At 38.7% G+C, this 144179-nt stretch overlaps 3 protein-coding genes across 15 annotated transcripts; 2 read left to right on the forward strand and 1 right to left on the reverse strand.

The window, feature by feature from the left end:
- Window positions 1–7305: 7305 nt before the first annotated feature.
- Window positions 7306–36280, forward strand: ECI2 (enoyl-CoA delta isomerase 2). 5 transcript variants are annotated; one of them, XM_021534844.2, is made up of 12 exons: window positions 7359–7418; window positions 17609–17664; window positions 18156–18345; window positions 22069–22231; window positions 23609–23707; window positions 25418–25609; window positions 26380–26449; window positions 27811–27913; window positions 29475–29595; window positions 31607–31696; window positions 32535–32678; window positions 33496–34046. In XM_021534844.2, the coding sequence occupies exons 4-12, from the start codon at window positions 22109–22111 to the stop codon at window positions 33649–33651; spliced, it is 1098 nt and encodes a 365-aa protein (XP_021390519.2). In that variant the 5' UTR covers window positions 7359–7418; window positions 17609–17664; window positions 18156–18345; window positions 22069–22108; the 3' UTR covers window positions 33652–34046. The 5 variants fall into 5 exon arrangements, with proteins under 5 accessions (XP_077642034.1, XP_021390491.2, XP_021390510.3 ...); XM_077785908.1 differs by lacking the exons at window positions 17609–17664; window positions 18156–18345 and adding an exon at window positions 35781–36280 and having other exon boundaries at window positions 7306–7418; window positions 33496–33665; XM_021534835.3 differs by lacking the exon at window positions 18156–18345 and having other exon boundaries at window positions 7329–7418.
- Window positions 36281–41616: 5336 nt separating this feature from the next.
- On the reverse strand, window positions 41617–66644 carry PRP4K (pre-mRNA processing factor kinase PRP4K). 6 transcript variants are annotated; one of them, XR_013340669.1, is made up of 18 exons: window positions 66544–66644; window positions 61653–62843; window positions 58585–58758; window positions 58156–58311; window positions 57336–57417; window positions 55619–55829; window positions 53126–53199; window positions 51683–51773; window positions 51153–51300; window positions 49786–49923; window positions 48448–48601; window positions 47462–47576; window positions 46829–46980; window positions 46289–46375; window positions 44287–45619; window positions 43680–43766; window positions 42811–42856; window positions 41617–41802 (listed from the first exon to the last, which is right to left on the reverse strand). XR_013340669.1 is itself a non-coding variant. In XM_021534866.3 (15 exons), the coding sequence occupies exons 1-15, from the start codon at window positions 66579–66581 to the stop codon at window positions 45416–45418; spliced, it is 3015 nt and encodes a 1004-aa protein (XP_021390541.3). In that variant the 5' UTR covers window positions 66582–66644; the 3' UTR covers window positions 44079–45415. The 6 variants fall into 6 exon arrangements, 1 of the variants encoding a protein (XP_021390541.3); XR_013340671.1 differs by having other exon boundaries at window positions 41617–43766; window positions 44287–44332; window positions 44847–45619; XR_013340667.1 differs by having other exon boundaries at window positions 41617–42856.
- LOC110472824 (endogenous retrovirus group K member 8 Gag polyprotein-like) lies at window positions 65912–103107 on the forward strand. 4 transcript variants are annotated; one of them, XM_077785918.1, is made up of 8 exons: window positions 65912–65993; window positions 67391–68593; window positions 69395–69507; window positions 71346–71445; window positions 73681–73781; window positions 75093–75617; window positions 97862–97952; window positions 98978–103107. In XM_077785918.1, the coding sequence occupies exon 8, from the start codon at window positions 99509–99511 to the stop codon at window positions 100493–100495; it is 987 nt and encodes a 328-aa protein (XP_077642044.1). In that variant the 5' UTR covers window positions 65912–65993; window positions 67391–68593; window positions 69395–69507; window positions 71346–71445; window positions 73681–73781; window positions 75093–75617; window positions 97862–97952; window positions 98978–99508; the 3' UTR covers window positions 100496–103107. The 4 variants fall into 4 exon arrangements, with proteins under 4 accessions (XP_077642044.1, XP_077642045.1, XP_077642041.1 ...); XM_077785915.1 differs by lacking the exon at window positions 65912–65993 and adding an exon at window positions 66824–66875; XM_077785914.1 differs by lacking the exon at window positions 65912–65993 and adding an exon at window positions 66830–66945.
- Window positions 103108–144179: the final 41072 nt, after the last annotated feature.

The raw sequence follows: 144179 nt of genomic DNA on the forward strand, positions 1-144179 counted from the left end.
AATTGATGCAGATTGCTGTCACTTTATAATATGCTTCCTAGAGCCAGGTAATGGCCACAGTTGTACCTACTTATAGGTATAGTGCTTCCTGCAAAATAAAACATTTTAGGAATATAAACAGCCCAAGACAGAAAGCATACCAAATCCCTCAGGGCTATGACAGAAACCAAAACACATCCCCCAGAGGCAGTGCATTAATGCTTTAATGTCATAAGCTGATGTAACTGTTGCTGAAAGAAGCAATCCCACTGCCTGCCAGGCCCCCTCACATCTCCCTCCTTCTCACCTGCATGAGCGTTAATTCATGTGTTTGAGAAAAAGGATAAGTTGTTTGAACTGGGTCACAATTAACCATTATTCATTTACTTACTGGGTTTTACCTGGTTAATTGTAACTCAGATTGATTCCCTGAGCTGGGTCAATGCACAGCCATGAAAACAGCCCAGTCAGCAGAAAACAAGGCATGGGAGTGAACTGGGAGGGACTGAGGGAAATAGAAAAACTGCTCCTTTCAGTAGTGTGTTTGCTTATTCTGGCTGAAAGTTTCAACTATAAAATGATGGCCCAAAACACATTTTTTTTTTTTATTTCAAGTGAAAGCAGCAACTGGCATTCCTCAAAAAAAGGAATGCCAGTTATTTGGCAAAAGAGTCTGATGAGCCCACAACACCTGCATCATGTAAGGGTTCATGTAACTAAAAGGGACTCCAGCTTAAGAAGATTTCAATTCCTTTAATTAACAACACTTCTGCCATTTGTTGATTCATATGTAAAACAAGACTCCAGTAATTATGTCTCCTGATTGAATTCCAGGCAATAATGTTTCTTCACCAGGTGCTTCTCGTGTGAAAAACCAGTGGAACCCAACATATAATTTTAGATACATTCAAACAGGATTTTCTCATTTCCTGCATTTGCAGATTTATTTCAATGGATATCTTGCCAAACTATTGACAAATGAGATATGATATGTAACCTTTCATAAATACTTGTAGCATTTCAGAACAGGAGGATGAGAATGTATACATTCCACATATTGTGAATAGGGGTTGCAAATCTTCAATGTATTTGAAAACATACAGGTCTTGCAAAAGCTTAATACATAGATTTGCTGGTTACTATGTAAAACTCCACAAAATATCCTTGAGATTGCTTTCCATGTTATTTCCTAAAAAAAAAGATTTGCAATTGCACTTTTGTTTCTGTTCTGGTTAAACATCTTTAGAATAATATTCCTATGCAGTTTAAATGTTCATTCAATAAACCAAGCAAGATGAGGAAAGCGTAACAATTTCTGTATACCAATACACTGGTTAGAGAGAGAGGCCTCAAAACAAGATTGCCGAATAGTTCGTTTAAACCTGAAACTGTGACTTGTAAGAGTAGCCAAGTACCAGTGATAAGAAGCACAAAAGTTATGATGATGATTACAGAGTAAAGAGCTTTCTCCAGTGTCTGAATGCTGTAAGTAAATAGTGGATGACCAAAGTAAATAGGAATCTGCCCACATTCCACCTACAGAAAATTGTACTAGGCCCTGCAAAACATAGGCACCTCCTGTAACTGCATTGTAAAGGATCAGAAAGACTACAGTGAAATTCTAGAAGAAAATATTGAGAGACATTACAGCACACAGAAGGAAGAACTAAGCAATAAATTACAGTGTGACAGCTAGCTTTATGGTACACTTGAGGTAATTCCTTCAATAGCAGTATAGTGCCTAACCAATTACAGTAGTTTCCAGACAGGAGGCTTAGCCCCTCAGATACTCCTTTGTGAAAATATTTCAGTGAGATAGGCCTAAACCTATTGTTCAGTACATAGGATCTTGATAAAAATTGTATATATTGTCCAACCTTACTGAATGCTGAGAGTTCTAGAAAGATTCATAATTCAAGATAAAAGAGATTATATTTTTATTTGATGAGGATTATCTGCAGCTAGATGGGATACATTAATTTACATTCATGGTAAAAGAACTGCAATGGTTTGAAGTAATAGGGATGTTTTTGAATGGAACATTAGAGCAAAGTGTAAGAAGACAGAGGAAGCTCAAGGCATGCACCAGGTGGGCAGTGACTACTGAGAATTGTGGACCAAGAACTTGGTATTTTAGATCCAAAGTAAACACAATGCTGCAAAAAGGCTATTCCTCCAGAATTAATGATTGCATGAAAATGAACCACAAATCCAGCCAAGAAAAGAGGAATATAATTTGCTAGCTCCTGATTAAGTCTCATGTTTATATTTCTCTGTTGGTAAAAAAACTCTTCTTAAGTAAATAGGTCCAAGTCTAATTCCTTCCTGATGTCAGGAACTGAGCATATCCTTCATGCTGAGGAAAAACAGAGCCCACATAAACAGGAGATTCCAAAGACATCAGTGATTAAGACCCTTTGCTAATATTGTAGTTTTCTACCCTGTAGCAGCAAAGCTATGAAAATCTCTCTCCCACATGTCTGAAAGAGGTTGTCATCATCAATGCAAAAAAACATGCTAAAATCATCACAAAGTAAGTCTTGCAGGATTTATTTGACTTGTTTTCAAGAAGGAAACTATTTGTCATGGAAATCAAGTTCTGAATAATAAAGTACACATCCGCTTTCCAAATAAACATTTCCATCAAAGAGAGAACAGCTGCCTTGTCATGGTAAAGAACTGCAAATATTCAACTCCTTAATACTGAATTCAGTCCAGTAACATTACAAAAAGTTAATTTTAGGAAATTTATAGGAAAAACAATCAAACACCCAACACAAAAACTACAGAAATTATTGCAAAGATGCAAGAATGATTATCACAGAAAAAGAAAAAAAAAGATGATTGTGCTGGTCAGACTGTAGAATGTTGCACAACTGAAGAAGAGACTGGTGATACTAATGATAGAGTGATCACCTCAGTATATCAAAATCAGCTTTGATTGTGTCAACACCATTCCTCCCTTCCACCACAAAGTTACGCAAAACACTTCTAGTTCAGGCTTGTATCAACACAACAGAGAACCTGCAATTATGCTGAAACACATGGCACATAAGTACAGATTACAACAGGCAATCATTCTGCAAACAAAACATCAGGATCTGGTGGTCTGAAGACTTAGTGCATGATTTGGAGTTCCATAAGAAGGGCCCAATATTTTCTCTAGTACATAAATATGTGCCCATAAAGGGACAGAACAAAAGTGCATAACATTGAGCCACACTGAAAGCTGTGAGTTTTGTGACCTTTCTCCTGCAAGATTGCTACTCCAGGAGTAAGAATACATCACAAAGAAGAAACACTTAAAAACATGCTAGAAAGAGAAACCATATCACATATATGTGTCTGGCTCTCAGCAGCCACAGGATGGAGGTTCCCCAGCTGGCTGTCCTGCTTGTGGCCGCAGGGCAGACACGCGAGTGGGCACCCCGAGTCTCTGCCCAGACCAGTGCAGGTGGCGGTGATCGCTGCGGCCTGGGGAGCGCAGCAGGGCACAGAGCACGGGGAAACTGAGGCAGAGGAATAAGGGAAGGACACTTGTCTGAGTCTCCAAAGATTTAATCCCAAAGTGAGGCAGAGCAAGTGACAAATCTGAACCTGAAGGGGTTACTTTTAAAGGGAAGAGAGAACACAGCGAGGACATAACCTTTGACCAATAGCAGGGCATTACAGGAGGGGTGCAGGGTAAGGGCTCCCCAGTAGAAGCCAACAAAGGGAGGGAACAAACCTTAGAATCCATCCCTTCGAGGAAGGAATGAAAGACAGGGAACACTCCAGAACCAAAGGAGTGTGCTGTCTTTGACAGACAGGTGCAAGACAAGGGAACAAGGGAGGTATACAGGTGGATTAACAAGTAGATTGACATATATTTTGGCAGGGAAAGCTGTGGTAAACAACTCAGGACTGAACCATTAGGGAAGCCAAATGGGGTACATAGAATGAACCATTACAAACTTATAACAAGGAATATTAAAGCATACTACAGAAGAACAAACTGTAAAATAACAGACTACCTCACATATAAAAGGAAAAGATAGCATCAATGTAGCAGCAGCTCTGGCCACAGAGAGCAACAGACAAGTTTCCCAGGCATTGTCCTGGGAAAGGCTGTGAGAAGATCAGAGAAAATAATGAGAAACAATTCTTATCTTCACTCGCTGCACCTGTTGTTGGGCACAGGAGATTCCAAAGACATCAGTGATTAACTGTAGCAGCAAAGCTATGAAAATCCCTCTCCTGCATGTCTGAAACCATCAATGCAAAAACCATGCAAAAATCATCACAAAATTATGTGGAATGTGGACACAGGTGGAATGTGTTATGGAGACTTGCTTACCAAAGTGTGATTTCTTAATTAGTCAATGGTGATGGTGTTTGGATTCAATTGACCAGTCTGGTCTGTCTGTATCTTACTGTCTGTAAGAGTGATGAGTTTCTTTAGTATAGTATAGTATAGTATAGTATAGTATAGTATAGTATAGTATAGTATAGTATAGTATAGTATAGCAATGATCAGCCTTCTGGAATCATGGAGTCAATGCTAATTATTACCCAGCTGGGGACCTGTGATGACACACTACCTATAGGACAGAAAGAGGTTTATGTGATTAACTGTTCATAAAAAGGGGGAGTGGTTATGTCTTAGCTCACCTGAGCAGTGAGATGAATGCTAGGAAGTTGTCAGAAAAACTAGAGAAGAAAAAAGGAAGAAGGACACCTGGAGGCATAGGTTTCTAGAGACAGACACATAGAGCAAATTACACTCTTCTAGACACAATACATGGATTGTGATCTGTATCTTAGAGAGGTGAACAGAGAAAGAAATCTCTGAGTTTACAATTTCTCTATGCCACTCTTTGTAAGCACAGAATACTGCTGGTGTCTGTATTTAATCCTATAGTATGCAATCCATCTTTGAATGCAAAGATGCATTTTGCAGTCTTCAGGCAAAACTGAAAAATGCATTTACAGAAGTTCCAGTGTGACTTTATTAAAAAGCCTGGCCTATTTGAACTGACATACATTCAGCAATAGAAATTAAGCAAAATTAAACTTCTAGGCAGTAGCAGAAAATGTGAAGATGAACTAAAAGAAAGAACATGGGAGTTTTACCCAAGGATAAAAGTGCAGCCAGGAAAAAAATTTCATCTTACCATTAATAATAAAATGCTAGAGAGGGCATTGCCATAAGGGACTTGTTTGTCAAATAAGAAATCTGAAGCAACCTACTAAATGAGTCCTCTAGGGAGCCCTCTCTAGATTCATTACTTTAGTGCTAGCAATACTACTCCAGTAAACTTTCAATTGATATTAATTACATTACATTTCTGTAGTGATTAGTCTGGCCATGACTAAAATTGTTGTGTTCATAAGGTTTCTGTTTAAAAAAGTGTTCCTTTAATTTGACAAAATAAATGCTAGCATTTTAGAGGCAAATTCTTCTCTTATTCACAGAATAAGTCTTGATCCTATATCTCAGAGCAAAACTTAGCCTACAGTTTGTCTTTCTATGTTCAAAATACTCTCTAACAAGTTACATATTTATAAGCCATGAGTTTTGCTTGAATAGGGGAAAATAAAGATATAGAACAACAGAAGTATTTACTACAGCACATTTGGAAGAGTGCTTTTAAAGCCTTCTGCAAATATGAAATAATTTCACATCACAGTCTAGTGTAGCAGAGATGGAAATTGCTACTGAGAGGTTAAACACAAATACTTGCTTTAAGTAGGTCTGCTAGGACTGTAAAGCAGTAAAAGGTTGTTTCTGAAAATGAGAAATGTTAGGCTTTTGGATCTGTAATCAGAAGGAAAAGTCATATATCAAGTTCAAAGAACATCCATACTTGAAACACATGGCTACGTTAGAAAATGTCAGTTACATACGATTTGACTCTGGTCACACCTCACGAGCTCCACAGTATGAAGGGGAAAATGTGCCAGCCTGATTGCTAGTCTCTAACAGTTACATACCATTTGGAAAACTGTAATCAAATGCTTAAGAAAGGAGAACTCTACAGGTCATTAGCAGCTTCAAAACATTTATCCTTGAGGAGAGTCTTAAACACATTTACTTTTGGAGAGGAGTGGGGAAACACCCCCAGACTAAAAGGTAATTTTATTAGATGTCTTTTGAGAGGAAACTAACAGAGCTGAGTACCTGAATTGTGAGGATCTTCAGAGCACCTAAGCAAACACAGAAACATCTTTCACAGAGCAAGTCACACTAGCAAAGGAAAATTAAATATAGCTTCAGGAGCTGAACATGAAAAAGCAAAAGCTGAGCAATTAATAGTGATATCTTTTAAAGGAGATGGGGCAGACACTTGTGTTTATTCTGCCCCTACACAATACCAGTGCCACTGAGGTACAGACACCAAGCCAACCAGCAGCCTGCCAGGTGATTTGTGTGTACAAACAAGAATGCAAACATTTTAGGAGCTTCCAAATTAGAAAGTTAGTACAATAAGTGGCTGTAATTAATGATGCAATGCTCACTACAAGTTGCTTTTGGGGGACTGAGACAAGCTCATGAAAGTGTTCTAGCTTGCTGTCATTTCGTTTTCCATTGACTGCTCTGATGACCGTGGCCAACCACCACGTTTTGTGCCACAGCTGATTCCATTTCTGACCCTGCAGAATTTGCAGCATGTGGAACTGCCTGGTCTTCTTGTTACCCTTGCTGTGAGTGCATTTAGGGTCTTGAGCAGCTCCTAAAGCACTTTTAGACTCACAAGTTGAAGGGACCAGGTGGGATTTTACCAAACGGTACTGAGGGAGCTGGTGCACTAAACTGCTCTCCATCACTTATTATCAGTACTTTGGGAGCTAGAGGTGTTTAACCTGGAGAGGAGGAAACTCAACAGTGGCCTTATCACTCTCTACAGCTGCCTGAAAGGAGGTTGAAGCCAGGTGGGATTGGCCTTTTCTCCCAGGCAACCAGGGACAGAATGAGAGGCTGTAGCTTCAAGCTGCACCAGGAAAGCTTCAGGCTGGACATTACAAAGAATTTCTTCATGGAAAAAGTGAAGACATTGGAATGGGCTCTCTAGGGAGGTGGTGGCATCACCATCCCTGCAGGCATTCAGGAAACAACCGCACCAAGTTCAGCTAGTTCACTCGGCGCCATGGTTTAGCTGGTGTTGGGTCAAAAGTTGGACTCGGTGATCTCAGAGGTCTTTTCCCACCTAAATGATTCAGTGCCTCCCGGGCACAGTTTCAGAGCACCGCCACGCACAGCACAGCCTGCCTGCTTTTACCGAGTGGGCAAACCCCGGCCCCGCCCTCAGGCCGCCCTCTCCGCGGCCATGGAGGCGGTGATCCATCCCCGGGGCGGGGTTTGTCTCCTCCCTCCTCCCACCTTCTTTTCCCGTGGTTATGGCGGCTCCGGCGCTGACCTTCGTCCGGAGGCCGTGCTGGCGGCTGCGCTGCGGGACAAGGTGGGTGCCCATCGCCCCGGGGCTGCCGGCGGGGCCCCTCACGGGGCGGGCCGGCAGCGGCGGCCTGCGGGTGCCCGTGCCGGGGGTGGCCGTGCCGGGGGTGGCCGTGCCGGGGGTGGCCGTGCCGGGGGTGGCCGTGCCGGGGGTGCCCGTCTCCCGCCGGGATTGTCCGTCTCCCGCCGGGGCTGGCCCTGCCCGCGCCGCTGGATGGGCCGGGCTGGCGTTCCCTGCGTGGCCCCGGCGTTAGCGCCCCGGGCCGGGCGCCGCTCTCACCCCAAAAACGGGGCAGGTCGCTTTCTGCTAAAGCTGGGGGCCGCCTCCGGCCCTACCAACACCTTTAAAGTGTTTGAACACAGCGTGGGAGTGGGAAACCTGTGTTTCGCCTTCCTTAGGTGAATGTTCCACCACTAGAAAAGCTGTTGGTTAGGCTGGGGGTGAGGTATCCGAAACAGTACTGAAATGTGCAAAGAGTGTGTGTGTTTGGGCCTTTTCATGTTTTCTGTATTTTATTTTATAAGTTCCATAGACCATGCAATTATAAATGGTTTGGGTTAGAAGGGACTTTAAAGTTAATCTAATTCCAGCTCTCCTGCCAGGGGCAGGGACACCTTCCACTGGACCAAGGTTACTCAGAGCCCCATCCAGACTGGCCTTGACAAAACCAAACTTAATTGTGTGTCCAGCTAATTAGGCCTTCCTGCTAAGACTATTCTGGCTTTCCAGAGAATCTATGCCTTTATTTATTACATATTGCCTTTAAGCTGTTTCCAAATAAAGTGTCATGTGCAGAAGCGTGCACTGCAGCAGCTGTGCACCTTCAGAGTCAGCTTGGCAGTGGAAAGCAGAAGGGGTGGCTTGAATTGCAATTATACTTGGAATTGTGTGTTACGCATTTTTATTGAAAATGGCTATATTGGAAATTCCACTATGAAGTTGCTTGTATATATTGCTTATAAAGTTGCTTGTATATAAATAAGAATCACAAAGTATGCCAATTCATAAAATTTCCTCTTCCAATAAAAAATAACTTAATACTCAAGAAAAAGCAAGGTGTGTTAAGTATACTTGGTAAGCAAGCTCCTTAATAGAGTAGTGAAGCAGACATTGTCATACCAATAAAGGTGTGTGATACTCTGGTAACAGTATTCAGATTTGACTGTTATGGTGTACACCTTCATAATTGAAATGCTTTTACTCAAGTATCCGAGTATGTCTGTTAGGCATGAGCGCATCTTAACCAGAAGACTGTGAGACATTTATGCATTAAATTGTCATATTTTTCACCCAAAGCTTTGTAAGAACTTATTTGAAATAAGAACATGAACATTCTAAGACGGAGGGAGAAACAAAGAATTGAGTGACTTCTGCCCTCATTAAAAAAAAAATAACTGTCTAGGCAAGCTTTCTCAGCTAAATAATATTAATTTAATGTAGCTAGGTTGTTACAATGGAAGTGAGGGAAAGCAGTCCTAAATTGGGAAAACCTGTAAAAGACTGGCCTCCTGATCATCATTAGGCTGGTGGAGCCAGATGTATTTGAAATTGCAAGATTCTATATGAGACAGCAGTTCATAAAACAGTATTAATAATGGGTTCATGCTTTTAATATCTGATCAGATGTAATAAAGACAAATAGTGCAATTTTTCTAATGCTGGAGCACCAGAAAGGTTAGCTTTATTTTCGGTCTTAGCAGTATGCAAGCAGAATTTTATCAAAGACACTGGCAACATTGCTGTGCCAGTGAATTTAGGAAGCATTTTTTACAGTCTAAACTTGGAAAAAGGAGTCACATCCTTGGAATGCTGAAAGAGGAAGGCTTGTGCAAATATAAAGGCAAAATGCAAGAATTGCTCTTACTTTATTTTGGCTGGTTTGTGTTTCTAAGCAGGACATTTGTTAATTCTTTCAGACATGGAACTGTGGTTTCCACAGGTTCTACTTGTCCTGTCCTGTTGCAATATATAATATTTCAAGTTTAAATTCATCTGAGATGGGGGGATGCTGACACAAATGAACATTCAGAAGAGTCTTACTGGAGCCATATTGACAGTCTTTGCACTCAGATCTTTGATGTTGGGGGCCCATAACACCACTTCTCTGAAGCCGTATTTGCACTTAGGGCAGGTCAGACCAGTGGGCAGTGAATGCTTGCTGCTGGGAAACCTCCATCTGTGCTGTCCTTGTTTTGGGGTCTTTGGGGTAGTTGTAGTGCAGTCCCAATGCTGAATGCCTGTCACTAGCTGGAGGACATCTCCCAGTTTTATGTAGTTTAGAAGGGATCTAAATTGTATGTGTCAAGCTCAACCTGGGGGAGTGGAGTTGGCAGCAGTGTAGAGACTTTCTCCAAGAGCATTCTCCTGGTCAAACTGAGACAGTAACATAGTCACACCCTAACTTTCTAGTGTGTTCCTTTGTATTTCAGCAACTTTAAAGGACATCAGATCTTGTCAAAGACCAATTTCCCATGAGCTATTCTTTTATTTCTCAGAAAAGCCTTTTTCATAGGAGCACTATTAAATGCTGGTCTTTAAGTAAAGTGAATTGAAAGCCAGTTAATTTTCTCTTACACTGTTGGCTTCTCCTTGCTTCTGCAGCCTTATTGGTCTCTCCCTGTGCCTGCAATACTTTCTGCTCACAGTAAATCTCCACTACACTATCTGGTTTTCAGCTTGGGAGGCAGCAGTGTTAAAAGTTGAAGTTCATTTCCATCTGTCTCTTGAGTAGCATTCCAAATCTCTTTTTGGCATCCGCTTATCATCTCATGACAAAACATCTGGATGTTTGCAGCCCACCCACGTGGCAGGAGCTCAGGTGTTCCAGCACAATGCTAAACAATCCTTATTCAGTCTCTGCAGACTTTTTGTACTTCTGCCTGGGAGCTTATTGATCCTGCACCCTAAATTGCATTCTCTTTACTTGGTAGTGCAGTTGCATTTGTTGGTAATTTTCTCAAGCACCCTTTAATAGATTTATGGCAAAGCAAGACATTATAACCCTTCCATCTTTTCCTTTACCTCTCTCTGACTGCAGACCTATAGACCCACAGAAAAGAGCTATGGCTTTTTTCTGCCTTGCCTCCCACTAAGCCAGTGAGATGTAAAGTCCCGGGTCTTTAGGGCCCAGAGGCTTTGCTTTGCCATTAAACTGTGCTTTTATAAGGAAGTTGCTCCACTGAGGGCACAGGAGGAACTGATCTCTTGCAGCTGAGATTATTTCTTGTTTCGTCAAATGACTGCATTCAGGAGCTTCCTTCTTGGAAACAGTTCAGTATTCCAGGTCATTCCCTAAAAAAGCTTCTTGATCACTATTAATGATGTATCACCTGCATCACAGGTGTTTGTTTGCTTCTTTTTAATATGTGAGGAGCACATAAATACATTTTTCCACTGCTACAGACATGCAATAAAGTTTCCTGCATTTGAGGAGAGCTGTGCATGCCAGCACACCCAGGTAAGTCTTGCCTTGTGGAAAACCTCTTTGAGGCTGCTGTCATCCTGGAGGTGACCAGTAAGTCTGGTGGTATCCCCTTTTCTGTTCTGTTTCCTTTTTCCAGGTTTGGCCATAAGGACCGAATTGGCCTCGGAGAGAGTCTGCTTTGTATCCCTGGTGGGAAATGTCTAGTCCTTTCTGTCAATGCTATTCGGATAGTTGTGGTTGACTATGGACATAAAAATTTTAGGAGCTTTTTTCTAATGTTCTTATGCTGGCATCTTTTCAAGCATGCCCCTTCACCCACTTTCCCCCCCCACCAGACCCTATTTTTGTATTGCAGCAGCTTTCCTTTTCTTTCCTATTGTCTGCTGACATCCATAAACCATAAACCCTTTACAAGGAGGAAGACTGGATTTTTGCAGTGTCTGCATCCTTAAAAACCTTCTTTGAAAACACTCCTGAGTCTCCTAGGGGTCTGTACTAAAACCTCTGATGCTGACAGTAGAAGTTGCTTTTATGCCTGAAACTTTTGTCCCGATGTAGGTGAGTGGGGTCTTGTTTCCCTCCTGACCTCAGTGAGGTGTGGGCAGTAGATGTCCTGCAGCTTCCCAAACATCTGCCTGCCGACTTCCCTACTCACTAGCAGTTGAATTGGAATGCGTCCTAGCTCACTGACATGGGAAATGTGTCTACATACAAGGGTTGTGTCTTATCCACAAAACACCCTGATCATACACCAGGAAAGCCCTGTGGAGTATGTTTTTTACTTCCTGATGCTGACTTACACAGGCTCTTGCATTTTGGTTTCTGACTGTCTGAAATTGTGCCTCTTGGTGCTGTATTTCAGGCTACACTAGCGTGCCTTGCTCAGCTCTTTGCTATTCCCTATCAACCAACGTCTTTTTCTGTGACAGATTTCCATTTATCAGCTCTCCTTGGCTTGTACTGGTTTCTGCAGTGCTCAGGTACTCTGCTGTGCTCCTCCTGCTCATGATAACCATGCTTATCTTTGCAGACTTCATTTTGGTAGGTCAGATCTGTAGTTATAGTTGGTGTTTGTGATCTAAGCTTTCTGGGTCACAGACCCTTGCCTGGCCACCAGAAAAGCAAGCAGAGCACATATCTGCCTTGATTTTAAACCTATTTTTCCCCTAAGCTTAGTCTTTTGTGTCTTGATGCAAGTCAATAGGAAGCTGAGAGAGCTCATCATACTTTTCTTACCTTTCAAGTAGTAATTTTTTTTGTTTTATATATTAAAGAAACTACCTTCTTTCCTTTCTTGAACCTTGTGCCATTTGACTTTTGCAAGAAGTTTTTGCAAAATACTGGTAAAATCAGCTTCCCCTAGAATTTGTAAGGTAACTTTCAGAGTCTTTCAGAAAGGTTCTTCACACCACCAGTGGATCTTAAATTTCTCTTTTTCTTTGAGGGCCAGGATTCTGAAACATAGCCATTGGAATAAACTAATCCACTGTGTTTTTAACATTGGGCTTAACTAGTAAAAAGAATTAACAACTAAATCTCTTAATGGGAGGCTTTCTCTGCAAATACTCATGTTCGTTGCAGGGTTTACTACATCTTGTTTGCTCATGCTGGTTTACCAATACAACTTAAAAGGTAGCAGTGAGATGATTGGATAGTTTTCCAGAAAAGCATCTTGGTAAACTTCCGTCCTTATGTAAGCACACTCTTAAACTGTTTTGAATGGAAACACACGCAGCAGTTAAAATCAACAAAATGTAATCCAGAGCAGGAAGCTGTATGTAATTGAGCTGGATTTCACAGTTCTTATCTAATACCAAGCCAAGGTGTCTGGAAATCCCATGTCATGGAATACAACTTTCTGAACAATCCCAGTTCTCTAGGACTGTCTTAATATGTGAGATGCTCCATCTCTGTGGTTCTTTTCTGGTGTCTTTCCAGTATGAAATCTCCATGTCTCTTGTACTATGGAACTCAAGACTGCATGCAGTAATCCAGGTGTTGCCTCACCATGTTGAGTAGAAGAGATTCCATTCTTAATTATTAATAAAAAATATTTATTGAAGATTAGAAATATTGTGTTGTGTGGATTCTTTGCTGATTCTTTGGCCCTCCAAAAGAGCAGCTACTGTTTTTTTCAGGTAAGGTGCTCTGGTAATATTTTTTCTGTCATAAGGTGTGGTGTAAGAAGTATTTAGCTTATGGAATGGCCAACAATTCTTGAATAATTTAGTTCTTATAAGCTAATCATTAAACAGGGTAAATTTTAATTTTCAAATATGCTGTCATTTCATACCATGATACACATATTTGTAAAATTCTTACAGCTTCAAACATGTCAGTATAGTCAGCCTGTTTCTGAAACAAAAGAATCTGTTTGATTTTGTGTTGATTTTCTTAATTACCAGTACAAAGCCAGATGAAACACCCTTTTATTCAGAGGGAGAACTTCCAAATTATATTGGTTATCCACCTCTTTCCCAGATCAATAATTCTTCATGATCTCTACAATGATATCAGAAGCCAGCCTGAGTTGCATCCCCACTTAAAACTGGCACAATTCAACACAGTCCTCTCACCTCTTTCTTGGGAGCTGCTGCTTTAGGTGCAGCCTTCTAAATGCTCTAATTTAAGCTTTTTGCACTGTCTTAGTAGGACATGACCTGAAGTCCCTTGGTGTGTTTGTAATTTCCATAATAAATTGCCCCAGGTCTTTAAAGACAACCTGTTGGTCTGTTTGATTGTGGGTGCTGGAAAGACTGACAAAACCAAGAGCAGTGTGCTACTTTGTGTTTAGACCTAAAGTGTTTAATTTTAAGCTGTCTGAAAAAGGTCTAGATTTGGGCAGGATAAGCCATTGGCAAATACTGCTTTGTTACTGTTTTGTTCAGTATTTTTTGTCCACCCTTATTGTATCTAGATGTGATGGATTCAGGAGGGAAAGTAAGCCTCTGACAAAATTTTTGTTTCCTTTCAGTGATTCAGCTGCACTGTGAGGAGTGTTAGTGGGTGTTCTGATGTAGGTGGAAGCTGTAGGAGCTGGTTGTATCTTTGTCAAGAAACCTACCTGTGTTGGCCATAAGCCATTAATATTAAAGTATACATTTTCTTGCTATCCATCCAGCCAACAAAATTTGTCCCTGTAAGCTAAATCAAAATGACACTTTCCTTTCTCCATTGATTTTGAGTATCTGTTCATAACTTTTTGTTGTCACCTTGGATAATGATGTGTAAGGAATGTATTTGAGTTTGCTGCTCTCCAAATGCTGCAATAAACTGAGTGATTCTCAGGAAATGTCACATGTATAAGTATTGCAGCTCTATATTTTTTCTGCTACCATTTTTATTTTAACTTTGAAGTGTGTTTCTGTTTGTACATCTTCCTGCTTTTAGAGATGTCTTGCATGGACTGAGCATGTACAGGAAGTTCTCTCATTATTTATTATTCATCATGTCTAGTCAACTTAAGTCTGCTGGAAAGAGAGAGTTCTTGTGGTGATTTCAGGAGATGATCCTGGTGTCCTACCCAGCAGCTGTGATGAGACCATAAATAAAATAAAACAAAACTATGTGTGTATAGAGCACAAAGATCAGATCATTTCATATCTCAGTGAATGGTAATCTAGAGCCTTCATTCTTAGCTATTCTTTAATATTGAAAAAGAAACTATCAAGCGCAGCTGAGCCACTTGCACTAAACAACAGTGATTCAGCACTTCAATTTGCCAACAGACACATAATTATCCTCTAGTTTTTATATGTCAAAACAGTGTGGGAGTGTAAAATAGTAAAAGCTGATAAGGATTTATACACCAAATTGTGTTTAGAACAACTCTTGAAACATTCTAATGTAAAGGGGAAAATAATTTGGCTTTAATTTCGTTGTTTGTTAAAGTAGCAATAAGTAAATTGTTTATAGAATATTTGAACTGATGTTTTCTACTAGTAAGACACATTGGAAATATAAGAACACTAGAAACATTCTTATTGCCTAATAGCAATAAATTTAGTTACTCCATGCTGCAGTATAGTAAGGTACTGCCAGGGTCTATGCTGGTGGACCAGGAAGGGATAGTTGTTTCCTTAAATCTTGGGGGTTTTTTTAGGAAGGATGGAGTTCTGTTTACTGAGTCATCAACTCCTTCATGGTGTTGGCATGATTAATAAAACTTGGTGTTTCCCCGAATGAGCCAAATGCATTGATTTCTAGAGAATAACTTCAATGCTGATAAGACCCCATGGGTGGAACAGATACTGAGCACACATGCAAGAACTCTGAACAAATGGAACAGTATTGTAACCAACAACTCTTAAGCTAATTTATTAAATGCTTTTAACAGATTTGTTCTAACATGCTGTGGTCAGATCTGTTGTTATCTCAACCCTTTGTGCTCCACATTGGGCATCCAAAAAGACTGTTGTGGTTTAACTCCAGCTGGAGTACCATGCAGCCACTCACTCACCACTTCCCTTCTCCTAGTACTCCACATTTCCCAGTACAAGAGAAGAAACTTGAAAGGGCAGACTAGAAATAAAAACCTGAAGCAGTTTTCCTTTATTAGTATAAAAATTGTCAAGCTGAGGTTTCTTTTAATATTATACACAACTCCTGTTTGTAAGAAAATCTGTCTGTACAACTTGTACAGAGTGCTTTGAATATATAGGATAGGAAGAATGCTTTGCAGCATAAGACCAACAGCAGCAGCAGGCATCATTGATTTGTTAGGCACACATGATAAAGTAATTCAGTAGCAAGAAAAGAAAAAAAAAACAATTTGAAAAGAGTATATAGTGAGAAGTGTGTATAGTTAAGTGATATGAATTGCTTTGGGAACAACGTGTAATAAGATGGCATAAAGACAGGTTTGCTTTTCTTCTACAGCCAGAAGAAACTACCCAGAATTGATCTGTAAATTTACCAGCTACACTCTCCATAGCTCTCCTTTATTTTTCCAACAGCAAAGGAGCAATGAGTGTTCCAAACATGCCACAGAGTGCTCAGTTTGCTTTAGCATTTTCAGGTGCCTCTTCTTTTTCCCAGCTCAGGTCTTGGTAGCTTGTATGGGGAGAATAACTGGAGAGATTTGGCAGAAATGAGCCCTCTCAACTTTAAGCAGTATGGGGAAAGCTCTTTTATTGCTGTATAAGTGCTCGGGCTATGTAAAAAATTTATGAGTCCTTAATGTTACATTATTATCTGTTTGGTTTCAGTAGAATATAATCAATGGCATGATGAATGATAACTTGGGGAACCTGCTGATTAAAATTTTCCAATCATTTTTATGTTAACAGCATAGACAATAGCTTCCTATTGCCAGCAAAATAAAGTACAACCCTAAATTGACTGTGTGCAGAAAATACTGCAAGTGAATATGGAAAATGATAAATATTTTCCTGGTTACCAAGGAAGTGTGGTACTGCTAATGTTTTGCTCATTGTAATAATTATTTGGTAATTAAACTTTATTTTTTAAAAATCTTGTTAGAGATTCTGATATGAAGGCTTGGGGGGGAATGTGAAAAGTTTGTGTGTCAGGTTGGACTTAAGTAATTTCTTTCAGGTGGTTCAGTCATTTTCTCATGGTTACAGTTTAAATATAGGTTTCTATTCCCCCCACACTTCTCATTTCATAACAGTTGCTACAATTGCCAGTGGTGACAAGCTTTCCCACCACCTCTGCTCCTGTGCCCCTTGATGTAGCTGAACTAATGATCTTAAGTTGCTATTCCATCTCCAGATCCCTTTTCCTTCCAGAGAGAAAAACCAGGATAATTTTAAGGGAGTGAGAGAAGTGCTGCTGAAAGAAGGGGAATGAAGCCTGAAACTGGTTGGAGTGGTACTGTCCAGGCATCAACAGGCAAGGACTGCTCCAGTGACGTTAGCAGGGAGGGAACCTTAGCAGGTTCATTGCTGTGGATGGATGTGTCCCCACAGCAGGAGGACAGGGAGCAAGGAGGTCTGATTTGGTTGCTCTCCTCTTGTGTGACTTCATAGCAGTCTGTAAAAGCAGTACTTGCTGGTGCTGGGGCAGGTGAAGCTCTTGAGATAGGTTTTGGTCTCCTGAACCTTCTAGAAAAATTGGAGGTCTGGCTGGCACCTACAAATCAGTTGTGGGTTGGGCTGAGGAAACATATGCTGTCTCTTCTTCGCAGAGATTCAGGAGAGGCATGCTTGTCTTAGGTGTTTAAAACAATCAGAAGCTTGTTTTAGGTTATAACCAAACACTGAACACTGTGAGGTTTGTGGGAATTGATTGCTTTGTGTCATAACTAAACAAAAATCAACCCATACAACTCTTTAAATAGCACCAGCACACCATTATTTCATGCAATTTTCTCTTAAGATGGGAAGAACATGAGCAGAAATAGTGCCACTTGATGATGCTGCAAAACTCTGTGTGTGGGAAATGGCAAGGGGTGGTTGCCATGCCCTTCACTGTTCTGCATGCGGACTGTGTGGAAAGAGCAATGGAAAAAATGACAGCACCTTGAGATCATGGCAAAGAAGGAATGTTGTACACATGATCTGAAGTATTGCATGTAATGGACAAAAGATGTTCCAGGATTCATCCAAGTGACAGTTTAATGTGCTTCTTGCTTCTAACAACACTTCCTGTTCTTTTTCTTGCTTGTCTCCCTGAAGCTACTTCAAATAATGTAAAATGAATGTTTTCCATTTCTGTCAGGAGTTTTAAACCCATGTGTATCTAGCACCACCCACTGCTTTTAATCCTAATAGGATTTTTAACTGCTTTTCTATGTGCTTTATTTCCCCAGGATCTACTAATGTTTAAAAGAAAACTTGTACTAAGTAAATGGAAGATGGATTTCAGGTATATCCATCCCTTTCTTCTGCTGTGTCTGATGTTTCCTGTGCAAAGAGATCATTTGACTTCTGTTTAATCTTTATGAAGAAATTGCTGAGTTGCTTTAAAAGTTAGAAAGTGAGCAGTCAGTATTTTACAAAATGTTGGCATTTTTAACTCTTCTAAAGTCCTTATGCAAGGGACAGAACTACACAGAAGTGAGAGGCCTGCCTTTAACAGGCTTTGGAGTCTTTATTTTTTGAATAATATGAAGAGTGAGAAATTACTTTCAGTGGAATTGCAGTCCTAAATTTAAGAGACATTTGAATGTTTATTGGGATAAGGGACATTTAAGTGAACAAGTAGAGTGAACAGGATGAATGATGAGCCTCCAAGGTATCCTGAATGACTGAATGGCAGCAGAGAGATGTCTGAACCAGGGCAATAAATACAAATGGTTGTCAACCTGCATGTTTCAGGTTCAGACAGTGATGCCCAGGATTTATTTCTTTTTTCAGAGTGTACAACTTGCGAAGTCCCCAGTGACTGATCTTGCAGGAGAGCACAGGCGTTTGTCATGGACTCTGACTGCACTGCCAAGTTGTGACTCATCTTGCTTCTGTCTCTCTGGTGGGAGCTGGCTTTTTACCCAGCTGGGGGAGGTTGTCCAGCCCACACCACTCTTCTGTGGGTGCCTCTACAGCGAAGGTAATTTGTAGCCGTGGGGTATTGGCAGCTAATTGGGTGCAGGGCAATAAATAGGAAGCTTTGTGAAGGAAAGTATTTCACTTTGTTGCAGTGAATAGATGAGAAAGAGAAATACTGAAGGGTTTTTGGTTGCCTTTCCTAGGCTTCTTTTTCTGCTTGGATTAAAAGCCTGTAAGTGAGGTTCTAAGCTCTCTGCCTGCCTTGCTTGGTTTTCACACAGTCTAGTGTAGCTGCTGAACTGGGGCATGGATTTGCTCAGTGAGTGACTAGGAAGGACTCAGTGTCACAGCAAGGGAGCAAGCTATTGCACACTGTACTGCAGCAGCCTCTGCTGTTCCTCTGACCTTGGGACTGTGGCATGGCACCACTGTGCAGTGCCAGAAGTGTCAGTGCTGCTGTGCATGCTGAGAGGCGTCAACTTCTCACTCTGTGTGATCTACTTGGGATCAAGGGGCTTTCTTACTGCTGTTTGTGTGTGCCTCTGAAGAATGAAGTCCTGCCCAAGATGAATTAATTGTGAAATAAATTAATTTTTCCTTTGTTTTTTCATTCTTTGTTGTAATTTTAATAGAGAAATCATAGTAATCAGCTTAGCTGTAGCGCGTTAAGAATTGACGAGCATCTCTGATGTGTAGGAAATGTCTGTAAGAGATTAGAAGGCAGAAGAAATGGAGTGAATCATCAATGTCCTGCAGAGAACTGAGCTACAAGCAGCAAGGAAGAATGAAAGATAAAAGGCCTTTTTTTATAAACAGACTTTAATAAACACCTAGGTTGCACAATTTCCTATTACAAGTCAGTAGGTAAGGAGGAAAAGAAGAATGAAAGATGAAATACTTGAAGTGGATGGATAAGAATTTTACCCAAACATTTAACTAAGAAGCAAAAAGTGAATATAACCAAAGAGCAAATTCCTCTAAGCCTGGACTTACTGAAAGCTCATTCCACTTTTCTTTTTCCCAGCCAAACTTTTTTGATTATTTTCTCATCTCTTCTAACTTGTCTACTTTGCATCCTTAATAAGGAAGAGAACTGTGACTTGCTAAATGGAAAGAAACTTCAACCAAACCATAAACTTCAACTTAACCATAAATATGTGTGTACATACCTTCAGACCAGCTGCTATGGCATCCTCCTCTCCCCAGGTGCTCATCCTCAAATTTTGTTAATATATGATCATTATCAAGTTGTATATAAAAGAGATTCTTACAGCCTTTTTATGATACTGACCACAGCCGGGCTGGACTGAGATCCATATTGTCAAACATGGTGTAAACCCAAATCTCCATTTTTAAACATGAGATCTACCTCAGTCACTGCCTAGACTGACAGGAAAATTTGTAGCAGATACACGGATCATCTTGGGGACAGTAGCATTCCAGTAATTCCAAAGATGGATAGCAAAATTGGAGGAAAGAAAAAGCCAAACCAAAACAAACAACTACTCTTCCTGCATTCTTATTTCTTCTTCCTGTAAATGTGCCTTTAAAAACACATTTGGGAATAAGAACTGAAAGTATCATGTTCTGGGACTCCAGGACAGACTCTAATGAAAGAGATGCAGTCTTAAAGATCTTGTATCTGTATTCATTTAGGTGAACTTTTGCCTGTTGAAGGTATTTTTTTGATGCTGGAAACGGAGTCCACAAGTTGGCTGAATAAACTCCTGGCTATTTAAGGGATAAACTTGTTGAACTCTGAGAGAGTCTTCTGAACACACCAGCTTGAATGTTAGCTACAGTGAGAGTTGTTTACTCCCTGTTTGTCTGGATGCACTGCTATCTTAATAAAGGCTTACAGCTGATCAGCTGAAATAAAAGGACTTTCTGTTCTTGCAGCCTTTTCTGATAGCCTGTTCCATTTTGTACTGCTCACATATGTTTCTTGCTACTGGCATAAGGTTTTGAAGCAAATTTTGAAATCCTTTGACTTTGAAAGAAATTCTGTGTATAACAAAAAAAATATTCTTTCCATGTCTGTTGTTCAAACTTGGTATCACCAAAATATCAGAACTTTGATTTTATTAACAAAAAAGGACTATAATAGGACATAAAAATAATGGGTCTTACAAATATTTTTACAAGACATCATCTAGCTACATAAAATTAAAGAGAAATAAAACTAATTCTTCACACTTTCTGCTTGCAACTTTTAGGCTTTCAGCAGAAAATAAATTTTCTTTAAGAAATAAGAGCAGTGAGGACATTTTTGAGGTAGGCAGTAGAACATGTTTTAAATTCTCATTAGGTGTGTATAAAAAGGTATAATTTCCATAATTTTTAAATTATCGTCCTGTAACTGAAATATTAACATTAAATTGATTAAGCATTCTGTAAGTCTCTGTTTGAGATACTCATTAATTTTTCAAATGAGACTGATTATAAAATCTATCATATATGATGTTCTAACATGACAGGTGTGTTTGTAAGATAATAGGGAAAGTTGGGTCTTTTTCCTTGTTACTAGAATAGAGAAGGAAGGTTCACACATAAACTGCAATAGTAAGAATCTTAATGTATATTGCAATTTAACAAAAAAAAAAAAAAAAAAAAAAAACTGTGATAACGTGCTTTTGTCCTCTTGAAGTAAATCAAAATTGTAAGACTTCTTGGCTTTTGAGTCCAAACTTTACTGAAGTAAACCTGCTTTTGCAAAGTATTATAGAATTGGGTTAGGTTTGCTACTTTTGGGGGAGTTTTTGATGGAGTTACCTTATTCTGGTGGGAAGTTGCACTCCCAGAATATTTTGACTGTGTTTCTTTTTCTCAAGTATCTGCAAGCTAGTTTGCTTACAGTCCTTTTCCAAAGTACATATTGAAATTATTCTTCACTTGTGCTGCCCTGAAAGGTGGACTAGACTTTCAAATTCCAATGTTTCTAGCTAGAAGCACACACATTTGAAAAGATCACAAAGAGCAGACAGGCTGCATACTCGTCTTAATTAACGGATGTATAAAGCTGCTAATCATAGAACTATTTAGGTTGGAAAAGGCCTTTGAGATTATCAAATCCAACTATTAACCCAGTACTGCTAAGTCCACCAATAAACAATGTCACCAGATGTCACATAGACATATCTTTTAAATACCTCCTGGCATGGTGACTCCCTGGGCAGCCTCTTCCAATGTCTGACCACCCATCTAGATATTAGGAGCATTTTCTTTGCCAATCTAAACTTCTGCTGGTGCAAATTGAAGCTGTTCCCTCTCATCCTGTCAGCTGTTACTTGTGAGAAGAGAATAACTCCCACCCACCTACAGCCTCCTTTCAGGCAGTTGAAGAAAGCTACAAGGTCCGTTTGAGCATTCTTTCCTCGAGGCTAAAAAACTCCAGCTCCCTCAGTTGCTTCTCATAGGATTTGTGCCCCAGACCCTTTGCCAGCTTTTTTCCCTTCTTTGGACACATTCCAGCACCAAAGTGTCCATCTTGTAGCAAAGGGCCCAGAACTGAATGCATTATTCAAGGTGCTGAGTGCAAGGGAATGAGATTTCAATAATTAATAAAAAATAATAATTTCCGAAGGTTAATTATATCACAGCAATAGCAAACTTCTAAAGCAACTTGCTTGTGACTTTTAATATCTTGCTGTTGTTGTTTTGATTAGTGTTGTATGTAACATTTCACATTTACTTTAAATGTCTTAAAAAGCAGTGTATTTGTTTCTCCTCTATAGTCTTTCACAAAAATCAAGTAATGGGATTTTTTTCTCCCACTTACTCCCAGGCCAACACAAGCTGCTCGTGTTCCAGCGAATGACCTTCATATGACTGCAGCCACCATGCAGGTCAGCCAGGAGGACTTCCAGAAGGCTCAAGAACAGCTGAAGCTTTTGAAAAAGGATCCTGGGAATGAAACTAAGTTGAAACTCTATGCCCTGTTTAAACAGGTAGGCATGACTTGACTTATTTTTTTTGGTAAGGAGCATTTATAACCTGAGGGGATGGGCTTGTAAAATTTATTTAAAATACAGACTGTTCAAATGTATTGTGTGTTAACAGGCTCTTCATTTTACATGCTCAAATTGTGTTCCTGAAATGTCAGCCCCTTAAAATGCCTAAATTCTGAAGGAAGCCAAACCTGTTTTTTTTCATGCTTTGACTAGAAACCTTTATTCAAATAACTAAAGCAAAATTGCATCCATTGTGTGATGTCTTCCATATAATAATTTTGATTCAACTTTGGAAATGCCTTATGTCTAGGAAAAAAAGTGTAGGCTGAATGCTTCCCTCTTAAATTTCTCGTATCTATAGACATCTGGGCCTATTATATAATGGTTTTGACATTTGGAAGTTGATTTCTGGGGATTATTCCTCTCTTTTATTTTAGTATGGTCATTGTTTGTTTTGGGGTTTTTTGTTTGTTTATTTTGAATTCAAGGAACTTTTCCTCCAAAGTTGGAGTGAAGGTTATTCTTTACTACAGCATAAAAGGAGACCTTTGCAGAAATAGCTTTATGTCCACAGCAGGGCTTGTATTGATATTTCAGGAAGTATTTGTGGATCAGGTTTGACTGCAGGTTCAGTACAGGCTTGTTATGTTGAGGAAGGCAATCAGTAACTCATTTTAAAAAGCCTTAAAGATAGCTGATGGTTCCAGGTAGCTTTATCGATTAATAATAGTGAGCTCATAAATGTATTCTCTCTTTCTCTCTTTCTCTTTCTCTCTTTCTCTCTCTCTTTCTCTCTCTCTTTCTCTCTCTCTTTCTCTCTCTCTTTCTCTCTCTCTTTCTCTCTCTCTTTCTCTCTTTCTCTCTTTCTTTACTCCCACTTGAAATATTTATTTCCAATAGTTTATTTTTCTTCAGGAAAACTGATCATAGAATACTTCAGGATAGGTCAGACTCTTCCAGTTAATGCCCTTTCTCTTAGCCAGGCCAACTTCAAAGTAAGACCCAAATTAATAGTTCCTATTCAAAGGTCTCTTCACACATCTAACAAATCCTAACAAATCTTTAACATTCTTTGTAAGTATAAAATTTTCACAGTTTTTACAGCAGGAGAACTTAACATGCATGGTGTTTTGGAAAGCAGTCTCTCATGTTGATCAGGTGCTTCTGGAAGCCCAATACAGTATTAGAAATAGCAGACACTGAAAACCTCACAGTATGTGAACTGTCAGAATATTGTCCAAACAGTATTCGTCTCTCTGAGTTGAATTCTGTATCCTGATCAGATAAGTATTCAGAACAGTCATCATCTTTTCTACCAAATCATCTGAACTTTAATCAAAGGTTTTAAATAAGCCTGTTTCTCTCTCTTTTCAGGCTACTGAAGGTCCCTGCAAGGCTCCAAAACCAGGTATGCTGGACTTTGTCAAGAAAGCCAAATGGGATGCATGGAACTCTCTTGGCAATTTGTCTCAGGTGACAAAACTCATAATTTCACTTAGATACTTTGTGGATTACTCTACCTTGAAGTGCCTGGTCTTTAAGTGAGTGGCTGATGACTAAAAATATTGCATGCTAGTTGAGCATCTCTGCTTCAGCCTTTAAAATGTTTGCTACTATATTCCTCAATCACTTCACTGCTTCACTTTTTTTGAGATTTTTTTTTTTTAGTGTGTAAGCCTAGTTCTACATTATTACTGCCAGCTTGTATCTGTGTAAGAGATCTTACGTGGTGACTTCCAATTAAAATAGTGGTTTTTTGCATTGTGGTCCATTTTGCTCTTCTCCTTAAGAAAAATTGATTGAGCTTCTCTGTTCTTACAACAAAACACAAATCTCTGAATTCAGCATATTCATAACTTTGCCATTTTAAAAAGTCAGTCTCTTATGCTGTTGACTAAAAGACTAGAAAAAAATGGTGTATTGAGAGCCTCTCTTCATTCTTTCTTTCTCAATATATCTTGATATTTTTATTATCTTTCATAACCTTTAGAGAAGTCAAGTGAAGCAAGCAGGGAGAATAAAGATGCAGAGATACATAAGCAATCCTTTTTCATGCAGGCTTTAGTAAGTCTGACTGCATACAGCTGCTATTAAATGAAGGTTATCTCAGCTGCTATTAAATGAAGGAAACAAACTTTTCAAATCATCTGTGTCAGTGCTGCATTAGACCTGCTGCTCAGTAGTAGTTGCTGAGCTCAATCAAAAAGATTCTTTAATATAGAGGAGGGGGTTTGTATTTTCCTTTTTCTAAAAGAAAACATGGTTGCATAATCTCATGAATATAAGATATTGTTCTCCTTTGAGATTTTTAGGGTGCATTTTGATCTTTTGTTTAGTTTGGGGTTTTAGGGTTGTTTTTGAGATGGCCCTGCAGCTTTTAGGAGTAGTCAAGAAATACTTAAGGAAGAGATTTGGCTCCTCAAGTTAGAGTGGGGAGTGGATAGACATTTTCATGTGCTATCATTATAGATTATAGAACTGTGCAAAGTATGCAAAGTATCCTTTCAAGCCAATAAGTTGTAACAACCAAGTACTTAAAATTCTTCTAAGTCATTGCTTATTTTAGAAATAGGGAGACAGGATTCCTTAGGCTTCTGTGTGTCATGTTAGTGCTAAATGAAAACTATTGTCTTCAAGCAATTTTAAAATGCCATAAGATCCATTTCAGTGATTTTATTTTCAGCAACACATATTCTAAAATAAAAACTTTTGTTGAAGAAATGTCTGACTGGAAAGCAGAAACAAAGGATCCATAGAAATGTGTAAATGCTAGGAATATGACAAAGGTCTCTCTGTTAACCTTAATCATGGATGGGAGCACTCTTCCAGCAAAATAAATGTCATTATCCCAGCATCTCTTTCATTTTGTGAATGTATTGCTACTGCCTTTAAGGTGACTTAAAGCATTTTCTGCAGTGCTCAAATACAACATGTTCCTCTCCTCTCCCCCCTGAATGGAATATGTTATAATGTAGATTTTAATTTTCTTTTGTCCTAAAGCAGTCACCTTCCCCTCCTCCTCCACCCAGGTACCCATTTTATTAGTACTGTAACTGATTTCAGTTGTAGCTTTTCATAATCTTGTGTGTGTTATTTTCTTCTTACTTTTTAAAAGTATTTTTTCCTTTTTTTTCCTTCTTTTTTTTTCTACCTTATCTTAAAATTTCTTTAATTTTATTGCAGGATGAGGCCAGACAGAAGTATGCTGAACTTATCTCAAGTCTGGTCTCTGCAGAATCTGCTAGCCAGAAGAAAGAGGCTTCACCAGAAGAGGGCAGACACGATGGCTATGAAACATTAATAGTTACTACCAAAAACAATATCACAAAGATAATGTTTAATCGACCAGATAGGAAAAATGCCATCAACCATCAGGTAAAGAAATGAACTTGGGAGGATTAATGATTTTTAATCTTTAAAGGGTCCTAACTACAGGTTCAAAAGAACTGACTGAAGCATGGTGTTCTGACCCTTGTGAGGGGTCCAACAACAGCCTAAGGAAAGCCAGTACAAAATTCAGCTAAAATTTTACAGATTAGGTTTTCCTGTGTCTCTTGATTTCTTTCAAACTTAATATAGGATTATGGTCTAGACTAAATTAAAATAGCAAACTGCAGGAAGACTGGCCTGTATTTTGGATGCAAGATTTGACTGCTGTGTTGAGTATAACAAAGCATTTTGTGTAGCCTTTGGCTCAGTACTGCTGCACAGATGTGTAGGTGATCTTCTGTTTCCCACAGTTATCTTCATGAGTAAGGCTATCCTTGGAAGCATCACAATCATCCTGGTTCAGAGATACCAGAGCAGGGTCTTCACCCCACTGCTGCTGATTCTTTAGTATGTTATTTTGTCCACTTAAACTGCTGTATTGAAACTGTCTGTTTCATGTCAGTGCTTGTTTTTCCAAAGAACCTTATTTTGTCCTTTAGATTTGCACTGCAAATTTTCAGTATTGCAAGCGTGTGTCTTTATGGTCCAAAGTACTTCACATTTAATAGCAAACTTTCTGTGCATGACAAATTTTTCAGTAGTTAAAAGGATCATAGTTAATCTATTTCTTGAGTTCCTTGTGATCAGTGTCAATCTCATTTTTATGTTCTTTTGCAGCATCACATTTGTACTTTGTTGATTTTCCTTTTATGCAGATGTACAGAGAAATTATCAAAGCGCTTGAAGAAGCTGGAAAAAATGATTCTACCATAGCAGTTATTACTGGTATGTTTTATGTTATACCAAGGTATAGAACTGACAATGAAATACCTACCTGTGTTTAGACTAAGGTAAAATTAAGTGAGGAAATCCTTTCTTCTGTTATAGGCCAAAGATTTTCTGAAGTGTTTTGGCAAATTTTCTTCAAGCTGGAGTTTTAAATTCTTAAGCAAGCTTGCTGTTACATCAAAACATCTTTCTCAGCTGAGAAGATGGACATGGAATACTCCTAAAGGCTTTATTACTTTTGAATAGCTGCCCATCTGGCCCGTCCTCATTGCAGAGAAGTGTCTTTTTAGGAAATTAGCCAAAACTTGAGTTTTGGCTGGCAGCTAAGTAGTGTGAATTCAAGGTGAATGTGGGCTTGAACATGTTTACGCTGAGGTAACTGCTTGCAAATTCTTCTCCACTGGTGTTTACCAACACCTGGTTCCCATTCCCAGAATGCTGGATTTCCTTTCTGTAGCAATGACTGTGCACCACAGTCCTTACAAGATAAGAAAGGCGAGTCACACAGTTGAAGCTGGAAAGTCTAACACATTATATAGTAGTGAGTCAACAGCAAACATTTCTGCAAAACCTTTCTGTTCCTTTTCACACAGTGAATAAAAGTACTGCAATGTAAAATAGGTCCCATCCTGTGAATGTCCTCATGGAGCATAGGGTGATTTAGGCAATTGAGTCATGCAGTAGTCAGCTTTTAAATGCTTCTTGCTTTTTTGGTGGTCCCTCAAATTGACTTATACATTGAATACCAGCTTATCTGTTTCTTACTGAAGAATCCATCTTCCGGTACAGTGATGTCAATGCAGTGCTGTCAGTCTTATCCTTAGACTACTGTTCCTTTTTCTCAATAGATCATTAAAAATATTATATTAAATAGGTTAAATAGGTTATTCTGTCTACTTTTGATTTCTTCATCAGTTTGAATGAGGGTGAAGGGAGATGCATCAACTTGCGCGTCCGTTCTCCTGTTTAAAAAAAAATGTTTCTCACATCTAATTGTTTGAATAGTTGCAAATTGACAGGAAACAATAAACCCTAAGGAAGTGTGCAGGGAAAGAAATAAAATATTTTTTCTATCTGACAGTTACAGAAAAAAAAATTATTTTTCCATATAAAATATTTCACAGCTAGCATTCTTCGGCTTTTTACTGATTTTTTTTTCAACAAATTGACAGTCAAAACACTTTTAAACTATAGATGTCCTTTAAGATATTGTATATATTTTGATAAAATCCCTCTAATTTATTAATGTCATTAGACACTTGGGATGAAATTCTTTCATAAATGTAATAAATGAAAGCTTCTCTTCTCTTTCCTACTCAGAAACCATTGGTGCATTTTTTCTTATGTGTTTTCTGCAGGAAATGGAGACTACTACAGTAGTGGAAATGATCTGAGTAATTTCACTAATGTCCAGCCTGGTGAAATGGAGAAGATGGCAAAAGATGGAGCAGTATTACTCAAGTAGAACATCTTGGTTTCATATATACATAAGTTACTGTAATGGGAAAAATATAATTTGCAGGCATTGTTAGAAAACAAAGCGGAGACCCAGATTCATCTATTTAGGTGACTGTATCTGTGGGCTCATCATGTGCATAAACACAAAGATCCTGTGGGAGGAAGTGGTATTAATTGTATGAAATAGATTAATATTGGAAGTCTTTTTAAGTACAGTGATGCCAAAGACTTGATTTCCTTGTTTAGTCCCCCAAAGTACATACAGGTATAATGACAAAAACACTGTTTTAACTGTATATGAAAAAAACTGTGGGGGTTTTGATATCCAGCAGGAACAGGATACTAACAGGAAATGCCAGAATACCTTCACTGGCAGACTTCTTTGAACAGAGACAAGTGTAATAATCTTGTCCAAAATTGCCGAGTAATTCTCGGATCTTGGTTTTACGTTTAAGTTCTAATTCACCTGTTAAATGAATTTATTTGCTAAGACCAAGTAGATCAGGGATATCATCTCACATGAGGGTCTGCTTCGTTTTTTTTCCCTTACTTAAGCAGATTCTGTTTTCTTTTTTACTTCTGTATGTGATAATTGCATCTGAGAGATGTTTGCAAATTGGATTGTTTCCTTAGGCACTTGCAATTGGTGAAAAAGCTAAAATACATGGAAAATCAGTGGTTTTGGTTTATGTTTTAAAGATGAACTGCAAGTGAAGTACTCAGTTTTGCAGCTTTTACTTAGGTGAGCTGTCTGTGGATCACAGTTGCCCCTCAAAGTGATAATGATGCAGTGTGATCCTGTTGTGAAGATGTTACTCAATGGTACTTGGCAAGTGTTCCTGCCTGTGGTGTGGTGTTTTGCAGGGTGTTCAGCACAATGCAGCATCTCATGTGCTTTATGGTCTTTAACCTTGCACTTCTGAGATGCCTGTGTTTGTTGGGCTCTTACTGTTATACAGGCACAGTGCTTCACTACAACCACAGAAATGCCAGAAAAATAGAGTTATTGCAACACTGTTCTCTTTGGGAAAATGTTTTATTTTGAGAATGCATTTTGCACCTCTTGGATGGAGAAGCAGCTGTCAGATGAAACAAAATGCTGTTTCTCAAACATGTGCAGAAGAGCACTAGGGAATTCTGTGTTGAGGTAGCATTACAGTGTTGGTGCCTGTTGGGGCTTCACTGCAGAACAGTCTGTGAAGGGAATTGCTGTCCCATGGGTGGAGTTGGAATGGATGGCTCTTGTCAGTGTGCTGTATTCAGCAACTGTAGCTGAAGAGGAAAGAACTTCCATAACTTGATCATAGGAACTAGGAAAGCTCTGCTGATATGTACAGGTTTGATTCTTAGTTGCTAAGGAAATGCAGCTATTTCAGATAGTTATTACTTTGTCACAATTCATTTCTGAAAGGCTCAAAAAACATACATTACATAGTTTCCACTTAGCCTATTGGTTTTGTTATGCAGTGTCTAATTATGTGTTTTGCAATTTGTTTATATTGGATGAAAAACACTTGAGGTGTATCTCTTACATCTTGCATCTTCTGTTTTCCTTTCTCTCTAGAGATTTTGTGGGTCATTTTATTGATTTTCCTAAACCACTGATTGCAGTGGTAAATGGCCCAGCTATTGGAATCTGTGTAACAGTCCTTGCTTTGTGTGACCTTGTCTATGCTTCTGACAGGGTAAGTACATTACATGACCTATCCCAAGACAGTCTTAAAGCCTCTTTCTGTATTAAATACTATTTGATTTGGGGTAATCTGAAAGAAAAGTTCTAAAGGCTTTGTATATCACATCAAGGAACATCTACCTATGTTAGTAACCAGCACAGGGGTGCATCAGCCAGTGGTTAACATGGATGGAATTTCTCGTGCTGTAGTTACGAAGTTACTGCCTCCAGCTTAGAGGCTCTTTTCTAAGACCCCCTCTTCTAAGCTGTTGTGAAATTATGTTTGTAAGGCACCTTTTAGGTGTGAAAGGGGAAAGCAAAAGTATATTATGGAATGGAAGTTCAGTAACTGGCTAAACTAATTAATTACAGATCACTGATGGCTGTCACTCCTGACATATATCCTGTTTGTATAATGTGTATGATTTATTTAATTATGGCCCATGTATCTCTTTTTCTACGAGAAAAATATTGGCTTCTCCCTCTTTCACCCCTCTCATCTGATCTTTTGTTGCTACAGGGTGAACATATTTTTCCTTGTTTCTTAGTTTAAAGAACAGTCTATATGCATCCTCCCTTGGAATAACTTTAGCCATCAGTGTACTTAGCCTATTTGATATATCTCAGGTTTATCTTCCCAATTTTTTTCCTTTTTTTTTTGAGCTGAACAGCTGCCATTTGTTCAGCCTTTCCTCATGTGGGCTGCAGTCATATTCCTCAGGACTCTTTCATTTGCTCTGTCTCTTTAAGCATAGTGGTACAAGTACGGCACATCACTCCAGCTCTTGTCTGTCTAAACGTGAAATGGAGCAGACAAACTTCTCCACATTCTGCAGGCTGTATTTCTGATTTGACATGCCACTGTGTTACTTGATTTACATACTTGTGATCTAACACCTAGATCCCTTACTGCAAAGTTGTCAGGAAAACATTTTTCCCTATTTGCATTCTACATACCAAGTTGTTTCCAACAAACTTTAACTTATCCATCAGTAGTATCTTCTTACTCATACCTCTCAATTTTATCAAGACTATTTGGAAGTCTAGTCACTTGCCGTCAACATATCATCTCCTTATACCCATGAGTTAGTTTAGATTTAGTTGAAATTTAATCCAAATATGCATGAAATGTTTTGTCCTATTAACAGTATCCTTCTTTCTTGAATGAAGTTCGTACTTGAACTTCTTTTTTACTTTTACTTTGTATGTATAATCATTGATAAATGCATCTTATTTTTTGCCTTGTATTTTTTAAAAATCTCTGCATGATTATATGAGTTGCATACTTACTATCTGACAGAGTTTTCACTTTCTGCATCTTTGTGTTTAAAGTCCATGGCAAGCTCATTATTTAGAGTCTGCTGGTACCTTCCTACCTGCACTGGGGCAGCTTTTGCTTGAACCCTTGGTAACAGTTCTTGGAGGATTTCTATAGGATCTAACCATGAACCCCTCTCAAAGTTGATTGTTCTCTGTTCTAACAGATTGTTCACTGTTCTGTTCTGATTTGCAATTATGGTATTATTTTGTATGACTCCTTGCTGCATTTCTGGCATAGGCTCTTTTTAGATTTGCTTAAAATTTGGTGAAAAAAGATTCAGCGACTTGAATTTTTCAGAAGAATAAACTTGGTTTGCCTTCAGAAAGGCAAAAATGCTTTTTGCCTCCTAAGTTATTTGGAATACGTATTTAATAATGTTTAAGGCAAATGTGCATGAACATCCTTTCTGTAAAGATTTTGCATGAACATTAGTTTCTCTAAGTGCTTTGTTCAATTAATGTAACTTCATCAATAAGGGTTGTTGGATGTGGGAATGGAGTTACACGAAGTTGGCTCTGGGGTGCATTGAGGGAATGAAGCAATGTTGCCAGATGGTATTTGAAGGCTATTATGGTGATAGGTCAGATGTGTTTGCTGAACTCTGTTGCAGTAGAAGATTTAAAATGAGAATGAAATCCTAGTACTTCAGTTCCATGCTCTGATCTAAGGTTTCCTTTATTTTGTTCTTTTTTTTTTTTTCCAGGCTACATTTCACAGCCCATTTAGTCAACTTGGGCAGAGCCCAGAAGGATGTTCCTCTTACCTGTTTCCAAAAATTATGGGCTTAGCCAAGGTAAGAATGTCTGCACTGCCTGTGGGATCATCTGACCTTTGTGTGTTGGTATCCTCTGACCGTGACAGCAAAAATGGTCTTCTGTCCATACTCTTAATTTCTCCGTCCATTCTAGAAATAAGGAAACCAATTTATAATTAAAAGAAAAAAAAAAAAAGTAAAAAAACTGAAAAATTAAGAGACAGCAGAATCTTTTTTTATTCTCAGAACAGCATAGATCATAAATCCTTTTTGCTTCTTTTGATATCCTACAGAAAAAAATCTGGGTAGTTTTAAATACTTATATTTAATGCACTAATAGAATGTATTTTTTTGAGCGGGGTTTAAATCTATAAAGAGCAGAGCAACTACCAAGGCATACAAGTACCAAGACTAGTCTGTTCAGTGAGACACTGCCTGCCAGTACATGTTCTAGAAATCCTGGAGTCACTGCAAAAGTGAACAAACACATTTATGATGCAGTAATTTCAGATTGCAACCTTGGAGCTCTGCTCAAAAAGACATGTACAGTCCTAGTGAACAGCAGGAACTGTAGGCCAGTCCCTAGTGATGAAGCCCAGAGGTTGATTCTGGGTATGAAACTTGCTTAACCTCTTCCGTATGGCCTGGATGATGGGACTGAGTACCCTGCTCGAGCAAACCCTTTGAAGTAGACAGTATCTGGAGGTTCCTTAATAATTACAGTAATAATAATCATCATCTATTCTGTGTTCTTTTCAGAGGGCAGATATTAACAAGCGAGAGAGTAAAACAAATGTGATGTGGAAGCATGCAGCTTCTCTGTCAGATAACTGATGTCTTGTGTCTTGTTAAATCACACTTTACTTTTTTTATATAGGCAAGTGAGATGTTGCTTTTCAATAAAAAGCTGACTGCAGCAGAAGCCTGTGCCCAGGGACTTGTGACTGAAGTCTTCCCTGACAGGAGTTTTCAGAAGGAAGTTTGGGCAAGATTAGAAGCTTATGCAAGCCTCCCCAAAAATGTCAGTATTTTTAATTTTTCTTCACCTTGTAAGCCTGTAGAATTCCCAATTCTTCTGCCAAACCTGTCTTGTCACTTGGTTTCACTTTATCCTTAATCAAAATAATGAGGCTCAATATATTTTCCTTCAAGCACAGATCTGGCCCTCTGTTGCTGGGAGTCAGATCCTTCTCTTCTACTCTGCATCTAAGACAGTGCACTGTCCACAGAGATGCAGTGGCTGAAAAGCCTTACAAATTAACTGATTAATCCACCTGTGCAGTGCATCTGTGAGTGCCTTAGGTGGCTTCTTTTAGGCTTTTATTTTGGCAATATTTTATATTTAAGATTCTTACCACTGGTTCTGCAATATTATTATAGTGTGTGCACTATGGGTATTCAAGATGACACTGTGTGGCTTTAATTTTTGCTGAATTCAGTGTTCCTGCTTCCTAGTTTAGGATTTGCAAGACTACTAAGTCATGGTGGTCTTATGTTTCCTTGGACAGGAGGAGACAGTTGTGCCAGCTGCTGATAATGTGGGTGGCATTTCACACTGCAGACAGTTGAATGGGTTTTGTTTCTTTTGCCCAACTACTCCGATTATGAGTACTTGGGGGACTACTGGTTTGCTTCCCATGAACTTTCTCCACCTTATTAGTAGTCTAGGGAATTAAATGCAATAAATAATTCAAGCAAAAAGGTTAACTAAAAGCTAAGAGATCTGATGTTAATGCAGTTGGGTTAGGATTCCAGTGTGGGTTTTGTATTATTTCCTGAAGCACTAAAGTATAGAAAAGAAAACTTAGCTTCCTAATGTTCCTCTCTTTGTTCTCTAGTCCTTGGCAGTGTCCAAGCAGCTATTACGAAGTATGGAAAAGGAGAAGCTCCATGCAGTCAACAGCAGAGAGTGTGAAGTGCTGATGGAGAGGTGGTTGTCTGATGAATGTATAAATGCTATTGTCAGCTTCTTCCAGAAGAAATCAAAACTCTGATCTTCACCAGTAGGGTAATTCACCATCTGGCAGTAGCTTGATCTGTCCTCATCATTAATAAACTTCCTCTTCAAATAGTAATTAGTAATAGTAATACCACCTTTTCATGTGATATATCTCTGTTCTGAGTACTAGGTTAAACCTGGTTCCCAAAATTAATACACTGTTATGTGCCTTGGATCCATTATGGTTTAGGTTGGGGAAAAAGGCTTATTATTCTGTAGGCATCAGTGATGTTTCTGAATAATACTAAAGCAGATTGTTTTCTTAAGAGATTCTATAGCACTCTGTTTTTATAGCTCTTCAATAAGCATCTTATGAATGATTCTTTTTATTTGTCTGGGGGGAAGGAAATACTGTATTAATGAAAAAATAAATAGAAATATTTAATTACCGTTGTGGTGATTCTTTTTCTTTCTGTGAAACATCCTGAGTGAGAGGGCAAGTAGTTCCTGGAAGCCCTATTAATGTAATAATCCTACAAAAAAACATTCACTTGACTTCACATTCAACTCAAAAGATGTTTGTTTGAGCTCTGTGGGTCTAATCCCCAGTGTATTTTTCCATTAATTGCTTCATATGACACCTTTTCTGTGGAAAAGTGTGATGTGTTTGCTTTCCTCATGGGAAAATGCAGCCCGTGATAACCTATTGTTGGATGAAACAGCAGATACAGGAATGCCTTGATCAGTAGATGCCAGCATACCTCTTACAGCAATGGGAGATAAATCACTGCTCTCTGTGAGTAATGAGAGTAAATCAGCATTACCTCCTGTGTGGTTTTGGTTAACTTTTGGAAAAGTTCAATCAGTGTCTCAGATCACTTAGAAAGTTCGTAACTTATGTTCACAAAATGTTTGTTTCAACTTAGCATCTTTAATAATTTATACAAATTTTATAGGTGTCTGGTATTGACAACAGTGAAGTCTGATGAATCTCTTAAGACACTTTCTGTTTACTCCATGCAACAAAGCAGCAGCTTTGGATCATTTCTCCTGACACATAGTCACTTATTAATTATATCTATGATAATTAGATTGTGAGAAATACATAAGTGTTCCTGAATGTTCCCTTCCATGGTATCGCTGTTGGATGGTGCCCATTTTCCTAATGGGGGTGCAATGTACAACAGGATTCAGGTCCTGCTTGGCACAGTTATACACACACCTACTCTCTGCCTCTGTGTTTGTATAGAATCAAATGGACCACATGAATACCAGAGGCAAGATTCCAGCACCAAGTTTCAGAAAATAAGGTGTTCTGAGCTTACGCTGATTAGACCTGCAACATTCATTGATTATATTCATTATAGTTACTGCTAATACAACACCTGTTTGACTAAAAACACATTTGAGATCAACAATTAGAAATCCAAAGTCTGTCAGAACCCACAAAATTCTGCCTATAATTGATATGTTCAGTATTTTCAGGCTGCATTATGAAGCCAGCTTTTGTGTTTGTAATACTGAATTTACAGCAAATATCCATAATGACTGTGCTGTGTTGAAGTGCCTCTCCCTTGTTCCAGCTGGATGTAAACACTCCCATGAGGGTAATGTTATAGATCTCTGATCTGAACAAGGACATAGAAGTTTCCAAACAGGTTAGAATTTATGATGAAAAACTTAACTATAGTCATTAGTGAAAGATTTCCTGCACCTAGAAACTTTCCTGGGTACTTACAGATAATGATATAATCTTGTAGAAATCAAGCAAAATGTTTCCATTGGCAAGATTTTCTTCAAAGATTATTTTTCTTCAATTTGCAAGCAACTAAACATTAAAATGCACTCTATATTGCCTATAACACATACATAATGTCAATATCAATTGGTATCAATACATTTTAGCCATAAGTAGCTGGAATAGGTTTAGAATGCAACATGTAAAATCTGGGGAAGAAAAAGGAAGCCCAAAATCTTTGTCCCTTCCTAAAATTCCCATCTTGTTCATGCAGACCCATCACGTGAGGTATGTTAAAAGCCAAGTTCAGCTCACTGAAACTAAAATACGCACTTGTAGCATGTTAAAGTTTTCTAGTAAAAGATCAAAGGAAAAAGGCAAGTTGATAATTTCTGAGAAATGTTTTCACATGCACTATATCTCAAATTGGTTTTCTTTTTTTGCAGGACTCTTGTGGACCTTTTGCTAAATTTGAGTTTATCTGAGCATCAGTGTAACGTAACAGAGGTGAACTTTGTTGGCCAAATAAATTAGGTATCACTTTAGCTAACTCTAAATATCAAATAGAATGAATATTTTATGCCTGGAAGAAGACAAATGTTTCTGAGCAGGTAAAATAATGTTTTAATAATTATATCAAGTTAAATTGAGTAGTTCATGTCATAGGCACCCACCCAGGCTAAACAGGGGAGAGCAACACACATAAAGATGTGTTAGCACTCTGGAATTAAATATCAACAGGTAATTATGTATATGTACTTTCTAATTGGAGCACTTAACATGTTTTTATTAATTGATGTCAATTTTTTTGGCATTAAAGTTAAGGAAGGGCATTTGGGAGGTAAAAACCAGTATGTTCCAGTAAAAGTCTTGAGTCTTCTCTCAAGCATGTTAGTCTGTTGCATCCTAAAGATGCTTGTAGATATCTAAATATACAAATCATTAATCCCATTATTAGTATAATTTCTTCAGTAGATAATTAATCTCTGTCTGATTGTTGGTTTTAGTTATTGATAAAGTAGGATACAGCAGGAAGGGAGGTTTTGCTTGGCTGTTTGTCTCTTATTGGTACTGGACTTTCTCTGCCAATTTAGTTAAGATCCTGGAACTACAAGAACCATGTAAATACTTTCAATTTCAAACATTTCTTGTCCACCATGTATTCTAATTCATAGGAAACATTTATGCTGATTGAGAACTCCAACCTGAACTTTGAATAATTACTTACCTTGTTTTCCCTGAATGTATACACAAATAATGATATATCCAATTTGTATCCTTCACGATAATTAGGGATATGAAATGTGTTCACCTTAATTAATATCTAGTGATGTGTAGAGTTTCATGTTTTTCAGCTAGTAAAATATCTATTGCAAATGTATTTTTTACTTTGTCTTTCAGATAAAAGTAGTGTAACTAATTTACAGATATGAAATAAGGAATTATTTACTTATTGAAATGAATGTTAATTTAAAAATCTAAAATATTTGCATAGCTTAAAAAAACAGGAATTAATATACTTACAGAATATCCATGGAGTTTGCAGCAACATACCTAAAAGAAGATAACAAAACAATTTCTAAGTTGCTGCAATTTGTATTGAAGGAATATTTTTACTGTCTTATAGCACTGCTGAATGTTGTTCTATTTAATTATGACATTTAAAGTGATGACTGTGGAACATTTTAAAACTTCTTTCTAAAGCATCTGAGCAACAAAAGCCAACTTCTGACATTCTAATATTGTTCCATTAGTCCTCATCTTTTGAAAATGTGTGACTTTACAGTTCTTTTGTGATACAAGTACAGAATGCCAATTTTTTATCAAGTTCTGCCATTGTAAAAGAAGTAAAAGAAGGTACAGGTAAGTACACAATATCAGAAAATCTTCAAGTATAATGGAATCCACAGTAATAGAACAAAACATTCTGTCAAGGACAAACTGTATCAAATTGATCTAATTTCCTTCATTAGTGTGACCTGCTTGGTGTGTAAGTGGACAGCAGTGAATGTCATTTGAGTTTAGTAAGGATTTTGTGTTGTTCTGCTATGCAGCTGCAATAAACAACATCAGGAAATGGAATCTAAATTAAATCATAGTTGTAGGGATGTAGAATTGGCTGAAACACTCAACAACAAGTCATCAGGTTATCAAAGTGAGAGGGCATAGACTGGGATCTGCAGGAATTACAGAACAGTTTGGGCTGGAAAGGACCTTTAAGGCTAATCTAATTCCAACCTCCCTGCAGTGAGCAGGGACACCTTTGACTAGATCAGGTTGCTCAGAGCCCCATCTAATATTGCCTTGAATTTTCCAGACATAGGGCACCCCCCACATCTCTGGGCAACCTGTTCCAGTGTTTCACCACCCTGATTGTAAAAGACTTTGGCCTTAATATCCAGTCTAAACCTGCTCACCCCTTCAGTTTAAAACCATTACTCCCTGCATATCACAAGAGGTTCTGTTAAAAAGTCCAAGTGTGGTAATAGCGTGTATCTTTATATGCACTTTTTCCTGGGAAAGCACACAGAATTTGCTGCTACTGCTTTTGCTGATTATGTTTGTAACTCATGAGCTGGATTGTTCATAACTGAAATGATGAATTTCAGTGAAGAGAAGCACATTTCCACTCATACTACCACTGTTGTATTTTCTTTTGATGATTCTACTAACAGTTAAATTATTGTCTATCAATGCTCAATTAGATCCCCTAAGAATTAATATAATTGCTCTAAAATTGTTACCTCAGAACAATTTCAATAATGATTAACTTTTTAGCACACCTAAGATAGGTTTCAAATTGAGTTCCTGCTAATCTACCTATCTAGGACAAACAAATTCTGCAATAGGAAGTAAGAACTCAAATCCCTCTTCTATTAAACATTTCCCTTTCCCAAACCCTGCCCTTACCTCATAGTTTTTCCTCTCTGAGAATGTGGTCTCCCTTTGCTCTTGCTGGAAAAACATAGAGAAAGGTGATACTAATGGGGTGGAGAGGGGAATTGTCACAGGTTTTGCTGTTACGTGCTGTAGTTAGCAGAAAGTGCATGGCCAGGTTTTGGAAGGTTTTTTCAATATGCTTTTGCATGTGTTTTGCAAACTGTATTTCAAAAGATTTAGGAAGAGTATCTGTGATATTACATTTTGTCTTACAAGACAATCTTGTAACAATTGTGCCTTCTCCTGTAGTAAATCAGGAAAGCACTGGATCTGTGTGTGATTGTCTCTGCTCAGTCAACTAGAAACTGGGAGAACCATGATGGGGGCTTCTGCCACTCTCCTTCCCTACTCCATAAAGCCCTGTGGAAATCCAGTGGCTTAAAGAGTGCTCAGCAAAAGCAGATATTTTTCCTCTGTGATGAATATTAAACCAAGAAACCACTAAACATTTTTTTAACTCCTGCCCCTTGCATTCAAAATCACTTAAACCAAACCACAGTTTCCTTTGGACCTTTTAAGCTTAATTTCCTTCTATCATTCCTATTACAGATAAAGAACCTGATAACACTTTCTCTTCTGGATAGTGTATTATCATTGGGTATTCATCACTGGACTGCTCATGGTTATGCAAAAAATGAGATTGGAGCTAGAACACTTTTTAGACCAAAACCAAACTACGGTTTGTGATTTTTGATTTATTTATTTTGCCTGGCATCTAGCTGTGTTACGGACGTTTGGATAGCTTTTATTTCATAACATTGCAGCACATACTCTGAAACAAGACTCTGCTTTGCCACAGCCAAATTTCTGTCACTGAGGGCCAGCTGGGAAACAGGGGGAGAAGCCTAGATGTTTTGATGTCCAGGTTTATGTGTTTGTTCTGTGATCACTGTTCTAGAAAAATCAAAACCATGTTGTGAATCCAGTAGGAACAGTACAGAAAAGGTCCTCAGCCTCCCCCTGGCTCTAGCACAATGAGAAGATAAAGTGCGTGTGCACCTTCTTGTGGGAGGCTGGAACAAATCCTACACAGGATTAGTTGCAGTCTTTGGAGATCATCTGTGAGATGTCCTAAATTGCTCTCAATTTCTGTAATTTACTACAGAAAATGAGGATTTCTGGATTATTTTTAAAGAAAACCCTCAAGAAAAAAAAAAGGTTTTGATCCAGGCATTATTTTGGATTTTCATGTGCTTAGGTGTGCTTGGGATTTTCATGAGCTTACAGCTCAGATTTTTTATTAAGACCTTATAAACATAAATAGATTGTCAATTACTTGCAAATAAGAATGGACGTGGGATATTGGCTTTAATGAACTACAAAGCAATTTGGGTCAACTTGTGAAACCGCCCATTTCCTACCCTGTCAGAGAGTGATGGATGTTCTCTGTAGAAGAAGGAACCTATATGTCTAAATTTGCTCTGCCAGATTGATTTAAGCCTCCCACAGGCAGTAAAAGGATAGGCATTCTGTGCAATTCAGATTTAATTTAAAAACTCACAGTGACAAAATTGTCATTATTCTGTGTGAAGGAGATCACCCAAAGGAACACTGGTTGCAGGCAGTCCTCACATTCATCCATAATGCTGCATCTTCATTCAAGAGGCTGAAAGGAACACACCTTTACCAGTTTAACTCAGCTGGCCTAATCTGTCTGGATATTAAATCTAGACTAAATTTCATGAAATTATTACAGAACTCTGTGTGTTGCCTTCCTAGTTGACTAGTAGATACTCAAGTAATCATTGTATAGAGGTCAGCTTGGCTTTAGTTGAGCAAAACCTTTTCCTTTCCCATGGAAAAGCTGCAGCCCAAATGTAAAGTTATTTTACATGGGAGTACCTCTTCTGGATAACATTTTTAGGATGAGCTTTATTTTAACATAGGAGGAAGATTTGTAGAGTATCTGAGCTGTCCCCTTTACACAAGTTTTGCTATCAGGAGTTAAGAGCTGTTTGAAAAGTGAATATGCAGAATATCAAACCCAGACTATTAAATACTCTTTTTCTTGCTATGACAGATTAAGGTGGTTACCTGTAATTTCAGCAATGAATTAACTTAATCCTCTAAAAAACTATGCTTGCACCTGATACTATGTCAGATTTTGTGACAGATCTGCCTCTCCAAACGGAAACTGTAGCTAGCAGGTTCAAATTGGCTCTCAAAGACTTGAACATGTCACTTGAACATCTCAAGAGTTTCACTAAGAGCCTGTGAAAAGGTCCATTTCCTTTAACAATACAGAATTAGAGTTTTAATGCTTACTGGCAATCGAGAGTGCTTTCTTTTCTCCCTTCTTGTGCCCAGTAACTTTTGTTATCAACTCCTTTCTTTTTAAAGCTGTACAGACTTCCTTTGCTTATTAGTCTTGGTAGCTACTATCAGTCCCATTTTTCAGACTAGGTGTACTTCAGGTATCCTCAGGGACCCCTCCTAGTTTCTTTTGTTGCACTCTCACTTAAAAGTCACTTCTGAGACTGAACCATCAACAGTTACTCTATCAGATACAGCCTATTAATTTACACCTTCCCATAAGAAGCATAAAATTACTTCTCAGTAACTTAAGTCAAACACTGAATCTTTCTAAATGTTCATGGGTTTTCATTATTTTATAAGTAATTACCTCATAGCTACTTTATAGATACCTGGCCCACAATCAATGTTTATGAGGAAGTAATTAAGACAGTGAAAAATTCAATAGATGTATGATGGAAGGAAGGCCAAGGTTTTACATTTAGAGTAAGTATTGTCACAAGTTAATTTTAAGGTTTAATTATCTACATACATATATGAACAAAACTAAGACACGGAAGTGTACAACACACTGGTAAGTCTCACTTCTGTACCCCCACACACGTATACTTAATAATGTGATACATAATTTACAAGTTAATAAATGAAAACATACATTCCCTCCCAATTCACCATGCTGCTACTCCCCACCTATTTTTTTCCCCTTATAAAGATTAATCTGTAAGTATATATGGCTTTCTTTCACTGCAATACAATGCGATTCTTTCATCCCCTGACTCAGTGCAGGTTAATACCTTGCTATAAAAGATACATAAAGACACAGTAAAAATAAAAGTCAATCCACATTAAATCTTCAGTTTTTTGAGGGTTTTTTTCCTTTTTGAGGGGGGCTTCCAAAACGATAGGAGAGGCAATTTAACAAAAGCTCCATTTTACATGTTCAGGAAGGAGATTCTCTAATGCCTCTGATATCTAAGGAGGCAACCCCATTCAAAGAACTACACATAATTTCTGGTGCATTTAAAAATGGTTCATACATTTCACAGCTTTACAGTAGGATATGGAGGCATAACAGAAGACAGGATGAAGTAAAGTTTTAAGCATAGTTTATTAATTTCAAGCAACTGCCACTTCTCAACATCCTCCACCCACATTACAATTTTACACATGCTGTAGAAGATCCCTCTATCTCCAGCAGTATCACAGTCTGGTCTGCCTTCTGTATGGGGGTCAATATACACATAAAGGTTCTTCAGAGGTTTAATGCCACTTATCCTATGTATGGAGATAAAGTATTATTAAAAAGGTTTTAAAGGAATCATTAGCTTCTATCAAAAACTCTTGAACAGTAATTAATTATTAAACTAAGTAGTATACACCAAGGTAATAAAAACACATTCTAACTCCACAGGGCTGGAATCTTGTTTTTTTCAGAAGGCTTGGAAAACTGAGTATATTAAAGATTAAGCTCCTTATCACCACGAGGGAGAATGTAACAGCAATCAGGAGAGTAGATTTAGCCAAACCTTCTGTATGTAGGACCTCTAACAAAGACATAAATTAAAAATTTGTGCTCAGGAGGAAAAATTAAGTTATCCTCCTTACCAGATGAGCTGAGAAATTTTTCAGTGTTGCACAGCTGTTCTGTTTGCACCCAGCCACAACTGTGAGAATTCAGCTGACTGTAGTGGCAGCCACAGCTACTCTCCTCAGAGACCTCAGGCTCTGGGACAGGCATTACCCAAAACTGGAGAGGGGCCTTATGGTGTCAAAAATTCCCAGAACTAAAGAGTTTCCTACTGTTGTCAACAAGAAGTACCAGCTGGATGGGGGACTGAAATCCACTTTTTTGTTTAAATAACCCCTGCCAGCTATTCTCTGTATAGATGATAAATTTGACAGAATTGAAACAAATCATGAAACTCCTGAAGTTAAAGAAAAAACTGCATCACCTGCTTAAATGTTTTCTGGTTATCACATTTATTTTAACCAAATATAATGGCCCTTTTTTTTTAGTAAATGTAATAGATTTTGTACTGCTCATTCTATCATTTTAAGAATACTTAATTTAAGGGCAATGCTAATTGACCTGCATTTAACTGCAATAAAAAAATCTCTTAAACCAGAAACAAAACAATCAATGTAACAAATTTTAATACAGCAAGTATATTTCAGGAATTATCAGTAATGCAGCAGTGTTAATTCTAAATTGAAATGCTGGAAGCTAAAAGATTAAGACAACTAGATGAAGTGTATTTTTCATATCTTTTATAAGACAGAAACCTTTGTTCATATCTTCTGGTAGCCTTCATCTTCTTTTGAGCTGCACCTACAACACAAAGAACAAGTAAACGAGCAACTTTATGCTTCTCCAGAACAGCTTAAAACAATTCTGTAGGCATTAAGGGGCATCTTTTCTACTGCTCTGTTTCTGTATCACCAACTCATTTCATTGTTTCATATTCCTAATTTAATAAAGTACAAAGCAACAGAAAGACTAAGCTATTACTACAGCTGTGTAAAAGTGCCCTCAGACGTGCTGCCTATGTTGTAGAAGTGCAAGTTACACTTGCTGTATTTAACAAGCAAGCAACTAGTGTTTTACTAAACATGAAAGCTTAACTTCTCTCATTTCCTGTATGAAAAAGATACCTCAATATGTAGGAATAGGGAGAGATTAGTTTTTATTAGGGATTTTACAATATAAATTGAGAAGAGACAGGTTGACAGTTCCAAATAGGTATACAAAACCACCCATCTCCTGCTTGTTTTCGTAGTTAGTTCATTACAGCTCCTCGGTGGGGTATTCCCCACCAGCAGAATGACCTGCTTTGTGGCATTTTTCCTCATGCTTGAGTGCACTAAGAGTGCATGACTGTTGCCATTATGTACCTAGATGGATACAAAAATCCTTCTTAGTTCAAAGTATTATAAAGTATGTGAAACCAGTGGGGTTTTCACAGCCTGTCAGAATATATTAATAAAAAAATGAAACGATGAACTTTTTAACATCATCAAAGAGAACATTAAAACAGCAGTATGGACCTGAAAAGGTTGTTTCTGTTTTCCGCACGCTGTATAACCAACTCAATTGTCTCAATCTCTTTTAACTTGTTGCTAAATGTTTATCTACACATGCTGTCAGAAATAACCTTGTTAGGAAGCTGAAGTTGGTGTCTCAGCAAATCAGACCCATGGAGTAGGCGTTGAGTGGCCTGTGACTCGCTTTCCTTTTTTCTCTTTCAGCACCATCAAAAAGGAAAAGTGAGAAAAACAGCACAAACATTAGTTAAAGCCTGAATTTAATCCCATGTCCTACAGGAATAATTTCATTACAATGAAAGCAGACAGACAGTATCTGTAGGGTTTTCTGCTTTGTTTTTAAGCAGTGATAATTATCTATCCAATTAATATAGCCTATAGCTCTCCCAAAGATCATAACATTTAATAATCCCTTTAATTAAATGATTAATAGGAAATGCAGGGGCAGGTCTTACAAATTACCTGATTTACCATCACTGAAGACAGATTCTTTTAAAAATGGCTACAAATGCCTTGTTCACAAAAGACTTTATTATCTAATGATGCATACTGAAAACATACAGAAATCTGCATGGTCCACTTTACATGCAGCAGAACAATCTTCACTTTACAATAAGTAAGTGTCAACTGTTTTATGCAAGAGACAACACTTTAAAGTCACATTTCTTAAAGAAAAGCTTCATTTACAAAAGAAATAAAAGGTAAAGAAGCAATTACCGCTTTTAAAAAGCAGCTGCTTTGTTCAAGAGTGGAAGGTTTATGCCTGTATTGAAAGACAACATGATCACAAATAATGAAAACAATGAACAAATGAAACACTTTTAGCATAAAGCAGTACACTTTCAAAATGACATACAAATAGTTAAAAATTTTCATTATGCTGTCTACCTATCCTTTAGATATAAGGTCTTTCAAATGAGATCCCAACATATGTAATTACTAAATGAAAACTCTTCTGTAAGTATTGGTTCTATGTCATAGTGAACTGTATTTAACAAAATGTATACAAAGTCTGTAGCAAGTTGATTAAAAAAACTAAAGTAATAAGAAACAGTACACTGAAGGCGCTCTATCCATCAAGTGCGCTCTCTCCCAGTTTTAAATGTGATGAACAGAACAGAAGTTGTAACTATGCCACGGTTGCAATGCCAGAAAATAAAACAAGATCATTTCTCAAACATGCAGGGAATTCTGCCACAATGCTATTGTCTCTCATTTGTCAGTTGTTCCAGTAAAATAACAGCTTAAACACCGGTGATGTTGATGGGTTAGCTTACCTTCAGTGTACTGAAAGTTGTACACAACCTGCTTTAAAAGAGGAGACCATCCCTGCAGGCAGGCTCAAGAAGGAACAGACCCCCTTCGGCACTGACTACACCAAGGGCATGCTGCTGTGGCCTGCACACACACACCTAGGAAAATGTGAATATAAACAGCATTTATGCTGGCCATTTTGTAAAGACAAAAATGAAGCCAAGTCTGCTAAAAACAAATCAACCACCCAGTATTACTTCTCTCTTTTTTTTTTCTTTCTTTTTTTTTTATAACAGATGCTTTTTTCTTTTTATAATATATATGAACTGCAACCATATACATTAGCATTGTACTTTTGTGCAGTCTTGGCAATTAAAACAGTTCTACAGTGAAAATTTTCACATAAGACACAAAACAGAATTACTCTAACATTTCTAAAAGAAATATCAGCCTTGATGTTAATTCAAATGTATCATTTCTTCCTCAACTTTGCAGGGGAAATATTTATGTTTATATACATTAATAACTGCTGTGAAATTTCTTCAGTCTTTGTATCTTAATTAATCAAACCCTTTGAACTTCTTCATCTGGTTTAAATTTTCTCCTGGATGAAGGCGTGCTGCAGAGCCTGGTTGATGCTAATCCGTTTAGCTGGGTCTAGCATTAGAATCTGGTCCAACAAGTCCTTAAGCTGGTGCACTTTTTTACGCTGGTCTTCAGGGAGTCGTTGGCACCCAATCAAGTCTGCTAAAAGGTCCTTGGTTGGATTAATGGTGCTCATAACAGTAACCTTCTCCTACAAACACAGAAATGGTAGTCTTGTAGAACAGAAGTAATGCACAAACCCCCCATCCATCCCTTCTACAGAGCTTCAGCAGCAGCTTCTCTGCAGGCTTGTCTCTTTTCTGAGCAGCAACACCCTGCCCCACAAGGCCTCATAAAATCACCATGTGCAGAGAAAAGAGCAGCAAAAACACTGTCGAGGGGGGAGGCCACCAACAGAGGTTCACACATGAACCTAACATCCCAGTTAACTCAGAATGTGGAAGTCCACATGGAAAGTTCCTGTATCTGTCCACTATTTTGTGATTCTTCTTAAATATATCTCAAGATGAAACCAAAATTAATAGTGACCTCATACAATATAACCATATCATACTAAATGTCCTCCTACAAAATGAAGGCAGAATTTCTTTCATTAATAATTTAAGGATCAATTATATGGAGATACCCTGTATATCTACCAGATGAAATTTAGTTTTCTTAATCATGTTCCTACATCCTAGGGGAAAAAAAATACCTTTGGCCATTTTATAACTATGTAATCTGTCCATACTGCTGCAAAAGACTTTCTAATAGCTTATAAAATCTTGTTTTTAAGTATGAAGTCAAGGTACATTTGAAAGACCATGTAGTAGGAAAGCTTGGAAAAAGTCATGGGTTAGTCAACACATGGAGGACTTACCCTTTCCGTCACTTTATCTACTTCTATATACATAAAGTTGAGATTTTGATCAAAGTGCTGATCTTTGAACACACCTTTTCGAATCATCTGGAAAATGAGGAAGAGGCAAGACTTTAAGGCAAGTTCTGTGTCTTACACATTTCACAATTAACATCAATGTCTATTAATTTACTAATGTAAGTAATTTTATACTAATACAAAAATACCAAAGGACAGGAAGTGATGTTGAGATTGAATACAAAGATGCAGTTCAAACCCTTCGAAAAAGGACACAGTAACATTCATTGACTTACGCATTTTTTTCAGGTCAGTGCTTAGAGGGTTTCTGCTTTCACTTTATACTTAAGTCTATGAAAAAGAAGCTGTATACTTTCACTTCATAAGATTTTAAATCAGTATAAATTATACAGTCAGAGAAAAGTCTAGTATTTACTCTTAAGAAACTGTATATATGATAAGAAACAGAATTCCAGGACAACAAAGACTAAGTTCTACTGTTTATTAGAGCAGTTTCATATATTAAGTACTTATTTTTCTTACCTTGTTTGGCATCTTTCCTTTGAGATCCATGGCAAGTTTCAACATATGATTATTGGTTTTGCCAGGAAACAGTATTTTTCCTGTATAAAGCTCATATAATGTGCAGCCTACAGACCACATATCTATACCATAGTCATAGATTTTTCCTATAACTGAAACAGAGCAATTCCAGTTAATTCCATAAAGGCATACTTCGATATAATATCACAAAAGCAGATAAAATGAAAAAGTTCTGATTTTTAAACTATATTGGCACTGCTCTTCTTAGGAATAAAAAGCTACCATAAAAGAAGGATGTAAACCTTTTAGCTTTTGAAGTATCCCTATTTTAGAAAGGGAAGCTTTTATCTAATGCCTAAAGTGATCAGCTTTAAATTAGCAAAAACCAGGAAACATTGCTCTAAATTGAAACATAACTATAACCCATCAAAATGACTTTTCACTGAGCTGATCACCAACATACGTGAAGAGTCACATGAACATGCCTTCAAATTCTGAATTTTTGACAGCCATCATACTCTCAGAGTCATGTTTTGCTAAGACTAGAGGATAAATTCAAGTCAAATTTTCATCTGCTAATACTGGCAAACTTGCTGGTATGTGATAAATGTAGCTAATCCAAAATGTACTTACTGATTTCTGGAGCTCGATAAAATCTACTAACTAGATAGGGTGTGATGTCATTATCTGCGACGTGTGAAGCTGAGCCAAAATCACAAAGCTTTAGTATCGTTTTAGACTCGTTCACCTGCAAGTTAAACATAAATATCCATTAGCACTACTTGTGGACAGAATTGATAACAGAACTGTAAAAGTGACAACACATTTAACTCAGAGACAGGAAAAATATTCAGACTTTAAATTGAAGTTCCTTCCTCTCGGAATTCTAAAAATTATAAAAGTTGCTCAAAATGAGAGTTAATGTCTTCAGATCCTACAAAATACAAAAAAAGGTCAGTTTCATTACTTTTCCCATAACAAAATATCCATGGACCCAGATTTCATTCCACATATTGAAATTTTACCAATTGAGACTTGCAACTCCAGTATTTAGAGTACCACTTTTAAAACAACATATTATTCACATCTCATGCTTAGAGATGTGAATAGTAGATTTTACTGCTGAGACAGTAATAAGAGAACATTTTAGATTAATTAAAAATCTGAGTTTGTCACAGGGATGATGTCCAAAAAAACCAAAGGAAACCACTGGATTCCTCTGATGTAGCTCTCATGCCCTACTGGAAAAGAGGCATTAAGGACCTTTCCCCATCATCTCACCCACATAAAATCTCCATTCAGACTCAAACAACCTGTTTCCATTTTGTAGAAAGCAAGAACATCTCTCATGTATTGATGGGAAAATTTCAAATATTTCTCCTATAAGACACTGTCCTAGTTTGGAAAGTCTTTCTATAAAGATAGAAGAGGGTGAATGTTTGTTTGAAAAAGATTTTATTTAGTTGCTGTGTTGTATTTTTTCTTGCTATTCATACCACAATATCATTTTATATCAAAGTGCCAACCCCTAACATTTTCAGTAAATTTGACTTCACCTAAATTAACAGGATTATATGAATTACAAATACTTCAAAAGTTTTAAATTATTTGTTACTTACCAAAATATTATCTGGTTTAATGTCTGCATGTAGGATATTGCATCTTTTAAGAAGTTTTAAAGCCAGGAACAATTGCTGGCTGTAGGAACGCACAGCTTTAATGTGGAGTCCAACATCTTTCCCATACTTCTTCAACACCTCTCGTAAATTCATACTGTTAAGGGAAAGGGGGAAAGAAAGACTTGGAAAGAGCTTAACAAAAAAACCGATAGTGGCCTCCTAAATTCTACAACAAACTTGAACAATCCACTTAGCTTTACATATTTTTTGAGAAATGTAGCATTCAACATTCCACTGTGAGCTACAGAACTGAATTTAAAAGGCTGGTCAATCAGCTCTGTCTTACGCTGTGTAATTACTTACTGCACTGGACTTACTTAGTTCAGAGCGTATTTGTAATCAATATTGATATAAGAGGATTTATTTACACAATAACAGCATTTTCTTAACAACCATAAACCTTTTGTACTCCTTTTTCTCAACCATAAATGAAAAAGGACATGTGCAAAAGATAAAAGCTGATAAGATTTTTTGTGACTTAAGCAGCAGATTAAAAGACCATCATTCCAGGACAAAAACATAACTGGACATAATTAAGTAAAAAATGTCTTCTCAAGAGATAGTGCAGCACAAGACAATAATTTGTTCTACAGCTTATTAATGAAATATGATAGTAATCTCACAAAATTTGCATTGTTTCAGTATAACTTATCTTCACCCCAAACATGGCAAAACTCAAAATATGACATAGACAGAAAACTTGGGATTTGAACAACTGATGTCTCTAGGTAGGAAAGGGGACTAAGACAATTAAGATATCTTATCTACCATAAAATAGTATCTACAATCAACTTGTCACAAGACCTTAATTACTTGAACAGGAAGTAAGCATGCAAAGAATTACTGTAACAATTTTCTCCCTAAGGCTGTTACTATATGTGTATTCTTTACAGAATATACAACATTTCCTGAATCTCTCTGGGAATGCAACTTAACACAAACCCTTAAAATGAAGAATTATGAAAACTAATAAAAATACTGACATATGCAAAAAATCATCAACCGCAGTACTAGAGAGATGAACCATCTTTAATACATTTTCTTGTTTCAAATATTTTCCAGGCAGAAAAATCCAAACAGTGCTGAAAATAAATCAGAAATAGTCCAGTAGACTGTGAATTTGTGCCTACAGACAATTTTTTTTTTTCAAAGTTCCTTGTATTCTGGAATCTTGGCACTAGAACAAGGTATCAAAACAACAGCCAAATCCAAAAAGGTAAAGAAAACACAGTAGTACTTTTATCTTTTACAGAGAACCCCAAACATTTGTTATCTTACCTGAGTGGCTCAAATACCAGACAGAGATGTTGTTTGTGGTAGAAATGCCTAAACAATCGTAGACAATGAAACTTGTCATCAGGATCAGCATCATTGAGCTTCTTTAAAAATTCCAGTTCTTTTAGGCCAGTTTTTTGCCTGAAAACAGAGATATGTGATTATAAAACAAAATCAGTTAAATTCTAATATCTTTTTAAATATAAACATTCATTTGCGTGGCTATAATTATTCAGGAATGAGAAGTGCCCTGGCAATACTTAATGTACAACACCCGAAAAACCAAAATCACAACAATGGTTTGCTGTCAGTGACTACACACTAGGAAAGTTCATTTAATTCCTGGATATTCACTGTACCTTTACAACCTACTTATCCTTTCCTCATTCTCAGTTGCATCTAAAGCTAAAATTTGATTTTGTCCTGTAATGTGACAAATTTCAAACAGCACTCACTTGAGAAATTTACTTTTTTAAAGAAGTGCTTCACCACATACAACAGTATTAAAAGATTTAAACTGAACTATGTATTTAATTACACATCTAAGCTTATTATCTATACAACATACCAAAGTGAACACCTTCCCTTTTGCCTTTAGAACTTCTCTAGATACTTAGTTGTATAATAAAACAAATCCAGTTATACACACAGTAAGACAATTTTTAAAATTTCCAAGGTAAAATACATGGAAAAGATTTCCATTTAAGTTGTCATTAACAGAAGAGGACACAAGAAATTACTGTGTAAATACTGCAACAGATGGTGAAAACAAGTATTGTAGACAAGTCAAGTCCTCAAATGACATAGCTTAAGAGATACTACCTGTTAATGTTCACCCATTCTGAAAGACAATTTTTATTTTGTATTTCAACAGTGAGACTACCATCTCCTTTTATCCTTTTCCACGTATCTCATATACATGCAAATGTTTAGAAAATATGCACAAAAAGTAAATGCATGGAGATCTTTTCGTAAGTTGCAGATGATTGACTGGGATCCATCCCACAGCCTGCTGAATAGATTTGATCCATTGAAACAAAATTTTTACAGTTCACATCTCCCACCTCAAGAAACTTAGGGCTCATAATTCGCTGTAACCTTGTTTCTTGCTATCACTGTTCCCTGCAGTTTTGCAAATGAGAAAGTGCCTGATGAAAATGCAAATACCCTTCTTCCTGTGATAGCTGTAAAGAAGTGTGGATACACAGTCCTCAAGTGCTTCCCATTATCTGGCTCATACTAGCAGAAAAGGCAGGAATAACAGCTGTGATCTGTTACTTCACTTGAAACAAAGGGAGATTCAAATCACACCATGAAAAACTTCAACTGTTCCACATGCTTTCTAACCATCAAAAAAACCCACTACTTACATAAGTTCATTGTTCCTGATGATTTTCACCGCTACTTCTTGGTTTGCTCTGGCCATGTCCCTGGCTCGCACTACATTGCTGAAGACTCCCTGACCAGTGTAACCATAGACATTGTAACGTTTATCTAGAACTTCACCGATATTAACACCTGAGGGATAAAACCAAGCAAGTTCAAGTTATGAGGTATAAACGTAATGGAACTTTTTAAGAAAAATAAACCATTCTCTAGCATTACAAAATATGAGGGTAAACAGCAAGATCCTTTAATTTCATGGTGTACAATGTTTTGTATCACCTAGCTTTGTGGAAATTATGGGGAACAAGGGGTGGCTCTCTAAGTCTGGAGTCCTTTCAAAACTGAGGTTAAAACCTGCATGCTTGTTTCATCCATTACATTACACACTCAGAGAGAGCTCTGGGTTGTTCTAATGCAGATGTATCCCATCTGCATTAGAAGAACATTTCAATACTTTTATACATGAGGACCTTCACTCAACATCTGTCCTTGCAGATAAACAAACACAACTTACGGTAATAGCCTTCTGCATCTGTCCAGTTATCCCTGAGATTGGGGTTTTCTTTGAAGTCTTTTCCAAACCCAGCAGCTCTTAGACGAGCACTCTGAAATAAAAAGAAAAGTAACAGCTTTGCTTGTGTGCTCTATATTTTCCTTTGATGGTTACTTCCCAAAGCTCTTTCTCCCTACTAAAAAACTGTTCTCTCCACAACATAAACACACTTATGGTTGCAGGAGAGAGAAACAACTTAATGTTATTTACATACCAGTATCTAAAGACTGATGCATGGAAAGAGGATGAGATCAACCAACAGAATTATTATTAAACATAAATGGGCAAAGTATCAATTAATACTCACAACGAATTTATATAAGTCACAGTAGAATGCACATTTTGGACCATCTAAGTAAGACTACTTATTTACAGTAAGTTTATAGTAAAAAAGTTCAGTACTTTGCATGGAAAACACAACTGTTTAAGCTTTGAATTTCTGTTCATTACATGCTACTTGTTTCATACTGTTATACATACTACCAAAACACTTCTACAACTGCTGTTAACATCTCTTAACATACTGGGTAATGTTTTAATCACTAATTCAAAACTATGAGTAAAAACGTTTATCTTCAGTTAAACAACAGTTTCTGGAAGGGGGAGCTGCTCACTTATAAGCCATATAAATCCCCACTTTTAACTTCTAAACTTTTAGAAATGCACCCTCACACACACACTACCCTTTTCTGCGTCAGAGGGATACCATTGTTATTACTAGAGTGAAACCACAGCCTGTGTTGTATCTGCCATAAAGATCCTCCAGTTAATTTTGGTTTAAGTTAAGAAGAAAGTTCTTGTCTTTAGTTATTTTCAACAAGGCACAGGATTTATAGAGAATGGCATGTTAAGTCTCAAAAGTAGTCACTGGACCAACAATATCTGAGAGTCATTGCAGCATATTTAGAGAAGAGCTAATGAAAAAGTTTTAAAGTAATACCAGGCAATTTACCTCTTCATCCCAAAAAAATCTCCAAACCAACCACCAGATTACTCCAACACAGCATCATTAGTCAATTATAGTATCTTACACATTTTTTAATTAACCATATATGAATCTCTGGAAAAAGCTAATATCTAGAACACTGCAACATGGTAACAATAATAAGTTGAACTTATAAATAGATTGATGTTTTTACCATGTGCCATTGTATTCAAACAGCAGGTGAATTCCCCAGTCACTAACTCTGGTAAAATTGCCACTAGTTTCAGCAGGTTTTATTTCACTGAAATACTAATTAAGAAGCACTCTGCCTGCCTTGGCTGACCAAAAGATTAAGAACATACGAAGTCACTTAGCATGAGCTTTTACAAATCAAAGTTCTCACAATCCTCAAGTGACAGTGACTCTAACATAAATCGAGCAGGAAAAAATCATACATTTAATCTCCAAGAATTACCTACATCAAAGTACGCAGCAAACATATCATCTGATTCTGTGAACATATCAGGAGCTAGCAGCTTCTTCTGAGATGAACCTTAAAATGAAATTCAGAATACTCAACATGAAAAATATGTCAAATGATAACTCTGTTGCCAGTATAATTTGGCACTTGGTATCTTTACAACAGTGTCTAAGATCAGTACATTGGCAAACAGGTAGTTCTACTAATGTTTCTAGCAAATACCATTTCACATTCTAGAATATAAAACTCAGACTACTTAAGTTCTTCAAACAACTCAAAAATTTATATCTCTTTGAAAAACTACCTGCAATAGTTTTCAAGTAAGCATAGCAGAAAGAAGAAAGTACATACTTATATGCTCCTTACAAATAATGACTATATATATATGTATAGAAAGAACTAAAAAATTACTACATGTATATATATATATAAATACAGTAATATTTCAAACACTTTTCAATACATAAATTCATGCTTTTCTGCTAATCATAAGATATTTTACCAAAAGCCAAAGTTATAAAGCCCAAAAATTCTTTCTTTGGAAAATGTTTTCTCCAACCCTGTTTAGAAGGACTCAGTGTGCAGCTTTTTGTCAAATACAATGTTTACTATTATGTTAAAGAGAAACATTTTTGTTATGGTCAAGATTATCCCTCTCTCACCTTTTAATAATCTTTAAATCCCAAAGACATTTTACTTGGTTGATAAGATAAAAGCAAAGAAATATAAATGAAGTACACATTAGTAAAAGCAAGCAAACTTGAAACTATTTCATTCATGTACACATTATGGCAGCCCTCCGTGAACATGGGAAATTGGAAACCCTCCCTTCACTACGCAATGGAGAAAAATAAACTATTAATTCAGCTCAGAGGCTTCAGGTCTTGTGATGCACAAACTCCTTCCATACCAAATAACCAGACTGAAATCTGACAGCATAAAAAAATCATCCAGCATACTGATACCACTATTTCAAGGCATAGATCTGTCACCTGGCATTTGTGGGGAGGCAGTTTACACCACTGTTTTGAGCTACAGACCCTTCTAAAAAACTTCCTCAAATTTTCCTTTTAGTTCCAGTTACCTGTACTGGGCTGCAATGAGTTACTGACTAGTTTCCTAGCAACTTACTGCTCTGGCCCTGTAAGAGGTCAGCATAGAAATAAAAATTTACTCTTGTAGAGGAAGATAGCCCACTGGTTTTGGCTGTTGTTACAGCCACCTCCAACCCAGAATCCTACCACCCAGATGTGAATGTAACTTTAAAAACCTTTTTTACATGTCCATGTGGAACATGCCTACGTAGTTAAGACTTAAATTTTCATATGCTTTAATAGACAAAATCAGAGAGCAGTACGTGCTTTGACAAAATAGGAAAAACACATTGTCTGTTAGACATAATAAACCTAGACTTGAGGTTTGCAAAGAAAGTAAAACGGTTCTTTTCACCGATGCTGCAGGAGAACAGTCTGAAAACACATGCCCCAGGGAAACGCTAGGATAAACTATAGAGCAGTACAGCAGTCCCAAAGAGATACAGCTTTGTTACTTTGAAGAGAAGCATCCACTAGAGACAGCATTTTTAGCCCCCAAAGATAAGTGTAGCACAGGACGTGAAATACAAGCTAACTGCAACTCTCCCTCGGAGGGGCTAGGCAGGCTCCACAGCCCTCATTAAACATTGCTATTGCAATTAAACTGTAGAGAGAAACCAAAGCAGCTTAGACTTGCTCAAATACAACCATACAGCAACTGCACACACCTCTCACTACTTGGAAGATGCACAGTAATCCACTTTCAAAAGACAAGAAAAGCAGCAGACTTTCAATACTACAGGGTGTGCAGGGAGATGTTCCATGTTCCTTTTGCTGCAGCTGGCAAAAGGCAGATTTTATATCAAAATTTATTTAATTTCAACATGGCTGTACAATGGAGTATATGACAGGGGAGAAGACAAAGAAAATACCCATTTCAGCAGCTATGCTACTAAAATGGACTTACTAGCAATGACCCTCAAAATCATTTGTAATCATTAATCTTAATAATTGTTAATTACTACAGACCTACCTATATTCTTCTGTCATAGCGGCTTTGACCAAAAAAAGTTATAAAAGGAGCATAACTTCCAACCCTCACAAAATAAACTCCTAAGACTATGCTAAGCTTCTAAGAAAACAACTTGCCTCAGTGAAAAATTTATAAGGGTTAACTCTTAACCATATAGACAGAACGGTTATTAGCTCTTCCAAATGTAAAGCACAAACTGTGTTAAGAGTTACTAGACATACAGAGAAAATGTTCCACTCATACCATTTTTCCTAATGAGGAAGATTTATTTTAACGCTATGTTTTTAGTAACATAACATTTGCAAAAACGTTCACAAGTTCCATCCAAAAAGCCAACCTACTTCCTAGTCTGGAAGTATGTAAGTAAACTAAGCTAAGTGTCGGAGCTTTCATAAATTGCACTAGAGAGATGTCAGAATCTCACCATTGTTCTGTTCAACTGTCATGAGGTTGTGCTTGGCTTTCACTGATGCCTCAAACGTGTCCACATTTTCCCGTTCATACTCCTTAACATCAGCAGCAACTCTTTCTAGGATGTCGTCAGGAGAATTTGAGCGACTACGTGTACTACTCTGAGGACTGCTTGGTTCAGATGGTAAAGATATGTTACTGTCTTCTGTCTGGCCTTTGTATTTCTGAAAAGAAATTTACTTTTTAATAGCATATCACAGTTTAAACATTTTAATATCCATCCTTTCAATGGTTTGGGCTTTCAGCTGAAACATTAATCTTTGCTTTCACGATCACCTATGTCTATAAAGACAACAGATTATTTTCAAAATGGGATATAACTTCTGAAAATTCAGTTTGTCACAATGCACCAGAGTCCATACCATAAGACTGAAATATTAATGTGTGTGCTTTAGTCTTTACATTTCTGTAAAAACAGATTATCACTAAATATTAACTACTTAGTTATGTACAACAAAATGTCAGCAGCAACAAAATTACTACTAAACCATCCTGGCACACAAACACTTAATACAGTCTTTGAGGGAAAATTACTTATTTTATATCCTACATTCTAGAATATTTCCCAGTTTTATTAGTGTTATAGTACAGAAAAGCAGCTTTTAGATTAAGTTTTTCTTTATGTGAACTATAAATCCTATTTATTCATTGGTGTTGAAAAATTTCAAAAGCATTAAAAAATTTCAAACATCATCTTTACAATTTTTGTCACCCTTAGGTACTATGAAATTATACAGATCTCACTTCCCATCCCAAAAGGCAAAAATCAAGATGAAGAAATGCTGCTACCCCTCAGTTGTCTAGGTGGAACTATTCAATAATACAAGCAGAGGTTTTTCCATTTAGGGAAATCGGCTCTGCAATTTGCTTCCAGTCTGCAATAACATCAAGTGTAACTTTAAAAAGAATTTATATGGTTTGGCTCAGTCACAGCTCTGAAGGATTTTTCAACGGGCTTTACAACATAAAACTCAAACCATGAACAGTATTTTTAGTCCTATTTAAAATAAGCACTATATTTAAGCCAGTAATTTTGTACCCAATACTAAATAAATACGCTACAGCATTTTGCCTATGTTCTAATTGTGTGCCAAATCTCACCTCTGAAAAGAGATAGCTGACTCGTACTGTACAATGACACCCCCTTTGGCCGCAGCTTCCTTCAGGGGTTTTGCTCACACATTACACCTGTGATTACTGTTACCTTGTTACTGGAGTAAGAAGTTCAGGAAATTCACATGTGTTTTTAGGGAGGAACCTATGCCAGTGGCTTTACAAAACTGACAAGGATAACTTCTACTAGAAGCAAACTGATCAGTTAGGTTAATCAATATATAACTTACTGTTACACTGATGTTGTTGTATCCGTGATACAGCTACAGAGAAAACCTACAGATGAATGTAACTGAAGAACATTTTTAACATGCCTTAAGACCACCAGAGAATGTTTAACTGCAGCAAAAAATGACTCACAGAAAAGTCACTTCAGTTTTAAAAGAAATGCTGTGACAACAGAAGTGCAGAGTTTAAGAGAGACTAACATTTACAGTGAACTAACTGGAAAAATACAGCACTAGGAATTACTATTGTAATGTAGCAATATGCAAAGAACCTTCCATTACCCTGACATTTTACACTAAAACACAGAATTAGTTCCTGTAACCATGTACCTGAACAATTGCTTGCCGCTGTAATCTCCTTTGTCTTATCTCTGCTTCTTCATCCTCTTCTTCCAAATCAAAGTCTTCAAGACTACAAAAATATGATATTTTAATATCACTTCATAAACATATTATCTACTGAATTATCTACTGAATTTTACCAAGTGCAGTTGCTTGGCATATAAAGCACAGAACATATTGAACAATAGCTGTTCAAGTGACTCAGAAAGCAATGCAGTGTATCCCACTGCATATATTTACATTTCCTGACAAAAAAAATTCATCTCTTGGTATCTCATTGTGACTTTCTGCATTCTATTTTTAATTGCAAACCATTAACAGCTCTCTTCTAAAAGACAACAAACAAATAAAAAATCCTTGTTCCTTTTCACTGTAGCATCATTTTTCTTTATTTAATTAAGAATGCATACTCTTGCACAATTGAATAGGCAGATGTTTAGGAAATATAAGCACAATTTGCAGACAGCAGCTAATCCTTTCAGCTATTAAAGTTTTTCCTCAAGCAGTAAGTTTTACCAAACAGACCAAAAGTTTTCACAAGATACTGATCAAGCTGAATTTAAAAATCTAATGATACATCATCCCCACAAGTCTGCCCACTAGCCAACAGGTCTTGGTATTTTTTGCATATTCCAAGTTTTTCAGATTCTCACAACACTAATTTGACAAGACTGCAAGTACAACAACATGATCATGGTTTTTGGTAACAACTCAAATCTACACCATCGAGATAAATGTTAGTTCATTCTTGCTATCAATGGAACTGCAAGTTATAAATAACCAGTGTAAGTTAGAAATACAGTCTTACTTTTCATCTGATGAAGACTCCTGTTCAGCTTTCATGCCCTCAGAAAGACTACCTTTAAATTTGTCTTCTTTAACTTTGCTTCTGCTCCGACGTCTGTGGCCACCACGTGACCTGGACCTCCTTCGAAGGCGAGATCTACTTCTTCGGCCTCTATCCCTGTTTGATAACAAGAGATTTGGATTTTGGGTTGGGGGTTTGTTTTGGCTTTTTTAAGAAAAGAAGGAAAGTCTTTTCAGAAAACATAAAGACACTAAATGATTCCAAGTAATAAAACAATTTAATTAATGGAGGACAAAATGAATTTAACTGTGCTAGCACATATGAATATGAAAAAAAAAAATAGCACTGTCTTTTTACACATACAATAGCAATCCTTATTCTTTCTGTAATATCTTACAAAATACACTTAACAACACAGGGTGTCTTTACCTCCTCCGAGGAGATCTACTCCGCCTTCTGGGAGATCGGCTACGTCTAAGGGGTGTTCGAGATCTCCTCCTAATGGGGGACCGAGATCTTCTTCTGGATGGGGACCATCTGCTGGGTGGGCTGACATCCTTGGATCTTTCACGCCTAGACAAAATGTCATCCCTGGTCCGTGTTCTTAAAACAGAGGAAGAGAGTGGTAGTAAAAATCAGAAGCAAGCTGAAAACAAAAAAATCTATTCCCTCTAAAAACTCACTTGAAAAATCTTACTGCAGGTGAGGGACCACAAGATGGGCTTCTGAGGGAAGGATGGATAAGTAGGCTGCAGAGCTGGCTGCCCTTCCTGCATGTCTCTCCCCACCCTAGGAACTGTGTGCCCATACAAAGATCTAGTTTAGGACAAGTCTGGAAAGAGCTCATTATTACTACCACAAAGCTAAGAGAGGTTTTAAAACAAAGCTTGTGTTTAGGTCTTACATAAATAGTGGCCTGTTTTCATGTTTACCAGACACAGTACTGAAACAATACATAAACCCCAAAATCTTATACTTGAGAATTATCTCACCAACTTCCCACCATATTATTGAAATTTAGGCTTAGGGTCATGCTTCTTCACAGTAGTGACAATAATGTCTGTTTCAGTTTGGGCACTACAACTGCATGGCTTCAACATTTCATACATTCTAAAACAGCAGATTAAAACTAGAATACTTAACTAAAATCTAAATATCCCTTCTCAAATTAAAAAATAATTCAAGTCTGATACTATATACACTATTCAAAATTAGTTTATTCTTGCCTAAAAGGACTCAACTATTCAAGAAAAAAATCCTTGATGGGATTAAAAAGCTTAACTGTATGACAGCAAGAGGTCAGTCAAAAACTGGAAAGAATAGAAATTATAAATTTAACAACTACTCTAATGAGGCTGCATTAGAAATTGGAAAATAGTTTCACTCTATTTCAAAGGAAATGTTACTACTCTATTTTTTTCCTGCTCCTTAGTTTTGATTTTTTTTAGTAAGCTGGAACAACTTGGAATAACATGTGTCATATCTCATCAATGAACAAAGTACCTTAGGTCTGAAAGACTAATTCCACCCATTCTGCGATTTTTTCATTTGTTTTGAGCCTGCTACATCAGTTTCAATTACCTTAACTACAGATAATGATCAGACATACAGAACTGATGCAAAATAGTGAGGCAAAAGGAAAATGTATGCATGTGCAGAGTACTGGCAGTTTCTACAAGGAATTACTGTACTCAAATGCTGGAGTAGGGCAATACCTTTAGCTCAATTAATTTACATTACGTTCTTGTGAACAATATTGCACAAAAAGGCACAGGATGAAGAGTTCCAGGTTTCCTGACTAACACAGTAGTTGTACTGCCAAAACCTAATCAAAATACCTATTACAAAAAAAAATTCATTCAGAGATCACAGAGGTGAGATAAAAAGTGGGAGATGATTAAGAATTCATAGTAACATCACATAATGTGTAACTTCAGTCAAAGACCTGAGAAGCATCTTACAAGATTAGAACACTGGAAACAAACTTGAAAAATGAAATTACTGGGATTTTTTTTGTTGAGACAGTTCATTAAAACTCCTGAAATTCACTGGCAGTTTGAGTAATTACAAGTAGTTCAAACTTGAACACAGGTGGAATTAATTCAGATGTCTTACAAGGAAAGATTATTCCTGCTGATCTGCAAACACCTCCAGCAGAAAATATTTTAGTAGTCCCCCACTCACATGCTGCTCACCACGCAGTTACAGAAGTATGAATTTGACAGCAAAATTCTAGACACATGCATCACTTGAAATAAGTGTCTAGACAACCAATTCAAGCTGGCTGCAATGCAAGCTGTCAAGAAAAATGAAAACTGAAAGATGCAAAACACCGCAGAGGAAAAGTCGACTACTATGCCAGAAAAACTCAGTGGTCGGGTGCCGACACATTCCTGATTCACCAGAAAGCAGCCAGATAAACTGGTAGCATTTAAAATACTTGCTTGATTGTGTGAGCATCATTGGGACCATTCTCCAAAGTATCCAAAGATACCCCATACCTGAAACCACAGTAACCTTCAGTGATTCAGGCTGAAACTTTCACATTTTTAGTAAAGTGCCTATTCGTTAACCTTTGTGGTTCCAATTCATTTTAAATTCATACTTCTTAGTTCTCAGACTGGGTGAAGCTAAACCCCCTGATACAAAGTGTTAAATTATTTATTATCCAATGTCAAACTCTTCTGGCTCTTAAACTTCTTACAGCTAATGAAGTAGCTTCCAAAAACGCATACACTTATATCGTTCTCTTCTTAGAAACTCGCCACCCAGGCATTATTAGCTTTCAAATTGCAAGGTAACTGCTTTTGTAATTTAAATGTATTTTTAAAAAAATGCCAAGACTATACCAACACAATATACAGTTATCTATCCTTCTCCTTTAAGTGTATGCAAAATATGATCATTACATACAGCAGTCCAAAACAAAGCAACATTACCATCCTGCTAGCAAATGAAAATCCACAATATTTTGAAGAAGAAAAAAAAGACCCTGAAAAGGACATCTTGATATAAAGATCTGCTTACATTCACACATACTGACTCTATCATTAGGGCTTTTTTTGAGGCGAAAGAGGGGCTAACTACCCACTTTTAGCCAACACTTATATGCAATACTGGAGAGGATTCTCACTCCACAGAAGTTTTGGAAAGCAACAGAACTGCTGATAAAGAAACAAAATAGAAGCCAAATTCTGAATCCAACTAGAGATAAAAAGGAGAATGCAGTTACAAATCTTGTTCCCAGTAATGATGTGAGCAGCAAATAACTTAGCACTTTAACAAGTAGAAGATGAATTTGCATATCTGACAGCTGGGAAGAATAGTCTTTTAAAAAAAACCTGAATACATATAAATTAAACTCATGATATAATGTACTATCTGATGACCTTTTGTAATACCTATTTTCTGAACAAAATAAGGAGATAAACTCCAAACTAGAAAATAGTTCATCCCATAATACATTTTTCTGATGGCTCATGACACCTTTAAATTACCTGGGAGAAGAAAGACGCCTCCTTTCTGATTCTCTTCTTTTTCTTTCTGCAGATCTACTCCGCACTCTTCTAACCGGAGAGCGGGTTCGAGAGGGGGATCTACTCTGTTTAGATCTACGATCATTAAAGAGAGGGGATCTACTTCTTCTTGACTTTTCACGCTGTTTGGGAGATAAGCTTCTCCCTTTTGGGCTGCGGCCAGGTCGTCTAGGGGACCTGTTTTCTTTCCCTGAAGAAGCATCTTTAGAAGGAGATTTAATTGGCTTTTTTTCTTTGTCAGTCTCTGATCTCCTAGGTTTTCTATCTTTGGACCGTGATCGTCTATCTTTGGATTTACTTCTTAGTTCTGCTGGAGATTTAGATTTTCTACGATCTCTGCTTTTGCTTTCATTTACAACTGGAGACTTTCTGCGGTCTCTTGATTTACTTTTATCATCAGACTTATTTCTATCCTCTGGAGGAGACTTAGACTTTCTGTTTTTCTCCTGAGATCTCCTCTTAAGTATTGGAGACCTAGATTTCCTTGTCTGATCTTGAGACTTACTTCTCTTATAAGGACTTTTGGATTTCCTCCTTTCTTTTGACTTGCTTCTAGTAGTCTTTTCTTTGACTCCATCAACTCCTGCCTTGGCTTTCTTTTTGTCAGATCTGTGCCTAGTCCTTTCTTTTGATTCACTCTTACTTGCTTTCTTGGAACTAGTTTTATTGTCCACAGGTTCTAATTTCCCCTTAGCACTTGACTTTGTTGTAGGTCTTGTTCCATTTCGTGCTTTTTCATTAATCTCACCCTCTTCTTCAGATCCCGACTCATAACCTTGTAATATTAATCCCATCCCAGACTGGACTTTTCCTTCCATTAATTCGTTTTCAAGTTCAGCTTTCAGCAATGCTCTTTGTTTCTCTAAGTCTTCCAGAGGAGCCAAAAAATCAATTTTAGTTCTTTTAGCTGGTCCATCTTCTTTGTCAGAGGCATCAGCCACCTCTTTCCATTTATGTTTCTTATGTTTGTGTCTGTGTTTATGTTTTTTGTCCTTGTCATCTTCTGAAGTATGTTTGTGTTTCTTGTGTTTACTTCGGTGTTTGTGTTTCTTTTTTTTGTGTCTGCTGTGCTTGTTCTGAGGTTGGTCTGCCTCTGACACTTCCCCATTTTCTTCATTCACACTTTTCTCGGATGCCTCAGCATCCTCAACCCTGCAAAAAATAAAGAGATCAGTACTATAAACTCACTGTAATCCTTTATCTCATGTTAAATAGACAGCCTTTTATGATAGAAACTAACTGGCATTTATTCACCTACCTTTGGGAGAATTAAAAATGTACCACCAATTTAAGTAAGTTGTAACAGCAAACACACTTCCTCAGGAACACAGCTACGGCTGCAGAATGAAACAGTATGGAAAGAACAGACAGCAAACGCACTGACAAAACCAAATGTGTGGATGGAATCAATGCTTATGCCTTTACATTCAATTCTGAACTACCTGTTAATAGCATACAACACTGCTGAATATTTATTTGTCAGTACATCCTCACCCATGCCACTTTCTGCTCCATCCCAATGCCTAACCCAAGCTATGCCTTTAACAAGCATTTTCAAATGGAAGAAAACAGTTGTACTCCAAAGATAAAAATTAATTTCAAGGTATGATGCTGATCCTATTTTAAAATCTCATACAGAGCTGACTAACTCTCTTAAGACTTTTTTTTTCTCTAAGTGCACACACCTGTCAGAAAATCAAAAAATGGAAAATAATTTGTATTATTTATGCAATATAGGGAACACTATTGAGGAACAGGATAAATTAAGGAAGTCTAATTTCAGAGCAGATTTCTGATAGTATGCAGCAGATTGGCAGCTTCAAATATGTGGTAATCTTGACACATGTAAAATGCCATTGACCAAAACAGCTGAAAGTAAGTGTACAGCAGGTTATTAAATTAATAATATATAATGTTTCTTCTAAAAAGAATATCTTCAATCAACTATAATTTCTCCAAATAGTAACTTCAAAAAACATAAAATTCAGTCCTGACGTTACATATCTCCTAGTATTATCTTCCATAGCCACTGAAAGTGGCTTAGCAATAGGGGTTTTTACAGTGTTTAGCAAATACCTCCCCATCTCCTTCAGAACATCAAGTTACTGTCTTTTAATAAAGACATTTGCCTTTTGAAATAATATTATAGGTGCCAGTGCTCAGCTTTCTACAAATCACCCCATCTAAACTACAGCTTTGAAATTTACTAGTTACCACTTTAGTAACTTAAACATAGCTCTCTGCTGTATACTAAGCCTCATTAGGTGAAAAGAAATCCCCCAAACATGACAGTCAGGAGCAGGGGTTTAATGTACACAGAAATGTGGAAATGACCTTCTGAACTCTACTGGTTTCAGTTGTTTCTGAAGAGCATTACCAATCATCTGATCCAATAAATATATCAGAGACATATATTCTAAGCCAGACCTAAAGGACAGCACCTCACTACAAATTTGATTAGTGTCTTCCTAATTAAGGACAGATCTTCAAGCAGTGCACATTTACTCTCTCTTGCTTGAGCTAAGGCAAATTCTTATACTAGTAAATAAAACTGACTTTTCTGCAAAGTACACTAAAATTATTGGCTAAATTTTTTTATTAAAACTTTAATGCTATGAAATGATCAATGTCCAAAAGGAACAAACTGTTTGACTTAAGATTATAAAATATTCAGAGACTTAACTCAGAATGCTGCTTGTCTTTTACATTTTTATTACTACTTCTGTTTATTCAAGGCATACAGAAAGGTGTTTTTATTAACTGCTACCTCCTTACACTCCATACCATTATGATAAGAATATCAGAACAAAAGAGGAAAAACTGGCTTAAAAAGAGCTTATTTTATCTTGTGCTTGGCATTATAAAAAGTTTAAAAAAGAAGAAGCATTAAATGCAAAACTTCTTCTACTTGGATTTGTCATCCTGAGCAAGTCCATCTGTGACATAAGTGGGGAAATGCGACAAGGAGAATTTTAAGGGAACTATGTGCCCTTCAAAATTTCTTTCAGTTGGATCTAGGATCCTGTGTAAATCCCCAGTTAGCACATTAAGGTACTTCAAGACATTATAGAAATATTACATACAATACAAATCACATCTGTTCAAGCTGTTCTAGGTAAGTCTTCCTTCTCTTAATAGCAGAAAGTGACACCAAAATCTTTAAGTAAGTTATTTTGCTATTGTACATATTTTGGAGTTATGTAATAACTACATCTTAAATTCTGGAAAAGCCAGCTGGTAGCTAAGGTGCCAGACGAGACACCTCACCACAGCAGCAGCTCAGGCCACTACAGGCTGCCAATACAACTTCCAGCTGTCTTTGTAACTCAACAATAATATTAGGTTCATCAATATGCAAGAAACAGTTCAAGTTTTCTTCATGTACAGGGATACATTTATTTCAAGTAATTTCATTAAACTGTGGATAAACTTTTACTTCCATTAAATACTTCAGAGACGTAATGACATGGATGAAAAAGCCTTTTAAGAATATTTCAGAAGGTGATGAGGCATGTCTACATGTTTAGGTGCTAATGGCTTTAAACAGAGAGAGACTGTGACATGAACCTGTCATAGCCCTACTTTTTCCTATTTTTGAATTCAAGGAGAAGAACTGAAGGAAGTTCATAAGGATGTGCAGTGATTTCACTCATCTTCTTCCTTCATATAGAATTCCTATCATCAGCTTCTACCTTATTACTTAACTTTCTTCTCTACAATACTAAACGCTATTCTTCATGTGCATGTGTGTTACACAGCCCACATGTATTCCCACTGCTTTTCCTCACCTGTTTTCTACTCCCAGGATAAACAACAAAATCAAGCCTCAAATCAAAACTCGTTAAGGAGAAATAGACACAGAAAGCAGTTCATATGACTAAAATATTAACGCAGAAAAGAGCAGCGATAGCGCAAGCAAGATCGTTAACTCCCAGAATTTCCAGAAGGTTGTGTTCAGGAGCTCCTGAGTGCGGACAAACCCAAACCCCACGGCACTAACCGGGGTGCCTGGAAAACGCACGCCCGGGAGCCCCGTTCCAGCAGGGAGGCGGCAGCTCGATCTTCGCTTCCCAACGGGAGCCGAGACTTGCCAGTCATTTCGCGGGCTGGAAGGAGGGGCTGGCGGCAACAAATCACTTTCTGCTTCCACCAGCACGGGCACTTTCTATACCGCGAGAGCGGCCAGGGCCCGGGGGAAGGAGGGAGGGAGGAGAGTTCGCGGCAGGGCGGGCAGCGGCTCGGCGGCCCCGGGGCAGCCGCGGGCCCGAGCCGCCCGGCCCCGCTCGCAGAGGGGCCGTGGGGGTGCGTGTACGCTCAGTGGCGTGGGGGATCCCGGGGAGCGCCGGCCCGGACCGGCCTCAGGGATGCCCGAGCCCTGCGCGCCCGGGCGGGCAGCGGCCTGGCAGCCGCGCGGAAGATGCGCGTCCCTCCGCCCCGCGTCCCCGCGGCGGCGGCAGTCCCGGCTCCCCGCGGCACCGGCGGGGCGGGAAGGCGCGCGCGGGACTCCCGGGGACACGCGCCCGCCGCCGCTTCCCTTCCCCCTCCCCCCGCGCGGCCCTCCCGAATCCACGGGCGGATCCAGCACCCCGGGCCCCGCCGGGCGGCCTCGCCGCGGGGCCAGCGGCGCCTACGGCAGCCCCGCTCCCCCGGAGCGGCCGCCTTCCCCCATCCTCCTCTCCATAGCCCCTTCCTCCTCCTCCCTCACCACTTCCACCCGGACCGCTTCGTGTCGTCCCCGTCCCGCGTGTGTGTGCTTCCCCTCCCCAATCCCCCCGCCCCCGCTTCTCCCTCCACCTCCCTTCTCCCCAAAGCTCCAGAGCGAGCAGCCTCCCCCGCTCCAGCCGGTCCTTACTCGGGCGCTCGCTGCTCGGGCTCGGCCGCGGCGGCCATTTTGAACTTCCGAACTCCTTCGCTGCCGCCGCCGCTGGGAGGGGGCGGGGGGGAGAGCGGGGCCGGAAGTGAACCCCGCGCGCGGGGCCGGGAGCGCGCGGAGGCCCCGCCCCCCCGCCTGTGGGGGCGGCGGGAGCGGGCCCGGGCGGGAATCGCGGGCTTGGAGCCGGGACTGGGAGGGAGCGCTTCGCCGCGGGGGCCCGGAGACACAGGAACGCGTTTCCCAGAGAACCTGTGGGTGCCCCATCCTTGGGAGCGTTCTAGTCTAGTTTCTCCGGAGCGCTGAGCAGCCTGGTGCGGCGGAGGGCTATCCCAGCGCATGGCAGGGGGCTGGAGCTGGGTCCCTTCCAACCCAAGCAATTCTGTAATCTGTCGGTCCGCTTAATTTGCTTTTCCAGCTGTGTCGGGCTGCAGGGAAGGGGTCATGGGTTCGGGGCTGGGGCTGGGTGCGCTCTGCTGCCTCCCGGACTGCAGGGTGCGGGTTTCTCACCAGCGTTCTCGCCTTTTAAAATGAGTATTAGATTTAAGATCACTGCTGCCTATCCGCTAGCAGGAGCTGTTATAAACTTAGCGCAGAAATGCCACACCGTTGCTAACCTGTATTTCGTTTTTAATTTCAACAGGTGTTTCTAGCAGTCATTTATGGCATTTTTCTCGTGCAGAACTCTCACTTCTTTGAGATAGTCATAAAATCTGCAGACATTCCTAGGGCTACAATCCGAATCTGGGTGTCGTTGCTCCCCAGACTTTGGATAAGACACTCGAAACCATGAAGTGGATTTTAACTCTTGTTTATTGTCTTTTTACAGATTCGCAGCCTATTCTGAGTTGGAAGGGATCCACAAGGATCATCGACTCCAGCTCTTAAGTAAATGTCCCATATGGGGATGCACCCACCACCTTGGTGTTACCAGCTTCATGTTCTAACCAACTGTAACTCCGGAAAATTAACAAATCTAACTACACTTATCGGTGCGTTCTGTCGATGAACCCACACATCACCACGAAGACATCGCAACATCCCTGCTGTATGCTGCTCTGCTTGAGCATTTTGAAGCCATATTTCCTGGTCTGGTGGAAATATTTCTAGTGGAGATATTTAAGTGCAAGCTCTGCCATTTCACAAGCAGGATCAAAAGTAAGATCAGGAGACACCTGGCTCAAACCTGTGAAACTAATATGGCATGTCGAATTTCAGGCTGCCCTAAAATGGACCAAGGTAAAAATTAGTTATATAGCATTGGAGATGAAAAGAATGAGAACAAAGAAAATCTTGCAGAAAATTACTCTCTTGTTGCTGTGTATCAGATACCTTAAAATAAAAGTCCTTGCTCTTGTCACATGAGCTCAAGCATAATCCTCATGCATCTCACTCCTGTGAAATGAACACCTGGTTTGGAGAAGTAGCAGCTTATTTTCAACTTGAGGAACCTTGCAGTGCTGACTTCTCTTTCCTTGGAAGAGAAGGGACAGATAAACCCAGTCTATGCCTCTCAACATCTGTCATATTTCCAGTATTAGAACCCAGACATTTGCTGGGGAAATTAAAAGCCCCTAAGGCTCAATCAAGGCGTAAACATCATAGAAAAATCAGTTGAAAGCTGGATCTAAAGGCTCAACTCACCCTGTAGAAGATGCTTATGCTTCAGAAGCTGGGTTCTGAGAAAAAGCATCATTTCTTCATGTGTGGAATGTAGCACTAGAGCCACAAGATGCTGAGGAAATCCATATAACAAATCATGTGGATCATGGCTTTAAATGTGCTTATTGTCACATGACTGAGTAGATCTTAATGGAAAATGATTGAAAATCACACATGTGGCCTACCAGTGCTCCATCTGTGAAAGTGCTTTTATATCACTTTATAAAGTGCCTGGAAAGTGCACAGAAACAGCCATGAGAGGAAATGTCATCTCAGTGCGCATCATCTGAAACTGAGCCGATAAGCAGTCTTCATATAGCCTGCTTGGCGTTTGCAGGATATGGTTATGTGCCCACACAGTGATTTACCAGTAAGTCAGGTTTTATTTTTTGCTCTCATCCAGTTGCTTCCTCAGCTTAAACTTATTGCTGCAAAAAACTTTGTTTGGTCAATGCAAAATGTATGGAAGCCTTTCAGTATGAACTGTAAATGCTATCATCAGAAGCTACTGTAAAGCATCTTTATGTTGGTTTGAGCAAAGAAAACATGAGAACTGTAAAATTTCTAAAAATGTGTTGTAAATATTCACATTTTGATGATGTTCATTCTGCAAAATCCTGTCTCACTTTGTATTTTGGATTATTAATATTTCTGTGAGTACTTGACCATCATATTCCAGCAATTTCGATATTAGTAGCTTTTTAATGATTCTTAACATTACTGTGAAGGTACTTCTATCTAGATGAATGCTTTTTAGCTCTATATTTCGTGACATTTCTAATAGCTAAATATTATCTCCATTTATAAATGAAACAAAAGACCTTGACTAGCATAATCTGTCTCCTAAATCACAAAATGACATTTTTCAGTGTTCTAGTTCTGTACCCCTTTGCACTAACTACAAATGTCACTTTTGGACCAATTACACTTTTTTTCCCTCATTGTTTAAACAATGTTTCTGTTGGTAATTTCAAATGCTTTACCCTATGTAAAACTATGCATTTAGTGCTCACCTTCATGTCTGTAGGTTAAAATCTTGAATGACAGTGCACAAAGATAGTGTGAGCATTTTACTGTTTAACCATTCAGTATAGCAGGTGGTTGCAGTGATTGATTTTAGCAAGATCTCCCTGGCTGCTGCTGGCGTATAAATCAAATTCTTGCTTTGTAGGTTGAACTACTGCTTTGGTTCTGATTGCTCAGTATGGCCAAATGAAAGAAGAGGTGATTGTGAAATAAGGTGATGTCTCATGGGTGTGCCCTGGAGTTCGTGGCAGTGGTCAGGTAAGGAAACGGGCAAGGTTAGGAACGTGAAGGAATGTGGAATGCCATGGCATCCTGCGGTTGTAGCCAGGCATCTGTGTCATGATTCAGGGTTTAGATTAGATTATGAAGGGTTTTGATGGAAAGGTTTAGATTGAATTAGGTGTTATGCTGTCTAGTTTTGATGCCTTTGATGTCTTTGGGATACATGGGCTTGTTCAGAGGTTTTTACTGCTTGATAGAGCAGGAGATAGAATTTTTTAAAAGGTTATAGCAGAATTTCTGGAGGAAAAGTAATTGAAAAAATGACAATTTTTAGACTAAAAGCAAAACAGTTTTTTAAATTTGCTTCACAATGACTTAGTGTCCCCTTGATTGTGACTGTAAGCCAAGAATAAGGCTGCAGTCCAATATAACTTTTTCTCTAAGGGGATAGGAAGGAAAGCACAATTAACAAATTATAAATTTTCTCTTGAATAAGTATTTTCATTCCTTTTGGGTGGGAGGCGTGGGCATCAAAAATCCATCTTCCTTACAACTGTAGTGAGAAAACCTGGAACTGGGTTTCCTGAGATGCTCTTTTGACAATTTCCATTATGTCTGGGGGCGATGAATTTTGAAGATTATAACTTACTATTCATTGTTATGTTAACATGCAGAAAGTTTACTTAATTTTAGCTTCCTAGTGAAAATTTTAATATGTTAAATACTTCACAATATTTTAAGCTCTTGGTAGTATTGTGGAATTGTAAAAATTTTATATTTTTTTCTGAATATTGCTTACATTTTTGTGATAAATGTAAGCAAAAGAAACCTTTTTAAATATTTATTCAACATATTTATTTCTATGTGTTTTTGAGGTGCAGAAGAAACAATAAAGAAACGAAGAAATTTCAACTTGCTAATGTTTTTCAGCTGTTTCATTCCATTAAAGGAAGTTTTACTTTAAAATTATAAGGAACTGTTGTCTGCTGATTCCTTGTGCTTGTGGAGCTGATACAATGAGAGCCTTCCTGCTGGCTATGGGGATAGTTTTTGAAATAGTTTTAAACACAGTTTCTTAGCACTAACCTTGTGTTTAACTTAGTATCAAGATCTCACTATAATTGTTAATGTTATTTGGTACAATGTGCTTGTTGTAGCTTTTAACCTATGTGAAAGTCTAACTGGTTATTGGAAAACAGTGTACAAATTGAATCTTAAATCTTAAAAAATAGTTCAGAAGTTGCTGTGAATTTGAGTTATTTTATATTAAAACCTTTACAAGTAAGGGTTAGTGGTCTCAATTGCATTTCCCTTTAAACAGAAATCCTCTGTGCAAAACCTGCAACCTCCTACCACTACTTTCTCCAGACCAAATTTAGACTTTCAGCAGATGTACTTAGAAGAAAATGGACACGTAAATTGTGTTGTGTCTGCCATTAAAAATAATCCTTTGAAACTTGGATATTCTGAAGTCCCTGTTCCTTCAGTATTTTTCATACGGTCCATAATTCACAACAAAATACCTCCACTGAAAGTGCATAATTTTGGTAACTCATTTTTAATTGTGGTTTGAAATCTTTGAGAATGCCTTGTTATCATTTTTTGATTTGCTTTGGTTTTTGTTGTGTTGTGACATCGTGGGTGCACTAAGCACTCTTAGAGCTGAGCTAACCTTGGATTTTCTGCCAGAGTCCCCATGGTCAAATTATGTCTTCATAATCAATAACTGCTCTTTCTTCTTAAATGCTGAGCATCTTAGCCAAATTTGGCCTCATATTGCCTAAATAACCACAAAATACTTTCAAACTACATAGGAGTTAAGTTCGAACATTTATGTTAATAACTTCAGTGTTGATAAATGTCTTCTATTTTAGATTAACATATTTGCTCTGGTTTTAAGCTACTGTAACAAACCATGGCTTTTAATACAACTAAGGAATGGATCAAGGTCTGCATGCATCTGTGCAAGCACAGGTACTGTTTCCAACTGTACTGGCTGCAAGATGTGAGCTTTTCTTGCAGTTATTTTTCTTTTTTTTTCTCTTTCAGTGCTAAATATTCGCTTAATACAAGTGTAGGTACAAGTAAATTGGTTTTAATTGATGGAAGAAGGCTTTAAACTCATTAAGATAGGTTAGAAGAGTGGTTTGAAGGGCAGGAAGAAAGGATTAGGGACTTAAGAGTTTGCTTGAAAGCAGTAAACCAGAATCCCCATCTTTCCAAGGCAGTATGTGGGCTGGGATGTGGCAGCTGCATTGAGCTCTTACATAGGTAGAGGAGAAAAGAAGGCAACATCCAGTGCAAGAAATCTGGATGGAAGATGTGATGCAATGCTTGGTTTTTGAATAGTTCTTAGGTTGATTTGCGTTTCTGATGGGCTCATTTTGGCAATTGGTAATTGCTTGGTTGGATAACTAGCTGTTAGTTTAAAAGGAAATTCTGCCTTGCTGAATTAGTAGCAGCAAGTCTGTCTTCTGTCAAATGTTGCTTCATCTCAGTGAAGCTTTATTCCCATCTGCAAGAGGCAGAAATCCTTGCTTCCTACAAGGAAGACTCTATTATCATTTTGTTGTTTGTTGTGTTGCTAAACTGGGGTTGGGGATGCTATACTGCTGAGAATGTCAAAGCTGAAGGATGCTGCATGTCTGAAGCTTTTCTGGCTTTAACTTTGTCAATTGACTGGAGTAACACCAAAGCTGTAATACTTTTCATGATGACCATCTGGGTTTAATATTAAATATTTTGCCCAAGGGTTTAGTCTCTTTCGGATTTCTTTTTGGAAATTTAATGATATCAAATGTGCAAATCAACCAAAATGATTCAGCCAATTTTCTAGAAGGTATATGGGGAAAACTTTCTGTTCATAATGTTTTCCAGTGGAACCTGCAAGACTGTGGATACGTTTTATTTTAAAAGCCCAAATAATCGATGGTTTGAATGAAATATATAAGCATTTTTCAGGAGGTGTCTTCTGTTAGAACAGTTGAAAGGCCACATTCCTGATGGAAAAATCTGTTGAGATTTGGCCTTTTCACTGTCTCTGAAAAATGCAATGAACAATGACAATACCTTACTGCAAGAAGCTATTTGTGACAGACTGTTTTAGGGAGGCAGGGACAGGAGCTAGGAAAACTTGCCAGTTTCCTTTGGCACCTGACTTAGAAAAGTTTTTAATTCTTTTGTAGACAGCATATAAAAGATGTTGGATACTGAACACCAGTGGGGCTGGAAAACCTGTGAGCTGTTGCCAGAGATAAAGACAAGATGAGGAGATGAACTTAAAACAGAATTTGGCATGTTAGGACAAGTGATAATGGGTCATGGCAAAGTGGGCAAATAGTAAAACAATGGGGAGTCTCAGAAAGTGAGAATATTTTGGGCCACATTTTGGTCTGAAGTGGACAGAAGGATTTAGTCTCAGACCTGTGAAACAGCATTAAATTAACAGAGTGCACAATCACTTCTATTTACTATTGCTGCCATTACTCAAATGACAATTAGTTCAAGCATCAGAGGGTTTTGGTGTGTGTATGTAGATATATATATATTCCCCATTGCAAAACCTGGCATTAATGTTTTAACTTCTTAGGTATTTTGATTCCAAAAATGAAACCTAAAACTTGTTGGGTGTTGAAAAGAAAACAAAACCACAAAAAAAAAAAAAAAAAAAAAAAAAAAAAAAAAAAGAGGACTCTCAATACAGGTCAAAAAGCCAAGCACTCATCTGTGTGGGTGGGTACACTTGCAAAATCTTTAATTGCTTTATTTGCCTGTATGCAAATTTCTGCTCCCAGTGATTCTTTTGAAATTCAATGTGTAGAATGGGTAGGTCTTCATTAGCCTTGCTTTATTATTTAGAGAGCAGAGTAGATATAAAAAAAAGATTAAGGTTACCAAGCCAACTTTGATTTTGGCAATTTAACTTTCATTTTGTCAATACCTAATTTTTATTTCTTGTCTTAGCAACCTTAATGAGTTGAGGCTTTGTTTGAGTTTTTCAATACAGTTTTTATTTTATGTTGTGGGAAATATGTTGGGAATTTACCTTAATATACTAAAATAAATGACCAGAAATGTTGTCTTCTTTAGCAGTATGTACTGCTGTATGTTCTGAATTACTAGGTTATACATTGCTATACCCCATGAATGTGCCGTACAGTGGCTATATAAAAGTTCACCTATTTCTTCCTTATGTCCTGTGACATACAGACCCTTCAGAGTTACTGGCTTCAGCTCCTTCATAACATCCTTACATGTGTTAGTGGTGTTTTGACCGAACCATGCTGGTGCACACCGAATTGGAGAGTCAGGTAAGTGTTTATTTATGCTTGAATACAGCAAATGAAAAAAATAATAATATTCTCGAATATTTTTTAATCTCTACATGGTCACAAAACAATTTGACCTCCCTTTTCTCTTAGTCACTAGAGATTCCACAATCCAGCAGTATTTGTAATCTGATGCTTGCTGTGTTACCACATTAAAGGCAATTTAATAAATAAGGCTTGGTGACACTGGGTGAGGAAAAAAGTCTTTAAATTTTTCTTTCTGTAAACAGCAGTCTGCTGAAATGCTCACATGATCAGGTTCTGCTTCTTACAAATTATCTTCAGAGTTGTTTTGAGATTCATTTATTTATATAACAATTAACATCAGCTTTTATATCTTGTTTGTAAGCTTTTGGGAGGGTAGTGAAAGGGTAATTTTTGGTATTTTGGTAGTTTGTTGCTAGTACAAAAGCAGTAATATACAAACTATGTCAGCACCAAAAAAATTGAGTCAAATTAAGTTGTTCTATTCCAAATGATACTTGCATGGTTGAAAGTATTTCATTTACTCTGAAACAAATACTGGGTATCTTCTCAATCATGTAGTGGGCTTTTTCTCCCTAATTTTCAAAAGTATGGTAGATATTTAAAAGTGTATGCAGCATTGTATTTCTTAAGGTTATATCTTGGTTTGACATTTCACTGATCTTTGTATTAGTCTTAACAACATAATTGGCATTTAATGTTATTTTAACAATTTTTGGATATTCATAACATAATAAAAATAAATTCCTTGTAGCATGGTAGCTGTATTGTGTAAAAAGGTTGGTTGTTCTTTATCTGTATGTATTATCACTGGAAGTTCTGGAAGTTTACTCGAGGAAACTTAGAAAAGACAGGAATGTTAGAAATGTGCATTGTAGGATAAAACTTTTATATGATAAATACATTGTAATCTGGTAAAACAAAGCGATCAGGTCAAATGAGAAACCTGAAAATCATGTTTCTCCTTTCTGCATTGTCACTTTTAAAAAGAAAGGGATATTTATTGTCCTGGCAAGTGTGTAAAACACAGTAGTAACTTTTCAAATGCTGTCATTTTTATGATTATAATTTGTGCTTACCTAATTATATTTTCTTGAGTTGTGCTGAGCAGCACTTTAGCAATTTTGTAATGCAAGTGTGCATCCAGTAATGATAATCTGTACTTCCAAGATGTGTGTGAATGGCAGTTGAATATTTCTGTAAATCACTTGCCTATTCATTGTATTTGCAGTATACACAAAAATAAAACAGAGCAGTCCTTTCCTCAAAATTACTTATATTTAACTTACATCTAATTTTACCCTACAGGTTAAAAAAAAACCCAAACAACACATGAACAAACAAAATCCAACTCAAACAAATGACTTTTCTTGAGAAGCTTTATTTTGTGTTTTTCACAAACATAGCAGAGAATGTGGAGCAAGGTTTATTTTCTCTACAACATTGTCTTTCATCACCTGAAAGTTTCATATCTCAGGCTTTTAAGTCTTTCCATCACTGATGGTATAATAAAGTATTGGTATAATGTATTTTGGGTTTCTTTTTGAATTAGTTTACTTCACTTATTTCTTAAATGGCAATCCAAAGAAGAATTCAAGGAGCATATGGTAAATTACAGAACTGCTACCACTCCTTTTTATTCATTTTGGGATCAGGTATTCAAAATCAGACATCAATTGAGTGGACGTCACAAATCCATCATGAAGAAACAACAAATCCACAAATGAAAGAGATTAAGAGAAGAACAAAGCCTGAAGATAATCCTGTGTGTTTCAACACAAAAGGAACTTGAAAGAAGGAGTCAAGCTAATTTAAATGCAGTATGTACAGTAGGTATGATCTGTATTATAGCAAAACTTGCTGTTTTGTTTCTTAATTGCAGAATATTTGGTAATCTAGCATATCTATTTATTTGCTTATTTACTTGCATATTTTTGCAATAAAGTTACTCTTAGTATGAACAAAAATAAAAATAGCTGCCACCTACTTGGTTTGTGATAGTACCAGTCTTTGGAATAAATTAAGTATATGCTGATCAAAAGGTGCAGCTAAGGTTTTCTGCTGTAGTTTGTTACAGGCAATAACCAAATACAGCTACTGAAATAGGCTCTTTCAGGAGCCAAGAGAAATGCTGCGATACTTCTTGTAATTCTGCAAGTTAACTAGGTGATAAAACAGCTTCCTTTGGGTCATGGCTGCACTTTTAAGAGGAATATTAACTGAAGCACCAATTTTATCAGTTAGTGGAAAATTCTACTTATAAGAGTTAACACCAAGACTCTGTCTTACCTCAAGTGCATCCTTTCTTCCAAAGAGATTTTGAGAAGGCATTTGATATGTTCCTGTTATTCAGAAAATATCTCTTTTTCCTTGATAAAGAAGATAATCTCTAGCAGCCCTCTGTCCATGAGTTGACATTACAAAATATTCTGTTAGCTTTTCTAATATTTAGGTAGATAAGCTTGAGTACATATCTTTCTCTAAGTTTCTTCTAAGTATGTACATTTGGCTTGGGATGTTTTCTCCTTTTGTTGTTGTTTATGGCCATACATGCCTGTTACATTGTCAGAAAACATTTTTACAATAGTTTAACTAGAGAGGTCACTTTCTTACTTTCACAGTTGTGTTATCATAAATTAATTCAAACCATCAAAGCTTTTTCCCCAAAGGCTTCTTTATCCCACTGTTTTCTAGGACTTAAATAATTGTCTCTACTGAATCTGGCTTTCCTCATTTGAAGTTGTTACTGCTCACATGGAAAGAAATAAATATATGTTTTAGTAGCTCTCTGAAATTGGTATAATAAAAAGAAAGCAAAAATGGAGTTTGGGTTCAGCTAGTCAAAGGCCTAATTGCTTGAAGTAAGCTAGAGCATTTTTGTTAGTAAGTAGGGAGCAGACCAGTGTACTGATGATGTGCCTTGCACATAGGCATCTATCTTCTGGGCTTTTTTAAAATCAAGTAGTCAGTTAACAAAACTTACCTGTGTTTTAAGTGGCAGAAGTATAATGTTAGGCACTTTAAATTGTTACATCATTACAACAGTTAATTGTGGAGTTACACTGGAGTATAACAATCCAAATTTTATCTGAGGTTATGTTTGAAATGTGACATCTGCTGTATGCACTACAACTCTGTTTTGAAGGAAAAATGAGCTTTTATGGACTGGGTCTCTGGAGCTCTCCCTGGAAGAGAGAGATTAAGAGCTTGAACTTTTCATACCTACTTCTGACTCAAGTTTTGCTTGACTTTTGTACAGCAAAACAAACTTAATGTCAACACTGTTCATTTACTACAGTCCCCCTGAGGTGCAAACTCATAAACTGGCATTGGCCATCGTCCCAGCTTACAACTGTCCCCTAATTCTTTTCACTAAAGGCCCTGTCCCAACATCAGAACAGGATCTGTTGGGAATCACAGCCAGCTCAGTGGTGTGTCCTGCTGCAGAGATGGAATAGCTGATGGCAGAAGGGTGTAAGGATAACCCTGCTGTGCTGACTGTGACTGAGAGCATGGGCTGTGCCCTGCACAGAGCTCCAGAGTGCCAGAACAAGCTGCGTCATTTTCTCTTTGTCCCACAATTGCCTCTCGTTATGTCCAGATTAACAGATGCACATGGGAAGTATATTTTAGAGCCTGTGGATACTGCAAAACTTCAAGGAATTCCTTTAAACTGAGAAATATCTGCTGTCAGGAGGTTACCAGCAAAGTGTTGGTAGCAGGACCTGGAAATCCAGCTGTGTTCCTGGCCGTGCTGTGGCACATTTGTTTGCTTTCCTCCAGGAGAGGGCAGCAGATGAACAACATCAGGGGCTGGTTTTCACTTTTCAAACCCTTTTCCAGTGACCCCCTCTGCCTGTGAATCCAGCAGGAGCTCCATACCAATGGGAGAATTTAAAATTATAATTCCTGCCTGTTTGTTACAAAGATAGCTGGAATGTACGAATCGGAAGTCTTCATTCTGTTCAGTATTAAGCAATAAAATTTATTCAGTAAAATCTATCTCAAGTTTTTAGAAAGGGCAGTTCAATATTGATACTTAAGATTTTGTGACTATGGCAGTAGGTGTGTATATATTTTAAAGGATAAAATAACCAAGCAACCCAACCCATTATTAATGTCACCTAAGTCTTACTTAACATCTTTCATTTTCCATCAGGTTGCATATTACAATTCAAAATAATAGCCTTTTTTCTCCCATCAGAAAATAAAACTAAGAATACACTAAATCTAGTGATGGTTTTCATTCTTGTGTAATTAATGTGCTCATGGATGTTTTTTGCTCATGCATTCTGCTGACAGAGCATGCGAGTTAAAATCCTCAATTCACGGGCAGTGCTAATGGTGCTAAACAATATAACCAAATTTTATTGCCCTTTTTCAACCACAAAGTGCAGGTTTATAATTTAAAGCTTTATGGAGGTGTACCATATTACTGATTGGGAGTATAGTGGGGTCTTTTTTAAAACTGTAGGGAAAATACTGATTATTACCCACCATTGTGAATTTCTTGAAAGTGTGTGGCTGTAATTCTGTTTAAGTTACAGATCAAGTAGTTAACAAGAAGCCACAGAGAGCAGTCAAGGCTTCTCAGCTGCTAAGTTTTATCCAGTAGTTTATATAAAGAAAGAAAAACCATAGTGGCTTCTGTGAGTATCAGCAGCTACAATCAGGGTTCAGAAGCTAACTGGGAAGGATGAAACTAATTCCTAACAGGACTGATTCACTGATAAACTTGCCTTGATGCTTCTCATTAAAATTGTGCTGTAATGCATGTGGAACCTTTATGGAGCCTAAAACTTTATCAAGTGACTTGACTTTTTTTTCTTTTGTGGTGAATTTTCCTTTTCAAAGATTACAAGTGTTTAAGAGAAGAGGAGGAAATAATTACAAAGATTTATTCAGAATGGCACAACTTGCCTTTCAGAGTTGCCTTTCATCTTAAATCTCAGTATTTAAATCACAGATTTTTCCATACAGGCCCCATGGTTCTACTGAGTTCACTGATTTAGCACCTTCTATGCATCAAACACTTCAACAACTGCCCTGAGTATTTAAGTTCCCTCATGAAAGTTCAGAGCTTTAATGCTTTGAGCAATGTAAGCTTTATTTTTCTAGTTCAGGAAAGATCCACACAAATAACTGAGGATTAAATTCCCTTTTTTCATCTTTCTTGTTTTGAATACTGTTGCATAAAATAACTCTATGATTCACTCTTGCTTTGTGTAGTAATTTGCAGGAAGATTTTTACCTGTAGAAGTCTTGAGTATAGTATAAATTAATTCCATAGTATTCTAAAATGCTTCATTTTCTGAGTGTCTGGACTTGAATTGCCTTCACAAATATGTCATTAAAATAGCTCTGATTTCCTTATAGAGTGTTTAAAGAATGAGTTACCCTGTTTATTGCATCTAATAGATGAATGTATTACATAGTTTTGGGAATAATATTTACTCAGTTATTAATTTTTTACAGTGTGTTTTGAAAGGACTTTGTTTCCTTTTGCTGGAAAGGTCAATAATCTGGATAGATGTGTAAGCACTTTTAAAACCTGCTATTGGTTTTCACAGGAAAAGGATTTTTAAACTTCTATGCTTGAATGTCTCTCTTTGAAATGATTGTGTCTTAAAGATGTGACTTTAAAGCATTAAAGATTTGTGCTTGAATTTGTGAACAGCCAGTGCTTCCTCTGTTGTTCCTGAAGTATACTGAGGATGGTGAGGGGGATAATCCAGAAAATCGAGGAATTTGGGATAATAGATCTGTAATCTGCACTGGTCTTTTCAAATGTTTAACCATTTCCTTCCCAAGGAATCTTCTCTTTGTATATTAGCACATACATAATTTTCATATGGAGTTTTTTTCCCCCCTTTTAAAATAAATTTCATTTGCAGGCCTGCAAGACTAACAGGTCATATAACAGAGACAAAAAATTTCTAGAAGGCTTTAATGGACCATTCAAACATCAAAATGGAATAATCTGATATGATCATGTTGCATTATGCAGTGTTGGCTGCTAGGAAATTAATTCGACACACCAAACCATGTCATTTTGGGAATAGAAATAAATAATTGAAATATAATAAACTGAAGTATTTCATTGTATACAGGTCTGATAGAAATCTTTGTGCTCTTATCTTTCCCATAGTGTTATGAATCTTTCCTTACTAATAGCTTTAAATACTCATGATAAAACACATTAAAAGCCTAAATCATCACAGTAACTGAGAAATGTAATCCCTTCAGACCACTTACACAGGAAGAATAGGTGATGATTTTCCAGCTGTGACAGGAAGCATTCTTGTAGTTAGCTCTCCAGAAACCCATGGGAATGCATCAAAGCCTTCATTGCCAGCAGTGGGAGTAGGGAACAAGGTCTCTCTGACCCAGCAGGTGCAAACACAGGTGGATTGCGTGGATGTCCTCTTCGTGTTGCCACTTACGTAAATTGCTCAGGAAGGAAAAAAAGTACTGTTGAGTATTGAGTGCTGTGTAGGAGTGACTATTTTGTGACATGAAAAGAATTTCTAGAGAAAAGTGGTATATTTTCTGAACTGGTAGTTTTTTTATGTTGAATATGCAAAAACCAAACACAGTGACCCTGATTTAATAAAACAGATGAATTAACTGATGGGGTTTTTTATGGCAATTAGGTATATTGATCTTTAAGGATATGTTTAATCCTGGCTTAGAATTTGTGTTCAGAAGACACCTATGTAAAGAGATAAATACTGCAAAGACAAGGACTGCTTATGTTTCTATCTTGTTAACTGCAAAGGATGTCTTTGCTAGTTCAGAGGGATGTGGAAACACCTTTTTTTTCTCTTCTGGTACTCCACAGCCAGGTTAGAAATAGGAATGTCTTCTCAAAACTTTTAAAATCAACTTGCACATATAGGCATATTTGAAGATTTTCTATATCATAGAGTTGGGTTTCCACCTTAACTACATTACTTTTCATTTTTTGGAAAGCTCCCTACTTCAGCTTTTTGTTTTGACTTCATTGAACCTCTGTCAAAGGCCCAGTCTCTGTGACTGATGCTCTGGCATTCTTTCTGACTCAACCAAGTGATTTGTTTAAATCACTTTGCATTGCCATGGTTATAGTAAACCCATATTCTGTGGCTAAAAAAAAAAAAAGACAGTTACATTAGAAATCCTGAATGACACAGAAGAAAGTACCTTGTAGCACTGTCTGCTTGGAACTGTTGGATCCACTCCATCTTGTTGGTATTTAAAAAGTGAAGCCTTCCTTCTTTCTTCTGAATTGAGCATTTTACAGAATTAGAAAATAAGGTTAAGTGAATGCATAGGATGGAAACAGGCTATGTTGGGTTAAAGCCTTCCTGAAACCTCCTACTTGGGGTGTGCAGTGAGTGGGTGGACAGGACAGTGGCAGCCAATTCGATGCTTGTGATAATACTTAAAACAACTTGTGGAGCACTTGTCCTATAGAACCTGCCAGCATAGTGGATAGGGAATATCCACCTTTGTCCTTAGTGGCAAAATTACCTTTCCCTGAGTTGAAGAAATTAAATACTCTTGCAGCCACTTGGCAGGAGCAATGCTCCAACACTTGAGTGCCGTGGGTGGTGCTGCATCCCGCGGTGTTGGAGCCATGGCATCACACACAGGAGAGCAGGCAGATGCCTGGCAGGAAACCTGGGGTGTGAAGGGGCTGATAGACATCTCTTGCTACTGGGACAGATGGCTCTCAGTCTCTGTGGTAGCAAGTGTGCCATGTCTTCAGAGACACACATTTGCTCTATTAAATATTCTTAGCTTATGTAGAAGCCAACTGACAGGTCTTCAAAAGTTACAGGAGGAGGAGAGTGATGGGCAAAACAGCTTCTGCTGGGAGGCTATCTGGGCAGCGTGGCCAGGCACTGTTAATGGTGTTTAGGTGCATAAGTAAACAAGTGTCCAAACGCCTGCAAAATAAATTAAACTTGCAAAAAAAAAAATGTAGACAGTCACTGTCTAGAAGGGCAATTAGAAATTTTGAACTGTCTCCTTTGTTATGCTGCTATGTGACCCACAGCAAACACATGTAAACTAGTTTTAGGAAGCTACTTATTACCTGGGAAAATACAATTTGCTACCTTGACAGCTACTCATGAACATGATGTCAGCCTCTTCCTGTTCATTTCCCCATTGGCAGTTGCAGGTACACAAAGAATGTTAGCTATGCAGTGGTCATGCAATGCATTAATTCTTGAAAGATAGTGGTAGAATTGGTATGGAGAGTTAGTTGTAATAATGCTAGAGTGAAATGCTGTCTTGAGGAAAATTGTTACTATACCAGGGTTGGTGTTAGGCTTAGATTCTTAAAATATGTTCACTTTTCATTATTTTTTTAACTCAACTGTTTTCATTGGTATGTTTTTGGATGTAAAAATGAAAATAGGTTTGCTTATGTGAGGCTTGTCCTCTATTCAACCCTGACCATTCTGTGATTCTGTTTCATTTTTTCAGTCTGTGCTTTCTTCCTGATAAGGTTCATTTCAGGTTCTCCACTGTAGGACTAATATTTCAAAATTTTCATAGAATTAGGAAATTAAACATTGTAAATTAGATTGTGTGTGTGGGAATGTAAATGAGAAGGGTGGCCTGTCCTTTGAGAACATACTTCTTGATGTTTTTGTTTTTGAAAGTCGTTATTTTCCTTTGTATTTGTGACCTAAATATTCTACTTGATGGCTTTACAGAAAATTCTTTGTGTGTTTTCTTCATTAAGTTAAAATTATTTTACCTTAATGTAATTTCCTACTGCTTTTTGAAAATTTCCTGTTCTGCCATATTTCCGCTTTCTGGAATTTGTTTGGTTTTAGCTGGTGGCATAGAATACACTTGAAGTTGTCCCTCTGAACTTTGATTCAAAAAAAATATCAAAACCAAATTTGGAAATGGTTCTGGCCAGTCTGTCTTGGTTAGGCATATGGTTGAAGCCAAATTTAGATGCAGTAAGTTTGCTACTGGCAAAACAGACTGCAACTTTTAAGTGCCCAGAGCAGTGCCTAAGATCATGCTTCATTAGCAACAGGATCATGTGAAAGATGAGCTGTGGCTTGGAGTATGTGCTGTAAATGCTGATCCCCTCATACTCTTCTGAATTTCCCACACACACTTGGTGTTTGCCTGGAAGATAAAAATCCTTCCTATTGCTTTTCATTTCCTGGTAGGTAGGAAAATTTTCAAATGTGAGCACTGCTCTTGTGCACTATGGTGGCACTTGCAAACACATGCAAGTGAGAGGCCCAACAAATGTTGCTGTGCTCATAGAATTTGTAAGTGTAAATAATCCCTCTGTCAGACAAATTCTGTAAATCTTTGGTGGCTTTTAAAAAATTACAAAACCCACCCTTTAAGGCATGCACTCCTACCCAAGTCAAAAATTTACATATATTCCTGTTGGGACCTTGGCTCTGTACAGGCTTTTTTGCTTAAGGGAATTGCTTTCTGGCTCTTCTTTACAGTTCTCTCTGTATCTAACTACCACGTAGACCCTGCTGGAACTTGTACAGAACACTAACGGGATAAATACAAAAATATCCAGTAGGTGACACTGTCAGTGCATGTGTGTGAAGGGGTACTGGGACAAGTGGTAGTAATTTATATTAAAAAACCAAAACCGTGTTCATTCACTAATTTTGTGTCTTAATTTGGTGGTTGAGGCTCGCCACATAGCTTTTTCACTGATATGTCTGCAACTTTGCTTTTTGTGTTTTGGTTCCACCGCCCCAGCCCGCCCCCACGGGTTGAGGAAATGATCGCGTTCTTGATAGTGCGGAACACATCTCCTTGTGCAGTGTTGGCAGGGCGTGTCTTGTGATAAGTGGGAGCACTAGCTAGTCTTAGTAAAGCCGAAATTCTTGTTACAAGTATGTACTTAGCAGCCTTAGCGGATGTTTAAACGTTAAATTCATGTGTGTTTAAACTCTTTACACTAAATAAAGTACTCTTTGCTTCAGTTTTTTTTTTTTTTTTCCCTAAAGCTGAAAGATTTAAATTAAGATAAGCTAATGTCCAAGAGTTCACCTCTTGAGGTATGCAGTGGTTGGTGGAGAGAAGGTTTGATTAGCTTTGGTTTGTTACTTACGTAACAAAAAATAAAAAGCTTAATCTATTCTGGTTCTTTAGCTGTCATAATAAAGGTAGCTCCGATTACAAAACTAGTGCTCTGTTTGGAGAGTCTTTTGATGCCTGAACTGAAATCTAGAAATCCATTTACCAGAAGTGTTAAAATATCTTGAGCTTAAAGTAAGTTCTTTCTTCACCTAGGGCTTTTCAGTATCTGGTTATAGTATAACAGGCTAAAACACTTTTTCCTAACTTTTGTGGTAGGTGTACAAAAATGCGCAATTGTAAACATTATCCAAGTGTTGTAATAAAAATTATTTAAATTCATATAATGGAATGATGACTTACTGACCTTATTACAATGATTTCCTTAGTAATTGGATACAACTTTATGACAGGGAGATGTACTCTTTAAGTCCTGTGCTACTAAAATTCCTTTTAAATATAAGTCATTCTGTAATATCTGTCATGATATTTTGTCTTTTTTTGCAGTATTACTTTGGAAATATATATTTTTTCATTTACTTGTAATAAATCAGTCCTTCTTACAGGGACCAACAATTTTGCTGCTTGCAAATTATCAATGTGCCTCCTTCCACCAACCTGCCTTGCCCTGTTAGGTGCATGTTAGCCATCATGATACTATAAACATTTGCATGCTCCACTTCTGCTGTGAAACTGGTTCCATTGGAAATAAACAGAATTTTTCTTTCATAAGTCAGAAACTTATAATGACAGTCTATGAGTTCAGGAAGTGAATAACTTAACTAGTGTTCATTAAAGTAAACAATAACACTGACTAAAAGTACTCTTTTGTTGTAAGTGAAATCTGTACTTAAAAAATATTTAGTTCCTATCTGCATAATGTTCCTGACCTAAATAGTTGGGATGCTTGGAATTGCCACTTGTGAAAGACTTTGGCTGAATTGTGTAAATACAATTAAGGCTGGGGTTTTGTTGTGTTGGGATTTTTTTTTTCCTAAAGTAGATTATTTTAGGTCTGTGTTGGTCTTAAGATTTTTAAGCACAATAGAATGTAACACCCTCTACTTCTGAAATTGTATCAAAAATACAATAAAATTTAAGAATACTGAAGAAGGAAAAAAAAGGAAAGAAAAAAAAGAAAAAGAAAAATCTAGGGAAACCCCACCCAGTCCCCACACATACACTTTGCACCCACACAGAACCCATTGACTGATTCAGTGAGCTGTGTTCAAAAGGGAGGTGTAAAGAGCAGAAATAACACACAGATCTGAGTGTAAGCAAGATTAAAGATGGCATAACTGCAGTGATGAAATATGCTGAAAAGTGTAATCTATAAACCTATACATTATTCTCATATAGTTAATGAATAAATATAAATTGTTTATCGATACTCAGTTAGAAAAGAGTGCATATCTACATGTGTTGATACTTGGACATACGTGTGTGAGTATGTAACTGGGCTGTTCACAACAGTCTTTTAATTTAAGGCTTTTGTCTTAGTGCTTTTTGTCTTAGAGCTTAGAGCTGTGTAGAAGATGGGACATAAATTTGCTTGAGATATTTGCCATACTTAGTGACTTGGAAGAGGTAGATGACTGCTTCTGATGGCAGAGAATCTGACAGGTTCACATTTTTTGTAGCTTTGCTGTCAAAGACTGCAAGAAGATTTCCTGAAAATTATGTGTTTCTGATGATAGTAGAGATGGAGAAGGTTCTGTGCTGCTTTAACAATAATGTATGGGAAAACATTTCATCTTTTATATAAATCTTAGCATGAAAATGGATTTTTTTTTGTTTGCTAGATCAACCAATTAATTTTTTTGTTAGGTGTGAAGGAAAAGGAAATATGCTTTCCTATTAAGCATACTTATAAGAAAGTCTAGGGGTTTTTGTGGTTTGTATTCATGTAATAACACCACCACCCAGGTACCAGTACCTCAAACAGAGAAAACCCATAAATATTGGCATCACAAGCCATGATGTTTTTAAACTAGTATGGTGTATACATCAGTCTAAAAATTAAGTTTAGCCAACTTAATTGTTTAATCTGCTCTCTCAGTGGGTCCCCTTCTATACTCTTGGAGAATGATGGGCATTCCTACAAGACATCATAATTTCATATGAAACATCACTTAAATGTGTGGGCTAATTCACCTGTTAGGATTTCTTACTGCCTGCCTACAGTTAACTTTTCAGGGGAAATCTAGAAGATACATGAGTATCTAATACACAGTGTGTGGGATGAGTCCTCCTGTAGGTGATTGTTTCAGTATCTCACCTTGTAGGTCTCCAGAGTGCTGCCAAAATAAATGGACCCTCAATATTTGTTGAATGGAAACCTTAAATTCAGAGAAATTTATATTACAAATTGGTAAGTTCGGGAGTCTCACTGTTTGATGTTAGGTCACAAGTGCTGAGACTAACCCACAGGTCACAGACTGGATTCTCTTGTAGCCTGTGTACAGCTGTATTCTTGGCTGGACTTGCATGAGGAAAGTGCCAGATCCCAAAGGTTTAGGTTCTAGATTTGGAATTCCTGAATATGAAAGAACTGAGGTTTTGATTAGTAGGAGTTTGGATTTTTTTATTGTCTCTGTGGAGGTTTTATTTTAAAAGAATATATACATCCACAGCTGTACCACTGAAATAGAAATACTGCTGAAAACATGGTGCAAATGGCACTAGCTTACTCCAGCAGTAGGAAAAAAAAGTTGAAAGGCATCATCTTGCTTGTGTAAAAGGAGAGGCACTTTATGTCTAGAATCCCTCACTTGGGAATACAGCTAAGCTATCAGTGAAATTACTCAGGAGAGCTGCTTTGGGCTAGCTCTGCTGCTGGGCAGAGCCAGGAGATCTTGCTAGGGATGGCTCATGCCCTCACCCATGTTTGGCTGTTTTGGATGTGTGAGCACCACAGCTTGAGGCTGACAGCCTGTGTTTGTGAAGTCCTTGCTCACTGCTGCTGGTGGTAGTCATCACTGAGATATTTCTGTTTTATCACAACATTCAATGAGCTTGGACCTTCACATAGGCTGACATCACACTGGTGATGAGGTGCTTGGCAATAGTTTTTGCTGCTCTTCTTTCCCTGGCAAACAACTTCTCTGAAAATACATTAAGAAATATCACCTGAGTTCAGGAATCTCATTGACCTGTTCCCAGGCCATCTTTACCCTCAAACCACTCCTAGTGGAACATTAGGTTTTTAAACTTCCCCCTAAGCATGCCAGCAAAGAAAGTTGTTGGCATTGTCAGGCTTTTGTGCTGAAAGCCAGGGGTTATGTGTAAGAAGAGAAGAAATTGTTCTTATGTGGCAATTAAAAGCACTAAGAGTGGTCTTTGCATGGGGTATGTTACAGGTGGCAACTCCAATGTGCTGAGAGGATTCTTGGGATTTGTCCTGTCCAAAAGGTGAATGTGTTGATGTCTGTTCTGATTACCTCTTGCTGATATATTCTGCTTGCTTACAGATGAAGAATTTGACATTTCAAGGCAGGATTAGTTGAAATCTGTCAAAGCTGGCAGGGAACCTTACAAGTGGTTTCTTCTTTTCATCTTTCTTTTTTAATACAGTCTTAATAAAATAATAAATTATTCAAGAAAATATACTAATGCTGTAGCATTCAGTGGAATAAAAAAAATCACTAAATTTCTTCATGGTTACTTTTCATAACAAAATGAGTATATTATCATAAGCTTACTAAATGTTGAAATAAAAATATAAACTATCAAAATATTATATCAAATAAACTTGACTTAAAAATTCAGTGGCTAAGTATACCTGAATCTTATTTAGCCAAATACAAATTGCTCTTTAAAATTATTTTACCCTAAGACTTCACATTTGTTATTTGACTATGGTTTGAAAAACCTATGGGGATAAAAAACCTAGTATCACAACTTTATACCAGACAGGAACACTGTTCTCTGAAACACAATTGAGAAGAATACACTACTACAACAGGATAAAAGTTTCCCTTCAGGTAAATTGTGGACTTCTTGATTTGCGGGAAAATATTAGTTAAAGAGTTATGTGGAGAGAAGTTACTGGTAATTTTTAAGTAGAATATCTATGAAATCATTGAAGAAAAAAAAATTAAGAGAAGAAAATTCTTATAGTATAAGAAACTGGACATGTGCAACTGAGTACATACAGTATTACTAATGGGAAATATTTTCTTTCCTTCAAATGCTGTCATGTGAATTGTATTAACTTGTTTGCACAACACTCTGATGGTTCTTTAACTTGGAATTGCTTGAGTGGTAAGTACTCATTTATGACAACAGCAGTACTTTATTCTAAAGGATCCCAGTGCCTTTCCACTGACTGCTCTGGGGAAATGTTTTGATCCTTGCTGGTGTTGGGCCCAGAGGACACTGATGTAACATGTTGGTTGTTTAATAGCATTTAGCAGCAGCAAAGGGATGCGAGGGAGATGTAGGTATGTGGAATTTAATTAAACAAATTGGAATTCAGCCAAAACTCAGATCAACAGTCCCAATCTTTCAAAAAGCATGAGGAGACTTGTAATAGTTGGTAAGTGAACTGAGCTTTCATTTTGGTGTCACCTTGACAATTGTGTTGTAAGCAATCTGCTTTTCTAGGGAATTTACTCAGTAATGTTGTGAAGAATAGTCCATACCACTTACTAAATTACTAATAATGACTAGAAATTACTTCTGGCAGCATTCTGCCCTGTTTTTACATTTTTCACATAAACACCAATCTCCATCTTAGCATTTAAGAACAGAAAAAAGTAGCTTGGAGTAGCAGAGCTGCAGATATAACATGCTGCAGTTGTATGCCCACTAGAATTTTTAACATGGTGGGGTTTTTTTCCCGTTTTTTTTCCCCACTGTTGTTCAAGCAGGCTGTATTATAAACTTGATAAGTTAATTAGAAAGGGGACCTTGGATACAAAATAAGTGCTCTCTTTCTTTCTTTTTTTTTTTTTTTGTCTGTGTGTTTATTACCCTATTATAAGTAGGCAGAAATATTTAGCATTAATTAATTTACTGAAAAGACTGACTGCTGATAGTAGGTCTTGTATGTACAAGGTATAATTTATAGAACCAATTTCTAATCTGTTCTTTATCCCAACCCCAGGCAGCATAGTTATTCTGAAGTAAAGTGGAGGATTTTGGTATGTCCTTGTAAGTGATCTTTCAATATGAATATGACAGGTTATATCAGAATTATTTCTTTGCACTCTAGAAAAGGAAGAAAAATTAGCTGCAGAAATTAATAATTTTGAAATATTTCTGGTTTGCTTTTTAAAACATCTTGGAACAGCAACCTCTTATCAGAAGTTCACATGCTTCAGTGTTTCAGGAAAAGCTAGTAATGGAAGTCTGATGTGGCTTTCATGTGTAACTCTCATTAAATAATATAAAATATTTTAAATGTACCTTGACCAGTAAGCAGTTATTTTCTAGCCCAACTGCAGGGTATAGTAGAAATCTTCCAGGTCTACTTCTGACTCCAAGCCAAATTTTTCAAGGAATATCTGAATGCTTTATTTTCTCTCTGTGTAATCCAGCAAACAGGGATGTGTGTGGTTCTTTGAATGTCAATTTCTGTAAGTCTGAAGAGACTCTGAGCTAGGTCTTAAGGTGTTAACTGTGCTTCCTCTTGAACAACCTGATCCTTGCATTCCCTGTCCTTCCTACTTTGCTGTCATGAAAGACCTTTCATAGAGCAGTATCTCCACAAAGTGCAGGCCCAGCATAGGTTAAGGGCTGTAGCAGAGTTGACAAAAGACTCTTGTGTTATATTCAGGCAAAGGTTCTACTGCTATAAATAATGCATGTTTTACCTGGAAACTTCCAATGGAAATATCCCTCTCTAAAGGCTCATTGATTTCAGTATAATCTCTAGGGGCAGATTCTGCTTATATGCTGAACATGCAACACATTCCCCAAATTTGTAGTTGATTTTCTTCATCAGCAATACCCGCACAAGTGAGCTCCTTCATATAAATTAAGACAAATGCCATATCTACATAATCATCTGGGAATTTCTATCACAGTGTATTATAAAAGTTGCATGAAACACCATTACAAGATAGGGTACCAACTGATGTTGAGAATTCTAGTATTAATTGTAGGGCACACCATACCTATTACATTTGATTATTAGTAGGGAATGACTTTAAAAGAAGATAATAAACATTCATTTCTTACCAGATTTTCCTGGGTTTAATCACACTGATGCCTGATGTTAACTACAGGCTTAGGCTTCCATGTACAGGCACAGTGGCTAGGCTGATACCTGGCTAATTCATTTATCTGGAACTCTAATTCTATCTAACAAGATGGAAACAACTTTTCATACTATTTTAATTAAATTTATTTAAAACCACACCTTAAGGCCTCTTTTAAACATAATATCCTACTGACTTCACTAAGGGTGTCTGACAGTTACCAAAGTGGTGTCTAAGTGTGTGAATACAAATTTGTGTGAAGGCTAGGAGATTGCTTTGGGCTAGGTCAATTTTTGCATTAATTTGGATCCTTTTGGTTTGCATGCATTCATCAGTCTTGTTTTGAACTAATTTAACAGTGCCAAGATGAATTTTTCAAATTATATTAGTAATTTATAGGTACTAAAATAGTAAATTAACTCCTGCCACACAGCTTGCCGAATTGTAGAAAAAAGAGAAACAGATTGGGGTGGCCAATGACATTTTATTGCTGTTCCCTTTTGGCCCCCTAATCTCCTGTTGTTTGTGGGCAAGCCTGAGCAACTTTCACCTAGAATGCATCTAAGGTGTGGGATTTAGGAATACAATAGGATTTAGATGTAGAAGTCCTGATTGATGTGGAATCATTCCAGAAGTGCCCAAAGGCTGATTTCAGAAAAGGCTGCAGGAACACCAGACCCTAACCTCTGAGTGCCTATAGGAACCCAGTGTTTCAGCATTGATGTGTACTGAGTTACAGGTGAGCCAGGTGCCTCAGAGTGCCATCCAGAAGATGCTGACATTGAGTAGGGAGCCTTCAAGAGGCAAGGTTGAAAATAGGATTGGCTTTTAAGCCCCAGTCTTCAGACTGAAGTACCTCCGCTGGTCATGATTAAGTCATGAACTCTTGACTCTTATTTGATGGCTGGAGTTTCCTTTGACAAGGCGCAATCGGGGAAAGTCCTGGTGCCCCTATTAATTTATTTGTCTCTATGAAGATACTCTGTCATGGTTCAGAAGACTTCTTTGCATGATAAGACAGTGTTTTGTATTCTGGGTTTCCCAAGAGAGTGTAGAAGGATTAAAACCTCTTAGAAATAGGATTTATTAAGTTCTCCAATGAAAGTGTTATTTATGCATGAGGAGACCGATTTCTATTTCAGAGAATATTCAATTATTCTGTATTAAATGGAACAGGATTTAGGTCACAAAATTCAGTATAACACATCTTGAATGTTAGGTTTTATAGACTTTCTCTTATTTTTCTAAGGACTAATAGTGACTGAATTAGTCTGTTAGCAGTGGTTTCAGATGTTCTTCTAGCTTCATGGTCAGAGCCCTTCCTTTAGGGGTGGTAGAGGTAACAAAAGGCAGAAGAGGGTTTTTTAATTTTTTCACTGAGGTTTCAAAGTAAGTCTAGGGCACAAGTCAGGCAAGGAAAAACAGTTATGTCTTGTGCCTGAGTCTTTTCAAATATACCTGCCCTCTTTAGGACAGTACTAGAAATAGAGAAGAAAGATAACTTCCTTCCCTTCTTTCCCTAGGAGATTCTTATTGAAAACAAATTCAGGATAGCTACAAAAACTTAGAAGGTAAGAAGGAGAACTAGATAGAACTGCTCAAATTTGATTTTTATTGAAGAACCAGTAGTTAATGCTATTATATGTAGCTAAATCTGAATTCTGCAAGACACTGCATTGTATAAGTACATTATTATTATTTTCTGAGTCATAAATATACAGGATTTTGTGGTATACATGATGTACACTTTTGGATTGCATTGCACCTAAATCAGTGTTTTAAACTTCGCATTCCTGTTCCAAGGTAATTCTACACATAATGGGAAATCTTAAAGTCCAACAGAAATAAATTGGCTACAAACATAGCAGCAGTGTTGGCAGAAAATATATTGAAAATATATGTGGATTATGTTTCCTCTTTTACACTGTATTTTCAAAATAAGCAGCTCCCTGTGGACTCTTAGACACAGAAAACCTGTGCTAAGGGATGGCGTGTAAAAATGAACCAACAGAGGTAGGGTAGGTGAAAGTCCAATGCTGTAAATGTATATTCAGCATTCTTTTGGGTCATTGCCTTGATAATTCCACACCCTCTGAGTAATATGGTCATACAGCAGTGACAAGCAACCATAGCCCTGTGAGAAGGAAGCTCTCTTTATATTCCTAACCAGGCATATGCAAAGGTATGCCCATAAGCTGTTGCTGAAAGTGCTGATTGCATCTAATTGGTGTTAATTTATTCTGGTCTGAATTGTACTGAATAATAGCTGTTAGCAGGAGCAGAAGAATTTTCTCCTTTATAGGTGTCGATTCAAGTCTTGCTGAAGAACAGAGTGTGCTCTTGTGCTTATCAGTAACTCCTATCCCCAAGGATAGGGATCTGTAGCACTCCTCTTTTGTGTCATGAAGAATACTTTGGCCAGAATTTTAATGTTCTTGCCAGTACAGGTTGGCAAGAAAGCATGGCTCCCTGTCATCTCTGTCTCTCCAGTGGCCCTGCCACTGAGTTTACGTGTACTAACAGCTCTTGTTCAGAATGAGATTGCTCAGGGAGTTGTTTCCAGATTTTTGCTCTTGACGCACATGCGGTGAAACAATGTCTCTCTCTGGCTCCTAGTTTATAGGCGTGGGTGTGCCCAGTGTTAGAAAAGGCCATGCACTAGTAAATAGCTGCATTACTGTTTCATTGTCCTGGTTCTTTCTTCCTGCGCAAATACAAGGAAGCAACAACCTAATATAATGTTTTAACCTAATACTAAGAAAGCTTTACTTCCTCCGCGATAGTCAGTGCAACTGGCTCAAGGCGTTTGATTGTTGTCTGAATTTCAGAAATGATGTCTTGGTGATGGAATGTCCTTTCTTCACTTGCCAGCTGCTGAATGGAGGTGCCTCGGTTCCATTTTCACATGGCAGCTTTAATTTCTGTTCCCTTAACAGAAAGTGAGCAATACAGCACACCTTTCCTAGCATGCAATTAAACTGGCCTTAGTCACTGCTGGTGGAACAGGCAGAAACAGATCTTTTGACAGAAACTGTCTCTGATTAAACTGAGGGAAACATGTCCTGTTAAAGGTTTGAGGAAATCTCTTCAGGCAAAAAAAAAACCAAAAAAACCAAAAAAAACCAACATGCTTGCTAAGGATGGACTTAACATGGCCTTCCTTGTATTGTACTTTCCTTCCTGTAGATGACAGATATGGTTAAATGCTGGTACCATTTCTGAAAACAATAGCTTTACTCTACACCCTGCTGCAAGGGGTCATACTGGCTGCAGCCGATTCTTTCCAAACTGGCCTCATGCTAATTTCAAGATTTCCTGGAGCCAGATGTGTGATTGAGCTTTGCAAACTTTAGTGGCCTAAGAAGTAATGCATTCCATCTAAAATTAGGTACCTGGATACTTTCTAGAGGCAACAAAGGCAGTATTTGCTCCTGGAAGTAATCAATCCCATTCTGATTGGGGTGGTGGGGTAGCAAGCTGTTTGCTTCCTAGGTGTAGCCACAGCAGGAAGTGTTCTAACAAGTGATCTAACATCTCTGCTCTCTGCAAACCCAACCTTGCAAGAGGATCTGGCATGGGATCCTTTTCAGTCGTATTTTCAGAAAAATTAAGCGCTGTCAGTAGTCAAATTGGTTATTACAATTCCTTTCTTCAATCATCTGAAAATTGTAATGGTATTTCAAAAAGACCAGTCCCCGCAGTCTTGTGCTCAATGTCGGATTTCCATAAGTAAAAGCTGTATTGTCCAATATGTTTTTCTCTATTATGTTTTAGAGAGCTCTTCAGACTAATATTGGTGAAGGAGCCCAACTAATAGCAGATTTGAAGAAAAAGTAACACAATGGTATAGATCTTAAGTCCAAAAGAGGTCATAACAGCAACATCTCCCAGATAACTTCTGAGATAAACACAGCCTGTATGCTATCTGTAGCCACAGCACAAAATTGCTTTTGTAATGGTCTCACTTAAGCAATTTCATGAACAGCAAAGCTACTGAAGCCTTGTTCCCAAAGTGTGTATAGGCATGATGCGTGTCCTCCCATGTGGATTCTCTGATGTCTAATTCTGTGTTCCATTCCCTTGTGGGGAATAAGAGATCCATGGGTTGAGAGGACATCTTCTATGTTAAGGATTGGATGGGCTGTTTGATATCTTTGTTGGTGATCTGGGTGAGGGAACTGAGTCTACCTGTACTAAATTCACAGACAACACCAAGTTGGGCAGGAGTGTTGATCTTCTGGAGGGCAGGAAGGCTCTGCAGAAGGACCTAGACAGGCCGGATCAATGGAGTGAGACCAACAGTATAAGGTTCAACAAGGGCAAGTCCCAGCTCCTACACTTTGGCCACAATAATCCCATGTGGCTTTCCATCTGGCACTGCTGAGGCCACACTTTGAGTACTACATCCAGTTTAGAAATCCTCACTACAAGAAAGACATTGAGGTGCTGGAGCAGGCCCAGAGAAGGATAACAAAGCTGGTGAAGGGGCTGAATCACAAGTCTGCTGAGAAGCATCTGAGAGCTGGGGTTGTTTAGCCTGGTGAAAAGGAGACTCTGAGGTGACCTTATAATAGACTTAAGCCGTGCCAGGGGATGTTTAGGTTGGACATTAGGAAGAATTTCTTCACAGAAAGGGTGAATAGACATTGAAATGGACTGCCTTTCCCATGTACAGGAAGGTGGTGGAGCCATCACCCCTGGAGGTATTTAAGGAAAGACTTGATGTTCACTTTGTGCCATAGTCTATTTGACATGGTAGTGTTCACTCATAGGTTGGACTCCATGATCTCAGAGGCCTTTTCCAACCTGATTGATTCTCTGTGTGATTCTGTGATCCTCTCTCTTTTGTCTCTTTTCACAAATTATTTAAGAATTTCATATTTAGCAACCCCCTACCTTTTTGTTGAATTTCATTAAACTTTGCCACTGGCTTCCAGAAGTACAAAGAGGTACTGGAGATACCAATGTTTATATAGAGCACAAAGCCAAGTTTTATTTTCATAGGAAACTTGGCAATAAATTTAGAGTAAGGGGTGTGGTGATGTGGTAAGAATATTGAGAAATGACTGATTTCATAGTGTGTTTGACCACAAAAAGCACAGAAAGGTGCCTGTGTCTACTCTCCCACCTGGCCTGTTCTCTGTAGTCCCTTTCACAGAATTCCTGCTAGACAAGAGGTGCCTTGTTTCTTGTGAAAATACTCCATATTTAAACTTAAAAAAAGGAAGTTTACTACTTCAGTTCATAATCGGTCTTAGCAATGGGTCACAGTTAAAGTGTTACTTATTTTATTTGTAAATTTGAGTTATTTTTTGCTCTTTTTGCTATTGATTCTTACACTGCATTTTTCTGCTAAGTTAAACAACCCTCTGAGACTAGCTATTTTTTTACAATGAGGGCGTGTGTGCTGTAATTGGATCATTCATTATTTTGTTTTTTGATAAGTGAAGCACATTGAATTCTTTGGTCCCCTATGATAGGGCATTTTCTCTAGCCATCATATTCTGGCTCCTCACCCTGTAATTGCAATCTATGTGGTCAAAAACAATTTCTAAATTAATTGTCAGATTCTAGCTGTAGTATGCTTTCTAGCTGACACAGATCCTGCAGAAAGAGAGCAATATCAAATTTCCTAATTGCTTTGCATGATAAAAATGCATGATAAAGTAAGGATGGCAGCATTAACTAATTTGTTGGGGGTTTTTTTTGTTTGTTTGTTTGTTTGTTTGTTTTTTTCCCACTATGGCTGGGAAGATGCTACTTCAGTACAAGCTGTAGAACCAGCTAATTTGAAGTTGCATTTTTATATTTATATTTAGTTTTCCTTTTACAACTCTTGCATTCATTAGCAAGCATTTGTTGAACCGTGCTGTTCCTGAGATCCTCAAATGCCCTGCTCAAAGCCAAGCACTGTGTGCATTCAGGAAGATGTTGGTCTATCACTACATGTTTCCATTTTTCTCTCTATGATGAACAATTTAAATTTATTATTGCCAGCTGTTTCTTTCTACAGTGTTGTGCTGTGGTTTTTTCTCATTTGATTAGTGATCCTGATTGAGTCAACTCCTTGCCCTGCACAGGGATAGCATCAAGGCTGCTCTGATATGTTAAATTGCCTGGCAAGCTAGCATCACAAAAGATTTAAAACTGTAAGAGGAAGAGCATGTGTTTGACCAGATTTTGCTCTTTTATAAATTTCCTCTTAAGGAGTAATTTAGTTATTGCAATAATAAACAAATATAATTAAGTTCCAGCCTGTCTCAGTTTTATCTAATGTGGTCATCCTCTTATGATTTTCTTGGGTAAATACGTGTACCAGTTTTCTTTGGTTGCCTCTATCTGACACATGAGACCATCATCTCACTGATTGTTGAAAACCTCTTGCTCACAGAGAGTTTCATGCAGACACAGTAAAATGCTTAATCCTCAGTCTCTGAGAGTGATCAGAAGAGTCAAGTTAACCATTTCACCTTATGGCTAAACATTAATTACATAGGGTGCACTAGTATCCTTTTTTAAGAAACATTTTAACCTAAAGCACTCAGTGATTAGTGCTGGCAGGTTATTTTTTTGCTGTGCTGCTGCAGGGCAAAGTTAAACTTCACTGGCTGCAGCTGTGCCTCTAGCTGGGTGACGAGTTGGTATAGGTTTAAGACAACACTACTGACAAAATGGATGGATTGAAAATGAGATTCTTCTGTTGTTACAGAACAGCCAGGCTAGAATGAAATGGCAGTGGTTCAAGCTCATGCTAGACAGACCATATGGTCCTTACAGTGAAATGAAGGGGTGTTGCATATGTGTATTCCTAGGCATGAAGACAACAGCTCCAGCTTTCAGAACTGCTGGCAGGAGTCCTACATAGAAGAAATATTCCTTTCCTCTATCCCTTAAAAGTCGTTTAGGAGTGAAGCCAGTGTCCTTGCCTGTCTCATGCTAGAGCAAAATGTAATAGGAAAACATACCTCTTATAAAGAAGTGGACATCATTAATATGTTTCAATTATATATGCAACTAAATCTTAAAACTTAAATATGCAGCTAAAATCACCACTATCAATTCTGAAGTAAGGGAGTGCAGAGGATCTCTTGGGTGATTTTGTCTTATCCCTTTTCTCCCAATAATTACATGAATGCTGATAAATTTATCAAATAAAATTTTAAGAGTTTGTAATTTTCCTGCCATATTGTTCCAGAGCTCTGATTCTCTCCTACCTTAATTTTCTAATTCTCACCGCAAATTCTAGTCTTGCTTGGTGATGCTGTTAACAGCATGTAAGATTTTTGAGAGAAATACCCACTTGTTTTGTGTCTGGGAGATGAATTTGAGATGTCAAGTGTGTTTTGAGTAAAAAGTGCTGGTTGAAGACCTAGCTGGTGACTTAAAGCCGCATAGTAGAAACAATAATTTTTCCAGTGTGCAAGTGGTGAGTGAGCCAAGTAATCTTCAGGCAGAGGAATTAAAACCTGAGCCTTCCAGGAAATCTAATTCTAAAGGCTTTTTCCCAGCCTTACAATTTGCTTGGCCCTCCTGAGTGACTCTACATACCTGAATGGGTAGATCTCCATAGGAGATTTCCATAAATCCCATTGTCTTTTATGTGGGGCTCTAACTAAATCAGAACAAGGATAAAAACAAATGAGCTCTGCTGTGACTCAGGCACAGGTAAGTCAATGGCAATGCAGTCATATGCTAAAGCAAATTGCTCAGGTTGTGGGAATTGTATCTCTACACCCTCTACACCCATTCTCACCCCCCTATCCTTACACCCTCTCTTTCATCCTCTGAATCTTTCTTTTGTCTTTTCAGGTCATGGTGCCATTAGTTCTGGTGCTGTGCTCTGCATACTACTGGGTAGTGGAATGAAGTGTGTGTGCCTATCAGAAGGCAAATCTCACAGGTTTGCTTTGGCTTTGCTTTCTGACTCCTGGATTGAGCTATTGATGGCATTTGCTAAAAAGCAAAAGGGATTGAGCCATTAGCAAGGCATTTCCTTCTATTTTTTATTTTCCTTTAATGAAATGCTTTCATGCTCTTAAGCAGAGCATTGTTTCTGCATCAGCCCTGCCTGAAATTGTGTATTATGCTGGCTGCTAGCCAAGAAAGGAAAGAAGAATTTAAACACCTCTCCCTGCAGTGACAACTGAAAAATTGGGGACTACTACGCAAGTGTGGAAAGTGTGAGGGTCATATGGCTTAGTGGTTTTGTCACTGCTGCCAACGAATATAAGGGCCCAGTTTTCCTGCTAGCACCGTGTGTATGAGGCAAAGGTAGTAGGAAGCCCACAGAATCAGAAGAAACTAATATCTACCACAAACTCTGTCACTGATGAGTCTCCCAAGAGAGTAAGAGAAATACAGTGCTGCTAGTAAGGGGTATGGAGTGTGAGAAATGGCATTGTGTTGTACAGTTTGACTTAAACAGCATTGGTTTTTGAGGTCAGGTCTGCAGCTGGTATAAATCATGACAGTGAAAACTAATGTTGATGTTAATTTCCCTTGTAGTCTTTGTTGGGGGCCTAGCAGGGGCAATCACCCTTCAGACTATATACAAAAAAATTCCATAAAGAACAGGATGTCACAAGGAACAGGACGTAGAGGTCACTGAGTCCTTGGAATCTAAAAGAAGTACAAAACAAAGCAATGAAAAAGGCACCCTAGGCAGTCAAGACCAAAGACAGTGGACATCTGGAGATGTATTTTGTCAGATAAGTAAAAGAATACTGGTGATATATTTAACCTTAAGGAATGCACCAATCATCATTCGCTTATGTTGTAACCGCAAGGCAAGAGACCTATGAGAAAGAAGCTTTGCTGCTGGGGCACGGGGGAGAAACTGTATAAATAGACTGAATCTTTACCAATAAAGTAGACGCTTAGTCCCCTTTCATATTGAATGGTTGTCCATGTCTCTTCTTTCTCTAGCATGTAGGCAGTGACTATTGGTGACCCTGATGTGATCCCTGCCGGCGTGCATTGATGAGGAATAGAAGAAGAAATTCCCACGGCGGTTGTGACCGGGCGTCCGAGAGTGACGCGAGTGGCCACAGTTTAGACCGGTGAGTTGGCAGCTGAGGAAGCTGGACAATAGTAAATATTATCTGAGGCAGGATGGGAAACACTGCATCAGCGGTTGAAAAGGCTATGATTGAGGCACTTTTTAGCCTCGCGCAGAGTGCGGGGGAATCGCTTGATCGCTCTCATCTTACGGACTTGTTATTTTGGGCAAAGCGCCGTGGCTTACTAACTGAGTCCACTCATGTCTTTAATGATGACAAGTGGAAAACCATAGGGAATGAACTTTGGGAAGCTATCCAATTGGGTAATAAAATGCAAAATCCCTAGCTTCCACCTATCGCCAAGTTTGATTATTAGTGGAACGGATGGGGGCTGAAGCAGAAGTAGAAGCGGCGATTCAATCAATGGACTTTGGTGGCGAAGATACAAAAATCTGTGATGGACTATGGTATTGATAATCGTCTGGTGAGAAGGCAGGTGGAAGCTATCATAAAACACCAGGAATTGGTTCCAGCTGATATTAGAACTATTTTTGAACTCCTATTAGGACCTACAAGTTATATGTTATTTTTGAATAAGTGGCAAGAACGTTTGGAAGAGAAACAGTTGAGAAACATGGAGTTGTCTCAGGGTGACCCGTTGCGATTTGCTACTTTAGCTCAACTTATGGGGCGTGGCCAGTACCTAGACCCACAGCGACAAGCCGCACTTGGTGCGTGTTTATTAGGTCAGAGCCAAGCTGCTGCGCTGGAAGCCTTTGCACTACTGCTGCAAGTAGGACGACCTAAGCAACCATACTTACAAATACGACAAGCTGGTGGCGAACCTTTTCTTGCATTTGTTGATTGTATTAAGGAAGGGGTAGAAATAGCGCCAGACAGTCCTTTCAATATGAAAGACACATTGGTGAAGGAAATTACAGTACAAAATGCAAATGCAAATTGCAAACGTCTTATTGCCACCTTGTCAACAGGGGCTATGTTAATGCAAATTGTGGAGCAATGTTCTCAAGCCCCTATAGAAGAGGAAAAGGAGAAAGCCAAGATTCATGCTACAGCCCTGGCAGCTGCTCTGACAAAAGCCCAGAAGCAAGGAAGTGGTGATAGAGGGAGTACCTGTTTTAACTGTGGACAACAAGGACACATCCGAAAGAATTGTCCAGTAAAAGGAGGTAAAGCTCAGACACCAATACCGTCTGGTCCATTTGTTGGTTATTGCCATCGGTGCGATAAATTCGGACATCAAGCAAATGAGTGTCACTCCCGCTTTAAAAAGAATGGTACCCCATTAACCAACCCAGGCATTCAGGGAAACGAGAGGAGCCGCATGGGGAGAGTGGTGACAACAAGAATCTCCCCACCAACGGTGGCTGCCTTGATGAACTTCAAGCAGCCACAAGAGGAAGCACAGGAGTTGATTTGGTAAGTGCTAATACTGTGTGGAAGGACCAGGAGTTACCTTAATAACAACATCAAGTGGTCCTTTGGGTCATGGATTATCGGCATTATTGATAGGAAGATCATCCGCCATGAAAACAGGCATTTTTATACAACCTGGTCTTATTGACAGTGATTATACTGGGCCTATTAAAATAATGGTCCACGTATTGAATCCTCCATTTATCATCCCCCAAGGAAGCAAAATTGCCCAATTGATCCCTTTTTATGGTCAGACATCTCATTTTAGCGAACCTAAGGATAGAGGGAGCAATGGATTTGGAAGCACTGGACCCTTAGTTGCCTTCTCCGAGGTTCTGAAGGACACAAAGCCTCTTCGACACGTCATGATCACTCTAACACCAGACCATTCCTCTTAGTCATCAACAGTGATTCACGCTCAAATGATGATGGATACAGGGTCGGACATTACGATAATTCCCTCATCTAAATGGCCTCCAGATTGGTCTTCTGAAACATTACGAGACAAGGTTCTGGGGGTATCTGGATATACTTCCACCGCACAAAGTTTGCATTTTGTGAAGATTATAGATCAAGAAGGCAACAAGGCCATGGTGCGACCATACATTATGGACACTCCTCTTTGGATATTAGGCAGAGATGTCCTCAGCCAGTGGCGGATGTCCCTTGTTTCACAAAATTTTTGATTGCGGCTGCTGAGCAGACAGATGCTCATCCCACCATTAGACTTGGATGGAAGACTGATGAACCTGTGTGGGTAGCTCAGTGGCCACTATCTAAGGAAAAATTAGAGCATCTACATGTATTAGTGGAAGAACAAGTAAGGTTAGGACATTTGAAAGAATCACACAGTCCATGGAACACTCCTGTTTCTGTTATCCAGAAGAAATTGGGAAAATGGTGATTTTTGCATGATCTACGGGCAGTGAACGAACAAATAATCCCTTTAGGAGCATTGCAACCAGGATTGCACTCCCCAGGAGGAATTCCAAAGAATTGGCATTTATTAATCATTGATATTAAAGACTGTTTTTTCAGCATTCCACTACACCCAGAAGATACTAAACAGTTTGCATTTAGTTTGCCTACAACCAATAACATGGCTCCAATGCAACGATATGAATGGGTAGTTCTTCCTTAAGGAATGCGCAACAGTCCTACCATTTGTTGGTGGTTTGTGAACCAGGCACTAAGCCAATGGTGGCAAAATAATCCAAACTATCTTACACTGCATTACATGGATAATATTCTTATTGCCTCTCCATCTGTGTTGTCCCCTGAAAAGGAGAAAGATCTCATGAGTGACTTGAAGGCATAGGGCTTTTTGGTAGCCCTGGAGAAAGTTCAAAGAACAGATCCTTGGACATATCTGGGATTTGAAGTCTCTCTTGCTAGATTTCGCCCTCAGAAAGTCCAACTCCACACAACCATCAGAACCATTAATAATGTTCAGAAATTACTCGGTGATTTACAAAGCGTAAGAACATGGGTAGGAATTTCAAACACAGATTTGGCACCTATAAGACAATTGTTGGAAGGTTCTGCGGATATCTCCGAAGAAAGATCTTGTACCCCAGAATGCATGGAGGACCTTGCTATTTAGGATCTCTCACATTACTTACCCCTGACATCAACTTCTTGCGGTCCGTTAAAACCACGCTGTGATCTAAAAGAAGCATTGAAATATTAGGTCCAGATTGTAAAGATGAAGTGGAGTTATGGAGCATGATGGCTCGTTTCTTTGGAGCGCTCATACCCCAAATTGGAACTGCTGAGGCATTGACCGAAATTCAAAAGTTAGCTTGCTGGACCGCCAAACAGGGCAATGTGACCACCCTGGTAATCAGTCAAATCACTCAAGATATGGATAGCCTCAGAAGAGCGGTATTACAAAACCGAGCAGCTATTGATTTTCTTTGTCTCGCTCAGGGAACAGGTTGTGAGGATTTCAGTGGAATGTGCTGTTTTAATTTGTCTGATCATAGTAATTCTATTCACAAACAGCTACAATGGTTGCAAGAACACACAAAAAAGATAACCATAGGACACAATCCTTTTGACGATTGGCTTATGTCTTGGGGTATTTCCACATGGGTTGAGATCATAAAAACTTGCTTTGTAGTCTTGTTAATAATTATAATAGTACTGTTTATGGGACCATGTATCATTCAGTGTTTGTCAGGTCAGATACAGAAAATGGCTAATGCTGTTTTTGAAAAAAGAGGGGGAGATGTTGGGGGCCTAGCAGGGGCAATCACCCTTCAGACTATATACAAAAGAATTCCATAAACAACAGGATGTCACAAGGAACAGGACGTAGAGGTCACTGAGTCCTTGGAATCTAAAAGAAGTACAAAACAAGGCAATGAAAAAGGCACCCTAGGCAGTCAAGACCAAAGACAGTGGACATCTGGAGATGTATTTTGTCAGATAAGTAAAGGAACTCTGGTGATATATTTAACCTTAAGGAATGTACCAATCATCACTCGCTTATGTTGTAACCGCAAGGCAAGAGACCTATGAGAAAGAAGCTTTGCTGCTGGGGCACGGGGGAGAAACTGTATAAATAGACTGAATCTTTACCAATAAAGTAGACGCTTAGTTCCCTTTCATATTGAATGGTTGTCCACGTCTCTTCTTTCTCTAGCATGTAGGCAGCGACAAGTCTTTAATTCAGTTTTTTGCAAATCATATGACAACTGCAAAACAATTTGTCCTCATTAACATGAGGCAAAAATCCTAAACACTGTGATAATTTAAGCAAAAAAACCCCACTACATTTTCAATGAAGATGTAACCTATATCTATCTGCAAACCACTCAACCTTAGTGGAAAGTAGTTCATAACTCTGTATCAACAAGTACCAAGCACTGCAGCAGCATTAGATTTAGAGCTGTTTTCTGCTTTCACACAGGTGTAAATTTGGATCGTATCCAAAGACATTAATTGGCTTGCACTGTTTCTGTACTGGTGTAAGGGGGGAGAACGATCTGCACTGGAGTGTCTGGACCTCTCCTAGAGAATCACAATTCCCTCTCTAGGAAGTGATCTATGTTACAGACTTCTGTTGACACAGCACTATGAGCCAGGGATACAAAAAGGTGTCATCTCTGGCTAGTGGAGCCAGGCCAGGAAAATCTCCAAATCCAAATGCAATTACCCCAATGAAACTATTACACAGTTACAAGGTGACTTTCAGAAGGGTTGCCAAATGCAGTGGTTCTGCTGCTCCCAAATTACATCAACACAAGGGATGCTTTGCTGGATGCTTTGGCTGTAATGGTTACTCCAGCAAAACGTCCCATTAGTATAGATCAGATCAACATCTTTTAAAACCTGCCTTCTTTAGCAGTTAATAATTAGTAAGCTTTAGGCAAATGGGGGATCTGAGTTTTAGGCAAACTGTGGAAGACAGGTTAAAGCTGCCCAAACTAGCCTGTATTACATGACACCTGTGAAGCAGTAAATACAGTCCCCCATTGCAAGCACAACATTTAAGAAAAAAATATTATTTATTCATAAGCAAATGGATTTGTTCTTTTGCATTTGGGTTTTGTTGTTATTTTTGGGGGGTTGTTTTGTTATTGTTGTTTTGTTTGTGTTTGTTTGTAGTAGTTTTTGTGAAGAGATACCAGAAGATACGATATTTCCTTGGTATAATACCAAGGGTAGTAGAAATGTTTTGTAGGGACTTTAAATCATAACACAATGTTTGGGTTTGAGTGATGAGGGAGAAGCAAGACTGCATCTGATTTGGATATATGTGTTTATCCTGCAACCTAACTCCCAGGGCTTTCTGAGGCTATCCATGAACACGATCCCAAACCCACATACCTCCCTGGGAGCAGCAGATGCTTCGCATCTAGAAGGGCTCTCTTCTGTCCCATTCTTCTTATTTATGGAGCCTTTCTCCTGGTCTGGTGATCTTTTGCTTAGTTCAAAATAAATGGTTTTAGAGAGGAATGAATAATAAACAGGGTTAATAATAATACTAAATAAGCAAGCTGTTCTGTTAAAGAAAAAAAATAGAGAAAGAAAATCTAACATTTTCTAGTTATTTTCTTTATTTTAGCAACATGACTTGCAGTAATACTTCCAGCACAGAGATTTTTAGAGAGTCATAATTGTGCTTTGTAATTTGTTGTGGTTTTGGATCTGGGCATTGTTGCCAATGGCAGAATGGGGAAAGTGGGACAAATTTGTTTGTATGCATATACTAGCACCTGCATTCATCTCTGGCATATATGTGCCTGGAAGGATTCACATCCCTCCTCTTCAAGTATATGGCCTCCATGTGTTTGGGATTTGTTACATTCCAGTCAGTGCAGCATAAATCCTTATTAGGTAGGTCATAATGATTCTTACTACTCAGCTGGGCATGTGTTTGATAATTTTAGCCTTTTTCTAGTAGAATTTGGAATTAACGTCTACTGAAATAAGTCATAAAGCAGCCTTTGAATTTTTAATACCACTTATTGCATGTTAGTTTAATTAGTTCTGCCCCTTCATAATGACTTAAGACATCTCCCTTCATATGTTGCCAAATTAAGATACTCCTAAGAGAAAAATATTGGAAGAGGAGGAAAAAATCTCTACAGCCAAAGAGAAAGAAGTTTCTGTGTGTGTGATCTGAAATGAGACTGAGAACAAGTAAGGTACCACCAGGAAAACTGCTGCCATCAACACTGCTGGGAAGAGCTGTGATGAACATCTGGTTCTTGAAACTCCTTTGCTCTGCAATGCATCTGGAACATTTAAACACGTTTTTAATGACATGAATGACATGAATGAAAAATGATGGAAAATAAGGCTCAGCAGTTTGTTTTACTGTAACACATTAAATTATCCAAGGGTCCAATCCGGCTATGTGATGAGCCTTCTCCAAAATCATCCAGTAAAAGCAAACAAGAAATGTGACCTTTTTCTAGATGGACTCCCACAGATCATCACTGTATGTTCAAATTTCATAGGCAAGCACACCAGCTAAAGATATATAGGGTAAGGAGTAGTAAGATGATAAGCTCCTCTCACTGATCCAAAACCATAATCTCTGTTATGTTTCAAAAAAAGTCTTTTCTAGAATTTCTACCATGCATCTCTAAAGGAAGTAGCCTTTTGTGGGGATGAATTCTGATTTCAGCCTTCAAGGTTTTTTTGTGTTGTTGTTACAGTGTCTCTTGTGAGATACAACTGAAAGTGATTTTGAAAATATTTAGGATGGACCATCCACTGTGGTTTGGCATCTCTTGTGTTTCTGATCAGATTAGCACTGCTGAGGGGTTTTGCATGCCTATCACAGGAGACAAATAAGCAGACTTCCAAAGAACAAAAGAGATTTTTAAACCTGAAAAAGACAAGCTCTCATTATGTCAGAATGGGCTTTGTATAAGATGTTACAACTCCACATAATTATTAAGAAAAGGGCTTTTTTAAAAAAAAACTCAAGACTTTCACCTGAATCTTCCCCATTGGTCAATGTGGTTGTCATGCTCCATTAAGAAAGTCCTGCAGAAAATAATTTCGTTTTGACAGCTATTATGTGATACTGCCTGCATCACAAATATACCTTTAATTCAGAGCTTACTCATAAAAACCTGAAAATGCCTAAATGTGCATGGTTGAATTTGCTTCTTTCATGGCATGAAAAACCAACCAGCCAACCTCTCGGCTTCCAGATCCTGCTGCTTAGGAAGATGCTCTTTACTCAAGATATGGTGAGGCACTGGAGCAGGTTGCCTACAGAAGTTGTGGGTGCCCCATTGCTGGAAGTGTTCCAGGCCAGGTTGAAGGGGATCCTGAGCAACCTATTCTAGTGAGTGGCATCCCTTTCTGTGGCAGGAGAGTTGGAACTATCTATGATTCTAAATCACATTCTATGATTTGTGGCAGCGACCTTGGGAATTTAAGCCTCCAACAGAGAGGGACATTTTGATATCCAAGTGAGTTTTATGAAAATAACCGTACAAGGGTGAGATCTTTTTTTTTTTTTCTGTTGAAGTATCTAAAATCAGATTTACTGTCAGCCTAAAAACTCCTGTTATTACCAGAATTACTCCCTCCCTTGTTATTGATGGAGAGGCTTGAAAACAGGCTCACTCTGAAAATGTAAAGTACAGAGCATAGCTTAGTAACCAGCTACCTGTCACTGTTACCAAATCTCCGAAAACCAAAATAAGATCTCTTTACACTTAATTTTCTGTGTTAAAGAGGACATCATCTATTTAGGTGCCTGAAAGGCATGGGAGATCACTCATCCTAACATGCCCCCTGATTTCTACAAGTGTGTTGCTAATATACGGCCACTACATGCATATTATAATTTGTTTATTACCATAAAAACCCTCCCCAGTTCCCCAAGTTCCTAAACTCAGTCCCTAAACTTGTTTTGGCACTAGCTGCATTTGGCTGTAGCTGAGCCAAATGTGTCCTCTTTTTCTTCTAAAAACCTCACTTGGAGAACAATTTCTGCATGCCTTGCTTCTCTGATAAAGGTCTGCAGGCAAAGTGACTTCTCTGCCTAAGGTTCACAGTTACAGTGCCTTTCTACTAAAAGCTCACAATTACAGTAGAAATTGAATAAACCTTTTTGGTATCAGGGGAGTTTTAGGTGAGGATGAGAAGATGAGATGTTTTACTCCACCAAGCAAAACAAAATACAGGATTTAAAACTCGTATCAGGAAAAGCTTTTAAAATAAGAACTGCCAAAGCTTGTGCTGATCTAATATGATGAAAAAGCCTGACCAGCTCACCTGCAAGTAGAAAGCATCCTTAAATAAAGTTCAAGAGGCCACTCCAGTTTGCTGACTTTCAAGGTACAAGATCTGTCCAGATGTTTGAGCTATTTTTGCAACATTTGGGAACGTGTATTTTCTTAAAAGGTATAGTGTTGTCCTAAATTACTCTGCCTCGAGGAGCTCTGTTGTTCTCATTAGTTTGAAAAATGGATAATGCAAGGTAGAGGCAGACATGATACATCCACCTCTCTGAAAGGCCCTGATGGTTCATTGCCAATGTTCAGGAACCCTGTTATAAATGCTTTTCTGGGTTTCTCCTTTGGGGAGCTATTCCTGGTGCATCCTAACTTGCTTAACCAGCTGCAGTAATTTAAGAGCATTCTCTGTGGCTCTACAGGCTGAATGAAAGACCTATCTTGGGGATTCTTGTTTGCTTTTTAAGTTTGCATTAGCAAAACCATCCAGTTGTTCACAGTCATTCTAGCAGCCCTGCTTCCAAATCCTACCCTCGAAGTCAGTGAGGTGGAATGACAACCTTTGACCCCATCAGGTCATGGCAGCATGATAGGCTGCATCAGAGTAGACTATTTTTCACATTACATATTTATGAGACTTTTACTTTGGTGCTGCTGCACTGGGTGAGAATGGAGGTTGACAAAAAGCCAGGGTAGAGACATTGCTGGCCTGCATCTGTCCTCAGGTAAGCATGTAATATTCTTCCAAGATAAAACAGGGCTGGAGAAGATTCTGCAGCATAAGACAACACCAGCCTGGTCTTAACTGCCCCTGTTTTTTTTTCCCAGCTGTTACATTTGTTTAACTAGAATAGACAGTTTTATGAATAGCCCTTCACTGCATCATTTCTGATCTTAAAATTTTTTTAAGTACTATGCAGCAAACAATTTACTTCCTGACATGAAACACGTTATGAATTATCACCCTGGAATAGTGGGATTTAGAGTAATTGAGTTTCAAGCTCTGGCTTTCTGATCCAATGCTCTTAGAGCCATACATATCTGCCTTTACAGACAGCAAAACTCAAAGTGATTAGAAGCTGATGCAACTCTACTGTTCTCTCTCAAATTAGTTTCCTGTCCATGTTGATTTGAGAGTACAGTTGCAAGGAGGTGCAACATAAGGTAGTTGGTGGTTTTGAGCATTTTTTGGGTTCCACCTCTATTCAATCCCTTTTTTGTTAGTACTGAACTTGTTACAACTTGTTTGCGTAAGAAAAAGGCAAGTAAAAGGCAAGCAGCTTTCAAGTGAGCTACACGTGCAAATACATTATCGGTGGCAGCAGAGTGGTGATGCAGACTCCACTGTCAGACTGTTTGCCACTTTGAAGGGGCCTGTCTCCCTTTGGAACTACACATAACACATTTTGGGAGCCCCATTGCAAGTAAAACATTTTCTATAAAGAGTTGGTTTGCAAATTGCAGTGGGCAGAACTGAGGCTCACAGTATTCAATCACAAGCTCTGAAGAAATGAGGGTGTCCTCAAAATATATCAGTCCTCTCCAGAGATCTTTCTGTCTTGCAGATGTATGGCCAATGTTAATTGCTGCTGAGCAGAATGCTAGAACTATGCTAAATGATCAAATTATTCAAGATCCTTAGTGTTATGCTGTGTATTGAATTGTATTTTTTCCTGATTTAAAGCAATTTTTGGTAATATTTTTGTTCCTTGCTGTTACTTATTTTTTTTTTTAAATCTTGTAGTGAAAGAGAACGTAGAGTTTGAAAATCAGGATTGGTTAAAGTGTTATTTGCTGAAATGTGGGTAATGAATTTTCTGTTCTGGGCCAGTTTGTTTTGACATCTGGGAGGATGCAAGTTTTCAGCTGCTTGCTAAGCATTGTTTCATGGTCTTATAGTCCAATCCAGCATTTCCTTCTTTGAATCATACTTCTCACACTTGTTCTTAGTTCATCAACAGATTTTTTCTCTGAAAGTTCAGTAATTTTTCAAGAATAAAAGTATTTTATTTTCTTCACTGGAAAAAAAACCACAAACAACAAAATCCAACAATTTTTGTAGCATTTTTACAGAGGTATTTGGCCTCAGCAAGAGACAGTAGAAACATATTTGACAGAAACAAAGATCCTCATTGAGAAAAACTTCAAATATCATCTGAAAATTTGGTTCTGGTTGTAACTGGACTGGCAGCACGTTAGCATAAGCACAAAATTAGGCATTAAGCTTGAATTTTTTACTGAACTGGTATTTTTTGGTGTCAGGAAGGAACAAGTTCTCAGAGGACTGAATTAACAGTCTTAAAAATGTGTTTCCTTTGCATATACTCTTACTGGTCACACAATAAGCCAAATTCTCTGCATTTCATTAGCTTTGCCCATGCATGCGTGTATAGAGTATGGCAATGTCCATTGAGCAGACAGTCTCTCAGTGCTCCATTGTGTTTGCACATGCATGCATAAGAATGTTGCTTTTTAATATAGAAAGGCTGCTGTTATGTGGTCTGTGATGATGTTTGTGTAAGCAAGCAAGGCTTCCTGGCTCATCCTTCTCCTGCTGCCCACAGCCCTGTCTCACCCTGTGTCTGCATTGGGCCAAGGGATTTGGCTTCCCAGATCTGAAACTCATGTTTCTCTTCATGGGATTTCTATCCTAAAATTATCTGCTGAGATTGTTCAAAAATAAATAATTTTTCTACCCCTGTGATGTGTGTTGTTGTTCATCCTTTTTCACTTAGACCCATAATTTTAATTCTATAGAAAAAAGTGCTCAGGTGGGACAAAATTACACAGATACGTGCTGCATATGGTGTTAGCAAATAGGTTTCAGTGTGACACCCAAACAAAGAAATTAATTTATTTTAAAATATACTGCATTTACAGACATCTTTTCTGCTGAAGGAAAAAGCCCAGGTCTTCATGTATTAAACAGCACATGATCAAATCATTAAGAAGTCTGTTAGAGGGAACAGTGTGGAAGAAACATGCTTTAAAACCCTGTTGGGACTCCTAATGTAGATTTTTGTGCAGGAAAAGACACAGGTGGTATTTAGAAGTGTGAACCAGTAATTAAAAGGTGCATAATAGATACATGCTTGCACATGTATTAAAAACCTGTGTGGTGGGGAACATAAGTGATGGAGGTAACCAGCAGAGTAAGATGATGCAAATTAAAAAGTGTACAACTTTCCATGAATTGAATGTGCTTTGGCCATGAGCTAAATTACACATCCCTCCTGTTCTAGTTCAGAGGCAGCTGTGGAGTGATGGTGACCTTCCTTGTTTGTGTGATAGAGCAAGGTGTTATCAATGGAAAATTAGATCAGTACTGCCTTCTCCAAGACATACTTTTTTTGAATTTCAGGTTAAATGCATGTAACAAGGGAGAAAAACATTTTATTGAACTGTTCAATCTGAAGTCTCTTCTATCCATCCTTGCAGGCCAGCAATGCCATTCTCCCCCAACTTTCCTCAGTATCTTACTTTGCTGTGGGGTATTTCTCTTTCTCCCCTGGGGAAGCTGGTTATGCTGACACCTCTGCAGGAACTTGTGCTGATTGACTTCTGAAGTCAGTAGGCATCTGCTTATTTAATCAAATGATTATCAAAACAAACCCTCATCTCAGGCAATTGCAGTGCTTGCTATAGCCAGTGGGGAAACATTAACTTCTGATCTGGCAGGTTTTGGGTACCATCTGCCCTGCCAGGCTGTCAAAAAATACAGCTCAGTCACCCAGCTGGAATTGTTTGAGAATATGTCATGGATAAATACAAGCAGAACGTGATGGTTACTTCTCCATCCTTGGTTATTGCTCTAAAGCAGGATTCCAGGAGGTTTCCAGCTGACATGGAAAAATGTTAGAGCCCAAAGTAAATACAGAAGGAAGTGGTGACTCTCCACATTTCCTCTCATGAGCTCTATTGCTATGAAGACTGCTCTTGGAGGGAAATGACCAGGTAAATCCTGGCCTCTGCCAAATAGAGTCCCAGGTAGTGCCACAGACAGAGAAATGAGCTGACAGATAGTGCTTGACTGACCAGACCGGAACTGATCTCAAAACCGAAGTGGTCATGACCATACATTTCTCTATCTGAAATGGAATTCTGAAACCATTTGGGTTTGAAGTGCTCAGAAAATAAGGTTTTGTCTGCCTGTAGAGAGCTGGGAGTGGGTGGGGGAGATCAACGAGTTTGATTATTTCTCTGCTTTTAGCTCAACTATTTTGTGTTATGAATTATTCATGGCAGCAGTGTATGGTACTGCTGACATTTGTCGTTGCAGGTTTCATTATATGCAAATGTGCAAGCCCCTTTTGCAGACACTACACGAGACTTTTTTTCATTATGTGAAAAAGTGAATATATAATTGACAGTGTACCAGTGAAACCAGCATTCACTTGGCCTACCATAACAAGAATCTGTTCTTCTTTAATAACATTTTCAGTTCATCACACACACTGTATCTCCTTGCAATATGAGTTATAACCTTGCCTTTCTTGAGTCAGATTCAAATGGTGCTTTTTTTCCCTCCTTATTGCTGTGAAAGAAGTCTGAACACTGTAGAATGTGGTAATTTAAGCTCCCCATGTTCAGATATTGCTGGCCTCTGCTGGTACATAAACATCAGGCTTTCATTAGCCATAAGCATGAGAATTTAGCTCTGAATGTGGTTATCCTGATATATCTCTGGAATATGTCTATTGAGAGCCACAGCCTGACTGCAGATGTCGGGTTGTACCTGGGGTGGTAGAGAGAGCTTGCCTTGGGAAAAGAGTCAAGGCAACTGGTACTCTGTGAATAAGACCCTAGATTTATGTGTAAATAAGAGAGGATTTTGGCTCTAGAGTATGAAATTATACTCAGGGGATGGTCTTTTCATTGCATTTATTTTAAGAAAAATCTGCTGTTGGAGCAGAAGTAATTTAACTCTTATTATGCTCATTTCTGTGAGACTCAGTGAAATATTCCCTGCTGGAATATTATTCAGAGGGGACTTACTGCGTATAAGGCTCTTCATCTATTTAAAGTTCCTTAGGTTAAAACCTCATCTGCTAAAAAAATCATTATAACAAGTACTTCCTATACGTCAGAGTTCACCCAAACTTTCAAACTAACAAAAGAATATTGCCCTTTTCCCTGCCCCTTTTTCTTTAGGTCTGTGTTCACCCTTCCAACACAGTACTCAGATAAATAGGTTCTGTTTGCAGCTCTTTGCTGGAACAGCAGGGGAATAGAGAAAAACTTATTTATTCAAGTTGTCATTACTTCAGCATGGGGGAAAGAACACCACAGTGCTGTGCCTGAGAATCTTTCTGGGACTGCTCAGTCTGTGTCAGGGACTGAGATGAGACCAAGCCAGCCCATGAGGAGCACAGACACACTTTGCAGGAATTTTCCTCCCCTCATTCTACTGTTACTGCAAGCTCAGCAGTAAAGGGAGTCAGAATAGGGAAATATAAATGTATGTTTTTTAAAGCATTCAATGTATACTGTCTTAAAGTCTTCCATGGCTGTGCCAGAAGGCAAAGCTTCCACAGAATATTTGAAGAAGTTTTTCAAAACCTTTTCCCCTCCCTTTCTCAGTTGGAGGATTTTTGTTTTTACTAAAAAGGAATTTTTCAATAAAAAGGAAAGTGTTTTATTTAAAAGTCCTTAGAGCAGAAAATTCTATTGTTTCTTAAATTAAAAACAAGCTATTTTACTTCAGAAACCCCATTCTTGATGTGTTTAAAATCTCCATGGAAATAATACAGGATTTTTTATTTGGTTTATTTTCAACAGCTAAACTAATAAAATGCAGTAGGCTCTCAGGAATATTCTATTGTTTTTACAGCATCTTAGCAAGTGAAGCTTTACCTGATCTGTGATTTCATCTCATTACCTTGTACACAGTAACCTCAGCAGTGCTTAAAAGCCATTCACTGTACCAAAACCAGATTGAACCCTTCTCTAACTCCTGCAGCTCAGCAGGTGAATTTGCCCTCTGAAATCTCCAAGGCAATTTAGCAAATCTTATTTGCAGAAGGGATCAGATGAGAAATTGTTGCTGTTTTGTTTAATCTCATTCAATTTTCCAGTAGAGATGGGACTGTTTATCCCCTCTTCTGCAGCAGAATTTTCAGTGCATTGTGTAGTTCAGGCATGTGAAGGTCACACACACCCCACCTTGGCTGCATTTTTACCTCCAGAAAGAAGAACTTCTCAAAAAAGGCACAATTGTTATTGCTACTTATATTTATGCCTTGAAAGAGCTGCCATTATGTAGTAAATTACAGTGTTTATATATGGGTTTGGGACCTTGAACAAAAATAGAGGGTTTTCTTAATCCTGTTTGTCAGAGGCAAAGATTAAGTGTAGATGATCCACTAAAAGAAAAATGGAAAGAGTGTCTGGATTTGATCCTAGCCTGGCAGAAATGGTAAGCTGAGGATGGAGCTGTTCACTCTTAAAGGCAAGCCAGAGATTCTCCTGGAAAACATTATGGCTCTTGATAAATTCTGTAGAAATCCTCAACATATGAAAATATAGCACTCAGAACATTCAGAGAGATATAAATGAAACCAAGCAGGATTCCTAGATATTTCTGGCACTGTTGCACAGAGAAGCCTTTGTGGTGTTGTGAATAAAAAGTATTTAACCTCTGGCAAAAGCAGTTTGTGAGTACCATACATTTCAGAGTAGACAAAGACTCTGCAATGTAGCAAAGAGAGAAAATGTGACATTCCACCCACTGTAACCCCAGATAGTCTCCAATCCCAGATATTCCCCAGGGATTGGGAAGTGCATCTGGGACTTCTGAAACATCTTTTCCATTGTAGCCTGAAATATAAAACCCAGCACTGTTTAGATGTCTCTGAGCTTATTCAAGCTGCTCAGGCTGATGTGAAAGAAGCTTCCTAAGATTAGTCCTAGTACACAGTGGGTTTTGCCATATCTGGCTGTAGTGGAAATTATCTACAAAAATTTATAACATCTGTCTCAGGGCTCAAATCTGTTTGACATGTAGGAAGAGCCTGGGTGGTTAAATGAAGCTTCAGGGGTGACAAGTGTGTTTGGAGCTTCAAAGCCAGTTGGATCAGTTGTAGAAGAACAGAGGTAAGTCTTCTGCTCAAAGCATTTGAGAAATGTAAGAGAAAAAGCTACATGATTAAGAGTTTATTAAGATATTACAACTTAAATTCACACTTGTGACAGAAAAGAAAATGTGTTGCTTGCTTATAGCTGAGACTGTTAAAGCCTTACTGTCAACAAATGCTGAAATGCAGCTTATTTTATTGCCTCTGGAAGTGATCACTGTGAGAAGTCACAATGATCAGCAATGTGTAGCCATTCTCCCAGCAGGAAGGGGAAATGCGTTTTCTGCTTTGAAAAATCCAAGAGTTGACTTCAAAACAACTTGTTGCACATCTATTGCTATGCAGGAGTCAGAATTTGTCTACCACATGCTCTGTAAAAAGCCTCAGATGAATTTGCTGAGATGCTCTAAAATATTTTTAATTTCCAAGAAAAATCTAGTAGTAAACACAAGTGGAATGATACAGACAGGCCATGCAGTGCTGCCAAAATTGTTCCCTCTTCCACTCTGGGAGAGAAGCAAAAGGGCAAAAGAGATTTAAAAACGATGCCAACATATCGACCAGTCCTGGAGTACTGCTGCTCCATACAGCATAGTCCTCTCACCTCCCTTTCTGCTCTGATTTGCTGCCTTTTTCTGCCATATGTAGAAACAGACCCTTACTTATTCTTAGGTATTGGGGAATAGATATATGAGGCAAATTGTAGGGATAATGAGCTGCTTTGATACCTATAAACCTTGAAAAGGGACTTTCTTCCAGAAAATAATATGATGTTCTGCCCTATGCCCCAGATTTACCTATTCTAAAAGTCAAACTAAAACTCTCCAAACAAAATCAAGTTCATAAATAAACCTTCTCTTTCTTGATGTCACACCAAGTACAACTCCTATTCCATAAAGACCACTGCTGGCATTCTTTCATGGGCAATTACATTATTTGAATGTCTTTTAATATGTTTTTCTATTTAATTCTCTTCTTTTCTTCTGCTGAGCTCTCTCATTATCTGTGACTCTGGTCTTGCTTATCTGCATTCAATTTATTTTGTAGTTTTGAGAACTGCAGTAGTTAATGCCAAAAGCTGTGAAGGCTGATAATTAATTACAAATCCTCTCAGTGAATTCTTCTGAAAAGGGTTTCGTGCTTGAAAAAGGTTGTTAGCAAACAGACCTCGGACCCAAAATCTATTACTGACATACTTATGTAGGAAACTCTACCAGGGCAATATTCCCCTTATTTTAGTGAGGTGCTCCTTTGCTTGTGGCTTTCTTGGTAAAACACAGAGCTTCATGAACCCAGCTACTGTTCCTGGCTTCACCAGTGAGCTGCTGGCCAGCTGCTCTACCTGCCCATGCTTTGTCCTCTGAAAAACGGAGTCAGTGCTGCCAGCTATCATGGCATGCCTTTGGGAAGTCTTCTGAAAATAAATGGACAGTGGTCAAATGGCTATTTGAGAAATATATGGTGAAATATCCTTTAAATGATAGGATAATGCTAATATTTTCCTGGCGTGCTTCAGTGTAAAGCTCGATTGGCTAGTAGCCAGAGCCCTGCAAGGCAGGACTGCTTCTAAGTACTGCTATTAATTATGTACTATCATTTATTAATAATTGATACTGCTTTTTTAGACAGGCAAAAAGGCTTGGAGGTAGTTAAATGTGCTTAAGAAAATGATCCCTCCATTGAGGGGTTGAAATTGTCAGGAATTGCGCTTGGGGGTCAGCATGAATGCAGTCCCGCAGTTTGTTGTTGTTTCTGACAGTGAAGCTATTGTGAGGTAGGAAGGGAGGGAAGGGGAAACAACCACAGCTGGAATTTTCCCTTCTGCACACTTCTGCCTCCCTCTCTGTGCCTCACAGCCAAACTGCAAAGCTCTCTAGAGCTGGCATAGCTACTGCAGAAGGAAGTCCTGGGTGCAGTACCATCCCCAAGTTTGCTCTGTGAGGCTGAATTTCATCATCTGCTGCAGCATCAGCTGAGCTGGGATGCCAGATTTTTCACTTGTGTTCATGTGAGCATTGATTTCTTTTTGACTGACCCTTTTGGACTGGAAGAGGGCCCAAGATAAAATCCTGTTTGCAAGCACTGTCCACTCTTAGCCTTCTAGGGTCTGGGTGGAGAGAGCCTGTGGCTCAGACATTGTGGAAGTGAAGCCTCTAGAGCTCATTGTCATTTGGCTCTGTTTCTATATTGGTTTTAGCAGCCATCATAATTGCTGAGGGGCTGAGCTATAGAAGAATGTAGATTATTGTAGTAATTTGAAATTTTAATGCTGAGAATGGGAGGTAAAGCCAGAGAGGTTCCTGTTGTCTCTTTCTAACAAGCATTAAGTAGTATCCAGGGAATCCCACTCAGGCACAGAATTCAATCCCCACAAGTGGTTTCTCATGACCTTTTTTTTCAGATGGTGACTTTTAGCCATGTGGTAGTTAAACTACCTCTTAAGTTTAAGTTACCCATTGCCTTTCAAGAAACTCAATGGCTTTGTGAAACTATCAAATGCATGACAACTCTTAAAGCCCCTGTTACGTTTCCTCTAAAAGGTTCAATGATTGTTAACAGTACAGAATACTGGAAGAGGTCACTGCAGATTTCACTAATCACACATATCAAATATTCAACATCCTTTCTTCCTGGAAGGAACTGAAAAGAGCGCCCTTCAAGTTAGATTGGATAATTATTGAGCACATTACTTCTATTTTTCATGAGTCAATATAATAATGTGTCAAAAGATAAATATGTTCTCTATAAAAATTTTATTGCTTGTGTTACAGGGAATTTTTTACTTCAATAATAATAATATTTAACAGATGTATATACAGATGCTATTTTATAATTGTATAAAGCGAGATAAAATGGCAGTGCAGTGAAAAGTGTTTTTAAGGGCTAAAAGAGAACTGTGCCATAAGAGCTGAAGTAACAGTATTATAATGAGATGCCAATTAATGCATGTGTCACTACCAAAAGGGGAATTGGAGGCAGAAAACACGTTTTACAAAAGCCAGTTGAAGTCTTACAGAGTCTAAGTTTCAAGCAGAACCTGAAGAAGTTAGCCTGGATGACAGATGATGTTTCTGGTTATATCCTTTCATGGAGATACGGAGGTGGTTTCATGAGTTCTCACAGGGCTTTGTTACTCAAATGAAAACTCCACTCTATACAAATGTATTTTATAATACAAAAAAGGTGGTCCTGCAGCCCTTGTGGTTCATGCTGCAATAACTTCAGCATGCCTGCAACGCTTTCCCTCTGGGAACCACTCTGGCATTTCTTGAGGATAAGCATCGTGATGTATGCTTGTTCACAAACCTAAAAATGACAATTGCTGCTATAGGTGAAGATGTATTTCTTGTGTTTATCCAGCCTAGCTAATGATTTTGGAGGGAGATAGGACAGAGAATAAAAAGACAACCAAACAATGAAACAACCAAACAAAAAAGACAAAGTGTCTTTTTAAGTGTTTGTAGCTTTCCAAATTTGGCCTTAGAATTGAAATAAAGATTTTTCTTTCTTTTCTGTTTTTTTTTTTTTAATTAATAAAAGCTCTGTAGACATTTTGCTTTAGTTGTCAGCTGCAAATAACTGAGACAGAAAGGAACTTAAACAGAACAGAGAGCTGCAATAGGCAGCCAAAACTGTGGGTGGGCCTTCCACGGAGCTAAAGAAATGAAAAAAAAAAAAAAAAAAGGGAAAGTCAGCTCTCTCTGAGGGATTTTCCTCCAAAAAGCTTTAATGAGATGGGAATTCAACTACCAGCAATTGAGGAGGCAATAATCTGAGTGACAAACATACTGCAAAAAAAAATAAAAAAAAATCTGTGTTTCTACTAGCACAGCATTGCTTTCTTTGTGCTGGATGCTTGAGAGATTGAATTCTGTAGTGTTATTTTTTGGTGGCAGTGGGCTTTGTTGACCTGATGTGCCAGAATTTGCAACTAATTTTTGAGTAGTAAGGTTCACATTGGTGTAGTGCCAAGTCAGTGCCTGCACGTGATGGCATCAGCTCTTAGAGCTGTTGGTTCATTGGTGTTGCTGATAAAATCAAACAAATAAAGGGATCAGCAGAATCCATCTGAAATAGGAAGCTCTTCAGAGAGGCTTTTGATTAGTAGTTAGTTGGGCTATGGCTGCTTCAATTATTACTTAGTTTTTACTCTATTAGTTTCTTGTCTAGAAGAGCTATTCTTTTAAAAGAAGTCTTTTAGATGTCATATTGCATGTCAGAGATTTTAAGACTTACAAAGTAATAAGGACCAATAAAACTCCAGTTTTACTGCTTAAGCGCTGAGTTTGCAGTTGGATCAGATTAGCATTATATGGGCCTTTCCTTTAAAACACTGACAGGTATGACTGCAGTGGCATATATCACAACTGGGTTGTATCCCAGGGATCAGGACATATCCTCCAATACTTTGGCAGCATAGTTTGGACCATTCTTAGAAATAATCAAATGCTGGAATAGCTTTTTTTAGTGTAATGAGTCTCTGACACATACATCACTTAAAGCTAGTCTTTTCCTGCACTAGCTGTGCTTCTAAATAAACATTTTGAAGGTGCTGAGTTGCTATGGGGACATCCTGTGCTTCATGTGAACTGGTGTCATTCAGCTGAATTGACAGCATTAGAGGAATTCTGAAAGCATGTTTGTGTGGGTTTCCCTAGTTCTGATCTTAATTCTAAGACATAAGTTTTAAAATCTTGACTCATGTTATTTTTTTCCAATAGTTAATTGCTTTCTTGTGAAAATCTCAGAACAAAATGTACTCCCTACATTATCCCTGGAGAAAAGCAGAATACACTTTTCTTGATGTACCTTTCTTTTCCTTTTTTGATTACTGATGATGTCATTCTGTTCATTTTCTTCATTGCTCACAAGTGGATAAGAAAGGAGTAATGACCCCTCCTCAAAATTGCCTTAGAATATCTGGGCACTTAATAAATGCATGAACTGACAATCAGAAGGCACATTTGTGGAGTGGCCTCTATGGCTGTGGACACAAACAACCCAAGCAGGTGGCCACCTATGCAGGACACCTCCAGAACAGGCTTGTCACAGGCGACCTACTGCTATTACTATGATAAGAGCAGCTCGTGGGTCTGCACAATCTGGCTGTAGCCATTACTGCTGCTCCAGAGTAAGACTCTTGCAATTTCAATGTCACCTCATGGGCAGGAAGCCAGTTTGACAATGTCAATTCTCAGAAGTTTGAGTACTTTTTCCATTATATCAACACTCACAAACGTTAGTAGTGGTTGTAAAATTATGCAGCCTTAAAAAAAAATCTACACACATGCCAGTTCTATTATAGACCCATCTGTGCATCTACTGGTTCAGAACAGAAAAAAATCCCTTGCCTAGCATGTTGATCAACTAATTATGATAAACTACATCTCTCAGTAACATTCTGTTTCAATGCTGTACAGCTGTTTCTGTGTCTATTTTGCCTTTTTCTATCTTTTCCCAGTCATCTTTCTTAGTGCTATGTAGTCAGTGGAAGAATTGATGAAGTCTTTAAAATATTTGATTTGTAGTCTTGATCAAGAACAGTGCACTCAGCCTTTCAAATTAACTCAGTGGACTTCAGATCAGTATCTAATCATAAAAGCCAAAGAGCACTGAAACATACCCTCTACTTTCACTCCCACAAAGCTATGGACTTTTGGTCTTCTTTTCATGGCCCACAGGGATTTAAATCTGCTTCTCAGGCTGTCCTGCGACGTGGCAGGATCAGATGGGTATTTCAGTAGCATCAGAGCTGGCTTATGGAGCTCAGTCCCTGTTGGGCCAGATCAGGGCTCCATGAGCTGCTGTGCTTAGCAGCCAAACTCACTCCATCTCTGCCCACTTTTCCTTTCTCCTTTCCAGGCTCCCCACTTGGTAGTGCTAACACAGTGACTGCTGAAATCCCACTCTAAATGGGCTGGGGGAGCCCATAAGCCAATATTCCTTATTTCCCTCCTTCTCCCCAGATTTTCACACTCCTTTTTTAAGCTGAACTCTTCCCCAAACTGGTTTTACAGTTTGTCCATGCAAAGGGAGATATTGGCAGAGCTGAAGACTAAAAGCATGACATGAGCAGCAGGGCAGACAGGGGAACTATTTGCAGGGTGTTTTCTCCAAAACAGTCTTTGCAGAAGCCAAGGAAATGGAGTTAAGCCAAAAGACTAAATTATGAGGCTCAGGGTTCAATGTTTATTCTGTGAGTATTTCCACTGAAATTGCTGCTGCTGCTCCCAGGAAAAAAGTGAGAGCACTGTCTAACTCTATCAGCCCTCAGCTCCAAGGCAGGCCCATCTGGTGATGGATCTCTTTCAAACATGAAATAAATTTGTATGCATTTATGCTTTACCTAAAAATCATGCAGTACTTCCAGAGCTAAATGTTCAGTCGCCTCTGAACCAGGCAGCATTAGAGCTATGTTTATTTTAGTTGTGTGTCTCTGCAAATCAGCTCAGACTGAAGGCAGAGAAAGATCTGCATGAATGATTGCAAACAAAAAACTGCTGATTTCTCCAAATCCTACTTAATTGACCATCCACCAACTGAAGGAAAAATAGAAAAATAGTTTTTAAAGTCCTTGAAACACCAACAAAGAACCTGTGCTACACAAATCTGTACAGCAATGGCTGTCTTTTGGGAATGTTTAGTATTCAGTCAGAATACTGAAGTCAGCAGAGCAGGACACGTATGACCCTTGGACCTCACTTCATTTTGGCTGAGAGCCACACAATTGTTGCACACTATAAACATTGCTTCCTCTTGCCTGGCACTGACAGGTTTTCCCACGGTGGGAAACCAGCACTACCAAATGTTTTGGTGAGGGCTTCTTGAAGAAAGAAATTGAACCTGAAAGCTGAAGTCCAAGTGGCAAGCCAAGGAAAAGCCTCTACAACAAGTCATCTAGAAAACATAGAAAAGCCTCTGTCTGAGGAGGAAGCTTTTTGCCCTGAGTGTCAAAGAGTATCTCTGAGGAAATGTCTGTGGAGTCTATGAATATACCCACAAAATCTTTCTCCTGTCATATTATTACAATTTGGACTGCAATTTTATTGCAGTGTAAAAACTAAATCCATGATCTAAGACTGTTCCCTGTTGGTCTCTGGGCTGTTCACATAAGAGGGATGAGGAGAGAGCACAGAAGTGTCCCCATTTGCACTTCTTGTTTGCAGGCTCTATTGTGCAGTCGAGACAATGGGGAAGATTAGTCTGTTTGAAAGATGTTGTGTATTAAAGATAATCTTAGAGCAATAGCTGGTCTTGAGGGAGGGATATGAAGCCTCTGTCAGTGCCTGAGGAAGAGAGAGATGCTTAGTGTTTCACTGGAGACTAGCCCTCACATTCATCTGCTGGCCCTGGTCCCCAGGCTGATGATGCAATACATGTTCCTCTTCAACTGCTGGATGAAGAAAGCAGTTTTGTGCAGTGACTGTGCTGGGGTTGTAACTACTTCTGAATTTAGTGAGAAAAAATTGTTAAATTGGTGTGATCCTATTTTTCAAACTGCTGCTTTCACTGTTTCAGGTAAGAGTTTGCCCTGTAAGTGAGGTCTCTGAATAAGCCTGTGCACTTCAGCCTAATGATTCTTTTTTTCCAAGACAAAAGTTATTTCTGATGCCCCAGGGGCCAGAGATTGCCTTTGCATGTCCTTATATGTCATAACTTACAAAAAACTTCCCTATAAATTAAAGATGTGAGAGCAAACATCAAAAGCCATAACTACCACATGTAGAAGAGAACCTTAGACATCAGGGGACATCTCTTTGAGTATTTTTTCCCAACAGTTTTAAATTACTCCACAGTTTACAATTGCAGGGGTATACCTGCAATGACTAAAACCCCATTAAGGTACTTCTTCTATGAAAATAGTGCTATTTTCTTGTCACCCTTTCAAAGCAGACTCAGATCTTCTGCCCTCCAGTTCCGTGAGCATTGTAGCTGGCTTAGATTTCACTGGGAACTTTTCTTCCTCAGAGTGTCTTGAGATATTTCTCTGTTTGAGCTTCATAGATGTGACCTTCATAGCTTCACCATCCAGAAAGTGTGTGTAGCAAGTGTTCACCACAGCAGGCAGTGGTAAGAAATCAGATAGCTTAATCCTCAGCCACAAACCAAATGGTATGTATGAAAAGGAGAGGTATTACACGCTCCACCAAGACACCAGTCACTCAGGAAATACACCACCTTACTTTATGAACCATTATTTTCTACCTCAGGCTTTGATGTTATCACTCACTACATCTTTTTTAAAGCTTACAGGTCATTGCATGAGTCATGTCTTAGTTGAGGCCTCCCTTCTTGAAGAAGGATGCTGTTTCATCACGGCTGAAGCCAATCCAAATCTAGCTGATAGTCAGTCAACACTTGTTCTCACCTCAACTGGTTCTGCTGTCAGGCAGTGGAGAGGTTCAAGGAATTGATCTGGCTAAAAATGAGTTTGGCAAAAGTAAAAAATTAAAAATAAACCTTGGAGTGGCTTATTTTCTAGTTGCTATACTACTTATTGCTGGCACAAATTAAAAGGTGGGGAAACAGTCTACAAAGACAGAAAATCTGGGTGATTCAGCAACCTGCAATATTCTCAAGGTCAGTTAGACACAGTCAGATGTCAGATTGATTCCACAGTGGCTACTGAATAGGGATTTTTCAAGAGTTGTGGACAGAGAGTTTCTTTCTGAATGATGGTAAAGGAGCAATATTCTGTGGGGAAGCAGAATAAAAAGTCTTTATCCTTGTCTCCAACAGTGAGAGCTGTAGGAATGTCAGGGAGGTCTTAGAATGAAAGCATGTAAAATCATAGAATGGTTTGGGTTGGAAGAGAACTTAAAGATCATCTGGAGGGGGAGGGCCACCTTCCACTAGGCCAGGTTGCTTAAAGCCCCATCCAGCCTGGGTTTGAACACTTTCAGGGATGGTGGCATCTACAATTTCTCTGGGCAACTTGTTCCAGTGTATCACCACCCTTAAAGATTTTCTTCATGATATCTAGTCTAAATCCACCCTTTGTCAATGTAAAGCCATCACCCCTTGTCCTATCACTCCATGCCCTGGCAAAAAGTCCCTCTTCAGCTCTCTTGCAGGTTCCCTTTGGTACTGGAAGGTTGCTCTGTTGTTTCACCAGAGCCTTTTCCTCTGCAGGCTGAAAAACCACAACTCTCTCATCCTGTCTCTACTGTTGTGTCTTTAATATGAGCAATGCTTGATTTGCAAAGTTCAGAGCAGAAATATCCAGCCTAGAGATTTAAGTTCTGATATTTTGTTCTACTCTGGGGGAGCTGAGACCATTCTACTGACTTTTCTGACTTCCTGAGCAAGCATGGGGTGCTCGCAGCACAGACAACAGCTTGCTGTAAGACAAACAGGTAGGGGAGCAGCTGCAGCTCGCTGACTCAGCTGTAGCAGCTCCAGTGCTGCCTCACATCCTGCTGCTTTGCATCCTCGGCGCTGGTGTCACAGCTTTCAGTCATGGGCATGTCACCTCCTGCAGTCATGGAAGGCAGAAAGAGAGGTGAGCACACAGACCCACAGACCCTGAGACACAGACTCAGGGACACACACATGCACCCTGTGCTGCGCACACGTAAGGCCACAGCGGCCACAGCAGCAAGGGATGTCCCCTGTGCTGCCACGGCAGATGTCAGACACGGCAATTACGGGGTCAGGGTGCCAGCGCAGCCCCAGCCAGGAGGTCGTGAAAGAAAAGGCACAAAGCAAGGCTGCATCTGTTCAGAAACAAAAGACATCTGTCCCTGGCCCGAGCAGCTTTCTGGCATGATTTCACAAGGACAAAGGCTCAGGTTGACTGATACAAGGCTGGTAGTCAATAAAACAAGCCGTAAGGTCTTAGGCTGTCCAAATGTGTGCTGACAGTGAAACGACACTCTGGCAGGAGTGTGGTTTTATTCTCCCATCTAAGGAAGTGGGTAGCACAAGATGGGAATCATCCTGTGCACTGCCTTTAACCACACATCTGCCCATGTGTTAGAATCTTTTTGTGCTCTTTAAAACTTACACTACTATGAGATTATTTACAACAGATGTTCTATTCAAGTAGCTTTGTGTGTGACATACTCATAGTAGGAAAAGTTCTTTTGCTTCTTTAGAATTTGGGTTCATCCATTTCTTTCTCCAGGTTGTTAAATTTTACTTATAATAACAACTTATTTATTGAAAGGCTGCAAACCACAGTTGTGCATCTGCCTTCTGCATGAATTTGAGTCTTACAAGAGAAAATATTTTAGAAAGGACAAACTTCAATAAAGTGTTTGGGAAAGAGGCTGACCATAGCAAATTCTAATTATTAACTTGCTTAGCATCATTGTTAAACAATATGCTGTACCTCCTTCCCTTCTCTGCTGGTGCCAGTAGTGGCTGTAATGCTTTTTAGCTGGGGAGAATCACAGTACACAATTTTGTATCTGAGTGTGAGTATACATGTGCACACCAGTACAATGCAGTGAAGATTTAGTAGAACAATATCACAAAATCAGAACAACCTTGGACTACATTAACAAGATAAGTGTATTTAGTTGTTATATACTGAAAAACAGAAGCAAATGGCCATTAACATTTTATGAGCTTGAAACTTTTCCCTATGCATTCCTTTTTATGTTCAGCCCAAGCTACTGCATGCTTGTCTGTGAGGGTGTGGGGAAAAGCCAGCAAAATCCTCACAGCCAGGCTGCTGCACATTACACAAACCCATGAGAACTCTGTAATACTTTAAGACATTTAAGAAAACCACAAATCTATGGAAAAATTTTACATGGTACATCTTAATTACATACTGGCTCCACTGTGCTTGCACATGCTTGATAATTTTAAGGCAGAACAACATCGAAAATTTTAGCCTGGTTTATAAAGCTCTTGGGATGGTGTACTCACTGTTCTGCAGGTAAAAGCCTCTGACTTTGCATCTCATAGTGGTAATTGTTGAAACTGTTGGCTTTGCCTGGCTGTTAAGAAGCTGATTTTTTTACTGCATCTTTGAAGAAGAAAAAAGAAAATAGAGTGTATTCCAGGGAATGAAGACCAGATGTTTGTATCCTTACTCTGCTCATTGAGTGGGAAATATGACTGAGAAAAAAAGGAAAAATTTCAGAACTGTAACATTCTGCTAGATGGTTTGAAACTTTACACCTGCTGCTGCATCTGCTATGTCTGCAGTTTTAACAGGGCAGTGCGAGGCCTAAAATTCATACTGGCATTGAGATGAAATCTGTATATCACAAAATACAGAGGTAAAATAAAGAAGATGGAAATTATTCTTGTGCATGCAGGGGTATGCAGATGGAATTTCAAATGTCCAGTAATGGTATGAGAAACTGCAATGAGAGAACAGTTACAAAAAGAGCTAATTTTCAACTGCTAATTGAAGATTTTCCTCTACAGAAGAATTTGTTCCATACTGCCATGTGATGGCTTTTGAAAAGACAAAGTTTGCCCAGTTCCTGGCCATCTCTGGCTAGAGTCATAGCACCCAGCCAGCACATGCTGAGTATAGGAAGAGGCAGAGCCCTCCTCCAGATCAAGTTTTCACCTGAACCCACTATCACTGGCAAAGGATGAACTCCTTGAATGCTTTTACTGGCTCCTGCTTGGGATGCTGCTCTTGAATTTAATTCAAAGCCTCCACAGATGTCAATATGCTCCACCAGCAGATGAGATAAAGACATCAATTTGGGCATAAAACTATCAATTTTGTCCTGAAGCAGCTTTTTAAAAGTTTGGGGACCTGGGAAGAAAGTTTAAAACATCTATGGATGCTCTTGAAGCTAGTGCCACCTTCGTCACCATCAGTCTCAACTTTGTTTTGTTCTTCAGTGATTATAATGATGAATCAGATCTGGAAACTTACTTGTGTCAAAAATATCCTGATTTAAAACCTGGAGCAGAGTTATATTCCCTGAGGTTGGTTCAAACACAAATTTTTAATCAGTAAGTGTCCTGGCACCACTAAAAGAGTGGTGAAGTAGTGGAATTGAATAGCTGTGAAGGGGACAGGAGCTGATGGAGATTCACATGAGCTCTGCCACTAAAGGAGATGTGCAGGAGCTATGGTCTGGGTGAATTGCAGATGTAATGTACAATGCAGAGGCAAGTAAAAAAATATGTTCTTGGATTACCATTACTTAAGAAATGCAGTGACATGGTTCAAAGCTTCTGCTACAGACCTGAGCAAATTATTCTGCTGGAGATTTTTCATTCCCCAAATTCCTCAAACACTCCAGTAGTTATATATAGCCACAGGTTTTGGAAAGCTGCCATTTATGAGGGAAAGGACAGTATTTAGCATATACTGCTACTATGACTGGTACTCTGAGAAACTAATAATACACAAAGTTGAAGGGATGTTGTACTTATAGGTAGCAAATTCTTTAAGAAATCATCATTATCAAGTGTTCACTCAGAAGGATGATTATGTTTATTTTGTCAGCAAAATAAAAAAAGCTGGACTTGATTTTTTCTGGTTTTGTGCTGTGACTTGGTTACCCTCTCCAGCTATCTGAAACAAAATGAGAGTCATTGTTTATTTACTGGTTTAAAGCCAGCTTCTTGCACTGAACTTTCCTAAGTCTTGTATTGTAAGGATCAGTACTTTGCAATGTGCATTTTAGCCTATTGACTTGTATTTTGGATTGTTGTTTCAAGAATAAGTGTTTTAAGTAATCACAGTAATGACTGAGAAAGATTAAGAAGGTTCATCTCTTGCAAAATGTCATTCCCACTCTTTTTAGTTAGCCTTAGTCCTCAGCCAAGATTTGTATCCAAGTTATATACCACACCCCAAATAAATATGAAAGTTTTCATAAGAGGAAAAGAATGCTTTGGGATTGCCAGAATAAAAGCTTCCAAAAATATCTTGCCATTGAGTCATAAACAAAGACATTCTGTAATGGAGGGATAAAAATCACTGGGATTAGTACCAGATCTTGCATGTTTGTAACTGTTAGGACTTCTCCAATCCTGCAGTGGAGGTGAACAAAATGCTCCTGATGTGAACCATGGGCATGTTGAGTCCAGAGATGTCCAGGCTTAGCCTTGACCCTGCTCCTTGTTGCTCTCTTCTGTCTGTCCAGGCTCTATAGCCAAATATGTCAGCTCCCTGAATTGACACTGAGACCCAAAGGGCCCCACTGGCTCCTGTAAAATCCTGTGCCCTACAATAATGTCAGGATGAAGCTGTGTGGAAAAGGGATTGTTTATTAATGCTACAAGTAGCAAGCAGAACCCTCTGTTTCTCCACAGGATTTAGCATCTGAGTTATTTAAACAGCCTCTGGGCTGTCTACTGTGACCAGAGAGCTCTCCTTTGCATTGGATGAAGAAATTTGCAGCCCTCTCGCCGATTTCTTAACAGTTTCTTGATAATATATAGAGACATTTATCTTCTGGTGGAAAGTCTAAAAATGAACACTGGAAATTCTTAAACAAAATCTAGCAATTTAAAAAATTTGAGTGCACTGTTCCCCTGCCCTAAATCCTTCCTCACTTACAGTTGCAAATGGATGGTAGTCAAAAACATGCTATTGTTGTTTCCATGTTTTGTCTTTACTAGATCTTTTTCTCTGCATTTTATTCTGTGGAAACTGTCCTGATGGATATGACAGAAATTTGAAAGCTGTAGGGTTTTATTTATTTATTTACCTACTTACTTTGCCATTAAGCTCCAGGAATGATCATTTGCCTTCCTCTGAGAAGTTGTTCATTGTGTAACATTAATTATCCATGGTTGTAGAGACTGCAAACCCTCTAGTGGCACAGTGGTCCCTGTGGTAAATGGTGGAGAAGCCTCATCATAGTACACATTAGCAATATTTAAGTTAAGAACTTGTCAGCCTCCATTAAACCCCCCCATTATTCAGGATTTCTGAGCAATCTATAAATATTTGCTCTGGTACAAAAGAGCTCAGCTGAAGAGCTCCTATTTTTAGCTGGAGGTTGGGTTTGGTTGTTTGTTGTTTCAGTTTTCATCTCCTTTTAAATAGATGCTGTCAAGGTTAATGGAACCATAATATGACCATACTTTTTAACACTGTGACTGTTTGCCCTGTGTGTGTATTTCTGTATATGTGACCATTTCCCTGACAAATGTGTCACAAAACATCACTGCAAAAGGTGGAGACAGGACAATAAAATTAATTGGCAGCTTGTACAAGACTGAATGCAGTTGTAGTCAGGCACAGCCTATCTTGTGTCACAAGGTTTTGAACCTTTGTTTAAGAAAAAAAAGGTCTTGTAATTAATCCTCAGTGCCTGTCTTAGGGCTTAATCATGCGATGGGATGTGCCTACACTGCCCTAAATGCTCAGTGAATGGTGTCATCATCTCCTGCCCTGACCCAGCAAGGCACTTCAGCATGGTGGCACATAGCTCTGATGGGTTTGCCTTTTATTAAACAGCATAGAAGTTCTCCTAATGAACACAGTGGTGAGGTTTTCTTCCTGACTGTTCATAGTCCAGCAAGTCTCCTAATGGAAGCAGTCAGAATTATCATCAATCATGGTGAACCTAACTGAGCTCTGCTGGCTCTATGAGGGGATTGGAGCAATTACTTTGGAGGCCAAACCATGTCTCATAAAACTCCTCTGGTGAAAAATACTGCACCGTTTGATTGGTTTATTGACATTCATCTGCATAGCTGGCATTGTGTAGATACATAAAAGCACAAGGAGGGGAATGCCTGTTTGGGCCTTGCTCATCTGTCTCTAAATTGGGAAACAGAGTAAGGGGCAGGCTTTTAGCTAGCAAGCTTGGCATTGTTCATGTTGCATTCTACAGTATTTTAAAAATACCTACTAAATCTTGTATTGAAAAGAAAATATTGCTAACTTTTGCCCTTTGGATATGAGAATACTGTGAATTAAGGTCACAGTTCATTCTCAATTTGGCTCATTTGGGCATATAGAGTAGAATTAAATCTTTGTTAACTCTTATGATTTCAGTGCACATGACACACCAAGGACACGTCTGAGGTTCTGGGTTGCCCTCAGGGGGTTCCACTTATCCCTGGCTGCCTCCACACAGTTCTGGGTTGTCCTCAGGGGTTCAGTTGCTTCCAGTTGCTCCTAAATGCTCCTAGAGGTGCTCCAAGAGTTCCCAGTTACCCACAGTTTCACCCCCAAAAGGGTTCTTGGTTGCCATTAGGGGTTTTCAGTTGCCCCCAGCAGAGTTCTGTGTTGTTACCATGCTGCAATATGGAAAATTCTGACTTCGTATAAGGAAATTTTTCTACTGAGAAGGTGGACAAGCACTGGAATATGTTCTTAGAGAAGCTGTATACTCTCTACCCTTGGGAATCTTCAAACCACAGCTGCACAAGCCCCTGAGCAACTTGTTTTAACTACATCTGCTTTGAGCAAGAGGTTGGACTGGAGAACTCTAGAAGCCCTTTTCCAACTGGAATCACTACATGCTGATTTTGAAGGAAAGAAGTTATTATGTTTATTTCAGTAATTTAATGGGACACCCTAGATTTTGTGATTTGAGTTAAAAATAGAGTTTGGAGTTTTCCCAACCTCCAATCGATCACATCTGTTTCCAACTTTGCTTGCACAATAGGAAAGCAGTTGCTTTCTTGGTATTATTTTAGATGGCACCTGGCTGTGAGAGGTAATTGCAGTGACACGTAGAAAACATTCAGTGATTGCAACTTTGGTCATGGCCAAACTTGACCTTAGAAAATCTTCCTTTAAGTTCTTCTACCCTTGTTATTCCAAAGGAGCTAGCTCATCACAGCCTTGCTGGAGTTCTGCAATTCCACTGTTAACTGTGAAATTGTATCAGTGTATTTAACTGGAGCCCAGGATAAGTGTAGTGAGCCCAGAAAATGCCAAACACTTGTAAAATAGCATGCTATTAAAACCATATGTTTAGCAGCTTTTCAGTGACAATCTGATTTGACTTCATAATTTTGTTAAAGGGACGTAGGCTGGGTTTGTATCACTTTATTAAACGTGCCTGGGAATGGTCCCAGCCAGTGAGGCCAGCTGGCATGGAACAGCCTGCATCTACACTGGCAGACTGGCTTGGCCTGTGCTAGGTGGCTGCAAGCAAATTGCTGCTTGGGTGTGGCTCTTGGCAGAATCCCGCTACCAAAACAGGTCCAGAAGCTGCTTGGGAAAGTTGGAGCAGGCTATGTACATGCCAAGGAATTCTCTCACAGTTTATTAGCATAGCTAACAGTGTTGGAGCACATAGGCCTATTGTGGGCATTGGATTTACCTTATACTCAAAGGTAGATGAGCTTTTGTGCTACAAACTATCTGTGTATTTCACATAGCTCCAAAGGAAAAGACCTGGAAACAAACATTTCTTGTTGCCATTGTCGTATGAACTGAACTAAGTTTGACCCACAGACCTTAGAAAGGCTGAAAAGTACAAAATAAAACCCATGGATGTTGCTCATCTTTGCACTGTGTGAGTAGGGCAGCACCATATGTGTGCGTAAATCTAACCTGCAAACTGTGTACGATGGGAATCAACCTGGTCCAGTGAGAACATGAACTGTTCTTAAGGACTGCAGAACAGTCAGAAATACTGAAGTGAAGCAATTGCTTGAGGTAGCCATGAGGCATTTTTCTGTTCTGAACTTTATTTCTGTTTCAAATAGGGAAGAATTCCCTCTGTTTCTGATGGCTTCAAAAACAGCCTACAGAGAAGATCTGGCCAATAGTCAGAGGATGTTGCTTACACTGTGGTGTAAAGGACAAAAATCAGATGACAGTGGAAATCTCTTGGCTTTCCCCTCCTCCAGCTTGGGGAATACATCCATGCAAAACAGAATATCATCAGGAGACGAAAAGCTTTTTTCCTGGAAGGACTCCTAATATGGCAAATTGATAGTATCTGCTGTGGTTGCATTGCCCTACCTTCAGAACTGAAGGAATCTTTCCTGGGGCTGTGGAAACAAAGTCAAACTTGGGAATTATTGCCAAGTAGAGCCATTTTACTTTTTGTTATGAGGTTATTTCTGGACTGAGAAAATATGTCCATGGTCTTTCATGACAGCTTCTGCATATATCCAAGGATGCTCAAAGGGAAGGGCAGGCATTTGGACTAATGTAGGATGCATTCTAGTCAGTGGCAAACACCAGGATGCAAGGATGTACAGCCTGATGTTTGGCAGGCCACACACCATTCTCTGCTTCTGCCTAAAGAAGGGAAATTCTGTGGACTTGCAAGGGTTCATTGGTTCTGAAATATGAAAATAACTCCTCTGCCTGTCTTCTGCCTGCTGGAGCTGTATTTCTGCCTGCTGAAATCAGTGCATGGGCTTTCACTTGAGATCTTCATCTTTGCCTCAAGCCCTTAATCCCAGGTTCAGGCACAGAAGCAATGTTACCACAACACAATGGAAATCCCATGAACCTCACAATTTATTTTCCATCAACCTCTTTTTGAGACTGGTATCAGATTATGACAGAGTTATACAAGATATGACTTGGATAGTGCTGTTCTGAAAGTCTTTTTCCATAGACATTAAGAATGAGTTTAGTTACAATATATGCTATAAATCTTCTTGTGGTTTTCTTTACAAGTTTTAAGCTGCCCCTCAGAAGTGATTATTTTTTTTCTCTGTTTTGCAGTAGTTAATTTTAATTCCAACATCACATATATTTGTGACCACTGCCTCTGCAAACAGGTGAATTGAAGCTGGCAGATGCAGGAATAAGCAGTGAGAAAGATCAGCAGAAGAGGGACCCTGGTTTACAGTAGAAACTTGAAGGGAATGATTTGTTTAACCTTGCAAAACAAAAGCAGAAATGGGATATGTTTGCTGTCTGGAAATGTATCAGGTGGGTAAATACCAGAGAGGAGAAAAGGAGCTATGGATGCCTTAGAATACAAATGACCAGGAATAAATTTAAGCTAGAAATTACCAAATGTCTTTTATTTATTTGAACCATAGCTCCACAAGTAGGAATCATGACTGCTTTTAAGGTGGACCTTGCTGAGGTGATGAATGGACAAGGGTGGTGTGAGCATGTGTGTTACCAGTGGCTTGGACTGAGCATCCTAGTAGGTGCCTGCTTGTTCTGTCTTCCTGCCATTACTGTGCTGAAAAGCTGTCTTGGAGTGGCAGTGAGATAGACATCCAGAAGATCTCTTCCTTCTTCATCTGGAGTTTCTCTTCCTAATTTTAAATTATCTTTTGATATGCATTGCAACACTTCCTGGTTTTAATGTTTGCCTTAGGGAAAATATCCTAATATTTCTAGAGATGGGCCTGATATGTTTTGAGCAGGTTCCACATACCTGCTCCAGGGCAAGAAAAGCAGCAAGAACAAGCTGAGAAGGATTTTTTTTTTTTTTTTGGCCCTGGCCCAACTCAGTCATCCCAATGAAGTCAGATCCAGGACTTGTATCTCATAACGATTTTTGGAGGAGAGAAACCCACAAAACTTTTCAGTTCATATTGCTTGTTAGATTTGCAGGAGCAGAGAATCTCCTCTTCCAAGGTGGCTCCAATTGTAAAGGAGAACAGATTTCTTCAGAATGTGAAGAATTCATTCAAATATCATGGATATTTGAACAGCTACTCCTACCTGCTCTAAGGCTGATATTTCTCTGCCAGGTTTTCAGCAAGCAAAATTGCTAGAAGCAGTGGCATCTTCAGCAGCTCTTCTATACACCTGAAGGCTTCTACCCAAGGAAAGTCTGGGATGGCTTTTCCCCCTCATATTAAGCCATACTGGTGAATTTTTGACTTCATATGAGGCCAGGGCAGATTATTTTCTGTTGTGGAAGTAAAACAGAGCTGAAAGAGTAGGTTGACACAGGCTGAAAGAAATGAAACTAGAAGAGATATAGTACACTGGAGATTTAGGCTGCCCTAAAAGCCGGAAGAATGGGATCCAGTAAGTGACAGTCCAATTTCACTTGATGTTCCCAGAAGCTGTGGGAAGAATTTATCCTCCTAGAGCAGAGTCAAGGTTCATTGAAGTGGATGAGAAAATTGGCTCAATCACACCCAGAGGGTGTCAGTGCCACAGTTTGGCAGAAAAATTAACTTAGAAGAAGGAAAGGATAGTGCCTTTCTGTAGAGAATGGGGCTGGTCTAACTCACTAATAATGACCAAGCCACGAGCAGCTGAGGCACTAGAGACCTGTGTGACAGATCCCCTGAGCTGGGGGGCTGGAAGGGAAAGAAATGCCTTAGAACACTCAGGGAAAAAATTAATGAAAAAAGAGCCCTCATGGTAAATGAATCCAAATTGTAGAGAATTTTTACTTTTCTTTTTTTTTTTTTTTTGCTTCTTTTTTTATTTTGATATACATTTCTTTTTTTCATTTAACTACTTCAAGGAGAGCTCTTTGCTACCAGACATGTATTAGAGACACTCTGACATCAATCCCATTTTGTTCCAGAACCTGCAGCAATGGGCAACAGAGCTGCAATCATGGATGTGTTAACAATCTCCAGGGTGACTTGAAGGTATTCAAAAGGAAATTTGCCCCTCAGGCACAGCCCTCCACATGCAGAGCTGCTTTGCACATTCTCCCACTGTGACAATTCTGCTGTACAAATACAGGCCTGCCAGTCTGGAAACTGTTTTCTTGGTTGAGCATATAAATGTGCTAACCTAGATCAGCTAAACTAATTTGGCAGCACAGACACTGGTAAGAGAACAGAGATTCAGAAGAGTTTGTGTTGAGACATCCAGAGGTGAATTCTCCAGGAGATACAGTGATCAGATGAATCTGCAGTGCCCCGAGGAACCAGTATTGGCTCTGCATGTAACATCATAAGTAAAACCTTCATGTTATATATGAATTGGAGGTTGTTTGTGGCATGGGGCAGCTCAGAGCTCCCAGCTTGCCCAAAATATGCAGTAACTTCACATCTATGCTCATACCCACTCTGTTGATAGAGTCAGTCAATCAGAGTGGTAAATAGGTAGGCTAAATCTCTCTCACTGGAGTAAATGATTTTTGGTTTGGAGTTCAGCTTCCTATGTGGTTGATAAGAAACTTGGCCCTGAATTCCTCTTCTTTCTGTGCTTGTTTGCTTCCTTACAATATTATTCCCACACTTTTTTATAGTGTGTCAAAACTCCATGATGCCTCTTCCTCCCCCTGGTACTTAGATAACACAGTTTTGTGTGTAGTTCATCCAAACCAATTTACCTTTTCAATTGAATATACATCATATGACAGATAAGAAAATGCAGCCCTTTCACTCTACTCATGATTTTAGTGCAGACTTCTTGGCCATGTTGGCATTAGTATCTATTCTTGCCCCTGTCTTTTTGTCTTCTTTTAAAAATAGAGATAAAGTAGACAAAGTTTCTACTTCACAGGATTTGGGATTGTTTGAAGGTTAATTAATTAATATTTCCTAGGTATTAATGGGAAGAAGCATGGGGATTATTCTGTTACAAGTGAAGTATTTGAATGAATACCTACAACAACCCCACATGAAGCAATCAGAGGGACTTTATTCCTCTGGCTTGCATTCAGTCAAACCAGCTTAGAATCCTCTCATCCCAACTTCAGTATAAGGCTTTGAAGAATATATGAAACTGGTGACATTAGCTTGGCCCACTGCAGGAAGCAAAGCATGCATTGCTAACTCCTGCTAAATAAAGCAGATGACTTTTCTTTTTTCCTTTGTAAAGAGCAGATTCCCTTAAGGAAAATTTAAAAAAGGACCAACACAACACCAAGGTAACCAATCTCATTCCAGCACTTTCAGGTTCTGTTTTTATTGCTCTTGGGTCCTTCCTGCTTCCAATTATTTATGGAAGCTGTGAGTCGCATGGTGGAGCTGGAATGATTCAGGAGTTTGTTAAATGAGGAGAAACAGGAAAAGAAGGGCCTGGCAGTTCAGGCAAATTACATCAGTGCTTTGGCATCTCGTCACAGGCCTTGGAAAATGCCGTGTCTCCATGAGAAGGACTGCAGAGTGATGCTCAGAGGCAGGAGTGATTTGGTTTCTTGGCCAGCATGCAAAATAACACTAGATATAATCTCTTATGGGTAACAATAAGTCAAGTGGGAGATATGGATGTGTCAGTTGTAGCAAGGAAAACACCTTACAGTAGTGAAGAAAAATGTCGTCCAAAAGGGTAATTGTGCATCTGCAGAAAGTACAGAAACTGTGAGGAGTGTCTAATTTTTCTTTACATTTCTTATTTGACTGCCAGTGCAGGTTTGCTTGGCTGGATTTTCTTTTTTTCTTTTTTTTTTTTTTTCTTCTTAAGAATAGGAATTACACATGTGTGATAATTCCTGTGAACTCTGCAAGCACAAAGCTAGCAAAGAATTTATCTGTTGCCTGGGATAATGAAAAGGAAGCTGCCAGGCACTCATCACAACCTGATATGCTTTAGCCATGGGTTCTTGAGACCAGTTCTGGTACCTTATGAGAGATTAGCTGGAAAATCTTGAGATGCTAAGGCAGCATGTTTGCATTGACATATTTTCCTTTCAAAGTGGGGCTTTGGCTTAAGGACCACTCAGCACAGAGCTGATAAGAGCCTCTGAAATCCAGCACATTGCTATAGCTCAGGAGACAGTGCCAAGGACAATGGTTTTCCCTTCAGCTGCTAAAATATAAGAATAAAATAAGAACCAGTGGCAGTGCCTAGCAAAAAGCGAGTCCCAATGTAAAAATGATGGAAGTACACCAGTGAGGAAAAAAAATCAAATATGTGCTGATTTCAAAATTGTTTTTTAAACTTGATTTGTACTGTTTCCCCTGTCCATTGTGGCCTCTTTTAAGTAATAAGTACATACTTAATGTTAGTAATGACATTTTATTGACATAATATAGTGATCTGAAAAGTCTACCTTATGGCAAGCTGGTAAAAAAAATCTACATCAATAGGCTTGAAATGTAGCAAGTCATTGACAGAATCACATTGCTGCTGTTTGCTGCATTATGGCCTGCTTGCTGAAAGGACTGAAAAAGCCCAGCTGTAGCCTCTGCAGCGGGACCCAGGTGCTCAGCTCCAGTCTAGAGACAGGGAAGCCAAAGCACAGGCATTGTGCCAGTGCTGGGCAGAGGGGCTGTGTGCTCCCAGGGCTGCTGCCACCATGTCTGCTGTAATGCCTGCCCCTCTTCCAGCCTCTCTCTAACACGCTGAAGGAATGTGGTGTAGGAAAAGCTACAGAAGAAGGAGGTGCAGGCAGTTAGATTGCTCCTCTGGCATGTGATTTCTCCCTAACTGTGCTCATTTGCAATAGGCACAAGCAGTGCTGGAAGTGGAGCAGCAGCAGGGCCAGGCAGGTCAGTGCGCAGTGTCACCGGCAGAGCCCTGGGACTGAGCCAGGAGGAAGGCCAGGGCGTGGAAGCAGGCAGTGACAATCACAGCACAGGTGAGAAAAGCTCAGCAGCAGGAAGGTGCCAGCATCCCAGCCTGCTGGGAGATGCATGGCTTGGGGGGAGGCTGTGACAGCTGGTGGATGGCATGCAGAAGCTGTGGTTTGCTAAAGTGAGGGTCCCTGGCAGCCATGGTGGGCGACAGGGCTCTGGTCACTGCCTGCAAAAGTGGCTTTAAGAAGCTGGTTGGTGCTGAGCACCTTCTGCAGGTGATCTCACAGAAGGAAACCCCAATGAGGAAGTCACTGTTTTCCCCTTTTGCCTCCCACACTTCCCTCACAGACCAACACTGGTTTACAGAGGAACTTTTTGCCAGATAGCAGCCACTGTGGTATATTCAAAGCCACAGCCAAGGGACCCTCTCTGCTTAGTGCCAGCCAACAGCCCCAGGCACTGCATTTCCTTTTTTCACCTTCAAGATGTGGTTCAGGAAGAGAAAAGGTGTGGCACAAAGAGGATAATGAATGCCATCTCTTTTGGAGCAAAGGTGACAATTCCCATGAATCCCTTTCCTGCTAGCTGCTCCAGTGCCAATGCAACTGTCATGGCTGGCAAGGGAATGAAAGTAAACTCATGAAGCACTGGGTGGAATTCTCAGGAATGAGAGTTTAAAACCAGATTAATTAAAGCCTTATCTTCTGGCACTACAGACACATGTTATGATTACAACAGTACTGTTAGTGCAAGTCTAAGGCTGAGGAGGGAAATGCTGCAACCGTGGAGGGCTTTATGCATGGGTGGGGAGATTTATTTTCCCTTGGGAGTCCAGGGAGTTAAGGGTGGGAACTAGTGAGCACTGTCATTGCAGCAGCAGCCAGTCAGAAACCACCAGACCTTACGTGGGTTAGTCATGTCAAGTCACAAGATGTGACATTGACTGGTGACTCTGGAACACTGCAAATTGCTATTTTCATATGCTGAAAGCACAAATAGAAGCAATTATTTTCCCCTTTACTTTGTAAAATAAACGGAGAAAACAAAACTGTTTTGACTGAATAAAATAGTTTGGCAGCAAACAAGTTTTGTTAAGGCATGTACATTTCTTCAAAACTCATTTAATTCCTTGTTTCAATTATATTCAGAGAATTTAAAAAATACAAAAAAACCCTGGACGTTTGAGGATGTAAACATAATTGTTCAGTCTATCCTAGTTTCTCCCCCCATTGGTTTTAATTTAAACAGTCCTATTATCTTGTTCCAAATTTGTAGGTCACTTTTCCCCTCCACAAAAGTTCATTTTTCAGTGAAGTTTTAAGGTATATTATATTACATTTATTAACTTAATATACTTTGTCTATTTTGCCCCTGAAACATGCCCAGATCCAGTGTGACCAAGCAGCATTGTTATTCCTTTACTTTAGTCACTCTTTCCCAAATAGGAATTTAGATTTCTGTACATGCCTTTCTGCATAATTTATCTTTACCAAAATCATCCACTTTGGAATTCTCAGGAACACCTGTCTTTCTTATTAATTTTAAGTTTGATACTTTGCCTACAAGTGTCCACATTCCCAGGCCTTTTTTCTTCTCCATGAAACACAGTAAATAAGACTATTTCTAATGAAGTCTGTGAGCTGGCACTGATGTCAAATTTGGATCTGTCTGCAAAATCTGTTTCAAAGGAAGGCCCACAAAAGCAAAGTGATGGTAATTATTGTTACTGTGAAATTCATGTGAATGCTTTGTTCTTACATGAATTGAAGGTCCAACCTGTATTTAAAACCATGGGATTATGTCGATTCTGGACATTTTGAGTGGTGTTACATGTTACAGCTTTAAGGGTTTTGTCTAACAGCACTTTGTAGGGAGAGCCATAACTACAGGGGGAAAAAAGAGAAGCAAATAGTTATTTTGCATTTGAATCCTGCCATCCAAAAGGAACTGGATTTTGCCTTGAATTGCATACATTATTGGAGGAAGTCTGCTCTGAGTTAAAAGAATAAAATTGTTTATGAAAACTGAAGAATATGTGGAAGTCTCTTGTACACAGCAGTGTGAAAGGGAAGGATGGAAAATTAATAGTTCCTGTGTTTTCATCCAGGGTCCTAATAGCTCAGAAAATAAATGGCTGATCTAGTGAAGGTGAAGTTGGTTACAATGGGAGAATAATTGCAATTACCAGTAGAATACAGAGTTTTCATACAAGGCCAATTAGAGATGTCTGATAGCACCACAGCTATTTTTAATTAGCCATGTAGGTGGGAGAGATAAAAAAAATCTTCTATTTAGGTTCATTGTCTGGCAGGAAAAATTCAAGAAGCATTAGCTACATGGCCTTTAAGCCAGATGAATAGTTTTGATACTTTCCCTCAGGCAGCAGTAGGCTAAAATGAATTTCCTCTGGTCTGGGTTTTAACTTTGTAAAGGCATTATGTGATTTTTTTTTTTCTTGGTGTCAGCTATTGGTAGCTTCATTTTCATCCCAACACATTCACATCCTTTAGACATCATCTGTGTTCCTAAAAAGTCCATATTTGCTTCTGATGGATGATGTGCAGAATCTTGTTGAACCTGGAGGGTGGACAACCAACTCAGAAGACCCCAGACACAAGATTCTTCTCTCTAATGAAAATGTCCACACAGAAACCTGGGGAAATTTTGTGTAGGCAATCACTCAGAGATAGTTTGCTTTCTCATTTCACTAGTTTATGCTGCTTCTGCAATCTGTTCCCAGGAATATTCAGAGGGCAATTTTACTGCCTTGCATGTCTATGCTGTAATGCTCTCAAAAGACACAATCAGGGCCATGAATTAAAATCATAGAGTAATATGGGTGCCTAAATAAGTTTGCCTGAAAGAGTGGCCATTTAATTGTCTAGATGAATATCTGTCCACAACCTTTCATCTTTCTTGACCAGCTTAAATTTATGTATGCATTCATTTTGAACAGCTCCATGAATATACAGAAACAGTTGTTTAGAGTCTTTGAAGTCTTGTTATAGGACAATTCCCAAGAAGTGAAAAGATAAATGCAATAAAATAATACTCCAACCATTCTACTCTCAAAGTATTTCATAAACACTAGCTTCTTCTCCAAACACTTTGTTCAATTAAAAAAACTTCATCCACAGTTTACAAAAGAGGTATTTGAAAAGCAATGAGCTGGAAATTTCAATGAAGCTCCCACACACTTTCCTTGGCTCAGTGCAACTCAATGCAATTTCCAGACACCAGAATGTTTGGTGCTTTCTAAAAGAACTACACTGTGGGCCTTTTGAGCCCATAAACTGGTGTCTCCAATGCAACCTTGACTATTGTAACGATACTGACCTTGTATCAGTTGCTTGGCAGCTGCTTAAGAAATTATTTTTCACCAGGTGGTGGTGCTTGATAGGCTCTCTGCAAAGAAGGAATCTGTCATCTTTGCCATGTTGAAGATTCCCCCAGAATCTTTTTGCCAGATGTGGAAATAACCTTCACGTGGGCAGAGGGTTCCTAGGTTGACTAGCTCCATCCTTTCTTGCCCAGCAGTGTGTTGCCTACAATTCTCACCACACATCTTACTTTCCCTTGCACACACTGGTATCATTCAGCCTGTAACCTTAAGCCTCTTGTTAAGTGAAAATGCATTTGATTCAAGTTACTGACATGGTTGGAGTTGGATTAATGTCGTGAGTCAGCCTTATCTGACCCCTAAAAATGCATGGGGTTTGCAAATGAACCCAAGTGAATGTGGTAGGCCTATATGGGAAAGTAGACACCCAGATTAATTTTGCCAGATCTGTTCAGGACCAGAGCAAAATTATGTGACTGCTTATTTTGGTCTGGCCTGTGCGCCATATGGAAAATAGCTGTTGTGGGTCTGAGAAAATACATGGAACTTTCTAAGCATTCATTAAAAGTTAATTTCACAGGGAAATAAAATATATTCTTGCAGCTTCAGTTTTATGGGAATTGTTTGTTTTTTGCTATCAATTTCCTGATAAAATTACTCCTTTCCAAGGCATACAGTACCTTTGTCATGTCATTGCCATTACCAGGGTCTGCATCATTGCCTCAGGTGGCCTTCATTCAGGGCTTCAGGCATTAAAGCAGAAGGGTGCTTTGAAAAGGACCTGAACTTTTATATCTGAAACCAAAGCTAAATCATATAGCCTAGCTCTTGTATTTCACTGCAGTCCTGCACCGTGTGTGTCCCCACCTACGGCTCCATCCCATTCCTGTCTTGTGTCCTTGATTGGGGTGTTCCTCTTCAGCAACAGCCTGCAAATCTCAGGGACCGACCTTTTGCAAAGGATCTCTGTTCTAGCAGGGCTTTCATACAAAAGGCTTTCAGGGAGTCTGGCCTTCCTTCCACTGGAAAATTGTGTGCAGTTCTCCAACATTCCATTGTTGGGAAGCTTGAGGAATGCTGGGGAATCACTTCATCTTATTTCTACTGCTCCTTATACATGGTCCAGAGTAGAAAACTTGTGAAACTGCAACTCTTTTGAAAGCAGTGCCTCTGAAAATCAGGACCAAATACTTCCACAAAAGTAGCAAATTTTCTGTAGTCTGAGGTTTTCAAAGAGATTCTTTCTCAAAACAATTTTAAGATTCTTTTACTACAAATCTCATGTTATGGTCATATCTTGATGTTCCTGTGACTATTTTCTAATCTATAATCACTTTGTTAAAAGAGTTATGCTTTATGCTGCACAATTCTCCTAACATTACTGTGGAGTTCATGTTCTATTGAATAACCTTATTGCATGAGTGACTGTGTTATTTCTCATGCACCCCATTTTTCTTTTGATCCAGATATATACACGCACGCTCTCCAAGGGGCCTTAGGAGATCACAGGGATATTTGAAGATACTTAAAGGATATACAAAAATAAAATGTATTTCCTTCCCAAGTAGTTTCAGCTCCAAGGTAAATACTGTGTATCATTACCAGTTGGCTCACTATTTGAAAAGAGCACTCTGGCCTTGAAAAGACCACTTGGTGTTTTGAAAAAAGTTGGATTTGATGGATCATTGGGCAATTAGCAACTGAATTAGTTAATCTGAAGTAATGTCTGTACCCTTCTGCACTTAATCAGCTCTTTACTCCCTCAGCGCTGGAAGAGTAAAGGGGTGAATCCCTAGGGAAAACTAATAAAATGCAGATTGCTAAATTTAGTAGTACTGACTTTGAACAGGGGCCCAGGCTCAGATTTTACAGGTTATTTTGTATCTTTTCACTTTTTGCATATCCTGTGTGTTATGGAGGTCTGAAATTCACCAGGCTGTGATGTAACTGAAGTCCCCTTACACATCATTGACACTGCTTCACAGACATAACCTACTTATGGAAATTACTTTTACTGCTCTCAGTGCCACGGAAACAACACATAACTACATCTAAAAATTTTGACTGTGGTGCTTTTCTCTGCTTTAAGTTCAGCCTTACCTGCTGTAACCGGATCCTCTAGAACATAATTAAGTTCTCTGTGTAAGTTATGAAGCTACCTCAAACTTTGTTTTAGGCTCACAAATAGCAGCTGGAGTAGGTAATATTTACTGATGATTCCTTTCTGCCAGAGGGAAAGATGTGTTTACTACACTCTGAGAAAGCAGCTGAAGCATCTCCAGGAGGTAATGTCACTCAGCACTGCTGACCAAACTTGGCTCTCCTGCCTCTGCCAAGCAATTCCTGTGGTTACCTGTGCAGGCTCTCTCACTGTGTGCTTGCTTTGATGCTAAGAGACAGTGATAATTGCAGCATTATGAAATATTCAGAAGATTGGCTTGGCTGAAGGATATAAATCTGGGAGAGGAAATGCTGGGATGATGAATGAATTCACAGACCAAAGGATTCCCATGTTGACGTGGTAGTAATAAAGCTTCTTAACTCTGAGCACAGCAATCTCAAGTGAAAGGAAACCCTGGCAGTCTTCCATGAATGATGTGTTCAGACCTCGTTGTTTTCCCTTTGCTTTGTGATCAGTGTGGAGGATGGAGACTGGGACTAACCCTCCTCCACATAAGTCAAAAGAAGAGCTTGCGTGGTGGCCAAACCAGTGAGATCACAGAAGGGCGCAGGAGAAGCTCACAGTTATTTTTTCACCCAGCTGGCAGAAGCCATAAAGATCACACGATACAATTACCTCAGCCTCCAGGAAAGAAGCAGACACTTTGACTCCCTGCTCTTGACTGTGTAGAAGTAACACTGGAGACAGTCATCTCTAATTTCTTTTTTTCCATTCCTAAAAATTATGGTGTGAGTTCTACATCCTGATGAAACTTCTGGACTAATTGTTTCACACTGAGTTACTAAATCAATTGAAAACAGCGGACAGAGAAAATATTTAGAGAACAGAAGATGTTCTTCTTGAGAGCTGCTTCCCAAAGTAGAGCAGCATGGTCATGAGGTTTTCTGCTTACCTGCAAACCTAAAGTGGGGCTTTAGGTTCTTTGAAATTTGTATGAACTTCTGATGAGAGACAAAGCAATTATCAAAATAAATATCACTGAGAAGATTTTAAGTGATCAGGTTAAAAACTTTGTGCATCACGTAGGTTTTCCAGCAGCTGTTAGTAGTGTAATTGGCTACACAGAATCATAGAATGGTTTGGAAGGGACCTCAAAGATCATCCAGTCCATCCCCTCTGCCATGGGCAGAGATAATTTCCACTAGACCAGGTTGCTCAGGGCCCCACCCAATCTGGCCTTGAACACTTCCAGGGATGGGGCATCCACATTTTCTCTTTGTAACATGTTCCAGTGCTTCACCACCCTCAGAGTAAAGAATTTCTTACTAATATTTGATCTAAACTCACCCTCTTTCAGGGTAAAAAGCCATCACCTCTTGTCCTACCACTAGATGCCCTTGTAAAAAGTCCATCTCCTTCTCTCTTGTAGGCTCCCTTTAGGTATTTCTGGGTAATGTGTAGAGAAGTTAAATCCAAATACACCCCAAATTTTTTCCTGGAGTGTATCCTGAAGTCCTTATGAGGTGAAAAATTCAGCTTAGGTCATCCAGGAGTCTGTGCTGCCAGTTTTTATTATTGTTGTCCCTGTGATTCTTTCAATTACAGGATTGCTGTTGCTACTCTAGCATTGTATTTATCACCATCATAGGATGCTCTGTAGACATTGCACTGAATAATACAATGGTAACCAACAAATGCCTTTACCCAGAGGGTTAGTGGTTTTGGACAAACAAACAAATTAACTAAAGTGGGAAAAAATCAGCATATATAAGGATTTAGCCAAGGCAACAGTCCGAAACATAGACCTTTCTCTCCCTTTCTATTGTGCAAACAAGCTATTCACATGTCTTCTGAGAAGATGCAGAGTACGGTTAATTATATATTTTATGTATGAGATAACAATCCCTATTAATGAACCATCCAAAGGAAGTGACTGTGAGAACTTTTTCTATGCTAGTGTCCCTGTTTTAGGAAGATGTGGATGTCAGAATGAGAGGCTTCTTTTAGATTTAATTTAATTTAATAAAAATTTTGGATGCTTTTTGTTCCTGGTACCCTTAAGTGGTAGTTAAACTATGAATACAGACCATTATTTTTCTCTCCTGTGGAAATGCTGACTGATCTGTGTTGGAAAAGCAATATTCAGGCTCTTGCAAACTATTCAGGAGCAGGGAGTAGTTGTTAGTTTTCCT

Source organism: Lonchura striata, chromosome 1, assembly GCF_046129695.1.
Source record: "Lonchura striata isolate bLonStr1 chromosome 1, bLonStr1.mat, whole genome shotgun sequence".
Classification (NCBI taxonomy): Eukaryota; Metazoa; Chordata; class Aves; order Passeriformes; family Estrildidae; genus Lonchura; species Lonchura striata.

Coding starts and splice junctions, on each gene's coding strand:
- ECI2 (XM_077785908.1), top strand. CDS start 7,357: ATGGCGGCTCCGGCGCTGACCTTCGTCCGGAGGCCGTGCTGGCGGCTG. Junction 7,419..22,068: donor CGGCTGCGCTGCGGGACAAG/GTGGGTGCCCAT, acceptor ACTTACTCCCAG/GCCAACACAAGCTGCTCGTG. Junction 32,679..33,495: donor ATGCAAGCCTCCCCAAAAAT/GTCAGTATTTTT, acceptor TTTGTTCTCTAG/TCCTTGGCAGTGTCCAAGCA.
- PRP4K (XM_021534866.3), bottom strand. CDS start 66,581: ATGGCCGCCGCGGCCGAGCCCGAGCAGCGAGCGCCCGA. Junction 62,844..66,543: donor CCCGAGCAGCGAGCGCCCGA/GTAAGGACCGGC, acceptor TATTTTTTGCAG/GGTTGAGGATGCTGAGGCAT. Junction 57,418..58,155: donor GAGTCTTCATCAGATGAAAA/GTAAGACTGTAT, acceptor ATATTTTTGTAG/TCTTGAAGACTTTGATTTGG.
- LOC110472824 (XM_077785918.1), top strand. CDS start 99,509: ATGGACTATGGTATTGATAATCGTCTGGTGAGAAGGCAGGTGGAAGCT.